The 144179-nt window shown below is 37.3% G+C and overlaps 1 protein-coding gene, 1 long non-coding RNA gene and 1 other non-coding gene across 19 annotated transcripts; all 3 read right to left on the minus strand.

Moving 5' to 3' along the window:
• Nucleotides 1–11319: 11319 nt before the first annotated feature.
• On the minus strand, nucleotides 11320–103662 carry TRIQK (triple QxxK/R motif containing). 17 transcript variants are annotated; one of them, XM_081496889.1, is made up of 7 exons: nucleotides 103595–103662; nucleotides 102388–102524; nucleotides 83198–83352; nucleotides 73250–73303; nucleotides 49175–49253; nucleotides 20043–20128; nucleotides 11320–14549 (listed from the first exon to the last, which is right to left on the minus strand). In XM_081496889.1, the coding sequence occupies exons 5-7, from the start codon at nucleotides 49233–49235 to the stop codon at nucleotides 14436–14438; spliced, it is 261 nt and encodes an 86-aa protein (XP_081353015.1). In that variant the 5' UTR covers nucleotides 49236–49253; nucleotides 73250–73303; nucleotides 83198–83352; nucleotides 102388–102524; nucleotides 103595–103662; the 3' UTR covers nucleotides 11320–14435. The 17 variants fall into 17 exon arrangements, with proteins under 17 accessions (XP_081353015.1, XP_081353010.1, XP_081353011.1 ...); XM_081496884.1 differs by having other exon boundaries at nucleotides 49175–49256; XM_081496885.1 differs by having other exon boundaries at nucleotides 49175–49256; nucleotides 102388–102609.
• Nucleotides 25668–42216, minus strand: LOC145509017 (uncharacterized). Its single transcript, XR_014055786.1, has 2 exons — nucleotides 42113–42216; nucleotides 25668–29504 (listed from the first exon to the last, which is right to left on the minus strand). It is a non-coding gene; the product is annotated as an uncharacterized LOC145509017 (long non-coding RNA).
• A 23398-nt stretch (nucleotides 103663–127060) lies between the features above and the next one.
• On the minus strand, nucleotides 127061–127133 carry TRNAF-GAA (transfer RNA phenylalanine (anticodon GAA)). Its single transcript has one exon. It is a non-coding gene; the product is annotated as a tRNA-Phe (tRNA).
• Between the last annotated feature and the right edge of the window lie 17046 nt (nucleotides 127134–144179).

A 144179-nucleotide genomic window follows, 5' to 3' on the forward strand; every position in this document is an offset into this window, starting at 1 on the left:
GTCATTTGAGCAAAGATTAGAGATGAAGGAAAAAGTCAAATAGACGTAAGTCAGTGCAAAGGCCCGCCGGTCGAAGTGTGTTTGGTCAAATCAAGAAGAGCCTGAATTGTGGCTCTGGTAGAGCAAGTTGAGTGAAGAGACACTCCGTTTCCAAGCCCCTGACCTTCTTTTTCTCCACAGCACTTCTCATCACCTGGCATTTTATGTTTATATATTTGTACATGTTTTTTCATTTGTTCATTTTCTATTTCTGCTCACCTACTCCTCCAGAATATGAGCTCTATGTGGACCTAGATTTTATTATTTTTGGCTCACTGCTATATTTTCAGTTGCTAAAAAGTGCCTTACTTCTAGTAGAAATGTAGCATTTGTTGAACGAATGAATAAGAATACAGCAATATGGTAGGCCTGTATATGTCTACATTTGTGTCTCTTTTCATTAAAGACAGCAAAAATTGGGGTATTACTATAGTCACAGGCTATTGAGATCTGAGAACAAATATATTGCATATGTTATAATACGAAAGTATAAAGTCTAGAAGGCTAAAAGCAAACTAATTAATGTATAGATATTATTAGGCTATATTTATGCACAATATGATTTTGGTTATTTTTTATTCATTTTTGTATTTTTCCTATAATTATTTATATTTATAGATATAGATATCTATATATCTATAGAATATATATATATATATTCTAAGCCTGTGATATTTGCTGAATTAACTTGAACTTTTGAAATAGAGAGAGGAGGTCTGTGTATATTAAAGCCTTGCTTTGCGATCTCATTATAATTTTTGGTTCGGTGGATTATAATTGTAGTATACCTCCACAAGCCACAATTTAATGAACCTAGAGCTTCATTTCTAGCACCAAAGAGAACTGGCAAACCTGGAGCTCGATAGTGCTGTTTTGTTTCATTAAGTGTTCTCACTGCCTGCGTGGAAATAAATGTGAGTCGTCCCTGGCAGATGATAAGAGGCAGAAGACATCATTAGTGGCCATCACATGACTCCTGACACCTACTGGAGAGAAGGCTTCTGTTTGCCCATGATCAGAGGTAAAATCTTCCTACAGATTGATTTGAAATTACTTCTTAACTTCAGTGTTCAGATCTGGCCATGAAGCCCAAGAGTGGCTTCCTATTCCAACCTTAAAAACCTTCTTCTGAGGTTTTAAATCATTTCAGCTCTGTATTTCAGGAAGTTTCAAGGGGCAACCCTGCTCACAAAGGAAAAGGGCTCCGTGGAATGCTTTATTAGAATTTCAAAAAAGTGCCATCTCTTGAACTGCTCATTACTAGGAACAACCTGATGCCAAGCAATTTATGATTATTAAAACATATAATTTGCATTTAAATTAAATGAATTAATAAATAGAAGAGATTATAATAATGTTATATTCTCTTATTGTTTGCTGCTTTAATTTTTACACGTTAAAATGAACAAAATTTATAGGTTTCCATTTATTTTTTACAGAGAAATTATTGAAAAAAGTATGAATTGGAGAAACTATTTAGTCTCTATTATTTCCATCTTTTTCATGAGAATAGGTTCTTATATTTGTGTTTCTTTTAAAACATGGCTTCTTTTAAAGAAATTCTTAAGAAATTTTAAGAAATATCTTTTAGAAGATATTTGTCAGTATTTACCTAAGACATCTTTTTAAAAAGATGTATAGGGAACCCAAACATTTTGCTTAGAATTCCTTATATAAAAAGGTTTTCTCATATTGATAAATGATAGTTGCAATAACTAAACAGCTAATAGAGAAACTGTTATGTGTATGAAAAGTATACCGGCTACTACGATGAATATCAAAATTACAAGATCTCCCCCCTCAAATTATGGAGTCCATTTAGGAGTATACAATTAGAAGACACAAAAACATTTTAAAATTCAAAATATAATAAGGTCTATAGAAACCAAATCAAAGGCGGCTTTGTACATTTAACCTAGAAAATGAGCAATTTCAAGATTTATTTAAAAACCGTGGGAATTGAGATAATGATATCCTCCTGAACTGAAATCTCTCAAGTCCTCCACCCAATGATAATATCAAAATAAGAGTGCAAATACAATCACAAATGGCTCATGTGTTGAGCCTTACTGGAAACAGAAAATACCAAAATCAAGTTGCCTGTAAATAGAAACATAAATACCACATTCCAACAAGCATCTTATGACTACTGTAAGAGACAGCCATAGTGATACAGCGGTTAAGAATCTGCCTTGCAATACAGGGGATGAGGGTTGATCCCTGGTCAGGGAACCAAGATTTCACATACTATGGAGTAACTAAGACTGCAAACCTCAACTACTGAGCCTGCACACTACAACCAGAGAGTCTGGGCACCATAATGAAAGATCTCACATGCTACAGCTAAGGTCCAATGCAGTCAAATAAATAAATAAATATTTTTAAAAAGACTACTGTAAACCTCTGGGTTCAAAAATTAGGAAGCTTCAGTTCAGTTGCTCAGTTGTGTCCGACTCTTTGCTTCCCCATGGACTGCAGCACTCCAGGCTTCCCTGTCCATCACCAACTTCAGGAGCTTGCTCAAACTCACGTCCATCGAGTCAGTGATGCTATCCAACCATCTCATCCTCTGTCATCCCCTTCTCCTCCTGTTTTCAATCTTTCCCAGCATCAGGATCTTTTCCAATGAGTCAGTTCTTCTCATCAGGTGGCCAAAATATTGGAGTTTCAGCATCACTATCAGTCCTTCCAATGAATATTCAGGACTGATTTCCTTCAGGATTGCTTAAAACACACCATTTTAATGACATACCATTTTAACTTTTTAAAGTGGAGCACATCAACAAGTCATGGACCCCAGAGAAAGGAAATAATACTAAGTGCCAACATTTGAGGTCTGGTATTTGGCACTTCACAGTACCAGCTATAGGAGAAAGGTTTGAAAATGAGTAATACTGAAGAAGTTAGCAGCGTCAAAAGAGCATAGCTTCCTATAAAGAATCATAAAAGTAGAGAAAAGATTATGCTCTTGAGGAAGTAGCAGAAATGAGAAAGAAGGTAAAAGAAAAACTGAGGATCTTTTCAGAAATGAAAAAGAAATAAGGCATGCCAATCCTGCCTGTCTCCCCTACCACTGAGAGCATTCATTAAAGAAACTGTCTTCAGCAGGTTGTTGTAAAGAGATAATCCTGGACTATAGACGCAACCCCTAAAATGACTAGAAACAGAGAAAAAAATCAAGCCAACTACATACAAAGCTAATGGAAGAATAAATCAGAAAATTCAAATCAAAACACTTCAGCTGAAGAATTGTTCCATACCAAAAAAAAAACAACAAACCCCACAAATCAGAAGAATGCTAACACAATTTTAACTTAACTAAAAATCCTCAAATAAACATTTGGAAATTAGTTGTAGATAGGTAGATAGATATGCAGATGTAAATGTAGATACAGATATAAACTAGAAATAGAAAATTTAAAGCTTAAGACCACAGTGACAAAATGGGGAATAATGCAGTAGGAGCTGATTGATCTCAGCAAAGAAACTGGAAAAAAAAAAAGCCCAACTCACAAACAAAGAATAAATTGAAAGGTACCCAAAGTATATAATAGATTGTAGCAAAATTTACTGAGACTTTGAAGAAAAGCAGGAAAACCAAGAAGATAAAAGTGAAATAAAATAGTAAGTAAAAGGGTCAAGGAGAATATGGTGAAATAGCAGATGTGAAAAGAGAATTCAAAATACATATAGTTGAAGTCTCTGAAGAAGGAAAACAAAACATTCTATAACTGACGTGAAAGTATAATTGAAGAAAACTTTCAGAACAAAGAAAATATTAGTTTACATATTTAAAGGGCCCACTGTGTGCCTAGGAAACTTAAAAAAAGAAAGAGAGAGAGAGACATATCCTAGAAAAACAATCAGAATTCAGGGTATACAGGCAATTAGATCAAGTTACTTGCCCATAGAGGGGGAATTGGGAAAGACTGGCATTAAGCTTTTCAAGGGTAGCAACAACAACAACAAAAGCAAAGCAATGTCAGGGCAACATTTGTAAGAAATTGAAGGAAACAAATTGCAAGTCAAGTATTTTATAATCACCATATTGCCCCAAGTATAAAAGCAATAGAAAAAAAAAAAAAAACTTAAAAGGTTCATGGATCCAGGGAATACTTTACAGATGAGCTCTTCATTAGTTGGCTGAGCTTCATTCAACTAGGAGATAACCTGGAAAATTTTGGCAAAAGAACTGATGATAAGCATTTCATATATTTTTAATTCTAGAGTTAAAGTTAAGTGTAAAATATCAAAAAGGGTAGTGGCATGAGTAGAAGAATATGCTCTAGAAAAGTAGAAAGAAAACAACTAGAGATGGATGAAGAGAAAGACAAAGGAGAAAGCAGTCTAAGATTATTGACTGCTTTATAGGTAATAGACAAAGGTCAAGGATATCATGTAAGCTTGACAATACACTGAGTAGCAGATTATTTGTGAAAATGTATATTAAGTGTATTAAAAACATGTAAGTGAAATCTCTAAATAAAAATATCAGTGTTCAAAAATACCAAACAAATTTTTTAGAAGACACATCAAATATAGAAACATATATATAACAATACATTTGATGACTGTAAAATAAAATTATAAAATTATTTGCAGAATTGATAATACTATTGAAAAACATGAATGGGTTTCACTCAGCTATTACCAAAAAAGTTCCAAATCGGCTCATAAAACAAATCTGAACTCTACGATTGTAATTCTACGTAAAGGGCACACCTAACATACAGTGATTCAGAAAGCTGAAATTATAGCTATAGAAAGAACATACCAAAAAAATTAAGTCTGCAAGAATTGTGACATTTTTATAAAAAAACTGCAGAACTCAGACATAAAAGCATCAGAGACATTCTATAATGCTAAAAGTCAAAACTCATAATCAAGATTTAATAACTTTGGGTATCAATACACCAAATAACAAGACACCAGATAACAGAGCAACCATGCTCAAAAAGCAACAACAGAAATACAAGGTTGCCCTAGTCTAACTGATGGATCAACAAGTGGTCACATACGCTTGATGACCTCCTCCAATAATAACTATGGCAGGAGGAGGTCCTACTGGAATAGACTTGCATATAGGGTAGAGTATACGTCTAGGCATCCTCCTATGCACAGGACAGGGCCCCACAACAGAATTATCTGGCCCAAACTGTCAACGGTGCCAACACGGAGAAACCCTGTTCTAGGGAATGGGGTGTAGTATTCATTCATTCAGAAATACTGACTGTGGCAAAAAGCATGGGTCTAGAGGCACTCTTGGCATTTGAGATACAGCAGTAAAACTCAGAATCCTCACTGAAAGACCTCAGAGTCCAGTTGGAGATTATACAAATGAATAACTGTCATGGAATAAATTCTCTAAAAGACAGAGAATCGTCATCTCACCTAGCCTTGAGTTGGAAGGGTTGGGGACTGGAAGGGGAAAGGCCAGGAAAATCGGGGAACAGAGAGGTCTTCAAGGATAGATAGGCATTTTCCAAGATTAAATATAAGGAAATGGTTCTAGGCAGAGGAAAGAAAGAAGGTGACAATGAGTACAAAGGTACATTAACAAATGACCTTCTCACTCCATCTACCTCATGCCCTCTGTGTTCCAGCCGCTCTTGGCTGCAATAGGCCAAGCACTAGTATGTCTTTATACTCTTTTATTGGTTTTCTCTCACTTTAGAATACACTTTTCACTCTGTTTGATGAAACCATCACCATCTCCATCTCTCAAGATCATACATCATGAAAGCAAGAGTATTGTTTCTGTTTGTTTTTGCTTTTTAATGTTTATGGATATGTTACAAGCACAAAAACAATGCTGGCATGTAGCAAACATTCAATTCATTGTTTTCAAATGAACAAGTGAATAAACTCCAAATTGTTACCAAGTCTAAGCTCATACCACTTGCCACATGACAGGCCAATAATGGAGAGTCAAGTTGTTGGGGCAAGGAATAACAACTTTATCTGGAAAGCCAGCAAACCAAGAAGACGGTGGGCTTGTGCCTCAAAGAACCATATTGCCTGAGTTAGAATTCAGGCTTCTTTTATACTAAAAGGGGAAGGAATAAAGTGCAGTATTTCCTGATTTTTCATCAGCCTCCAGAAGGGATGTGTTAATTTCTTCTTCTCTCTAGTCATTCACAGATGGGTCCGGTCAGGATGTTTCTTGTTGAGCTAAAATCTTTCCACTCAGTCGTGTCTGACTCTTTGTGACCCCATGACAGTAGCCCACCAGGCTCTTCTGTCCATGGAGTTCTCCAGGCAAGAATACTGGAGCAGGTTGCCATTTCCTTCTCCAGGGGATCTTCCCAACCCAGGGATTGAACCCGGCTCTCCTGCATTGCAGGCAGACTCTTTACCATCTGAGCCACCAGGGAAGCTATGAGCGAAACAAAGGTTAATTTAGCTTAACACTCATTACCTGGGAGGCAGGATTCCCAAAGATGAGCCATTATGTATAAGTTAAGCTTATAGGCAATATCTCTAGTTATTAACTTGTAATAGGATACAAAAGGTTCTTCCCTATTACAATATCAGTTCTTTTCTGAAATACTCTTTATTTCTTGCTAAATATTCTTCCAACACACTCAAATACATTTACAACCCAGAGACATGCTCCTGCTCAGTTGCTTCAGTCATGTCCGACTCTTTCCAACCCCAGGAACTGCAGTCCCCCAGGCTCCTCCAGAGGATTTTCCAACCCAGGGATCCAACCTGAGTCTCCTCTGTCTCCTACATTGCAGGCAGATTCTTAACTACTGATCCACCAGGGAAGCCCAAGACATATATACATTCAAACAAAAGAGAACTATATCACAATCACTTGTAATCTTTTATAACTTTTTTGACCTCTCTCCATGTCAGTTAAATATAAATACATGCTATTTTAGTGAATCCATCACATTTTATTTTATAGATGTAACAAGACATTTAAAAAGACTCCTATATTGGACATTTACATAGCTCTAATTTTTCATTTCTTTGGTTTTTTGACATTATGAAGAATGCTTAAAGTATACATGAAATTTAAGACTTTTAAAGTACACTGCAAAAGTCCCTTCCAGAAAGTGTGTGAGATTACTATTCCCCCAAGTAGTATATTAAAGAGACTGTTTCTTCACATCTTTAATTAACACTGGGTATTGGCTTGTGTGTTAGATTTTAATTTAATGTGTTATAAACCAACAGTATTTCCTTTATGGCTTCTGACTCATGAATCAATGCCCAGAAATAATTTCCCTACTAAGAGCATCTAAAAACATCTAAAATTTCTTCTAATACTTTTTATCATTTCATTTTCATACAGAAATCAAATTCCATCAGAAATTAATCTTGTTTTAAGTCATGGTTTATGCATCTTTTAATTTCCAGATGGATATTCAGTTAGTTCATTTAATAAATAACTTATCTATCCTCATGACTTATAGGAAACATTAAATGAATATTCATATATGATCTATTTCTGGAAATTACACTTTTTCTATTGGTTTGTCTACTTTTCCTTAACAATGATATTTTATGTATTATAACTTTATAATGCACTTTAATATCTGATGGGTTAAGGTTATCTTTTCTATTTCCAGAGCAGAAGACTATTTTTATTAATTCCTTTTTTTAAAGTTTTATTATGTCACCCTGTAACATTCTTTTATCCAATGAATTCTCTTCATACTTTTGCTGATTTTCGTCTAGATAATTCTATAGTTTTGATTGCAATTGTAAAAGATATTTTTATGCTATTACATTTAGCTAATTATTGTATAGATAGATAAAGCTATTGATTTCACAAATATTTTTCTAAAAGATCATGCTACATAAATCTTAATATTTTCTTAGTTTTCTAGTCAATCATATAATATGCAAATATTATACTTCCCCCCACATTTACTACTTATTCCTGTTGTTTTTAAAATCCAACTAACTGGCTGTCACTCTCAGAATAACTTAAAATAGTGTAAAAGCATAAAACTTTCATGATTTTAATAATATGAAGCATGATAACATAATTCTCATTTCAGTACTGAAAAGAACAAAGATTGCAACGGATTGAGTCATATCACATATGTAAAATCTATGCCTTTATGATAATGAAAAAACAACAGGAACAACAATGGCACATCTTCATTGGCCACAGTGAAGAGTACTAAGTCATTACTCTGAAATTTGGATTTCTTTAAGCTAATCAAATAATTGGTAAAAATTGTTTTTAATAATTTCACTTAACATATGCTAAAGGAATGATGGAAAATCACCAGTTTGAAATGCCTAATGAGATTAATAACCTAGCAAACAATTATGAATGGATTAAAAAGCTTTAGGTAAAACCTTAACTTGGAAGGAATCAGGTTACTAGCACATGAATCCAGTGGCAAATTTCAGCATTGCCATAAGTGAGACAAGCAGATATCACGTGTTCCATTAGGAATTATGAAGTACCCTTGCTTTAAAAACAAACAACAACAAAATTGTCTGGATCTAATCTAACTTAAAGCTTAACTTCTATTTTACAGAAAATAGGAAAAATAGAAGGAAAAAATGAATAATAAAATGAAAAAGGTCAAATCTAGAAAGCTGAACATTCAAAAGGACCAATAATTTGGTTTTTTCAACAATCAATGGCATGAAAGAGTGGTTTGCTGCTGAATAGAGTTGACTCCTGAACCACGTGGGTTTGAACTGCAGGCGCCCACTTACATGTGGATATTTTTCAATAGTAAATACTACTACACGATCTATGGTTGGCTGAATCTTCAGATGTGGAGGAACCAAGAATATGGAGGGCTGACTATAAGTTAAGGGGCAGATCAGTTCCCATATTGTTCGAGGGTCAACTTTAAAAGAATTTAAGAGACATACAAACAAAGGTAGTACAGATCTTGATTCACAACCTATGTTAAATAGATATCTTAGAGACAGTTAAGGACATTTGACTCTTGCCTTAGTATTAAGTGATATGAGGAACTACTTATTTAATTTGATTAGCTTCTTGGTAACTAAAGAAAAAAAATACCTAACAGAAAACAAAAACAAAATACAAAAATACTTTCAGGAATGCATACTGAGATATTTGCAGGTAAAAATGTCAACTTTAAAATACCTCAGGTTACAGAAAATGGGTGGAGTATATAAAAAGAGTGGCAAAACACTGGTTGAAACTAGGTGACGGGTGGATTGAGGTTCATTGTACTCTTCTCTCTAGTTTGTGTGATGCATGCGTTTAGTGACAGATAAAGAAAGCAGGGAAGAAGAAAGACAATAGAAAACAAAAGGGGGGGAGGATCAGTGATATTTCTAAGTAAAATGGCAGATATGTAGAGGCAGTTAATACAGTATGCACCAAGTTAAGTACGACCGAGTACAAGGGGGGGTTCATACAAACAGAGAAGGAATGTTCAAGATTGCTAAGAATTTAGAACTGAGGCAGATAGGGGAGACGGTAAAGAGTATAAGTGAACGAGAGAACTCAAATAAGATGCCGAGAAGGGCACTCACTATCTTGATCACAGATGTGTAGGAGCTAGTGTAATAAGTAAGTTTTTAATGTCTGGGTTATTTCTCTTTGGTCCACCAACTCCTCTTACCTGTTGTTTTATGTACAGAATACTGATATGGGCTAAGAATATGACCTCCATCATTGGTCATTATACCAAGAGTTATATTTGGTCATGTTTTATTTATAAAACTTTCTTTTAAAAAAACTGCTGCAATTTAAGGGAGTTTTAAAAATGCCTTTACCCTCGCTTTATAAATATGAGAATAGGAGAAAAAAAAAAAAGCCTCTGAATTTTGTATTATCCTAGGGTGTACGGAGAAGACAAGCCAGTGAAGACCTGCCTTGTCACATTCAATAGAGCAACTGCAGAAGCAATTTGTTACAAGCAGATGGATAGTTGAACACTGAAAAGGATGATAAACTAGAACAAAATTAGATATTGAAATCAATTTCTTTTAGGCTTACCATGAAACTTCAAATTTACACAAACAATTGTATTTGAAGAAGACAGAAAAAAAATGCCATACTAAGACGGGTGCCCATGAAAACAGAACTTTACACATGCTATAGCCTTTATAGCCACCATTTACTTGGTTGGTCCAAATATTTATAGTTCATTGTTATGACTGCCAAAACTGGCAACCACAAGGATTGTTGTCTCAATTAGGACAGTAAACAGATTGTCTCTTTTTTTAATGAAAAAATCTAAAATGTAATACTTCACAGTTTAACATGTTTATTCATCTAAACGAGCTAAAAAATAATGGTGCGACATCTGTTCGAGAGGCATTGGTACCTCAAATTTTGGCTGCCTCCCCACCAATTTGGTTGTTGTTTTAAAAAATGAAGAATAGGAGGGGGTACTGTCATCAAAAAATCTTCTGGCATGTAAAGTATCTTATTTTTCTTGAAATAAGGATTGCATGTCTGTTGCTAGGGATAAAAAAAATTTGTTTAACAGGAGGCACAATGCTGAATGTGACAGCAGTTCAATTGTTTTAAATACATTTACTGACCCACTATAGATATTTCCACGCTGGTATAGCTCTTTAAGCAACACTCCCAGTTCCCTCTATATTTACCTGTATAGCTAAAACCTATACAAAATAGCAAAGTGTCTCTGTAGGCACTGGATTCATCTGCTACAATATTTTCTGTAGGTTGAACTGATTTTAGATATGGTGTCAGAGGAACAAAATCTAGCAAACATCCTAACCAGACTGCGTCGGAGCAATTATAATAAAAGAAGGCAGTGCTGCTAAGGGAGAAGTGGTGTGAATCTCCCCAGAGAAGCCTCAGGTAAGTGTAAAGAAGCCTAACTGTTGGTAACAAGAAAATAAAAGCTTATCTTAGATAGTCTCTGGCTCAATAACCTTATTTATAGCTGAAATACATTAACATTTAAAATCTATTTAATTTCTAGAAGTTTATTTCTGAAGCTTATCTAAAGTATAACTTGATCTACTGAATTATCAGGACTATATAATTTCAGAATCTGAAAAAATAAAGCACCTCCATTTTCACATAAATATAAGCATTATAATGAAAATTTAGTTTTATTTTCAGTAAGAGTGAAGATTTAGACTGTTAAATTTAAAACAATGAGTATGATTTTGAACAACGCTTAAGATCAGAATAATGTATATTTGACTTCCTGGAAAAGAGCAATATTTCTGTTTTACAACAGATCTAGTGCTAGTTGTCTTGATCTTCAAGAAAACCAGGATTAAATGTATATGTGCCCCAATACAAGCAAAGATCATAAATGCTAAATGCTGAGTTGAAAAATATTGTGATTTTAAGTTTTATTTATTAAATGCAAATAATTTTTGACCATATATCACATGCAAAAACTGTGCCAGGCTCTGAGAAGACTAAAAGAGGTTAATTTTAACATGCATTCATTAAATATAGGCAGATGACTACACTACTGAAATTACAGAAATGAATAAGAATATATTCTCAGGACTTTGTAATAATCAGTTGAAATGGAAATATTTCTGTTTTATGAAAAATTGAAAAAGAGTAGAAAATCTTCAAGTATTTTGTCACCTTAAAACAACAAACCTCATACTAGTACTAGAATAGGCTTTTAGTACATTTGTTTCAAAAAAAATTCTAGATGAGGTAATATTTTTACATCTCCTCTCAGATGAATTTGCATTTTCTTTATTTTGCATGCAAGATAAGATGCAGTAACCATTTCACTTCATTCACAATATTTCCTAGGTTGTACGTTAAGTCCAGCTGCATTAGTTGAAATTATTTTTTCCTGAAGAAATTGCATGTTAACAGATTCTAACATTCGGAAGAGTAATTAAATTTTTCTGTTTTTGTCTTCTGAATTACTCTGAGCAATGAATTATTGCAGGGGAAATACCCACTCCTAAAATTTTTCTGGTGCCAGTCTCAGACTTACACCAAACACCACTCACTATTCAAAAGTGCAGTGCCCTGAAACGGTAGGCCGGATAACACCTCTCTGTCTTCAAAGATTCAAACAAGACTTCACCCTGGGATTTGTCCATAAAAAACTGCTGCTTTCTAACTAAGGAGAGTTTGAAAAATGTGAACTTCATGAAAATAGTGTTTTGTAAACATACACTGTCTCACTTTGAAGTGAACGTGAAAGTGAAGTTGCTCAGTTGTGTCCGACTCTTTGCGACCCCGTGGACTGTAGCCCACTAGGCTCCTCCGTCCATGGGATTCTCCAGGCAAGAATACTGGAGTGGGTTGCCATTTCCTTGTCTCACTTTACCTGCTAATTATTAAAATCAGAATTTAGCTCTTAGAACTTACCATAAGTCAGTCATACAAACACAACTAGCCATAGACTCAGAGTATTGGTAAAACTATGTAATGAAACTTGCCAATAATCATACTGTGTTTGGTGTAATATTCATTACTATCAAAAACAACATTTTCCCCCAAAGAATACCTCAATGGTAGAACAGGATAATAAATTATTTTTTCAGGGTAATGAATTTTCAAACATTTCTAAGAGTATAATCATGTATTTTACATACTGTAAATTCTGTTATATTTCACTTGGATAAGTATCTAATAAACAAGTATTACATATCCTTGCATTTAAATTACTACTGAAATTAGAAATAATCTTTATTTAATACGACTGCATTTAGCACCAGATGGGAGGGAAAATAACTAAATGAAAATTGTTCACGTAAATGTGATAGGAGTAAGGGAAAACAGTATTTCTTGACATGTGGCATGTCACTCAGGAAAGTAAAAGACCTATCATATCCAAAATGCCAGCTTGGATATTCCCTTGCCACCCACTTCACAAACAGACATACCACATGGCATTAAATGCTGCAACCTTTCCTAAAAATGCCACTTGGATTGGTCCACTATGGTGAGTGTATAGGAACTCTTGGTCTGTCTCTTAAGTTTGTGATTTCAAGGGGAAGAATCTAGTAAACAGCATTGGCTAAATTCTGCCCTCAGCTGTTTGATATAAAGGATCTATGAGGATACTGGATCTTCTGGCTGTTTGCACGCTGATGAAATAAATTACACTACTTGAAAAAATTCTATAGAACAAAATGCTATACAGCCACATTCAACTATCTGCAAAAGTCTCAAAGATTCTTATCAAAATTTTGTTCTCTTGGTGAGTATGGAAACAATCTTAACATTTTATTTACTCTTTATAAATACACTATAAAACACCTTATGAACATGTTGCAAACTATTCATTTTCTATACATATTTATGTAAGGTAGTAACTAACAACTCTGCTGTGGACACATATTTTTCCATTTTTTAAGCTTAATGTATTTGTGTGCTGTAAAAATATTTTAAAAATCCATTACCAGTAAAAAATAAGGAATACATCAGTCATTATAACCCAACAAATGTAAAATACCTTGAAAAATCATATAAACAAAAAACTCTATATGCAGGTAATATAAGACATATATTTTCTTCTATTACTTACTTTTCACAAAAGAGTCTTAATTTAATTCCCAAGAGACAAAGTACAATTTTGTAAAACAAATTGTTCAGATATGAGACAACCCAAGCAAGTGTTTCTGAGTAGGTAGGACTTCTGCTGTTACTGTTGTGTAAGAAAGACTGCAGGATTAGACGACAGATTGTTACTCCCTAACAAGAGGGGCGGACTGATACACCAAGCCGCCAGAACAACATAATTAAAAAAGGATTCCAAGTTTCTATTAGTAGAGTAATAAGTTAATTAAAATCAAGATCAACTGAACTTTCTATTTACACCAGTTCAGACAGCCCAAGAGGAAAGGAACTCTGTTTTAGAGACATATGTGACTCTTTGAGCTTCTGTCATCCAGGTGCCATTTCTGATGGAGCACATGTGCGCTGAACAGTTGGCAGGAAGGAAAGATTACTGTAGAGGTACGTGCAGATAGTCTCTCTAATGATATAAAATACGTCTGGAAACAAAGCAGGGATTCTTTGTAAAATGAAAAATTTCCCATGACTTTTCATTCCTTCTTAGGTGCTGAATGTGACTAGAGAATGCTTCTGTAAGTGAGGACATTCTACTTATGACGTATATGGAACAAAACAGATTTAGTAATCTGCAAGTGATGGAGTTATACACATAAATTGCCTAAGACAGCCTAAGAATTAGGATCTGTTTCCCGTTTTATCAAAATGCACCATGAATAGGTTGCCTGTCAAAGTAGAAAGATTTATAAGAGTATCTGGTAGCACACATTATACTACATTGCTAGGTAAGGTTTTTTTCTTGATATCCTAGGCAACTACTTAAAAAGATATTTCTGCAAACTGAAAATATCAGCAGAAAAAAATTCAAGATCTTGCTATCTCAGTACTTCAGAAAGTATTGGTCCCTAGAGGTGCTTTTATAAAATTATTTCCTTTTCATGCATTGGTTGCTGCTCAACTAATCTTCATCTGGTTCCAGACCAGGGTCAACATCTGTGGACAGTCTGAGATAGAAGAAAGCATAGAAAGCCAGGAGGAGGGCCAATATAGCTGCCAGCACAAGGCCAACTTCCTGAGGAAAGAGAAAAAAAGCAGATTTGAAATTCATGAAATGCAACTGGTTAAGGTTATCAGTTTCATGAGATTAAAAAAAAAAAAGTATAGAATGATCACATTCTTTTTGTTTAACTCTGTCATTAAGCAAAGAAACTTATTTTGTGGTTGACAATACCTATTATAATGGCAAGTACATCAGTGGGTGGGCTTCCCTGGTGGTCTGGAAAAGCCCAGGTCAGAGGAGCCTGGTGGGCTACAGCCCATGGGGTTGCAAGAGTCAGACACAACTGAGTGACTAAACAACATCTGTGGGTAAATAACAGAAGTAGATTCACACCTGTTACTACTTTTATTTAGCTTGTGTCTTTCTAATAGTAACATTAACATTTATAATTTTAATATATTTTTGTAGTTTAGATATCAAACTGTTGGATGCAAGCAGTATAGTTTGTACCTACACAGCTTATGTTTCTCTGTATTTCTTGCTTCAACGTATTTATTATTAGTTATAGCATTTGGACACAGATTCTTTCTAAAATGATCACTCCTTTTCTAATGGGAAGAAATAACTATAACAAGTTTCTAGATTATGTCTCTGCACTAGTGCCACCTGGGAAGCCCATAAACATCCTTATTAAATATTATTTTGTTAAAACTCTTATTTTTAACTTCTAAATTCTACAGTTTACAATGTGGCAGAACAAAACCGAATACTCTTGGATCATGAAGCATGATATGATATGATAGAACTATCACAACTATGAAGGATGGTCCTGGGTACTTCACTTAGTGATCTGATGCAGATTATACTGATTATGTTGCAAAAACAGCCAAGAAGTTTACCACGTATACAACAGCAAAATCATATTATTTTTTAGAAAATCTATAAACCTTTTGTATTGGTATATATACATATCATGAAGGAATCTTCTCAATATTAGCATATCACTTGGCTAAACAGAAAAAAGAACAAATAGTACCAGTACAGTATCCTAAAGGGCTTCAATATTCCCTTCTAATTTTCACTTTCATATCACACCCCTTCCTGACACTATTTTATGGAGAAACAATTTATTTGCACTTAATACAAATGTAGCTTTCATATGTCACTTAATAAACTTTAAAGACAAAAATCAGTTTGGTTTATAATAAACATGTCATCTTTACCTGAATTTCAAAATTACAAGTGGACATTTTATATAGATTTTTAGCTTTATAATTACATTTTTTGGATCTGAAAACTCTAAAAATAAATAGTAATGAAAATCATGGGGTTGAAAGATTTAGTGTCAACTATTTTTGTAAGATTTTATTTCTAAATCTACCTTAATGAAATCGAAAGAAAACAAAAATTACTCTAACAATATAATGTCAAATTAAAGTGAATTTTTCTCTGTTGCAGTTGGAATACTTTGGCATCTCAAAAGGGCAGGGCAACATCAGACAGGTTTCATTTATTTTCTTGTATCCACAGCTGTGCTCCCAGACCCATCTGGTTACACAGCTACTAATTTTAAGAGGATGTAATAAACAAGTGACACACAACTGCACACTCCATCTGCTCTGTAGAGTGGACAACAAGACTGTTCAGCAGCAGTCGCCGTTCACATTAGCTTAACCCAAGAATAAAGTTTTTACTCTTGATTGGAGGCCATGATTCTCACTCTCATTGATAAACACCTCTAATTGCTGCTTTTCAACTCCTTCTTATCCTTTCAAGCAACATCGTTGCACCTCCATTGTACATTTTTAGAATATCCAGAGGCATAAAAAAGAGGTTTAAGGGTAGAAAGTAGACAACATTCATAGAATACAACTTCAGAGGATCTATTAATTCAATTAAGTCTATTCACTATACTATGGTATGCAGGTGAGGCTTAAGAAGTATTGGATGAGGGGGTACAGCAAATCATTTTTCTCAAAATGTCCCTTTTCTGTTAAAGAGATAATTACTATGGGGACTGCATGTTTGGAAGGTTAAAACTGTGGTAAAATTTGAAAATACTGCCTTCAGAATGCTGGTTATGCTAATCATAACTTACATACCTAAGATATTTATGACTCTCCCCGCCCTTGGCCATTTTTAGCTTTAGATCAGGAATAACAAAACAGAACAAAAATAATAATTCCAGGTGGCTCATGTTAGCAAGATCTGGTTGACATTTGAATATGTCATTTATATAACAGATAAATCAAATTTTGATCCTTATTATTTTATTATTATTATTTTCTCAAATAAACTTAATAAACTACTTAATAAATATAGATTATTTTTTCCATATAAATACTAGGAAACAGGTATGTGCATTCTAAATTTTTTTTACTAATTTGCAATTCTTGAAAAGTTTCCAAATTGAACAGCAACCAAATAGCAAATATTAGTTGTGCAAATATTTTTTAGGTGGTACACTTAACTGGGTCATAAATTATTTTGTTTACATTGGTAAGAGAAAGGAACCAAAAATAGCTTCTCAATAGAAATTAATTCCACATTTTGAAGCAGTCATATTCATGTCTTATTCTGAATCATTACTGTTCCTTGAATTTTTCTGTTGCTAAACATACATTTATTAAAAAGCACTGGAAGCCCCTGAGGGTAAGGTACCCTACTGTGTAATTTTTATATCTCATATCCATGATTCCTCAATCAATACTGTTGATTTTAGATGACAATGAAATCTGGAAGTGGTTTCTTGCAAAAATTCCCTCAAAATAATTATGTCTTTTCTTTCCTTTCACAGGTTCTACAATATGGTAATACAATTTCTAAATAAATAATGAAGGATTGAGTCAGATTTATATAATTCATATGTAAGGTATATATTAAAATTATAGACTGCTTTGAAAACTTGACTGCAAAAACATCCACAATACTATCTTCATAACGAAACTAAGAACATTTTGTAATATGGAGTATAGTCACACAATGCAGACTTAGTTGAAGTAGGGGATCTTTAGGCCAATGACAAGCATCCAAGGAAAGTCTTATTTATGCAAACCAGTAGTAGCTACTTCAAACACATATTTATGTGAAGTGTTTTCATTGCATTATTGTATTATTTAACTCTCCCAACTATTCTCTGAGGTAAATGGCATAAAATCCATTTTACAAATGTGCTATCTTAGACTCTGCATTGTTATAACAGCAGAGGAAAGAAGCAAGTGATTCTAGGCCTCTTTATTTTGAGTTTAATTTTATCATTGCTGTTATTTTTCTATTCCATGCAGTTGTTCATATTTTCTATAGATTTAAATTATTTGAAGAGCATAACTATGATGCCCTCTAAAAACTAAGTAGTCAAGTGATAAAAGATAACATTACGGTCATCCTATATTAACTAGGTAAGAGTCAAACATGTCTGATGTTCGTTAGTCCTTAGTTGCTTCTCTGACATTATCAGTATGGATAAAATCACTCACCAGGGAAATTAAATAGCATTAAATGGCAATCCTGAAAGAAACTTCGTTATTTAAAATACTATGCTAAAATGACAAGGCAATCAAAATTTGACAGGGCAAGCTAATTAGTACGCTAGATTTGAAATGTAAAACATCTCCATGGTTCTGATTCTAAAAAGTTTCCTATCATTTTAATGGGCATTTCACATAAATTTTCAAGCAAAGTAAACGATGTTTAAGGCTAAGGTTTTTGTTTTTCACAGGTTTACAAATCAAAATGGTATGCTAGTTTATTAAAAAGGAGCTACGTTTTTGGGGTCAAAAACTTTTCTGTACGTGCTTTAAATCATAAATGAAATCTAAGAACAATGCTTTTTCTCATAAAAGATAAATTCTACATTGTTTTGAAAAATACATTAAATGACTGCACTGTAAAGTAGACTTATACTGGAAATATGGTTATTTCCTCAGAGTAAGGGCTTCCCTGGTGGCTCAGAGGTTAAAGCGTCTGCCTGAAATGTGGGAGACCTGGGTTCGATCCCTGGGTCGGGAAGATCCCCTGGAGAAGGAAATGGCAACCCACTCCAGTATTCTTGCCTGGAGAATCCCATGGACGGAGGAGCCTGGTAGGCTACAGTCCAGGGGTCGCAAAGAGTCGGACACGACTGAGCGACTTCACTTCCACTTCCACTTCCTTAGAGTAAAACCACAGCAAAAATTATAAGAGCAAATGAAAAAGGAAGTGCATGGGAAAGTGGTATACATCAATAAATGCACGGTTGCACTGCTTTTCAAATTCTAATTTATAGTTTCTCATTATATTGTGCCACAAGTAGAGTGTGCTACCCCAATATTTTTCTGACAAAACAAAAGCAAAGTACTGTATTGTGAAAGATAAAAAGTAAATGACACATTGCTTTCCTGGAAAATGACAAGACAATGCTCTCACTACAAAAGACAATCATCAGGTAACTAACTGCAAAATAAGGAAATAAGCACCAGCTTTAGAAAGTTCATGCCATAGAAATAATTTTAAAGATGAATGAAATTTCAGGTGAAATTAGAAGAAAACTTCAAAAGATTAATCATCTCTCTTTTAAACAAAAAGGTAATTCACTTTTTTTTTCTCATTCAAAACTGACCCCCAGAACTAACTGAGGAGACTGTATTGTGAAAATATACCACAGCACACGGCAATGCTTGATCAAAATCAGCAATCAGGAGTAAAGAGAAGGCAGTGTTTTGTGATCATAATAGCAAATTCTGGAAGACAACCAAATATATCATCTGGCAGTTCAACAGCTGTTACAGCTTGGTAGTAATACCTTGGCATTTGCTATAAGCTATAACTTAGAAAAATTGATTTTTCATCTGCCAGATAAAAACCAAAATCTCCTTTTAACATTTTAACGTTTAAATAAAATATATGTACTAGCCACTTTAATTTTACACATTTGACAGTGGAGCCACCAAAATAATTTTTCTATTTATAGTTTAATTTCACTCTAAATACTTGGCAGAGTTGACATGAGTAATAATGTAAATGTAATTTTGTTGAACTTCATTGTGATAGCACATTGGATTATCTGCTAACATCATTCTCAATAGCTTTTATCCTTCTTAAGCAGTTAAAACACTGGTTTTTTAAAAGAACATGTCTGGGAACATCATTAGAATTTCATCATTGAGAGTAGTGACAACTAAACTAATACATGAGCAAAATTATGTATATTAGTGATCTAAGTATATACAATTATAATTAAAATATAAACAACCATAAAATGAAATTTTTTGCAAATGAGAAAAGTTTTTGATCCAGGCCACATATATCACTGAAGTGAAACAGAAGCTACAGAAAAAGTAGGTTGCAACTTTAAGTGTAACTGGTTCTCTTAAGTGATATTGGGTCTTAATCTAAGACATGATAAAATCTTAGAATGGGAAGGATATTTCTCATTAAGTAAATTCTTTTCAAAAGCCTCTAATTCTGGCATTTGACTTAGATTTCGAAATGTCATGAAACATTTAGAATTCAATATTTATGCAATCCATTTTAGAAAATGAAGTGGCAGGCAATGTATCAAATTTTAAAGTTATCAAATATAGGTACCTTTATGCCAATTGCTGTTTTCTTTGCTTCTGCTTTTAATTTAGTTGCTCGTAAAATAGGTTTGGTTTTTTTATAATCCTGTTTACCTAAAAAGAAACAATTTCAGACAATGAGCTATAATTCAAGTTTAATAGCCATCTGAACCTTCAAAGAACTTTTAAATAGAGTAAAACTGGAACACAAAGTTGCAAAGTAATTCCCAGTTACAGAAACCATAAACTTGTCACTCTAAAAGGTCAACTTTTCTTTCTCCTATTTTTTCATGGAGAAGACTTGACAGACATCTTCAATTTGCTGTGAAGTGACTATCAACAAAGATTTAAAAAAAAAAAAAATCCCTTTAGAAAATATGATGTTTAAAGCAAAGAGCATCTGGAGCATTTGGAGACAAATATGGAAATAAATGAATATACATAAGATCTCATTAAATAGGTAAGGTTAACCGTCTTCATTCTGGAGAGGGGCATGGCAACCCACTCCAGTATTCTTGCCTGGAGAATGCCCATGGACAGAGGAGCCTGGCGGGCTACAGTCCATGGGGTCACAAAGAGTTGGAGACAACTGAAGTGACTTAGCAAGCAGGGAAACAATTTTGTCTTGGTAACTGAAGAGTAACAGTTTATTAGAAATGTATTTTATTATGGATATATTAAATATCCAATAATCAATTTGAGAAATATCCTCAAGCTTTCTTTAGGTAAGAAATTGAAGACTGATCTGTAAATAACTTTCAATTCATTAGAAGAAAATATTTAACTTCTGTTTGTTATCAATGGAGGACAGAATAAATATGGCTTGATAAATGATGCAGGGTAGCTATATTGAAATATTAGTTTCAATCTTCTTTTCCAAATTTAACAACCAAAAATGAACAAAATTGAGTTAGAGTCACAAAATTTGCTTTTTTCTGTGTACCATCTGGTGACCCTACTAATGAATAACAAAGAGCTATTACACAGCCTGTGAGGAAAATAGATTTAACAACAATAACAACAACAAAAGCACTGACTAAAATAATATACATTTTTTGTTAACCAAACTCTTAGCTAAGAATTGATTCAAATGAGTGTCAAATATAAGCATATGTCATTCTGAGTGGGAATTAACATTTGACCACATCATCTCTTTGAGTATTTCATATTCTCTTATTTGGCCACACTGAAGTAAATCTGAAAGCAGTTTATCTAAAGTATATCATCAAATGTAATGTGCAATATATTTCTTAATGTGTTTGCTAATGATTCAAAAGTATCTTTAAAATTCTATTAGATTTTTAGAATTAGAAATGGCAGGGAGAAGTGAGACAAATAGATTGGAATAATGAAGAAACGCCATATTTGTGTTTGTTAGACACATAACAGTATTTGGCTGAAGGGTTATGTTTTGCTTAAGGAAGGGTGTATGCTGTTTCCTTAACTATATGGCAGAGCAGTCGTTCTGGACCTACGAGCCTGCGGAAGTCTAATAAATATTATTTGATGGTTGAGTTTAATGATCCAGAAATGAACCAATTGTAAGAATGTATATCAAATGATCTAAATTTAAATTATACAATGAACAAAATATAGAAACATATTACTCTGACCCGTTTTAAATTAGCAACATTTAATTTTGCTGGAAAATATCCTTGACAAGCGTTCACTCTGATTTCACATCTCAATAGTCAAATTATTCATGTCATTATTCCTGCTGAGATATAAACAGTTCAGAACAATGAAACTCGTGACACATCAAATGTCTCCACTCACGGTTACAAAGCAAGTTTCTAATGAGAATCTAAAAAGAAATTTCATAATTCTGGATATTAAGTCAAGGAGTCATTTCTTATATTACCTTATATATGCCCTATAATAAACTCTGGGTGCAAGAGGGACAAAATAAATAAACAAAAAAGAATTATCTTAACCTATTTGCTTTTCATAGACATACAATATTTTGGATGATGTGTCTGTCATAAAATAGATACAAAAATGCCTAAAAGAGTCAATGTTAAAGTGGGATATTATCATTCTACTTCACTTGCCATTGGTTAAATAATGCATTCTATTTCAATTCAACTCCTATAATCTCTTAAAGAATAATATTTATAGATTTATATTAAAGTTGATACAAACATTTGAAGCTATATTTATAATAAATAGTTTTTAAAATTATTGCACACCTCATACTTCAAAAAATACATCTGTCATTAATGTAGCATTCTTCTTGCCGACTATGATGTCCAAAAGTATATATTGCAAAATGTGGTTTCAGTCTACTAAGTGAAAATGTTTACAGGGACATCTGCTAAGTTCTTTGCAACTGAAACCAGATCTTTCGTTCATACATAATGAGAATTTTAACATTTTAATTTTTTACGGCTTCAAAAGATACCTATGCCTACATGATCATAAAAATATAAAAAGAAGCTCTAGACTTTAGTTACTTACAACTAGGAAAAAACACTTTTATATAATCTAGATTTTATATGTAGGCAAATTCTGAAATACAATTGGATCTGATTCTGATTATATGAATAACACAATAACCAAAGTAGCAATTTAACAATTGCTCATTATATTTTATATGAGAGAAAGTCAAGCCCATGAAGCTAATACAGGGTCTCAATCATCTCATTTTTCTCTTCTCAATTTCACTATTCATCCCATTTCTGTATTTGAATTTCCCATGATACAGTTTAAGTACCAAAAGCTTTCTCCCCCCAACAAAAGCATCTCCATAATTTCTGATGGACTGATTTATGCCTGTCTCTAATATAATCCTATTATTTCATTTTATTTTTAAATTATCATACAGTGAAGTCAACATTTTTTTTCTTTTGCTGTACAGTTATATGAATTTTAATGCTTATATATAGATTCATGTAATTACTACTGAAATCTGGATAAATAAAATTTATATTGGGTTGGCCAAAAGCTTCATTTGTATTTTTCCATAACATCTTACAGAAAACTCTCTGGCACTGTCCTTCACTCATCCTCTCTCCGACACATAATTCCTGGCAACCACTGATCTACTGTCTATTTCTCTAGCTTTGTCTTTTCAATAAGGTGGCAATAATGTGACAAGGGTTTTTTTTATTCAGCATCAGTTCAGTTCAGTGCCTCAGTCATGTCCAACTCTTTGTGACCCCATGGACTGAAGCACGCCAGGCTACTCCCTGTCCATCACTTATTCCTGGAGCTTACTCAAACTTATGTCCACCTGGTTGGTGATGCCATCCAACTATCTCACCCTCTGTCATCCCCTTCTCTTCCTGCCTTCAACCTTTCCCAGCATTCAGGCCTTTTCTAATGAGTCAGTCCTTCCCATCAGGTGGCCAAAGTATTGGGAGTTTCAGCTTCAGCATCAGTCCTTCCAATGAATATTCAGGACTGATTTCTTTTAGAATTGACTGATTTCATCTCCTTGCAGTCCAAGGTACTCTCAAGAGTCTTCTCAAAACCAGAGTTCAAAAGCATCCATTCCTCAGCGCTCAGCCTTCTTTATGGTCCAACTCGCACATTTGTGCATGACTACTGGAAAAGCTATAGCTTTGACGAGACAGACCTTTGTTGGCAAAGTAAAGTCTCTGCTTTTTAATATGCTGTCTAGGTTGGTCATCGGAGAAGGCAATGGCACCCCACTCCAGTACTCTTGCCTGGAAAATCCCATGGACGGAGGAGCCTGGTGGGCTATAGTCCATGGGGTCGCTAAGAGTCGGACACGACTGAGCGACTTCACTTTCACTTTTCCCTTTCATGCACTGGAGAAGGAAATGGCAACCCACTCCAGTATTCTTGCCTGGAGAATCCTAGGGACGGCGGAGCCTGGTAGGCTGCCGTCTATAGGGTCGCACAGAGTCGGACACGACTGAAGCAACTTAGCAGCAGCAGCAGCAGCAGCAGGTTGGTCATAGCTTTTCTTCCAAGGAGCAAGCATCTTTTAATTTCATGGCTGCAGTGATTCTGGAGCCAAAGAAAATAAAGTTTTTCACTGTTTCCATTGTTACTCCATCTATTTGCTATGAAGTGATGGGACCAGATGATCTTTGCCTTCTGAATGTTGAGTTTTAAGCCAGCTTTTTCACTCTCCTCTTTCACTTTCATCAAGAGGCTCTTTAGTTCTTCACTTTCTGCCTTAAGGGTGGTGTCATCTGCATATGTGAGGTTATTGATATTTCTCCCAGCAACCTGGATTCCAGCTTGTGCTTCATCCAGCCCAGCATTTCTCATGATGTACTCTACATATATGTTAAGTAAGCACAGTGACAATATACAGCTTTGACATACTCCTTTCCTGATTTGGAACCAGTCTTTTGTTCCATGTCCAGTTCTAATTGTTGCTTCCTGAGCTGCATACAGGTTTCTCAGGAGGCAGGTAAGGTGGTCTGGTATTCCCATCTCTTTAAGAATTTTCCACAGTTTATTGTGATCCACACAGTCAAAGGATTTCAGTTCAGTTCAGTTCAGTCGCTCAACCGTGTCCAACTCTTTGCGACCCCATGAATCGCAGCACACCAGGCCTCTCTGTCCATCACCAACTCCCAGAGTCTACCCAAACCCATGTCCATCAAGTCAGTGATGCTATCCAACCATCTCATCCTCTGTCGTCACCTGCTCCTCCTGCCCCTAATCCTTCCCAGCATTAGGGTCTTTTCCAATGAGTCAACTCTTCGGAAACTCTCTTGCTTTTTTGATGATCCAACAGCTGTTGGCAATCTGATCTCTGGGTCCTCTGCCTTTTCTAAAACCAGCTTGAATATCTGGAAGTTCACGGTTCTCGTACTGTTGAAGCCTGGCTTGGAGAATTTTGAGCATTACTTTCCTAGAGTGTGAGATGAGTGCAATTGTGTGGTAGTTTGAGCATTCTTTGGCATTGCCTTTCTTTGGGATTGGAATGAAAACTGACTTTTTCCAGTCCTGTGGCCTGCTGAGTTTTCCAAATTTGCTGGCATATTGAGTGCAACACTTTCACAGCATCATGTTTTAGGATTTGAAATAGCTCAACTGGAATTCCACCACCTCCACTAGCTTTGTTCATAGTGATGCTTCCTAAGGCCCACTTGACTTCCCATTCCAGGATGTCTGGCTCTAGGTGAGTGATCATATTTACCTTTTTAAAAAATTGCCAAATCATCTTCCAGTGTGGTTGCATTCACACCAGCAACAAATTAAAGTTCTGATAGTTTTTCATCACCACTAACACTTGGTATTATTTTATATAGGTTATCTAATTTTTCAGTGTATAATTGTCCATAGTATTCCCTTATGAAAGTGAAAATCGCTCAGTCGTGCCTGACTCTTTGCAACCCCATGGACTATACAGACCATGGTATTCTCCAGGCTAGAATACTAGAGTGGGTAGCTGTTCCCTTCTCTAGCTCTCCAAGCTGGCTGGGGAGCTTCCCAACCCAGGAATTGAACCGGGGTCTCCTGCATTGCAGGTGGATTCTTTACCAACGGAACTATCAGGGAAGCCCATATTCCTCTATAATCCATGGTATAGCTGTAAGATTGATAGTATACTGGTTTATTACTGGTATTAGTAGCATTTTTTTCCCTAAAATAGTCTAACTAACCAAAGATTTTTCAATTTCATCTGTCTTTCTAAACAACAAGATTTGGGTTTTATTTCTTTCTACTGTTTTTCTTTTTTGTATTATATTTCCACTCTAATCTTTCTTATTTCCTTCCTTCACATTGCTTTGAGTTCAGTTTGCTCTTCTTTTTCTATGTCTTTTTAGACAGAGATAAAGGTTATTGATTTGAAATCTTTTTATTAATAAAGTCATTAACAGGTATAAATTTACATCTAAATACTGCTTTATCAGCATCTCATAAGTCAGAAAGGAGAAGAAAAAATTATATACAAAAACACTTGCTGATATATTTACCTATGTAGTCAGTTTTATTGATGTTAGCTTATTTTTTCTTTGTGGATTCTAATTACTGTCATGTATTTTTACTTCAGCCTACAGAACTTCGAGTGTTTTTCGTAGGGCAAGTGTGCTATTGATGGATTTTCTGGTTTTGTTTACCCAAGAACACATTAATTTCTCCCTTTTAAAAGGATAATTTTGCTTGATATAGAATTCTTGATGGGCACTCCTTTGCTGTCATCACATTGATTCACTCTTTATGTCTGACTTTCAACAATTTTATTATCATGTGGTCAGGTGTAGATCTCTTTCAGGTTATCTTACTCAAAATTTTGTGAGGTTCTTGAATATACAAATTAAAGTTTTTCATATTAGAGAAGGTTTTGGACATTATTTTTTCAAATATTATTTTTGACCCTCTCTTCTTCCTGTTATTCTAGAACTATTATTATGCATAGACTTGTAGGCTGGATAGAGTCCTGCAGGTATCTATGGCTCTATTCCTATTTAACTACATCTTATTCATTATGTAATGTTTTTCAGACTGGATAATCTCAATAACCTCTCTTCATGTTCCCTGTTTCTCCTATAAGGTTAAACCTACTGTGAAGCCCTTTAAGTGAAACTTTTATATTTATTATTATATTTTTTACAACTCTAGAATTTCTATTTCCTTATGTACGTAATTTACATTTCTATAATATTATTCTCTATTTGTTGAGACATCATTCTCATACATCAAGTCTTCAGACATGGTTTTCTTTAGTTTTTTGAACATATTTAAAATGACTGATTTAAAGTCTTTGTCTAGTAAGTCCAAAGTTTGAGCTTCTTTAGCTTCTATCCTTTTTCTGTGCATGGACCATAATTTGCTAATTTTTTGTGTTTCATACTTTTTGTAGAAAACAGTTTTCTAAAAAATAATGTTATGTGGCAACAGTTAAATAATGTAAAATGGCAACTCTGCAAAACAGATCTCCCCTGGGATTTGCTATTATTGGTCTTTGTTCTTCTTTTGTTGGTATTAGTATTTGTCTGTTTGTTTGTTTAGTGACTTTAATGGGCTAATTCTATAGAGTCTGTATTCTTTGACATATGCAGTCACTTAGCTTAACATTCATCTAGAAACTGGGTAGATATTTTCTTAAATGTCTTGAATCAGTAAATCTTCCAGGTTTGTTGAAGAGATGTTTAATGCTTTAACAGGACTTTTTGGTTCTGCCTTAGCCTTCACTTCCCGCTAGCTTCCTCAAGATCAGCAAGAAGTGAGAGTTTATAGCTTTTCCACGTCTTTACTGGACGTGGCATAGCCCTCCACAGGTTCATGACTCTCTAGATTCCCAAGAATCTATATCAGGGACTTTCAAAGACACTATAAACATCTCATTGCCCAGTATAAAAAAAAAAAAATTTTTTTAGATCAGCCTCATGTTAGTCCCAACTAGTAATGCTGCCTCAGGCAGTTGTGATATTAAATGCTTGCCACAGATTGTATTTCTCAAATGCCATCAGGAAAGGACTGTTCACACAGAATGAGCTATAAGGCAGGTCAAATAAAGATAAGTTCTAAGAATGGGGATATTCAGTGAGTTGCCAGACAACTCACTGTGGTCAAATAGTGACAGTTCTCAGAGGACAGGATTTGGGGTAGCCCCAAACCCATTCCACCTTCTCCAGTGACTGCAGGCTGCTGTTTTTCATGAGCATTATCACTGTAAGGTTGAGAAGAGGAAGATGGGACTAAGGTGAGTTGAACAAAACAAAGCTTGATGTTTTTACTCAGAGTTGGCTGCTTTTCTCAAATTAATATTCTTGCACTATCTTAAAATTTTTGTTTATAGATTTTTTTTTAAAGTTGACTTTGACAATTTTTTACCATTGTTCTTGCTTTTATAGAAGAGTAGACTTTTTTTAATTTTTAAACATTTTTTACATGCTTTGTTGGTTTCTGCTGTTCAGTTCTGTTTACTCACACAGTCATGTCTGACTCTTTGCGACCCCATGGACTGCAGCATGCCAGGCCTCCCTGTCCATCACCAACTCCCGGACATTACTCAAACTCATGTCCATTGAGTTCTTGCCTTCAATCTTTCCCAGCATCAGGGTCTTTTCAAATGAGTCAGCTCTTCATATCAGATGGCCAAAGTACTGGAGTTTCAGCTTCAACATCAGTGCTTCCAATGAACATTCAGGACTGATTTCCTTTAGGATGGACTGGTTGCATCTCCTTGCAGTCCAAGGGATTCTCAAGAGTCTTCTCCAACACCACACTTCAAAAGCATCAATTCTTCGGTGCTCAGCTTTCTTTATACTCCAACTCTCACATCCATACATGACTACTGGAAAAACCATAGCCTTGACTAGATGGACCTTTGTTGGAGAAGTAATGTCGCTGCTTTTTAATAAGCTGTCTAGGTTGGTCATAATTTTTCCTCCAAGGAGTATGAGTCTTTTTATTTCATGACTGAATTCACAATCTGCAGTGATTTTGGAGCCTCAAAAAATAAACTCTCATTGTTTCCACTGTTTCCCCATCTATTGGCCATGAAGTGATGGGACCGGATGCCATGATCTTAGTTTTCTGAATGTTGAGTTTTAAGCCAACTTTTTCACTCTCCTCTTTCACTTTCATCAAGAGGCTCTTTAGTTCTTCTTCACTTTCTGCCATAAGGGTGGTGGTATCTGCATATCTGAGGTTATTGATATTTCTCCCAGCAACCCTGATTCTAGCTTGTGCTTCCTCCAGCCCAGTGTTTCTCATGATGTACTCTGCATATAAGTTAAATAAGCTGAGTGATAATATACAGCCTTGACATACTCCTTTTCCTATTTGGAACCAGTCTGTTGTTCCATGTCCAGTTCTAACTGTTGCTTCCTGACCTGAATACAGGTTTCTCAAGAGGCAGGACGGGTGGTCTGGTATTCCCATCTTTTGAAGAATTTTCCACAGTTTATTGTGATCCACACAGTCAAAGGATTTGGCATAGTCAATAAAGCAGAAATAGATGTTTTTCTGGTACTCTCTTGCTTTTTCGATGATCCAGTGGATGTTGGCAATTTGATCTTTGGTTCCTCTGCCTTTTCTAAAACCAGCTTGAATATCTGGAATTTCACAGTTCACCTATTGCTGAAGCCTGGCTTGGAGAATTTTGAGCATTACTTTGCTTGCGTGTGAGATGAGTGCAATTGTGTGGTAGTTTGAACATTCTTTGGCATTGCCTTTCTTTGGGATTGGAATGAAAACTGACTTTTTCCAGTCCTGTGGCCACTGCTGAGCTTTCCAAATTTGATGGCATATGAGTGCAGCACTTTCACAGCATCATGTTTTAGGATTTGAAATAGCTCAACTGGAATTCCATCACCTCCACTAGCTTTGTTCATAGTGATGCTTCCTAAGGCCCACTTGACTTCCCATTCCAGAACGTCTGGCTCTAGATGAGTAATTACACCATCGTGATTATCTGGGTCATGAAGATCTTATTTGTACAGTTCTTCTGTGTATTCTTGCCACCTCCTCTTAATATCTTCTGCTTCTGTTAGGTCCATACCATTTCTGTCCTTTATTGAGTCCATCTTTGTATGAAATGTTCCCTTGGTTTCTGCTGTACAACAACACAAATCAGCCATAATTTTATGTATCTATACCTATATATGTACCAATCACCTCCCTTTTGAACCTCCCTCCCCGCCCCACAACTCACCCCTCTAGGTCATCACAAAGGGCCAGGCTGGGCTCCTTGTGCTACACAGCAAGCTAAGAAAAAGCTCTCTTACACCTGATAGTATATATATGTTGGTGCTTCTTATTCCATTCGTCCCATTCTTTTCTTCCCCCACTGTGTCTACAAGTCCATTCTCTACATGTGTCTCCATTCATTCTGTGTAATTAGGTTCATATATATATATATGTGTGTGTGTGTGTGAATATATGTATTAATATACTATATTTGTTTTTCTCTTTCTGACTTACTTCACTCTGTATAACAGGCTCTAGGTTCATCCACTTCACTAAAGCTGACTCAAATATATTCTTTTTTATGGCTGAGCAATATTCCATTGTATATAGGTGCAACTTCTTCACCCATTCATTTGCCAATGGACATCTGGTTGCCTCCATGTCCTGGATATTGTAAACAGTGCTGCCATGAACACTGGGGTACATGTGTCTTTTCGATTACTGTTTCCTCAGGGTATGTGCCCAGTAGTGGGGTTGCTGTATCATATGGTAGATTTATTCCCAGTTTTCTAAGGGATCTCCACACTGTTCTCCATAATAACTGTATCAGTTTACATTTCTACCAACAATAGGATAATAAATGTATCAGTTTACAATTCCACAAATGGTAGGAGGGTTCCCTTTTCTCCACATCCTCTCCAAGATTTATTGTTTGCAGATTTTTTGATGATGGCCATTCTAACCAGTCTGAAGTGATACCTCATTGTAGTTTTGATTTGCGATTCTATAATAATTAGTGATGTTAAGCATCTTTTCATGTGTTTACTGGCCATTCATATGTCTAGAAAAACACACTTTTGAGGTCCTTACTTTCCATTCAAGAAGTGCTTCTCTTCCATTTTTATACCTCTAATATCATTATATTTGAAGTGAGTTTCTTATCTCCAGTCTATATTTAGGTCAGTTTATAAAATTTAAACTTGAAAATCCTCTGTCCTTTCATTGGTATGTTTAGATGATACAGTTAATGAAGTGCTTCCCCAGTGGCTCAGCAGTAAAGAATCTGCCTGCAATGCAGGAGACACAGGAGATACATATTCGATCCCTGGGCAGGAAGATCCCCTGGAGGAGGGAATGACAACCCACTCCAGTATTCTTGCCTGAAAAATCCCAAGGACAGAGTAGCCTAGAGGGCAGTCCGTGAGACTGCAAAAGTCGGGCATGACTGAAGCGACCAAGCATGAGCATTTAATGAAACTAGTAACGTATCTTTATTTAGGTCTATCATTTTAATTTTGTTTTCTTTTCTTTCCTTTGATTTCCTTCTGTTGGACTGCTCATGCCTGTTTCTGAATTACTTGAATATTTTTCAATATTACATTCAAGTCATATGTTGTATTTTGATATATCTCTTAGAATAATGTTGCAATACCTTCCTTAGAGATTATAAAATATACACTTAACTTTTAAGAGTCTAATTCAAATCAATATTTTATACAATTTCATATTTTAAACATATTCTATATCATTAAAAATTGTAACATGCAATCTAACACATTCCACATTGAAATAAAATGCAAACAAGCAACACGTTGCTTTGTAGTGCTAGATTTATCAATTGTCCCCCCTTTTGACTTTATTGTCTTGGACATATGTCACAGGTCAGGAAAGTTGTTTCCATTATATGTAAATGACTTTTAATAATTCAAGCCTTTAAATGTCTGCAAAGAATTATACAAGTGAATATACTATTGTAGAACAGATGTATTTTCCTTAAAAATGCTAGGCAAGAGACTGGTGTCCCTGTTTGATGCATGTGTTTATTATAGCTTAACTGTTTTGCAATAAAAAGTGAAAGGCACATGCATAGTTAGAAGGACTATTATACTTGGTTACTGAAATTTTATATTCATGATAAAAGCTGCAAGTTGTCCTTAGATAATACTTGCATTTTAGTTCTGGAATAAAATTTCTAACTACTCTTCTGTCAATGGTTGTATTCAGTTTAGTTGAAGAATAGCTTTACCAAGATCTGTACTACTAAAAAGTTACATTATTCTCTGTGACAACCTTGAGGGGTGGGATCGGGTGGGAGGTGGAGGGCGGTTCAAGAGGGAGGCGACATATGTATACCTATGACTGATTCATGTTGATGTACGGCAGAAACTAACAATATTTAAAGCAATTATCCTCCAATTAAAAATAAGCATTTATTTTTAAAGTTACATTATTATTTTAACTATTTATTTATATTAAATTTTTTCTTGATATAGTAAAACCAAAACAAACACAGGAATAAATGTAATGTTCAGGTTGATAAATAATGACAAATGCCACTCTTAATCCTCAGTCTCAATTACCTTCATCAAAACAGCCATAACATTGTCTGATTTTCTCTAAAATAACTACAAATTATAACTTAAACTTATGAGATATATGTATACTAATGAAATGTCATCTTTGTATGTTTAAAATAAAGTTGCAAAATCAATATTTTAATAAAAATTCTGTGATATGGAAAACAGTTTTTATGCCTTAGCAAGCTGGTTTCAGAAAAGGCAGAGGAACCAGAGATCAAATTGCCAACATCCACTGGATCATCGAAAAAGCAAGAGAGTACCAGAAAAACATCTATTTCTGCTTTATTGACTATGCCAAAGCCTTTGACTATTGGGATCACAATAACTGTGGAAAATTCTGAAAGAGATGGGAATATCAGACCACCTGATCTGGGAAAGATTGAAGGCAGAGAAGTAGACAACATACAATGAGATGGTTGGAGGCATCACTGAAATAATGGACATGAATTTTAGCAAACTCGAGTTGCTGGTGAAGGGCAGGGAAGGCTGGTCTGTTGCAATCCATGGAGTTGCAAAGAGTCAGACACAATTTAGTGACTAAACAACAATCTGAATTTAATGCTGAAAAATGGGCACGTCAAATGAAAACATTAAAATTTTCATTTTCACACAGGAAATCTATATTATAAAATTTCTCTTTAAACAAATATTAGCAACTGATTATCAAATCACTATGACTGTACACATATATACTGAATAACTTAATTTGGCTCTCAAGTAACCAAATATTATTATTTACAAGGAAATACAAAAGTTATATCTGTATGTCTATATAGCTATACTATTTTTTAAAATTTTTTCACCTTTTTCCAAGCTCTTAATTACATGAAACATTATTTTTATGATTAGCAGATAGAGTTGCTAGATTCTCCGAAAACAGTATTGTAACTACCGTAACATCAGAACATACACAATTTTTTTAGTTAATCTTATGCCAAAGAAAAACTGACAATGTTCACAATTGGTCACAAGAACTCCTATTTTCTTAAACAATGCTTTCATTCATTCATTAAAAATTATTTATTGAGCACTTACACTAGATAGAAACAGTGTTCAAGGTACTGAAAATAAAAGTTTGGCAAAATAGACCAAATGCCTGTTATCTTGAACCTTGTAGAAAGATGGATGATAAGCACATAAAAAGAATAGTTCAATTTGCCAGGTAATGAAAAGCACTAAAGTGAAAAACGCAGTTGGCAAGGGGCAGAAAATAATAGCAAAAGATGTATTGTTTCAGGTAGAGTGGTCAGGAAAGGCCTTCTTGATAACAACACTTGGCATTATCAGTTGATGTCACTTATCCAGATACTTGAACGAATTTAGGAAGGCATGTGGATACCTGTTGGAAGTGATTCCATATACTGGCATATAGAGCTGTATAGACTCAAAAAACACTAACTTTTGGAGGAAGTCAAACTGTCACTGAAGTTTCTCAAGTCAGAAAGAGAGCTTAATAGGTAATAAAATTTAAAAGTTCAGTGTCTGATGTCAGGCTCATTGGTCAAAAACCAAGTGTCAATATCTGAGTATATTGGCCCAAATAATATCCTTGGAAATAGGCAAAATCTCCAGTTCCCTGACATGTGAGAGCTTTAGAAAGTAAGAGTGAAGTAGAAATATTATTCCCCTTGCTTACTAAAGTGGTAAATCAAAGGGAATGCATATTCCTGGAGAAGTTTCAGAAACTGACTATATCATGAAAAACTAATATGCACTTACGCTGATTATTTTCACAAATCTATTTATTTCCTCACTTTCTAGCTGGTCTTAGAGACTCACTGAGTAATATTAAATCTACTTTGGTAGAATTTTTTTTTATTGCACTTGTCGTTCAGTCACTAAGTTGTGTGATGCCATGGACTACAGCACACCAGGCTCCTCTGTCCCCTGTTATCTCCCAGAGTTTACTCAGATTCAGGTTCACTGAGTCAGTGATGAACATGACTAACAATCTAAACATCTCATCCTTTGCCACTCCCTTCTGCTTTTGCCTTAAATATTTCCCAGCATCAGGGACTTTTCCAGTGAGTTGGCTCTTTGCATCAGGTGGCCGAAGTATTGGAGCTTCAGCATCAGTCCTTAAAATGAATATTCAGGCTTGATTTCCTTTAGGATTGACTAGTTTGATATCCTTGCAGTCCAAGGAACTCTCAAGAATCTTCTCCAGCACCCCAGTTGGAAAGCATCAATTGATTCAGTGGTTAGCTTTCTTTATGGTCCAACTCTCACATCCATACAAACTATTGGAAAAACCATAGCGTTAAGTATATGGACTTTTGTTGGCAAAGTAATGTCTCTGCTTTTCAACCTAGATACACTGTCTAGGTTAATTATTGCTTTCCTTCAAGAAGCAAGTATCTTTTAATTTCATCCCTGCAGTCACCGTCTACAGTGATTTTAGAGCCCCCAAAAGCAAAATCTGTCACTGCTTCCACTTTTTGCTCTTCTATTTGCCATAAAGTGATGGAACCAGATGTCATATCTTAGCTTTCTGAATGCTGAATTTTCAGCCAGCATTTCCACTTTCCTCTTTTATCCTTATCACAAGGCTCTTTAGTTCCTCTTCGGTTTTTTTTGCCATTACAGTGGTATCATCTGCATATCTGAGGTTGTTGATATTTCTCCTGACAATCTTGATTCCAGCTTGTGATTCATCCAGCCTGGCATTTTGCATGATGTACTCTGCATATAAGTTAAATAAGCAGGGTAACAATATACAGACTTGTCTTACTCCTTTCCCAATTTGGAACCAGTCAGTTGTTCCATGACCAGTTCTAATCATTCCTGACTCACATCCAGGTTTCTCAAGAGATAAGTATGGTTTGGTACTTCCTTCTGTTTAAGAATTTTTTACAGTTTTTGTGATTCACACAATCAAAGGCTTTAGCATAGTCAACGAAGCAATAGATGTTTTCCTGGAACTCCTTTGCTTTCTCTATGATCCAATGAATGTCGGCAATTTGATCTCTGGTTCCTTTGACTCTTGAAACCCAGCCTGTACATCTGGAAGTTCTCAGTTCCCACACTGCTGAAGCCTAGCTTGAAGAATTTCGAGCATAACCTTGCTGGCATGTGAAATGAGTGCAATTGTATGGTAGTTGCACATTTTTTAACATTGCCCTTCTTCGAGTCTCGAATGAGAACTGACCTTTGCCAGCCCTGTGGCCACTGCTGAGTTTTCCACATTTGCTGACATATTGAGTACAGCACTTTCACAGCATCATCTTGTAGGAATTTAAATAACTCACTGGAATTCCATCACCTCCACTAGCTTTGTTAGTAGTAATGTTTCCTAAGGCCCACTTGACTTCACACTCCAGGATGTCTGGCTCTAGGTGAGTGACCACACTGTCATGGTTTTTAGGGTTTTTAAGATCTTTTTTGTAGTTCTTGTGTGTATTTTGCTACCTCTTCTTATTCTCTTCTGCTTCTGTTAGGTTCTTACTCTTTCTGTCCTTTAATGTGCCCATCCTTGCATGAAATGTCCCCTTGATATCTCCAATTTTCTTAAAGAGATCTCTAGTCTTTCCCATTATATTGATTTCCTCTGTTTCTTTGCATTGTTCATTTAAGAAGTCCTTATCTCTCCTTGCTATTCTCTGAATTCTGTGCTCACTTGGGTATATCTTTCCCTTTTTCCCTTTCCTTTTACTTCTCTTCTTTCCTCAGCTATTTGTACAGCCTCCTCAGACAACCATTTTGCCTTATTCTAGCAGAATATAAATGTCCTTTCCATATGATTACAACTAGCTAATTAATCTACCCAATGAGTTTTTCTAAATTCTGATCACAGATACCATAAGAGACTATATACCTTTACTGGAAGGAACAATAGTATACTGTTTGTATACTAAATCAACTCTCCATCTACTGCTATAATCTAATTCTGAGAGTAATTGCCTCACCAACCTGTAGAACATCATGACACTGGTAAGACATAAGCCTTGGAGAAGATATGAAAACTTTGTGAGATACCTCATTCAGATATATATCATTCATTTTTATATGTATCATTCATATATATATAATTCATATGTGGGCTTCCCAGTTGGCACTAGTGGTAAAGAAGCCACATGCCAATGCAGGAGACATAAGAGAAATGGGTTGGATCCCTGAGTTGGGAAGATCCCCTGGAGGAAGGCATGGCAACCCACTCCAGTATCCTTGCCTGGAGAATCCCATGGACAGAGGAGCCTGGTGGGCTACAGTCCACAGGGTCACAAAGAGTCGAACATGACTGAAGCAACTTAGCATGCATTCTAACCAGGATTTCCCTGATGGCTCAGATGGTAAAGCGTCTGCCTGCAATGCAGGAGACCTGGGTTCGATCCCTGGGTCAGGAAGATCCCTTGGAGAAGGAAATGGCAGCCCACTCCAGTACTCTTGTCTGGGAAACCCCATGGATGGAGAAGCCTGGCAGGCTACAGTCCATGGGATCACAAAGAGTTGGATACGACTAAGCAACTTCAGTTTCAGTTTTGTTTTTTGTTTTTTCATGCACAACTGTAATCTAGAGATGATTTAAAGCATACAGGAGGATGTGCCTAGGTTATACACAAATATAGCTGACCCTTGAACAATGCAGGGGCTGGGGCACTGACTCTCTGCACAGTCAAAAATCTAATACAACTTTATTGTCAGAAGTCAGCCTTCTGCATCTCTGGTCTCACATCCATGGATTCACCCAACTCAGGATCTTGTAGTACTCTACTATATATTTATTGGGAAAAAAAAATTCATACAAGTGGAGCTGAGCAGTTCAAACCCATGATGTCTAAGGGTCAACTGTATTTTGCCATTTTATTTATATAAGGGACTGAGTATCCATGAGGGTTCTAGAACTAATCTCCCATGGACAGCAAGGCCAACTATATGTCTTTATAACAAGAAAAATCACTTAGAACCTTCAAGAATGAAGATTTCTGTTTCTCACTAAAGGCAAAGGGTTCATCAAACTAAGAAACTTGCTAAAATAGGAAGATCTAGAATGAATATTTGAGAATGGAGATCCTAAATTAAAACCACTATGACCAGCTACAAGACTGACAATAATAACCAGAACCTATAATTCCTTGCTTACTCCTAGAGTGTAATGCCTATCCTCTCTACACAACCAATTTCTAGGGAAAAACAGCATTATAAACATTTATATATTTCTTTCTCACAAGAAAGATAAAAGGCTAAATATAACTCAAGATCCTAGACTCGGAAACTAACAGCCCCTGGCTTGGTTGGAAAATATCTGGGTAGCTTTTGAGAATCTTCTTAGATATTCTTAGGATTATTTCATGATAAAGAACAGAAAGTCAAATTGAAATAACATGAAAATGAGAGAGAGAAAGAAATAGAGGAGAGAGAGAGAGGATAATTGATTACTGCTGTTTCCAGGAGATAAGAGAAGAAGAGTTTATTTCTTGTTTCAGTCTGGAGTCATGGCTATCTCCAGCCCCGACTCACACTCTTACAAAACTAAGAGCAAAGTGGAATGGATACTTTTCCTTGGGATCATTTTAATAATTTCTATGCTCCAAAAGGTTGTCTCACAAGTTACTTTCAATGATGGAAAACTAAGATTCGTTTAATAATATGTGTACAGCTCCCAATTCAAGCAACTTTAACAAAGCAAACTAGTCAGTCTCTGATTTCTGCTGTTAAATATAAACTGAAAACTTATACTTGAAAACTCGTCATATATAATCACCAGAATTTCCTGCTTCAAGTCTTAAATAGGGATCACAAGTATCAACTAAAAGCAAAATAATAACTAAAAACGAAAACATTTAAAGCAAAGATATTTGAATTATCTATGCCTGAATTTTTTGATAGCAAATATGATGCCATACATCCTCATAATTTTTATTTATGTGTACTTTGCAAACAACCTGTGTAATATCTGCTTTTTAAACAGAATACTTTAAAAAGTCATTTTCATTTATAATCTCTAATCAGTAGGTGCTATGTATGTTAAAAGTTCCTTTCTTATTCCATATAATTAAAATATATTTAACTTTAGCATGAGCACTGTTTTTGTAAAGAATCATAAGAACATATATTTAATAAAGATCATAAATATTTCAGTAGCTCAATATTATCATTTACTATTCCTCATATTACATTAATTTAGGAAAGAACAGAGTAATCAATATGTTCTATTTAATTCAACATAAAAAGTTACATTTATGCCATGAATTATTTTACACTTAAAGCAATAGTCAATGTTAACTATGGCACAGTTTTACAGTCTCCTCAGTTTAATAAAAGAATAGATTAACCGTTTTTTGCTTTTTGATTCCTTCGTTTTGCCCAGAAACAAGACTGCATTTTTGCCCTTTGTTGATACTGCTGTCTAAGCTCATTATCATGTGAATATCCGGTTATTGTTTTATAACTGTTCATTTTTCAGAAGCTCGCTGCTTTTTTCCTTTCTGAGAACAGTAGACTTTACACGAGCCCCACTCATTATCATCGTGTGGCAGTGGTGCTCTTCCTCTGCCTTTGCTGCTTTAAAAATTAATGCACTGTTATTTTCTGAATACTGCATAAGCTGCTTATGAGTACATTATGCTATCAAGCAAGCACATGCAGAAAAGCTTCCTAAACTGTTATTCTTTCAATGAAAATACAGCTGGTTCTGCTTCAAAGGCACATCTTTTCACCTGCAAATGGACTTGCTCCTACACTTATTCCTCAATTCATTGTCTTTTATTTGTGTCTGGAAATCTTTAATTGCCTTTAATTAGAAAAAAGTAAATTCAGTGCTTTAATCTTGCAAATACATTCAATCATAATTCTGTCTGGGATGAATACCAAGTTCTATTCACTGTCTGATCTCTATAACAAAGATATATAATTTATTGTCCATTTATATAGACCACACCAATTAAGATACAATAGAAAAGCGAAGAGATAAGAGTCAAAATATTTGAAAAGAAAAATTTGCAATCTAAATTTAATTACTCAAATGAATTATTAGAAGACGAGTTATTTACAGCATGCCAAAATTACTGACAAATAATAAAATTTGCTAATTAACAATAGAGATTTTTATATTTCTTTCAACATTTTTAAATAATTTCTCATCAACTGCTTCAAATCCCTTATTCCTTCCTTAAAAAAGCAAAAAGCTATTTCAAACCTTATTTTTTTTCATATTATCAAAATTATACATAGAAGAACATTACAATTTGACATAGAGTCATTTTCCAACTACTATATGTACACAATTTTTAGTTATTATATTATAAATTACAAATAATTGTAGAAAATTCTTTGCAAAAGCAAGGGTCAAGAGTCTTATGAAAGTCTATAGCAAGTTCCAATAGCTATGCTAGTAAACAAAACATCAGCATTTTGATAGGTGTAAGATTAATAAACTCACAAATTACATGATCACAAGCAAAATAACTTTATAATTTTAATCAATCAAGTTGATAAAAGAAAATTATTATAAAAACCAGAAACACAATAAAACACAGATCTAATAGATTCTCATCACTTAGCTAGTCATACAAAATGATGCCACATGTTTACCTAAAGAAAAAAAAGAGGTATTATCTATAAAAATAATATTTGAAAAAAGTATTTTTCTTAAAATTATTGAGGGATACCTGGGCTATACAGAGGAAACTAGTTAGTTCATCCTCAAAATTATATTACATTTCAAAATTATATTACAGAGGCAACTCAAACAATGATAATTTTTCAAATTTTGGACAAAATAACTTGACGTTAATTCTACATTGCAAAGGACATACCGTCATTTAATGCCATTAGTACTAAGATACAAGCACTTTACTTTGGACTCCTACAAAGATAATGCAGTAAGTTGCTTATGACATATAAATTAACTTCCCAGAAAATGCATTAAAAATACTAACCAAGTAACAATTTATATATGTATGTGTAGGGGAGCAAAATTTACCACCCCAAATGTCTTTTTGGCATGCAGATCATTTGAGCTGAAAACAATCAAGGCCCAAAAACACTCAGGAAGAAACTTGGACCTTCTCCTACTTAAAACATTTAGACAGAAGGTGTGCTTTAAGAAAAGAGCTATCACTAGAGATATCCACAAAATATATGGGGCAGTGTGGGGGGAGAAACTCAGTAGTGCCTAGAGATCAGAGTGAACTCTGTGTTCCATTATCTCTGCCTGCCTGCCTGCTTAGTCAGTCGTGTACGACTCTTTGAGACCCCGTGGACTATAGCCCACCAGGCTCCTCTCTCCGTAGGATTCTCCAGGCAAGAATACTGGAGTAGGTTGCCATTCCCTTCTGCAGGGGATCTTCCTGACCCAGGGATCAAACCCAGGTCTTCTGAATCACAGGCAGACTCTGTCTTCTGAGCCAGGGAAGCCCCCATTATCTCTGCAGGACCCAGAAAACATTTGTTTGCCAAACATTTGCTTTCCATCTTCATGTGAATTGCCTTCCTCACCTTTGAAATCCCAAACCTCCACCCCCAAGTCCTTCTTTATTTTTAGCTGAAGATGGTATTCAAGGTGAGGGTTTCAGCCATGTGGGTGAGTTAATTTTTCCCAGGTCTCTCTCATGTAAATGTGTTATTAAACTTTTGTTTGATATTTGTCTGTTAATCTGTCTCATGTACAATATTATGAACCTCCATCCATAGTTATTCAGACACTCTGTCTATCCGATATAATCCCTTGAATCTATTTGTCACTTCCACTGTATGGGATTTGATTTAGGTCATACCTGAATGGCCTAATGGTTTTCCCTACTTTCTTCATTTTAAGTCTGAATTTTGCAATAAGAGTTCATGATCTGAGACACAGTCAGCTCTTGGTCTTGTTTTTGCTGACTCTACATTTGTTGCACCCGAAGGTGAAAGTGAAAGTTTCTCAGTCGTGTCCGTCTCTTTGTGAGCCCATGGAATTCTCCAGGCCAGAGTACTGGAGTGGGTAGCCTTTCCCTTCTCCAGAGGATCTTCCCAACCCAGGGATCAAACCCAGGTCTCTCACATTGCAGTCAGATTCTTCGCCAGCTGAGCCACAAGAGAAGCCCTGCACCTGAAGGTGGAGAAGCTCTGTAATCAACCTGATTCTGGTATTGACCATCTGTAGAGTTGTCTATCGGAGAAGGCAATGGCACCCCACTCCAGTACTCTTGCCTAGGAAACCGCATGGATGGAGGAGCCTGGTAGGCTGCAGCCCATGGGGTCGCTAAGAGTCGGATATGACTGAGCAGCTTCACTTTCAGTTTTCACTTTCATGCGCTGCAGGAGGAAATGGCAACCCACTCCAGTATTCTTGCCTGGAGAATCCCAGGGACGGAGAAGCCTGGTGGGCTGCCGTCTATGGGGTCGCACAGAGTCGGACACGACTGACGCAACTTAGCAGTAGCAGTAGCAGAGTTGTCTATAATCAACCTGACTCTGGTATTGACCATCTGTAGAGTTGTCTCTCATGTTGTTGGAAGAGGGTGTTTGCTATGATCAGTGCATTCTCTTGGCAAAACTAGGTTAGCCTTTGTCCTGATTCATTTTGTACCCCAAGGCCAAACTTGCTTGTTACTCCAGGTATCTCTTGACTTCCTACTTTTTCATTCCAGTTCCCTATGTTGAAAAGGACATCTTTTTTGGTGTTAGTTCTAGTAGATCTTGTAGGTTCTTCATAGAACCATTCAATTTCAGCTTCTTCAGCATTAGTGGTTGGGGCATAGACTTGGATTACTATAATATAGAATGGTTTGTCTTGGAAATGAACACAGATCATTATGCTGTTTTGAGAATGCACCCAAGTACTCTATTTCAGACTCTTTTGCTGACTATGAGGGCTACTCCATTTCTTCTAAGGGATTCTTGCCCACAGTGGTAGATGTAATGATGATTCAAATTAAATTTGCCCATTCCCATCCATTTTAGTTCACTGATTCCTAAGATGTTGATGTTCACTCTTGCCATCTACTATTTGAATACTTCCAATTTACCTTGATTCATGGACCTAACATTCCAGGCTCCTATGCAATATTGTTCTTTGTAGCATCAGGCTTTACTTTCACTACCAGACACATCCACAACTGGGCGTTGTTTACGCTCTGGCTCAGCCTTTTCATTTCTTTAGAGCTATTTTTCTGCTCTTCTTCAGTAGCATATTGGGCACCTACAGACCTGGGAAGTTCATTTTTCAGTGTCATATCTTTTTGTCTTTTCTTACCGTTCATGGGACACTCAAGGCAGGAATGCTAAAGTGGTTTGCTATTCCCTTCTCCAGTGGACCACATTTTGTCATAACTCTCCACCATGACCTGTGTCTTGAGTGGCCCTACAAAGCATGACTCACAGTTTCATTGAGTCATAAAGGCTGTGATCTATGTCATCAGTTTGGTTAGTTTTCTGTGATTGTGGTTTTCATTCTGTCTGTCCTCTAATGGATAAGGATAAGAGGCTTGTGAAAGCTTCCTGATGGGAAGAACTGGCTGTGGGGAGAATTTGGTCTTGCTCTAGTTAACAGGGCTCAGTAAGTCTTTAATCCAATCTTCTGCTAGTGGGTGGGGCTGTGTTCCCTCCCTGTAGTTTGGCCTGAGTCCAAACTATGATAGAGGTAATGGCAACCTCCTCCAAAAGAACTTATGCCAGGATGCTGCGCCTCCCGGGACTGCTGCTGTCAGTGTCCCTGACCCCCGGCAGGCCACTGTTGACCCACATCTCTGCTGGAGACTGCTGGCTCAGTCCTTTGTGGGGTCAGTGCTCCTTTCTCCTGGGTCCCGGTGCACACAGGTTTTGTTTTTGCCTCCAAGTCTCTGTTTTCCCAGTCCTGTGGAAGTTCCATAATCATATCCCACTGACCTTCAAAGTCAAATTCCCTGGGGGGGATCTCAGTCTCTTTGCTGGATTCCCAGGTTGGAAAATCTGCTGTGAGCCCTAGAACCTTCACAACAGTGCAAGCACTTTTTCGGTATAATTGTTCTCCAGGTCATGGGGGGCCTGCTCAGTGACTCTATAATGGGACTAATGGCAACCTCCTTCAAGAGGATGTATGCCCCACACTGCACCTCCCAGGATGGCTGCTGCCAGAGCCCCCGTGGCCACGGCAGGCCACTGCTGACCCATGGCTCCACAGGAGACACTCAGACACCCAAAGGCAGGTCTAGCTCAGTCTCTCGTGGAGGTCACTGCTCCTTTCCCTGGGTCTCGGTGCACACAAGGTTATACTTGTGCCCTCCAGGCATCTCTGGCAAGTATGAAGTTTGATTTTAAACTCAGTTGCCATCCTACCATCTTGTTGTGACTTTTCCTTTGCCCTTGCATATAAAGTATCTTTTTTTTTGGTGGGATTCAACATTTTCCTGTGGGTGGTTGTAAGTTAGAAATTGCTAGGCAGTCAGTGTAGAACTCTGAGATCTAGGTTTTGTTTTCAGTAAACATCTCCCTCCATTAACCTAAAACAATATCCTTTGTCCTGAGTTCCTGGAATGTGTCCTATGTCTGATAAATTATCAGCACTCAGATCCAGGGAAGGGGAGTAATTAGCTTATGTTCCATAGGCCTGAGGGAAAAATAACTGGTGACCATTAATCTTAAACTCATACATCTGGTCCATTATAAAATGGCCAGGAGGCGACTTAATCCAAGGATCAAGAGAAGATATAAAGATGTTAAGCTAAGCATCTTGACCTTTAAACTGATTGGATAGAAATAACCTGATTTAAGAACAGGAGCCAACCAAAAATGTACAGATTAATACTGGTAAAGATATAAAACTGCTGTAATCTCTGCCTTTTGGGGGACTCTGTACCCACTGTACCCAGTGTCTTTGCTGAGAGCTTTGTACTTTCCTTCTCTCTAATAAATCCTATTCACTTGCTACCATGAGTGTTTGCATGTTTATGGATTCCATTCTTTGGCTCCACAAACAAAAACTCAGAATTCCCATTTCAGTTCTTCAGCAGCTAGTTGCGATCTGGGTATTCTCCCAGCAGAGGATAGCACACATCCTTCTTCTCTGCCATCTTGAAAACCAAGTTCCAAAGATTATCAAGGACAGATAAGGAAGCTTTCCTAAGTGATCAAAGCAAAGAAATAGAGGAAAATAATAGAATGGAAAGGACTAGAGATCTCTTCAAGAAAATTAGACATCAAAGTAAAATTTCATGCAAAGATGGGCAAAATGAAGGACAGAAATGATACAGACCTAACAGAAGCAGAAAATATTAAAAAGAGGTGGCAAGAACACACAGAACAACTATACAAAAAAAAATCTTAATGACCCAGATAACCACAATGGTGTGATCACTCATCTAGAGCCAGACATCTTGGAATGTGAAGTCAAGTGGGCCTTAGGAAGCATCTCTAAGAACAAAGCTAGTGGAGGTGATGGAATTCCAGCTGAGCTATTTCAAATCCTAAAAAGTGATGCTGTGAAAGTGCTACACTCAATATGCCAGCAAATTTGGAAAACTCAGCAGTGGCCACAAGACTGCAAAAAAGGTCAGTTTTCATTCCAATCCCAAAGAAGGGCAATGCCAAAGAATGTTCAAGCTACCACACAATAGCACTCATCTTAAATGCTAGTAAGGTAATGCTTAAAATCTTCAAGCTAGGTTTCAACAGTATGTGAAACAAGAATTTTAAGATGTACAAGCTGGATTTAGAAAAGGCAGAGGAACCAGAGATCAAACTGCCAACATCCATTGAATCAAAGAAAAAGCAAGGGAATTTCAGAAAAACATCTACTTCTGCCTCACTGGCTATGCTAAAGCCTCTGACTGTGTGGATCATAACAAACTGGAAAATTCATAAATAGATAGAAATACCAGACCACCTTACTACCTCCTGAGAAACCTGTATGCAGGTCAAGAAGCAACAGTTAGAACCAGACATGGAACACCAGACTGTTTCAAAATTGGGAAAGGAGTATGTCAAGGCTATATATCGTCACCCTGCTTATTTAACTTCCATGCCGGGGTAAATGAAGCACAAGCCAGAATGAAGATTTCTGGGAGAAATATCAATAACCTCAAATATGCAGATGACATCACTCTTATGGCACAAAGCAAAGAGGAACTAAAGAGCCTCTTGATGAAGGTTAAAGAGGAGAGTGAACAAGCTGGCTTAAACTCAACATTCAAAAAACTAAGATCATGGCATGCAGTCCCACCACTTCATGGCAAATAGATGCGGAAACAGTGGAAACAGTGACAGACTTTATTTTCTTGGGCTCCAAAATTACTGCAGATGATGACTGAAGCCATGAAATTAAAAGATGCTTTGCTCCCTGGAAGAAAAGCTTGACAAATCTAGACATCATATTAAAAAGCAGAGATATCACTTTGCTGCCAAAGGTCTGTCTACTCAAAACTATGGTTTTTCCAGTAGTCATGTATGGATGTGAGAGCTGGACCACAAAGAATGCTGAGTGCTGAAGAATTGATGCTTTTGAACTGTGGTGTTGGAAAAGACTATTGAGATTCCTTTGGACTGCAAGGAGATCCAACCAGTCCATTCTAAAGGAAATCAGTCCTGAATATTCATTGGAAGGACTGATGCTGAAGCTGAAGCTCCAATACTTTGGCCACCTGATGCAAAGAGCCAACTCATTAGAGAAGACCTGATTCTTGGTAAGACTGAAGACAGGAGGAGAAGGGGCTGACAGAGGATGAGATGGTTGGATGGCATCACCAACTCAATGGACATGAGCATGAGCCAACTCCGGGAGATAGTGAAGGACACAGAAATCTGGCATGCTGCAGTCCAAGGAATCACAAAGAGTTGGACATGACTGAGCAATTGAACAACAATAATGCATAACAGAATCCTTAGAACAATTTAGTATAAGAAGAGGAATGAGACTTTACAATTATGTTACTTTCTCTGTCTTATTTTTTCTTTGCTCTTATACGTATGAATAGAACTAAATCAAAGGAAAAATAGGCAATGATTATAGAACAGAATACTTTAGATTTTTAGTATGTTTCTCTTAAAAACTGATTATTAGATATAATTCAATTTCAATAAAAATCCTAGCAGATGCTTTATTTCTTCTATTATCAATGATGACAGAAATCAGAACAGTGGTTACATATGGGAGGGTGGGATAGAGACATTGGAACTGTTTGAGAGTATAGAAATGTTCTGTATTTTGATTGGCATATGTGGTTACACGGATATATATACTTGTTAAAATTCTAACAATTCCTTAAGAGTTGGATAGGGATTGTTCCCGAATATGTTTATTCTTTATTCATGTGGTTTCACACATCCCATTTGATCACACTTCAACCTGGTAAGTCAGTCCTTCTCTTTAAATACATAAATAATATAACAACCCACACTATTATTGATAAAGCATCCCATAAGTGAAAAGAGGATATAAAAAATGAAATATCATAAAACTTCTCTCAAGAAATAATATAGACAGAAATATTATTTTTTATTTTCCATTTATCAATTAGATGAATTAGATCTTTTCATAAGACTTTTGATTTTAATTTTTATTATAATATATGCAATAAAATACCATGGACACAGGAGCCTGGTGGGCTACAGTCCATGGGGTTGCAGATTTGGACATGACTTAGTGACTAACCCAGGGTCACACACAGCAATAATAACAATGATCACATATTATACAGGATATGGCATCTCCAAAGCAGTAAGTCACTTCAGTCATGTCTGACTTTGCAACCTTATGGATTGTATCCCACTAGGCTCCTCTGTCCATGGGTTTCTCTATGCAAGAATACCGGAGTGGGTTGCCATGCCCTCTTTCAGACGATCTGCCTCACCCAGGGATCAAACCTGCATCTCTTACATCTTCTGAATTGGCAAGCAGGGTCTTTACCACTACTGCCACCTGGGAAGCCCTTTTAATGTATAGTTGTTTGTTTTTATTTGTGTATTTAGATTTCCACTTATATGAATTGCCTCCTTATATTTTCTGCCAATTTACCATTGGGTTTCCAGATTATTTTATTTATTTATAGTAGGGCTTTATTTAGGACTTACCAGATGCTGTCAGTGGTAAAGAACCCACATGCCAATGCAGGAAACATAAGACAGGTGGGTTCAAATCCTGAGTCAGGAAAATCCTCTGGAGAAGGGCATGGCAACCCACTCTAGTGTTCTTGTCTAGAAAATCTCATGGAGCTTGGCAGGCTACAGTCCACAGAGTTGCTAAGAGTCAGACACGACTGAAGCAACTTAGCATGCACACATGTGGGGTTTAATCTTTCTACATGTAAATTTTTAATTGGTTCTAAATTTTAAATATTTTCCCTTTGTCTGCATCTCCTTTGTTTTGCAGAAATATCTTTTCCTTTAGGAGTATACTTTATGTATCATATTTATAAAACAGGTATATAATCTTTTGGTACCACAATGCTATGGTTTTTCCAGCGGTCATGTATGGATGTGAAAGTTGGACTATAAAGAAATCTGAGCACCGAAGAATTGATGCTTTTGAACTGTGGTGTTGGAGAAGACTCTTGAGAGTCCCTTGGACTGCAAGAAGATCCAACCAGTCCATCCTACAGGAGATCAGTCCTGGGTATTCACTGGAAGGACTGATGTTGAAGCTGAAACTCCAATACTTTGGCCACCTGATGCGAAGAGCTGACTCATTTGAAAAGACCCTGGTGCTAGGAAAGATTGAGGGCAGGAGGAGAAGGGGACAACAGAAGATGAGATAGTTGGATGGCATCGTCAACTCAATGGACATGGGTTTGGGTGGACTCTGGGAGTTGGGATGGACAGGGAGGCCTGGCGTGCTGCGGTTCATGGGGTCGCAAAGAGTCAGACATGACTGAGCAACTGAACTGAACTGAACTTCTACTTATTTTCTGACTTGTAACTTCTTTGTTTATCTGTTAGTTATTTAGAAGAGTTTTTTTAAACTATTATTATAATTACTTTTTAATTTCCAAAGAGATGGGAACAGGTGAGAACAGGAAGGAACATGTAAGAAAAGAGGGTGATGGGGGGCGTCAAAGTTAACTTTTTGACTTTTAACTGATTCCTAATTTACTACACTGTTCAAAGTTGTAGTTGTATAAAAACTAGGCCTCCTATAAAATTGAGGAGACTTGGTCGTGACCTAGTATATAGGTAATTTTTTGTAAATACTCCATGCATTACTGAAAAGATTGGGTAGGAAATCCTGCAGTTAGAGCACAGTCTAAATCAGAGAAGATTCCTTTTATCTTTCTATGCTGGTGACTGGACTTCTCTCTAGTTCACCATTTTACTAAGGTTAAATTTTTTGTTTTGTTTTGTTTTGTTTTGTTTTGTTTGTTTGTTTGTTTTTTTGTTTTGTTTTTTTATAAATTTATTTATTTTAGTTGGGGGCCAATCACTTCACAACATTGCAATAGTTTTTGCCATACATTGACATGAATCAGCCATGGGTTTACATGTGTTCCCCCTCCTGGACCCCCCACCCACCTCCCTCCCCCTCCCATCCTTCTGGATCATCCCATTGCCCCGGCCCTGAGCCCTTGTCTCATGCATCGAACATGGAATGGTGTTCTGTTTCACATATGATAATATACATGTTTCAATGCTATTCTCCCAGAACGTCCCACCCTCACCTTCTCCCTCAGAGTCCATAAAATTGTTCCATGCATCTGTGTCTCTTATTCTGTCTCGCATATAGGGTTATCGTTACCATCTTTCAAATTCCATATATATGCATTAGTATACTGTATTGTTGTTTTTCTTTCTGGCTTACTTCACTCTGTATAATGGGCTCCAGTTTCATCCATCTCAGTAGAACCGATTCAAATGTATTTTTTTTTAATGGCTGAGTAATATTCCATTGTGTATACACAATGGAATATTACTCAGCCATTAAAAAAATACATTTGAATCGGTTCTAAGGTTAAATTTTAATGGAGAATTTTGAGGCTATCACATTGTTGCCACTAACAGTCAACAGAACTGAAAGATTTCATAAGGATAAAAAGAAATAAAGATAATATTAAAATTACTGACTATATACAGGCACATAGCCTTAAGAATAAAAATAGAAGTATTTTTGCTTTTTCCAAATTGATAAAAACTGTAAGAGCTTTGAAAACTTCTAAGCACAAAAATGTATTTCTTTATAGATAAATAAGGCTGCACTTATTTCTGTTCCTTAGGACCTTTGTGCATTCCCTTGTTATTCATATTCTGTGCATCATATATATGAGGGAAAAGTTATTTTGTTAATATCACACACACAATTGCTTTTTTTTCATCTTAATTCACAAGAATGTATCAAAGGGAATTCATTGCTTACCAATTTGCTTTCTGTACTGATCAACAGGAAGTTTTATAGTGGAGGCATCTTTTCTGCCCATCTTTGATCTCCAAGATACCTGCTGCAAAGAAAGAAAATAATTATGATGAAGTCCTAAAAAAATCAAAAGGACTGTTTAAAAGCTTCGGGAATAATTTATTTCATAAAATCCGTTTTTAAAGCAATGGGTAAAAATTAATTTGACTCATTCACATTCAGTCAATTCAGTCGCTCAGTTGTGTCTAAATCTTTGCAACCCCATGGACTGCAGCACACCAGGCTTCCCTGTCCATCACCACCTCCTGGAACTTGTTCAAACTCATGTCCATTGAGTCGGTGATGTCATCCAACCATCTCATCCTCTGTCGTCCCCTTCCCCTCCTGACTTCAATCTTTCCCAGCAGCATCAGGGTCTTTTCCAATAAGTCAGCTCTTCTCATCACGTGGCCAAAGTACAGGAGTTTCAGCTTCAGCATCAGTCCTTCCAATGAATATTCAGGGTTGATTTCCTTTAGGATTGACTGGTTTTATATCCCTTCAGTACAGGGGACTCTCAGGAGTCTTCTCCAATACCACAGTTTGAAAGCATCAGTTCTTCAGTGCTCAGCCTTCTTTATGGTCCAATCTCACTCACATCCATACATGACTGTTGGAAAAACCATAGCTTTGACTAGATGGACCTTTGTCAGTGAAGTGATGTCTCTGCTTTTTAATATACTGTTTAGGCTTGTCACAACTTTGCTTCCAAGAAGCAAGCATCTTTTAATTTCATGGCTGCAGTCACCATCTGCAGTGACCTTGGAGCCCAAGAAAATAAATCTGTAACTGTTCCCAAAATTATTCCCATCGAGTGAGTGAAAGTTGCTCAGTCGTGGCCAACTCTTTGCAACCTCATGGACTGTAGCCTGCTAGGCTCCTCTGTCCATGGAATTCGCCAGACCAGAAGTTGGTAACCATTCCCTTCTCCAGTGGATCTTCCCATCCCAGGGATCAAACACAGGTCTCCCATATTGTAGGCAGATTCTTCACCATCTGAGCCACCAGGGGAGTATGTTATTCCCATTAGATATTGGAAAAAAATACAAAATTACTTCAAATAAATTATCAAAAATTACAAAATTATTTTAAATACAATTGCTGGTAATTAAATTTCCCAAATGTTTGTTCTTGGCAACATTCATTTTATCAAATACTATCAATGCTCAATTAAACCACATTGTTATAGAGCTGACTATGGTATTTAAATTGAGAGTTTCAGCTATTTTGATGAGCTACTCAGTTTTCCTGGGTCTCTCCCATGTATGCATGCTATAAAGTTTTGTTTGATTGTCTCCTGTCAGTCTGTCTTATCTTAATTCTTAGACCAGCAAGAAGAACCTGTAAGGGTAGAAGAAAAGTTCTTCCTCTTGTATATGCACTGTTTGATTTAATCCATAACATATCTTTCAAATCCTATTCTTGTTATTGAATTTAAATATTGTAGCACAGAATGCAACCTACCAACCAAAATCCATATTTTCCTTTTCTTCCTGGCACTATATTTCCCAGCTTCAAGTCAAACATTTCATTGAATTATTGTCAGTAGAATATGAACAGAAGTGATGTGTGACACTCCAGATCAGCACACTAAAAAAAAAAATCTCCCTGTGTTCTTTTTCCCCTTCCAATTGGCTAGAAGGGAAACAATCCCCAGACAAACCCTAAGGATATATTTGTAAGAACACAGAATCTTGATCTGCTTGGGAGGGAAGAAGGTATTCTCTCACTTACGTACTACTACTGTGGACTGAAAAAATGCATAATCTACAAGTTGAGAGTTAAGACGGCATACCAAATAACTCTGGGAGACTGCTCCAAAAAGGCAAGGTGGGGAATCCAGGAGATATAGCAGTTTTTTTGTGACAAAAGACCAAGTTGGAACATAACAGGATTATTGTTAATAAAAGAAAACCAGATGTGTCAAGTTTAAGAAAATTAGCACTTTTCTATGTAGGGGAAGATGCAAGAGCCTGGGTTCATTGAAATCATTCCTTTGCCACGCACTTCAGCTAACTGGGGACAGCATCCTGTGTTTTCTCATCCCGAGCTTCCTCAGGTACACCATCGGGGTGGCTGCTGTGGCTGACTGCTAGGTGGGCTTGGCAGTAGGCAGCCCATTTGCCTCCATCCTGAGTTCCCTCAGGACTCACCATCCGGCGGCTGTAATGTAATGACTTGATGGCTGCAATATCCTTTGTTCACTGACATGGCAAGCAATATTTTAGTTCTCACCCTCATTGTACTCTACTGAAAAAGAAATGAAATTCTATTGTGACTGAATCATGTACGTTGGTGGGGTCTATTACAGATGTTAGTGCTCCCCAAAGTGGTGCCTGGAAGTTGTTCCTCACTGCTTCCAGGAAGGAGCTACAAGATAAAGATGAAGTCAGGCAAGAACTAGCCAGTTAACAAGCAAAACCACGAGGGATTACAGAGCCCAGTAATTTGGGAACAAGTGTGGAAAAGGCGACTTCTAAATACCAAATAGCAGAAAATAAAAATTAATGAGATCTTGAAGAAAAAAAATGCTAACTAAGACCTCTCATTTTTAAAACAGAGGAGGGGACCAAGAGCAGATGAAGAATCTTCCTTTCTCACCTGAACCTATTGTTCCACATCACCTGGAGGCAGCCACTATAGAAAGAGAGACATAGGAGGTCTGATGTGTATAAAGAAACCAGACTTCAGAACCATGTCTAAGAAAGAAATTGCAGTGTGATTACTGGCACATGGAACTAAATAGAAATGGTAAGAATGTTACTAAAATCTGAAGGAATTATATTTACAGGGAAACCAGAAACTTTGTTTAAAAAAGTCTGTGAATGAAAACCAATCCTTGGCCCTCTAAACTTAAACCAACAGAGTGCCACCAAGAAGGCAAACTGGATATGTAATGTACTTCATATGTGACCAGGAAGAGGAGTCATCCAGAAGGCAGAGACACGAGAAGCGAATTTCTTGAAAAAGACCATAATTAGAGGCTAAGCAAGAAACTCCTACTGTCCATATAATGGGCCCTCTCAGTGGTATCCTATACAACATGGATCAATGATCCCACTGTGTTTCCCATCTTTCCTTTCTAAATGGGAACAATTATTGGAGATATGAAGCAGTTATCCTTTGCTTCACTATTATTTATTAGAAGCCAGGTGAGGCTGGGAAACAACAGGTAAATTTCATTATCTGTAAACCTCAAGGAACCACTGACTGTGTACTGGCTTGAGAACCATGACTTCGGAGATGGAGAACTTTAGGACTTCCCTAACGGGCAGGCAGGAAAAGGATGTGCATGGCTAACTCATGATCAGAAATGTGGAATTTAGGAAAAGCTATTTACTAAATTGCATGTTCTCCTTTTTTTCTTTCCTGGTCACAATGAATTACATATTTCAGCTTCCTGTGGGTATGTGACTGAGTTTCAGTTAATGGAATATAAATAAATTAATCTCCTGGAGAAGGGAATGGCTACTCATGCCAGTATTCTTGCCTAGAAAATTCCATGGACAGAAGACCCTGGGAGGCTACAGCCCATGAGGTTGCAGAGTTGGACATGACTGAGTGACTAACACAGGGTCACATAGAGCAATAAGAACAATGATCACATGTTATACAGTAAAAGACATCTCCAAAGTAATAATTTCTACCTATATGTAAGAAAATTATAAATTCACCTAAAATTACTTTATATTCATAATAATCTTCAGATTTAATATTACAGTAATATCTAGGAATGTAGACATAGTTAAACAAAAAGTCAAATAAATTGTCTTCATATCTCATAAACTATGTAGTTATTACATCAAAAATAATACATCCTTAAAATTTTAGAATTGAAGCCAAGACATCACGTAATCCTATATTCTCACGTGTTATAATTCAGAACATTAAAAATAATTCTAATAGAACCGATTCAAATGTTTTTTTTTGTTGTTTTTTTTTTTTTTTATGTTCGATGCATGAGACAAGGGCTCAGGGCCAGGGCAATGGGATGACCCAGAAGGATGGGATGGGGAGGGAGGTGGGTGGGGGGTCCAGGAAGGGGAACTCATGTAAACCCATGGCTGATTCATGTCAATGTATGGCAAAAACTATTACAATATTGTAAAGTAATTAGCCCCCAACTAAAATAAATAAATTTATAAAAAAAATAATAATAATTCTAATAATACAAGACCCATAAATAATGTCAATAATTTCATTATAATTTATTCATATAGCAATCTATTTGCATAGTGTTTTGCATTTGTTAATTGTAGATAGTACTCAAGTTATTTTGATCTTGATTGCATAAGACTAGACAAGATATCAATACATTTTAGGAAGGAAGTTAGTTTAAATGAATAGAGGCACCATATATTATTCCCTCTTTAGTTTATTCTTTTTTTTTTTTTGCCCTCATGGAATAGCTTAAATGTTTAAAAAGCAAGTTACTAAGGCTACTTACCAACACAGTCACTCACTATGTTTCCCTCAATTCTTTCCTGGTCATTTAAACAAACATCTAAACAAACAAATGTAACACTTTGGGCTTCCCTAGTAGCTCATACTGTAAAGCTGTTGCTGCTGTTAAATCGCTTCAGTCGTGTCCGACTCTGTGCAACCCCATAGACGGCAGCCCACCAGGCTCCCCTGTCCCTGGGATTCTCCAGGCAAGAACACTGAAGTGGGTTGCCATTTCCTTCTCCAATGTATGAAAGTGAAAAGGGAAAGTGAAGTCGCTCAGTTGTTTCTGACTCTTAGCGACCCCATGGTCTGCAGCCTACCAGGCTCCTCCGTCCATGGGATTTTCCAGGCAAGAGTACTGGAGTGGGCTGCCATTGCCTTCTCCTACTGTAAAGCAACTGCCTTCAATGCAGGAGACCCAGGTTCGATCTGTGGGTCGGGAAGATGCCCTGGAGAAGTAAATGGCAACCCACTCCAGTATTCTTACCTGGAGAATTCCATGGATAGAGGAGCCTAGTGGGCTACAGTCCATGGGGGTCACAAAGAATCAAATAAAGATAACACTTTAGAGGCCAGTATTTTATTCATTTATTTCCTGCAGTAAATTTTTAAAATATCAGGAACTCATAAAGACTATCTTCTCACCAAAGTAAATTGAACTTTATCTACTTTAAAATGTACTTTAAATAGAAAAAACTATAGCAAAAATTAAAAAGCTCAATAACCAAAAGTTTTATCACTATAAGGGCCTATACTCTATGAATTATACATTTTAGGTATATAATAACCTGTGAATATAAAAACTTTAAGAGAATTTCAACCTAGGAGAGACATTAAAGAGGAACTAGTTTTAAATGTACATGCCTAACTATTTAAGTGGTTGGTAATCCCTATGTAAAGTTTCAAAAATTTAAACTTTATTCTTGTCCTTGAAATTATCTTCTATTTTTTAAGCAAGGTTACATTTTAACAAATGTTGAAACAAACAAAAAATGCCTAGAGGACACACACATGTGCAAATGGCTCACATTTTTATCAATATTAGTTGCAAAAATGCAAGAAGATGGGGAATATTTTACTTTCCTAATAAGCAATTGAGCTATTTTAAAAGACCTATAGAAAAACCCATCCATGTGTATGATGCAAACTGTCAATGCCTCACACATCTAGAACCCCTAAAATGCTCTGACTTTCTTTGTTCTTCAAAGCCTTGCAGTAATCATCATTCATTTCTATTGCTTTGATGGTTAGATAGCAAGCTCCCAAGAAATCCAGGGAGACGTTAGCACATACAGCCACAATTTCTAATAAGACAGCTATTTGCATATCAGATCAGCCACAATTTAAAATGTGTTGTGATAGATGCGGAAAGGGAATAACAGATTTATATTAGCATGTACAATACCAAGATTGTTTTCACAATTTAATTCCTTGGAGATTACATCTCATCACCTTCTTTTATAAAGAAGACTACATTCCCTAAGGAATTAACTTGCTCTGAGATCCAGCTAAACTAAAATATGAATTAATAAGATAATATTTATTATTTATGAATTTTGCTGTAGGAATGATTTCAGATTAAATCATCAGAGAAGTTTTTAACATTCTTGAAACTTGATAACACATTTTTGAGGGGAAAAAAATGCTAATTTTATTTAATGCCTAAATTGCATATTAAAACAATTCATAATTAACTTTACTTGATTAAAACTGTATGTTCTTTAAGACTTTTAAAATTAAAGAGAATACTTAGTTTTTAACATCTTTTCTTAACCTGAAATTTGCACTGCAATTTGCTACCTGTATTTTTAAGCATAACCTGTGACCTTTAAAACAAAGATAGTGTTATATTCAATCACATTCCAATGAACTTATTTTATTGCTCATTTATACCTCTCTTATGAAATCTAGAAAGTACATGTAAAGAAGTAAGAAACATGAAGCCTTCATATATGTCTCTGCTTCCAGAAAAAGAATTCAATCCAGATCATGACATTTAAATACAGATTAAAACATAAGTTATGAAAAATATTCAACCCATGACCACAAAAAAGTAACCAGCTCAGTTATTAAGGCTGTAAGATAGAACTTAACTTAAAAAACAAAAAACAAAAAACAAAAAACCCTCTTACTTAAGTATGAAGTTATAAAGAGGACAAAAATGTTTGGCTATGACTTGATCAGAATTGAAAACCACTTATGAAAATACAATATTATTCAGGATACCGGGGTTAAGAAAGATAAACATCCCCGATCTAACATTCCAGAGTAATATTCTAAAAACTCAAAACTGATCATGTAATTAACATATTTAATTCATCCAAGTGATGGCCTTTTTCCCTATATTAAGCAAAACTCCTTAGTATAAAAAATTACTAATGATTCAACTTTATCAATTGTTCCCTACTCATGTTCCTGTGCACTATCAAATTCAGCTTTTAGGTCCATGATTTTGACAAGGTCATTCACTGTACAATTTACTTTAAAGGTCACTTCTATATCTCCAAATTCGTGGAAGCTGTATTTTAATATTTCAAACAAGGGTACATGATTCTGATCTCTGGAGATAATTTTCCACACTTAAGGAAATGAAGTTCAGTTCAGTTCAGTTGCTTGGTTGTGTCTGACTCTGCGAACCCATGGACTGCAGCACGCCAGGCCACCCTGTCCATCACCAACTCCCAGAGTTTACTCAAACTCATGTCCATTGAGTCGGTGATGCCATCCAATCATCTCATCCTCTACCTTCAATCTTTCCCAGGATCAGGGTCTTTTCAAATGAGTCATTTCTTCTTATCAGGCGGCCAAAGTATTGGAGTTTCAGCTTCAACATCAGTCCTTCCAACGAACACCCAGGACTGATCTCCTTTAGGATGGACTGGTCGGATCTCCTTGCAGTCCAAGGGACTCTCAAGAGTCTTCTCCAACACCACAGTTCAAAAGCATCAATTCTTCAGTGCTCAGCTTTCTTTATATATATATATATTATATGTAAGCTTTGAGGTTTGGTAGACAAAAGTAGAGGGAGCTCTAAGTGGTAGTTCTCCCTTCATATTTCATGAATTAGGAGGCAAGGTTATCTCCTAAAAGTTAAATGGGAGGTGAGAAGTTTGGAGATTTAAGAGTGCAAAGGCTGAAATTTCTGTTGTGGAGAAATGGAAAGAGGTGTCTAGGGAAAATATGATAAATCAGTAACATTATGAGACCACATTAATTTGGTAACCATGAATCCATGGTAGCAGCAAACTACATGATTGCAAATAATGTATTTCTGAGTGCTCAGTTGTGCATTGCTGATTTAGGGAGGGGTAGACAGCTGGATTAGGCAAAGTTTCAATTTTCTCTGACAGGCATAACAGAAAGGGAGTAGAGCGCAAAAGACTAGGATATAAAGTAGGGAAATCATGTACCATGGAGTTTAAAGATAGAAAAAGAAGTGAAGGTTGGTTCCGAGTAGCAGAGTAGAAGGATGTGTACTCTCCTCCTGTGAGAACATCGAAATCACAACTAACTATTGAACAACCATTGACAGGCAGATATTGGAGCCCACCAAATGATACCCTATGTCCAAAGACAAAGGAGAAACTGCAATGAGACGGGAGGAGGGCCACTATCATGATAAAATTAAACTCCATATCCACCGAGTGCAGCCTAGAACTGGAGAACAGATCACAGAAGTTCTCCTACTCTTGAGAAGATTCTGAGCTCCATGTCTGGCTTCCCAGCCAGGGGTCCTACAAAGGAAACTCCAGGGAACCTGACTTTGAAGGCCAGTGGGATTTGACTGCAGGTCTTCCACAGGACTGGAGGAAATAGAAACTCTACTCTTACAGGGCACACACAAAATCTTGTGCAAACCAAGACCCAAGACAAAGGAGCAGTTATCCCACAGAAGATTGAAGACCTATCTGCTAGTGTTGGAGGGTCTCCTTCAGAGGCATGGAGTAGCAGTGGCTTACCACAGGGACAAGGGCACCAGCAACAGAAGTCCTAGGAAGTACCTGTTGACAAAAGCCCTCCTGGAAGTCACCCTACCACAGAGCCTGCAGACTCCAGAGCTGGGTAGCCTCTGGTCAAACAACTAACAGGGATGGAGAATGGCCACACCTATCAGCAGACAAGCAGATTAAAGTTTTACTGAGCATGGCCCTGCCCACCAGAAGAAAACCCAGTTCTATCCACTGCCAGTCTCTCTCATCAGGAAGCTTGCACAAGCCTCTTAGCTGCATCTACCAGAAGGCAAACAGCAGAAGCAAGAACTACAATCCTGCAGCCTTCAGGCTAAAACCACATGCACAGAAAGTTTAAAAAAAAAAATGAAAATATAGAAGATTGTGTCCAAAATGAAGGAACAAGATAAAATCCCAGAAAAACAACTAAATGAAGCAAAGGTAGTCAATGTTCCAGGAAAAGAATTCAGAATAATGAAAGTGAAGATGATCCACCATCTCAGAAAATGAATGGGAGCAAAGACTGAGAAGATACAAGAAATGTTTAACAAAGATCTAGAAGAACTGAAGAACAAACAGAGATGAACAATACAATAACTGAAATGAAAAATACACTAGAAGGAATCAATAGCAGAATAACTGAGGCAGAAGAATGGATCAGGGACCTGGAAGAGAGAATGGTGGAAACTGCTGCCTCAGAACAGAATAAAGAAAAAAGAATGAAAAGACATGAAGGCAGTCTAAGAGATTGCTGGGACAAAACTAAATGCACCAACATTCATATTATGGGGGTCCCAGAAGGAGAAGACAAAGATAAAATATTAAGTAGTGGAAAAATGACAAATAACATAGGGAATTCATACCAGGTTAACAACTGATTCCTCAGCAGAAACTCTGCAAGCCAGAAGGGAATGGCATGATATACTTAAAGTGATGAAAGCAAAGAACTTACAACCAAGAACACTCTAACCAGTGAGGCTCTCATTCAGAATTAACAGAGAAATCAAAAGGTTTACAGACAAGCAAAAGTTGGGAGATTTCAGCACCACCCAACTGACATTACAACCAACTCTGAAGGAACTTTTCTAAGCAGGAAATATGAAAGAAGAAAAACACTCACAAAAGCAAATCCAAAACAAGAAAATGGTAACAGAAACATACATACTGAAAATTACCTTAAATGTCAATGGATTAAACCCATCATTTAATCCAAACAAAAGACATAAACTAGGTAAGTGGCTACAAAAACAAGATGTGCCTACATGTATGCTGTCCATATATGCTGTCTATAAGAGATGGACCTCAAACCTAGGGACACATACAGACTGAAAGTTAGGGGATGGAAGTTAGGGATTTGTTCTACACAAACAGGTATCAAAATAAAGCTGGAGTAGAAATACTCATGTCAAACAAAATAGACTTTAAAACAAAGACTGTTAAAAGAAACAAAAAAGGACTTTATATAATGATCAAGGGATCAGTTCAAGAAGAAGATATAACACTGTAAATATATTTGCACCCAATATAGGAGCATCTCAATATGTAAGGCAAATACTGACAACCATAAATGGAGAAATCGATAGTAACGCAATAATAGTGGGTGTCTTTAACATCCTACTTTCATCAATGGACAGATCATCCAGACAGAAAATTAAAAAGGAAGCAAGGGCCTTAAATGACACATTGGACCAGATGAAGTTAATTGATATTTATAGAGCATTCCATCCAAAAGCAGTAGACTACTTCTCATATGCACATAGAATATTGTCCAGGATTGATCACATACTAGGCCACAAGGTGAGGCTTGGTAAATTTAAGAAAATTAAAATCACATCAAGTGTCTTTTCTGGTGACCACACCATGATATTAAAAATAAACTACAAGAAAAAGACTAAAAATATCTACTAAACAATCAATGAATCACTGAAGATATCAAAGAGGAAATAAAAATACACTTTCAGAAAAATGAAAATGAAAGCACAATGATTCAAAACCTAAGGTATGAAGCAAAAGCAGATCTAAGAGGAAAGTTTATAGCAATACGATATTCAAGAAACAAGAAACGTCTCAAATAAACAACCTAATCTTATACCTAAAAAAAAACTAGAGAAATAACAAACAAAATTAAAGTTAGTAGAAGGAAAGAAAGCTTAAAGATTAGAGCAAAAATAAACGAAACAGAGACAAAGAAAACAACAACAAAGATCAATGAAAGTAAGTTTGTTTTTTGAAAAGATAAACAAAATTGATAAACTTTTAGCCAGATTCCTCAAGAAAAAAGGGAAGAAAATGCAAATCAATAAGATAAGAAATGAAGAAGGAGAAGTTACAACTGATACCACAGGAATACATAGGTTTACAAGAGATCACTACAAACAACTTAATGCCAATAAAGTGAACAACCCAGGGAAAGTGGAAAGATACAGTCCCCCAATACTGAATCAGGAAGAGACACAAAATATGAACAGATTTAATCATAAGCACCGAAACTGAAACTATGATTTAAAAAATCCCAACAAACAAAAGTCCAAGACTTGATGGCTTCACAAGCAACTTCCATCAAACATTCAGGGAACAACTAACACCTATTCCTCTCAAACTGTTCCAAAACACTACAGAGAAAAGAAAACTCTAAAACTCATTCTCTAAGGCCGCCATCTCCCTGATACCAAAACCAGACAAAGATACCACAAAAAAGAAAATGACAGGCCAATATTACTGATGAACATAGACGCAAAAATACTCAACAAAATATGAGCAATCTGAATCCAACAATACATTAAAAGAATCGTACACCATGATCAAGTGTGATTTATCTCAGGAGTGCAATCATTTTTCAATATTTACAAAATGATTCTGACAAACTACATTAACAAATTATGGAGTAAAAACCATATAATCATCTCAATAGGTGTAGAAAAAGCTTTTAACAATATTCAGCACCCATTTATGATAAAAACTCTCCAGAGAGTGAGCATAGAGGGAACACACCTCAACATTATAAAGGCCATACAAAAAACCTACAGCTGACATCATACTCAGTGGTGAAAAGCTTAAATCATTTCCTCTAAGAAAAGGAACAAGACAAGGATGTCCACTCTCGCCACTTTCATTCAATACAGTTTTGGAAATCCTAGCTACAGCAATCAGAGAATAAAAAGAAATAAAGGAAACCCAAACTGGAAAAGAAGAAGTTAAATTGTCAGTGTTTGCAAGTGACATGATACTGCTGTACATAGAAGATATTAAATGTGCTACCACAAGCCTATAGAGAGCTCATCAATGAATTTGGTAAAGGTGCAGTTTACAAAATTAATACACAGAAATCTGTTGCATATATATATACTATATAACATATAATAGTAAAAGATCAGAAAGAAAATTTCAAGAAACAATTCCATTTATTATCATATCAAAAATAATGAAATACCTAGAAATAAACTTGCCTAGGAGACAAAAGACTTGTACTCTGAAAACTATAAGATGCTAATAAAGAAATCAAAGAAGAAACAACCAAATGGAAAGACGTACCATATTCATGGACTGAAGAATCAGTATTGTCAAAATAGCTATACTGCTCAAGGCAATCTACAAATTCAATGCTATCTCTATCAAATTACCAATGGCATTATTCACAGAACTAGAACAAAGACTAAAAAATCTTAAAATTTACATGGAGACACGAAAGATCTCTAATAGACAAAGCAATCTTGAGAAAGAAAAACAGAGCTGGAGGAATAAGCTCCGCAACTTCAGACTATGCTACAAAACCATAGTCATCAAAATAGCATGGTATTGGCACAAAAATACAAATATAGATCAATGGAACAGGAAAGGAAGCCTAAAAATAAACCCACACAATTAATATACACCAAAGAAGGCAAGATTACACAATGTTGAAACTATAGTCTGTTCAACAGCTGGTGCTGGGAAAACAGCTATATGAAAAAAAAAATGTAACTAGATCATTCTTTAACACCATATGTAAAAATAAGCTTGAAATGGATTAAAGACCTAAATATAAGACCAGACACTATAAAACTCCTAGAAGAAAACAGGTAGAACACTCTCTGACATAAATTGCAGCAATGTCTTTTTTGATCCATCCCCCAGAATAATGGAAATAAAAACAAAAATAAACAAATGGGACCAACTTAAAAAGTTTTTCACAGAAAAAGAAACAATAAACTATGTGAAAAGACAACCCACAGATTGCGATAAAATATTTGTAAATGATGTGACTGAGAAGGGATTAGTATCCAAAATCTACAAACAGCTCATGAGGCTTAACATCATCATAACTATCAACCCAATCAAAAAATTAGCAAAAGATATAAATAGACATTTCCCCAAAGAATATACAAAGATGGCCAAGAGGCACATGAAAAGATGTTTAGCACCGGTAATTACTAAAGAACTGTAAATCAAAATTACAATGAGCTATCACCTCATACCAGTTAAAATTGCTATCTCAAAAAAAATCTATTGAATAATAAATGCTGGAGAGGGAATGGAGAGGAGGGAACCCTCCTACACTGTTAGTGGGAATGTAAATTGGTACATCCAATACAGAATTCGGTGGTACCTTAAAAACTAAAAACAGAGGTACCATATGACCCTGCATTCCCACCGCTGGGCATATATCCAGAGAAAAAAACACAGGATACGTGCACCCAATATTTGTCACGGCACTGTTTACAATAACCAAGACACAGAACAACCAAAATGCCCACTGACAGAGGAATGGATATAGAAGACGTGGCACACACACAGTTAGATACTAGTCATAAAATGAGCAAAATAATGCTATTTTCAGCAGCATGGATGGACCTAGGGATTGTCAGGCTCAAGTAAGTCAGAGAAGGAGAAATATCTTATGACATCTCTCATATGCAGAATCTAAAAAGAAATGAAAATAGACTCAACAGACTTAGAGAATGAATTTATGGTTGCTACAGGAGAAGTAAAGGGGGAAGGGATATTTAGGGAGTTTGTGACTGACATGTTTACACCGCTATAATTAAAAATGAATAACCAATAACTCCTACTGTATAGCACAGGAAACTGCTCAATGTTATGTGGCAGCCTAGATGGGAGGGGAGTTTTCAGAGAATGGATGCATATATATATGTATGGCTGAGTCCCTTTGCTGTCCACTTGAAACAATCACAATATTGTTAATTGGCTATACTTAATACAAAATAAAAAATTTTTAATTAAAATAAAATAAAATAAACATTATCTAAAAAAAAGAAGTGGAGATAGCAGCAATTTTAGAGTTAAGAAAGCAGATTGATTTTTGGACTTAAAAGATTTGGATGAAGCCATATTACCAAAGTCTTATTTCACTCGAGAAGAACTAAATGTTATTAATAGAACATGTGAGGTGATTTATGTTATCATTGAGTTGTAGTAGGTTATGATAGAGGGTGACTAAAATAATAGAAAAACATTATGGCTGATAAGTTAAGGAAATGTGAGACCAGAATAATACACACTTCAATACATATGAATAATGAAGGCACCAGGAGGGCAGTACAATTTGGGCTAGGATGGAAAGAAAAACTAAGATAGGGAGACTCTGTGTTTTGAATGTCCACAGATAACAGCAAAGAAGAGCAGTAAGCAGCACTACAGTCTAGTGGGATGAACCACAAAGGAGCCAGGTTTTTGTTTTACTTGTCACTCCATATGCACAGAAAAGGAAATGATCTAGAAGTGGTAATGAAGAAATAAAAAGGTAACAAGTGACTCTTAATCCATGGGTATGTGGAGGGTTAAAGAAAGAACAGCCTCCGCTTTAAAAAGCTTCAGGGAGATGTTGTCTATGACAAGAATAAGGTTTCAATTAACATCAAGAGGTAAAAGTAACAACTGCTTGAGAAAGTATGGGGTTCAAGAGGGGCATAAAGAAAATTTTAGTGAGACAAGGAAATAGTGAAAGAACTGTCCAAAAAAAGAAAAACAAGCCACAAAATAATGGGATGCATATGTGTTAAAGGGAGGACAAATGGTCAAATAGTCATCTTAAACAGTGAATGAGGGCTTCCCTCATAGCTCAGTTGGCATAGAATCTGCCTACAATGCAAGAGACCCAGGTTCGATTCCTGGGTTGGGAAGATCCCCTGGAGAAGGAAATAGAAACCCACTCCAGTATTCTTGCCTAGAGAATCCCATGGACTGAGGAGCCTGGCAGGCTACAGTCCATGGGGTTGCCAGAGTCGGACACAACTTAGCAACTGAAAACACCAAACAGTGAATGAAGATACCAGGAATGTGGAGTATATTGAACCAACTCATCTCAAAATCGCACGGAGTACTCAGGCCTCCCAGCAGTCAGCTGAGACCTGGGTAAAAGGGGAGAGCCCAGTCCCGGTGGGAAGAAGTTGCTTCCCAGACCTGAGGATCTCAGTTCCAGAGAAAAGGCTCGGGTCTCAAGAGTCTAACTAGACACATAAATTCACTAGGAGTGACTAGAGGCTCTGAGTCAGTATTTGCCAAAATGTGTTCCATCACCAGCAAAAATGTAGATTCCTGGGCCCCAGGAATCTCAAGGGCTAAGGTCCAGGAATCTACAGAGTTTGTTTGTTTAGGCCATTAACATTTGAAAGACACTAGTTTTCTTTTTAACCATCTCTTGGGTAATTCTCCTCTGTGTGAGCATTTGAGCAATGCTGCTAGAAGTAGATAGACATGAGGCCTGCACAGGGACCGTGAGACCCTTTGGCCTCTTTGGTAGAGATCGAGTGGGCAGTCTGCCTTGTGGAAGCTTTCCAAGACCAGCTGAAACCTCAGGCTTTTTCTGAATTCAACAGGAAGTTATAAAAGGGGATTGTGCAATGTGGTGAGTAAATCAAACGCTTTTTAATGATATTAGAAAGACTAGAAGGTTTGAATATAGTTAATAAGCTTAAAAAAAGCCATATTATGTTCAAAGGCAACCCACTAAGGGAGGAATGCAGCAAGTGGGTAGGAAGTGACAGTTTGGTATTCGATTTTTAGACTATAGGAACACCCTGGATGGAGGCATAAGGCAGAAGAAATGGGGAAGCTAACTGTGCTTTAAAAGTAGAGTCATAATTAAAATACAAAGTCCCAGATCACACTCTTCAGAGATACCTGGTCAGTAATGTTGGGGAGGGGTCAAGGAAGCTGCATTTTAAACAAGCACCAACTCCATGTCAGAGTTTTCAAAGGCATTTGGTATGTGGACCATACTTGGCAAAATACTCGGTTAGAGATATGATACCATCATCAACAGAAATAGGGAATATAGTGAGAGAAGTAGGTATGGGGTAGGTGGTGAGGGCAGAATATTATTATAAATTCATATTATAAAATGTTTCAAATGGCTATAAGAAAAGAATGTACTTGTTTTTCCTGAAACCTAATAGAATTAGTTAATCCAAACATAATGCACCACAAATCCACTGGTCTCCATAAAAAAATACCAACAAATATTTTACTTACTTTTATTTTAATGCCTTTCTAATGCACAGATTGTTGTGGCATCTGGACACATGACATACTTGAAAACAACACATTAAATTTATACTGCCCAGAATAGACAAAAAAGCTGCCTTGCATGTACCATCAACAACGCTCATCATTTAGGGGTAGGGAGATTAGTTACATGATTTTTTTAAATTCTGAATTGCATAAATATCAAAGGACTAGGCACTTCAAATCTGGGAGGGATTTCTATCTATCTGGACCATGTTCCTAAGCAGAGAAATGGTCATTATGATTTACAAGGTTTAAAATCAGCAAAATGGGAAATGTATTTTAATTTCTTGTACTATATTTACAAAAGAAGATGTGTGTGAATTAAGCTAGACTGGCCTATCATATAACTTTTAATAGTTAATAAAACAATCGTTAATGATACACATTATACTGTCTTTCAAATAATGGGGGCTTCCCGGGTGGCTCAGATGATAAAGAATCTGCCTGCAGTGCAGGAGTCCCAGGTTCTATTCCTGGGTTGGGAAGATCCCCTGGAGAAGGAAATGGCAACTCACTCCAGTATTCTTGCCTGGAAATCCCATGGACAGAGGAGCCTGGCCTGGGCTACAGTCCAGGGGTTGCAAAAAGTCAGACATGACTGAGCAACTAACACTTCAAATAAAGGTTATTTTGAGTCTAAACTGTACTTTTAAAAAGTTTATGTAGGTTGTCATAATATGGTACCAAATAATACTGCAGACCCTGCTTTTACTAATACAAAGTAATATATAAGCTGATATAAGAAGAGAAACGTACTCAACCATGTAAAAAAGAGCAAAGACATCCACAATTCTAAGATAAATCAGTAAGTTAGGCAGTGTGTACACTGCATACTACAAGCTACTAACAGGAGCTCAGAATGAGAGATACCAAGGCTATCTTTGGCTTCAGTGACTCGAAGTAGAGAAAAGGCAGTTTTCGTATCAAAACACCTTCAGATTGTTTTTCCTGATGAGACAAGTAATTAAAAATAGGATTCTAGTTATAAAGGTCACAAACTTTGATTTTTCAATACTTATAATCCCTTTAAACTAGGTTATTTTAAGAAAATTTTATGAAACCCAAGATTGTTTCAATTATACCAACAACAAAAAACTTCATTCTATCCAGATGGTACCAAAGACTGGTAGCTAAATGATGAGGGAAAACAATAAGCTCTAGATGCAAACATCTCAGATGGCATCTATTCTTATCTCTGAAATTCCTAAGTAAACAGATATATGTTTATTTTATGATAATTCTTCAATATGAACTCCCTTTTCTTGACTGTGAAGTAATATTAGCAAATTCTTCTCAGAACTTTCAATAAGCTACCTGAGACACAGGTTTATGAGCAAACTGTACACTTGTTATATTTAGCCCAAATGTTACACATTTGACTGGGAATTTCTAAATAATATATCTAGATGTATAGATGAATAAGTATAGATAAAATATTCTGATTCACTCTAAATCTATCAAAATCACTATTTATAACCAAGTTTGGCTTATTCAAAGTCAAAAATCTTTTTCTTGATTTACATGTATTTTACATTGAAGTAAACATGAATCAAGTTCCCCAGATGTTTTAGGACTATACTAATAAGTTTGGCTTTAATGAAAAGCTTTACTGAGCCTCCACTGTGCGTTGTCAGTCTCTAAGAGAAGATTTGAAAATGCCACGTTTCCAATGTTACTTGCCCAACTTTTCAAATTTTGCACATTATCACCCTATAAAACTTCTGTTTCATGTAAAGTTTGGTGAAAAAAAGGGATTATCAGAAAGGTGATTTAGGATTATAACAAAGGGAATAAGCATCTGGTTAATAAATAAAAGTTATCAAGAACTGGTTAGCAGACAAGCTTATCAACCATCTCCCCAGCTTCAGATGTGAAAGAAATATTCTTTCAACAGAAACCTAAAATAGGGTGACTATACAATTTACCATCCCAAATCAAGGCACTTTTGTGGTCTCATGTCAGTGAGACCCTGTGACATCAGGACAACTATAAACCAGTACCCATTGGTATTACTCTAACCCCAACTATGAAGGGCAATTCATAACACACTATAGCTCAACTGGTTTGTCTTTTACAAGGTGTTGTAGGGTGAAGGTTAGAATGGCAAATCTTCTGGAATATTTACATTTCAAGAAACAGATGACTATTTTAGACAACATATGCTGCAGATATAAGAATACCACAAGATCAGGTTGTGCCATGGGACAAACAGTTCTTATTTATGAAACCTCTCTCTTGGTGATAGGTGGCACGACTGAGTACAGCTGTCCCTCCGTACCCATGAAGAGACTGATTCTAGAATCCCCAAGGATGCCAAGATCTTTCACGTTCAAGCCCCTTATATAAGACAATACAATATTTCCATATAACCTATATAGTAATAGTGTTAGTCACTCAGTCGTGTCCAACTCTTTGTGACACAATGGACTGCATCCCACCAGACTCCCCTGTTCATGGGATTCTCCTGGCAAGAATACTGGACTGTGTTGCCATTTCCTTCTCCAATATAACCTATATACATCCAGTCATATACTTTAAATCACGTCTAGACTACTTGTAATACCTAATACAATGCAAATGCTATAATACTAGTTGCCAGTATGCGGCAAGTTCAAGGTTTGGCTTTTGGAACTTTCTGGAAATTTTTTCTCTTTTTGAACCGTTTTGATCCATTGTTGGTTGAATCAGTGGATGCAGAACCCGAGGATATGGAAGGCTAACTGTACTTAGTATTGAAATTCTTAGGCATTAGTTTCCAAGTCAGTACTCACCTGATTATCCACCTCCATCACCTTTATTTCTTGCTTACAATCATCATTAAGTCATAAGCATTTTTCCTCAGTCTGCTTGTTAAATTTTGGTGCTCCCCATAGTACAACTGGGCTTCGCTGGTGGCTCAGACGGTAAACAATCTGCCTGCAGTGCAGGAGACCTGGGTTTGATCCCTGGGCTGGGAAGATCCCCTGGAGGAGGGCATGGCAACCCACTCCAGTATTCTTGCCTGGAGAATCCCCATGGACAGAGGAGCCTGGTGGGCTACAGTCCATGAGGTCGCAAAGAGTCGGACATGACTGAGTGACTAAGTATGGCATTGTACAACCATTCCATATGTGCTCTCCTTGGGTTCCATTCCTTCAAATATATATTTATATATCCCAAGAACCTATATCCCTGGCCCTGACCAAAGGGATCAATGCAAAGAAACAGAGGGAAACAGTAGAATGGAAAAGACTAGAGATCTCCTCAAGAAAACTGGTGATATCAAGGGAGTATTTCATACAAGGATGGGCACAATAAAGGACAGAAACAGTAAGGACCCAACAGAAGCAGAAGAAAATAAGAGGTGACAAGAATACACAGAAGAACTATAAAAAAAATGGTTTTAATAACTCAGATAACCATGATGGTGTGGTCACTCACCTAGAGTTCTTCACAGAGTTGTTCAACTTCAGCATATTTGGCATTAGTGGTTGGGGATAGACTTGTATTACTGTGATGTTAAATGGTTTTACTTGGTAGTGAACCAAGATCATTATGTTGATTTTGAGACTGAACCAAAGTACTGCATTTTAGACTCTTTTGTTGACCATCAGAGGGCTACTCCATTTCTTCTAAGGGATTCTGGCCCACAGTAGTAGATATAATGGTTATCTGAATTAAATTTGCCCCATTCCCCTCCATTTTAGTTCACTGCTTCCTAAAATATCAATGTTCACTCTTGCCCTCCCTTGTTTGACCACGTCCAATTTACCTTCATTCATGGACTTAACATTCCAGGTTCCTATGCAATATTGTTATTTACAGTGTCAGACTTTACTTCCATTACCAGACATGCACAACTGGGCATCATTTCTGCTCTGGCTTAGCCTTCACATTCTTTCTGGAGCTACTTCTCTGCTCTTCTCCAGTAGCATACTGGAAACCTACCAATCTGGAATGCTTATCTTTTAGTGTTATATTTTTTTTGCCTTTTCATACTTCTCATAGGGTTTTCAAGGTAAGACAGTGATTTGCCATTCCCTTCTCCAGTGGACAATATTTTCTCAGGCCCAGACTAGCAGGGACACGCCCTTCAGCTGTTCCACGTAGCCGAAGGACATGCCCAGCTACCGGCTGTCCCACTGCTGATCCTCTTAAGTGTGTAAACATTCACTGGTCTAGGAAAGGAAAGATATACCCATCTGAATGCAGAGTTCCAAGAATACCAAGGAGAGGTAAGAAAGCCTTCCTAAGTGAACATTGCAAAGAAACAGAGGAAAACAATAAAATGGGAAAGACCAGAGATCTCTTCAAGGAAATTAGAGATACCAAGGGAACATTTCATGCAAAGATGAGCATGATAAAGGACAGAAATGTTATGGATCTAACAGAAGCATAAGATATTAAGAGGAGGTGGCAGGAATACACAGACGAACTATACAGAAAACATCTTAATGGTTCGGTTAACCACAATGGTGTGATCAGCCACCTAGAGCCAGACATCTTGGAGTGCAAAGTTAAGTGGGCTTTAGGAAGCATCACTACAAACAAAGCTAGCAGAGGTGATGGAATTCCAGCCGAGCTATTTCAAATCCTAAAAGATGATGCTGTGAAAGTGCTGCACTCAATATGCCAGCAAATTTGGAAAAATCAGCAGTGGACACAGGACTAGAAAATGTGTGTTTTCATTCCAATCCCAGAGAAGGACAATGCCAAAGAATGTTCAAACTATCAGACTATTGCAGGCATTTTACATGCTAACAAGGTAATACTCAAAAATCCTTCAAGCTAGACTTCAATAGTACGTGAACCAAGAACTTCCAGATGTACCAGCTGGATTTAGAAATGGCAGAGGAAACAGAGATTAAATTGCCAACATCCGTTGGATCATAGAAAAAGCAAGAAAATTCCAGAAAGACATCTACTGGTTCACTGACTATGCTAAATTCTTTGACTGTGTGGATCACAACAAACTATGGAACACTCTTAAAGAGATGGGAACACCAGACCACCTTACCTGCCTCTTGAGAAACCTGTATGCAGGTCAAGAAGGAACAGTCAGAATTGGACATGGAACAATGGACTGGTTCAAAATTGGGAAAGGAGTACATCAAGTCTGTATATTGTCAACCTGCTTATTTAACTTGCATGTAGAGTGCATCATGCAAAATTGCAGGATGGATGAAGCACAAGCTGGAATCAAGATTGTTGGGAGAAATATCAATAACCTCAGATATGCATGACACCACCCTTATGGCAGAAAGTGAAGAGGAAATAAAGAGCCTCTTGATGAAGGTGAATGAGGAAAGTGAACAAGCTGGCTAAAACTCAACATTCAAAAAACGAAAATCATGGCATCCAGTCCCATCACTTCATGGCAAACAGATGGGGAAACAATGGAAACAGTGACAGACTTTATTTTCTTGAGCTCTAAATGTGGGTGGTGACTGCAGCCATGAAATTAAAAGATGCTTACTCCTTGGAAGAAAAGCTATGACAAACCTAGACAGCGTATTAAAAAGCAGAGACTTTTGCCGACAAAAGTCCATATAATCAAAGCTACAATTTTTCCAGTGGTCATGTATGGATGTGAGAGTTGGACCATAAAGAAGGATGAGCGCCGAAGAATTGATGCTTTAGAACTGTGGTGTTGAATATTCATTGAACTGAATATTCATTGGAAGGACTGAAGCTGAAGCTCCAACACTTTGGCCACCTGATGTGAAGAGCTGACTCATTTGAAAAGACCTTGATGCTTGGAAAGATTGAAGGCAGGAGAAGAAGGGGTCAACAGAGGATGAGATGGTTGGATGGCATCACCGACTCGATGGACATGACTTTGAGCAGAGTCCGAGAGTTGGTGAAAGACTGGGAAAGCCTGGCACGCTGCAGTCTATAGGGTTACAGACCATCGGTCACGAATGAGCAACTGAACAACAACAACCAAACCTTCACTGGCTACTGGGTGTTGGTCAACATGTTGGTGCTTCCCAGGGGCCTGAGCAAAGGCTCTGCTGGATTTTTTGACTGGAGCTGACCAATGTTGGAGGATACCCAGGAGTGGAGGGCTCCCAGGCCTCTCTGCTGCCGTTGGCTGCCCTGGGGCTGATCCGCAGCCCAGGAACCTCAAAAGGCTCAGGGCTCCCCAGCCTCATCATTGAAAAGACATATGAATATACCTAAACTTGTGAATAAGAATGGCAGTGCTAAAGTCATGGAACCTACCTTAAATATATTAAAGGCAGGAGCTGAGTATATCTAGCTAGCATATCAGTTTATTTAGTACAACAGAGTCACAGAATCAGAAGAAACATCAGAGATTAAGTACATCTGTTTGTTCTTAACCTTTTTACCTTAGAAAGTCCAACAAGCCTTATCAGAGAACCCGAGTTCAACCCTACATTGATCCTACTAACAATAGCAAAAATTAAATAATAACAAAATTTTTGTCTAAGAAGATCATGGAAATACTAATCTCAGATTCTGCTATTACAGTCATCATGTGAAAATAGACAACTGGCTTTTGTCTACCCTGGTAAAGAATATTGACCTGGTTGAATAGTCATATTTGAAAAGCAATACATCTACAAGATTAATGCCTTTCAGTAAAACTCTAGGACTCAACTAACAAAGGATGTCCAAAGGAATGATATATCACATTAATTATGCTTGGTTAATTTTCCCATCTTTAAAAAAAAAAAACTATCTAAATTTTGAAAGGACTATCTGAGAACCTCAGCTGGTAAAGAATCCACCTGCAATGCGGGAGATCTGGGTTCGATCCCTGGGTTGGGAAGATCCCCTGGAGAAAGGAATTGCTACCCACTCCAGTATTCTGGCCTGGAAAATTCCGTGGACTGTATAGTTCATGGGCTCACAAAGAGTTGGACATGACTGAACGACTTTCACTTCACTTCACTTCACATCTGAGAACAAAGGAGGATAGTCTATGTAAAAATTAAACTTCATAAACATTTAAGGAGTTCTAACTGTGACCTGTGTCCTATCAAAGGCATAGTTACACATTACAAATGATCCTTAAAGATTATTTAAAGACTCTTAAATATTTAAAGATTAAATTATTTAAATTATTTAAAGATGATTTAAAGACTTTAAAGACTCAACTTCTTTAAAGAAGTTGACCAGGTGCAATCGCTATACAACATTCTAAGTTAGATCCAACTTATGAATTTTCCCATATTCACTGTCTCCTGGATGCTCAGTCACTTGCCCAAAGCATAGCACCAGCAATTACCCACAACTAATCTAACAGTGCTGGCTGACGTGGCTTCCTCTGGGGGGTGGGTGAAGGTAAAGGTGAAGGTACAACTTCCAACACCACCTCCACAGTTACAGCAATACCTACGCCTAGATTGATAGGAAGCTAGGCTTCTCCTACCGCTTCCAAACCCCAAGCCCCATAGCCCAAAAACAATCTGAAAAGTACAAGGACAGAGCTTTGACCAATAAAAAATAAGTGACAGGAAGATGTCAGCCGATACATTTCTTTCTCTTCCTCAATCCAACTAATTGTCTCTATACAGCCAGCCTGGAGATGTCCCACATGACTAAATAAGTCTATATTTTCTCTTACACTATGGCCAGTTCAGTAACCACTTTATATTTGTTTTTCCTCCTTATCTATTTTTTTTTCTTATATTTTTCGTTCACTTTTGTCTCCCTAGTATTGCACCCAAGTTTAAGCTGTGCCTCAGAATCTGTTGTCTGAGGAGCCTATGATAAAATATATAATTTATTACTCTATTTCTGCCCTATCAATTCCTAAATACAATACAGCTTTTTGCAATTAACTGTTTTCTCAAAACAGTTTTGAATGACCAAGAGAGACCAAGAATAACTCTCCATAGGAATTCATTAGCTGCTTTTTAAAAGTTGGAATCTCAATGTGTGGGTTCCTATGTCTCATCTGTTCTAAACACAGATAAGAAGAAAGTTATAATAATAGCAACAGACATGTTGAAAGTAGGATGTTAGGTGTAAATACAGAAATGGTAAGGAAGTTGAGAAAGAAAGAGCTGGTATTAACTACAAAAATAATGAGGCAACCCTGGAGCACCCAGTAGATTAAAAATTATCCATACATTATACTGATAAGCAATGACTATATCAAATGTGATTGGCAGGATTCTAAGATTACCTCCAATATGCTGTTCTTTGCAAATCTCTTCCTCACCTAGAGTGTGGGTAGAATCTGTAAATATGACAAAATATAACTCCTATGATTATGTTACATTAACAGCAAAAGGGTTTCACACATTTAGTTAATGTTCTATATCAGTTGACTTTAAAATAAGGATGTCATCCAAGTGGTACTGATCAATCATATGAGCATTTTACATCACAGCCTAGAGGTCAAAGTAAGAGAACTCAGAGAAATTCAAAGGAATTTTATGGTTGGAAATTCTCCACTGATGGAAGGGTCCATGTAGCAAGAAATAAGGGTGACATGGAGGAGATCAGTCAACCAAGTAGGAAAGGAGGACTCTAGTCCCACAGGATTCTTAGGATTCTTTCACAGAGCCTTGAACAGTCTGGTTGGCATCCAATTTCAGGTTTCTAAGATCACAAGATCACAAGCAGAAAACCTACTCACACCATGTTGGACTCCTGACCCACAAAATTGTGAGCTAGTAAGTGATCGTTGTTGTAAGCTACTAAGTTTATGGTAATGTATTATGCATTTATAGAAAACTAATACATATCTGGAAATGAATTAGCTAGTATCTAGTTTATTGAATCAGTTAAACATAGCTGTTGCTTATCATTAGTAATTATTTATTTATTTTTTGTGTTTTTGTTTTGTTTTGTTTTCATGGCAGCACTACACAGCTTGCAAGATCTTAATTCCCCAACCAGGAACTGGATCTGGTTCCCACAGGGAAAGCACTGAATCCTAACCGTTACCAGGGAATTCTCACTAATTATTTTTAAAGACAAAAAAAGAAATGTGTAAAGTTTGTTAGATGCTTTCTAAGCTACATTCTTACTAGGAAATTAAATTGCCATTATACTCTACTAACATATCCTTTAAAGATTTCTATTTTAGAATCAATTTTTATTCTCTATAATTTGGCATCACTACTTTACAAGTTTTCTCTCTTTCCCACTGGTCAATTTTCAACAGTGTTAATTAAATCCTCCTTCATAAAAGCTAACATTTTATCTCATAATCGGGTCCTCTAGAAGAATATGTCAAAAAAAGAGGGTGATTATTGTAAGCAATTTGCTATTTTTCCCATGAACTAATAGAATAATGATTGTTGATGTTCAAAATGAAAGGCTGCAAGCCTGGGAAATACATAAATGCTTCTGAATTAAGAATTCAATTATTTTAATATAGTTTATAAATATATTTTATATCATTTTCCTTTATTCACTGTTACTTCTATATGACTAAGCACAAATCTCCTTTAGCCATATCATATAATAAAATAATGTATTTTATTTCTGCCTTAGCCATTGATACTTGAACTAAATGTTATTCAGATGCCTACAGTACTAATTAAGAAAACATCCTTTCATCTTTCTTATTTTTATTATTTTCAAAGAATTTGAGAAACATATACTTTGGATCTTCTGGCTAAAGAAGTAGAAATGAATATAGACAACCTCAGGTCACATGAACCTTACATGCTATCCATCGGGAACATGCAGCAATAACAACAGAATCAGAAGTGAGGTGCAACACTTTTGTTTGCACAGTTTCACACCTCTTATAGAATCACTTGCTTTATTACATGGTGAAAGTAATAGAATACTAGCAAGTTTTACTGAATGTTTCAAGTCAATTTGTTTATTGTGGGAATTCCATTTAAATTTTTACTAAACCCACATTAGGCAAACAACACAAGGAAAAATGTCATTTGTACAATGAACTAACATACTAGAGTGAATGGAACGATGGATGGGTTCAAAATTGGGACAGGAATACATCAAGTCTGTATATTGTCATTCTGCTTATTTAACTTATATGCAGAGTACATCACGTGAAAAGCTGGGCTGGATGAATCACAAGTTGGAATCAAGATCGCCAGGAGAAATAACAACCTCAGACACACAGATGATACCATTTTAATGGCAGAAAGCAAAGAAGAACTAACAAGCCCCTTGATGAAGGTGAAAAAGGACAGTGAAAAACCTAGCTTAAAACTCAAAATTCAAAAAACTAAGATCATGGCATCCAGTCCCATCACTTCATGGCAAACATATGGAGAAAAGGTGGAAATAGTGACCGACTTTGATTTTCATGGGCTCTAAAATCACTACAGATGGTAACTGCATCAATGGAATTGAAAGACATTTGCTACTAGGAAGAAAAGCTATGACAAACCTAGAGAGCATATTAAACTTACAATACCATATGTAAAATAGATAGCCAATGGAAATTTGATGTATGACCCAGGGAACTCAAACAGGGGCTCTGTGACAATCTAGAAGGGTGGGGTGGGGAGGGAGTTGGAAGGCAGGTTCAAGAGGGAGGGAACATGGGTGTCTACCTATGGCTGATTCTCGTTGGTGTTTGACAGAAAACCACAAAATTCTGTAAAGCAATTATCCTTCAATTAAAAAATAAAGTGGCAAAAAAAAAAAAAAGAAGAAAAAAAAAGCCGAGACATCACTTTACAGACAAAGGTCCATCTAGTCAAAGCTATGGTTTTTCCAGTAGTCATGTATGGATGTGAGAGTTAGACTATAAAGAAAGCTGAGCGCCAAAGAATTGATGCTTTTGAACTGTGGTGTTGGAGAAGAGTCTTGAGAGTCCGTTGGATTGCAAGGAGATTCAACCAGTCCATCCTAAAGGAAATCAGTCCTGAATATTCACTGGAAGGACTGATGCTGAAGCTGAAACTCCAATACTTTGGCCACCTGATGCGAAGAAATGACTCACTAGAAAAGACTCTGATGCTGGGAAAGATTGAAGGCAGGAGGAGAAGGGGCTGACAGAGCATGAGATGGTCAGATGACATCACCGACTCGATGGACATGAGTTTGTGTTCAGTTCAGTTGCTCAGTCGTGTCTGACTCTTTGTGATCCCATGAATCGCAGCACGCCAGGCCTCCCTGTCCATTACCAACTCCTGAAGGTTACCCAAACTCATGTCCATCAAGTTGGTGATGCCATCCAGGCATCTCATCCTCTGTCGTCCCCTTCTCCTCCTACCCCAAATCCTTCCCAGCATCAGGGTCTTTTCAAATGTGTCAACTCTTTGCATCAGGTGGCCAAAGTATTGGAGTTTCAGCTTCAACTTCAGTCCTTCCAACGAACACCCAGGACTGATCTCCTTTAGGATGGACTGGTAGGATCTCCTTGCAGTCCAAGGGACTCTCAAGAGTCTTCTCCAACACCACACTTCAAAAGCATCAATTCTTCAGTGCTCAGCTTTCTTTATAGTCCAACTCTCACATCCATACATGACTACTGGAAAAACCATAGCCTTGACTAGATGGACCTTTGTTGACAAAGTAATGTCTCTGCTTTTTAATATGCTATCTAGGTTGATCATAACTTTCCTTTCAAGGAATAAGCGTCTTTTAATTTCATGGCTGCAATCACCATCTGCAGTGATTTTGGAGCCCAAAAAAATAAAGTCTGCCACTGTTTCCACTGTTTCCCCATCTATTTGCCATGAAGTGATGGGACCAGATGCTATGATCTCGGTTTTCTGAACACTGAGCTTTAAGCCAACTTTTTCACTCTCCCCTTTCACTTTCATCAAAGGCTTTTTAGTTCCTCTTCACTTTCTGCCATAAGGGTGGTGTCATCCCCAGATTGGTAGGTGCCCAATATGCTACTGAAGATCAGTGGAGGAATAACTCCAGAAAGAATGAAGGGATGGAGCCAAAGCAAAAACAATACCCAGTTGTGGATGTGACTGGTGATAGAAGCAAGGTCTGATGCTGTAAAGAGCAACACTGCATAGGAACCTGGAATGTTAGGTCCATGAATCAAGGCAAACTGAAACAGGAGATGGCAAGACTGAACATTGACATTCTAGGAATCAGTGAACTAAGATGGACTGGAATGGGTGAATTTAACTCAGATGACCACTATATCTACTACTGTGGGCAGGAATCCCTTAGAAGAAATGGAGTAGCCATCATGGTCAACAAAAGAGTCCGAAATGCAGTACTTGGATGCAATCTCAAAAACGACAGAATGATCGCTGTTCGTTTCCAAGGCAAACCATTCAATATCACGGTAATCCAAGGCTATGCCCCAACCAGTAACGCTGAAGAAGCTGAAGTTGAATGGTTCCATGAAGACCTACAAGACCTTTTAGAACTAACACCCAAAAAAGATGTCCTTTTCATTATATGGGACTGGAATGCAAAAGTAGGAAGTCAAGAAACACCTGGAGTAACAGGCAAATTTGGCCTTAGAGTACAGAATGAAGCAGGGCAAATGCTAATAGAGTTTTGCCACGAGAACGCACTGGTCACAGCAAACACCCTCTTCCAACAACACAAGAGAAGACTCTACACATGGACATCACCAGATGGTCAACACCAAAATCAGATTGATTATATTCTTTGCAGCCAAAGATGGAGCAGCTCTATACAGTCAGCAAAAACAAGACTGGGAGCTGACTGTGGCTCAGATCATGAACTCCTTATTGCCAAATTCAGGCTGAAATTGAAGAAAGTATGGAAAACCACTAGACCATTCATGTATGACCTAAATCAAATCCCTTATGATTATACAGTGGAAGTGACAAATAGATTTAAGGGACTAGATCTGATAGACAGAGTGCCTGATGAACTATGGATGGAGGTTCGTGACACTGTACAGGAGACAGGGATCAAGACCATCCCCATGGAAAAGAAATACAAAAAAAGCAAAATGGCTGTCTGAGGAGGCCTTACAAATAGCTGAGAAAAGAAGAGAAGTGAAAAGCAAAGGAGAAAAGATATTCCCATTTGAATGCAGAGTTCCAAAGAAGTGCAAGGAGAGATAAGAAAGCCTTCCTCCGTGATCAATGCAAAGAAACAGAGGGAAACAATAGAATGGGAAAGACTAGAGATCTCTTCAAGAAAATTAGAGATACCAAGGGAACATTTCATGCAAAGATGAGTTTGTGTAAGCTCTGGGAATTGGTGATGGACAGGGAAGCCTGGCGTGCTGCAGTCCATGGGGTCGCAAAAAGTAGGACACAACTAAGTGACTTAACTGAACTTAGATATTCATTCCAGTGTTATCATGTTCCCAAAGAGACAGTTCCATGTATTAAGTTTAGAGTATAAAATACAATTAATTTTCAATGAAATTATAAAAGGAAGTTGCTAAGATATATATGTTCAGAGAAACAGCAGCATTTACAATTGAAAATAGAAGCAAAGAAAAGAATAAGAAAGAATATCACACCTTATAGAAAATAATATAACTATAAAAAAGAACAGAAAACATTTATTTCCCAGTGAAAAATATACTCACTCAGGAAGAAAGAAAATGAGTAATATATCAAAATGAAAAGTCAGAAAAGAGTTTAATAATAAAGGCTAACTCAGTGAAAATCTACTACATTTCTCAGAATACTTTGATGATAGGAAAATGATGAGTAAATTATTTCCCAAGTGTGATGTATCTAGGAAATAGATCAGTGAAACAAGAAGAGTAATATCATCACAGCATACAAACAGAAAATTCACATATAGAAGCAAAAAAATCACAGTTTACATTGCATTCATGTTTAAAATCAAACATCACTTTTTCACATTCTGAAGATCTCCCCCACCCCAAATATGGAAAGAAAAACAAGCCAGGACTTTAATATTTTTTTTTCAACCTGGAACAGCTGCAAAAAACAAATCTTGCTGGAGATAAGCTTGGTTATAAATATCAACATTCCCTTTAAATAAGGGAGTCCAGTTTTCATACCATCTGCCTCTTTCTAAACGTAAAAAGAAAAAATGAAAATCGTAAACCAGGACATTCTCTTTCAAATAAGGCATTTAGAAATGAATGTCATAAAAAGGCTGTGAACTCTTCTGGGCCCCTGTCTTTAAACTTGCCCTTTTCGGTTCATTTTAGAAAATGGGATTTTATGAAAGTAAACAACTGAGTGCACTAATAAACTGCATGAAGCAATTAATAAAGAAAAAATATAATTCTTCAACTGTTCAACCAGGGTCTCCTGCATTGCAGACAGATTCTTTACCAGCTGAGCTACCAGGGAAGCCCAAAATAAAAAATAATTGTTGAACTTTTTCACATTACTGACCATAATCACAATCTCTGGTACAAATTTCTCCTTGATGAATCATATTCAATTACTGTTTATTTTTTAACTATAATACATTCGTCACTTTTGCTACCTTTTTCCAAAATTTTTCTACAGCCTGTTCCTAAGACTTACATGTTATCTCTTTCAGTACAAAAATCTAGTTACTACAGAACTAGACTTTCAATACAGGTTCTATTCTCTACAAAAATCTCTCCTGTGCCTCTCTCAACACAGTGGTGTTTTCATACTTGAGTTTCAAATTTACCTTAAAACCTCCTTTCATCTTTTGCCTTTATTATTTTTCATTCTTTGTTAATGACCTTGTAATTGAACATTTCAATTTTTCACTGTGCCACATTATTATACCTTCAATAACGAAGTTCATAAACCATATCCATTTTTTAACTCCTTAGGCATTCACAAGAAAGAATAGATGCAAGATGGTCTACCAAGCAGAGACATTCAGAGTGGTATAGTAGAGACATCTACATGAAAGGATATCCGGTACAGTAATATGAGACCGCTTGAGAGAAAATAGAGGAAACAGAGAACAGAAAAAAAAATGGTATCTTGTATTTTAATGATAAATATAAATGTTTAGTCAGTTCCCTGAATTACAGTGGTAGGATTCTGAAAAGCTACTAAAACAAAAAACACCTAGGGAGCCTTGGCGTAATTCATTCTCATTTTCATGTTTATTCTTTCCCTTCCTCTTTTTTTCTATACACACATAAACACACCTTTATATACTGCAAACAAAAAGAAGATTGAATCTTTAATCATGAGCATTTGTAGCTATTTTGATGCTAAAATGCACTTAAATGTGACCTTCATAGAAAAAATATGTCCTAAGACTTCTCACTGTCATTCCATTTAAGCCACAGACCACCTAGGTCTGTAATTATAGAAAATAAAGTTCTTTTACAGATGACATTTAATTGCTTTCTTGGAATGCTGAATCTTCAGTGTATAAGAAGGGAGGAGAGAAGAGATTTCTTCAAAGTCATGGCCAATAATATTGAAAACAAATAACCATATTATAGCAGTCAATATTTCATTTCTTCATGATTTGATGCAAGCATGACAAAATATGAACAATTAGATGATCAGTGTTGCAACAGGAAAGTTATTTTACCTTAGACCTATCAATTGTTACTTTTAAAAGGTTTAAAAGCTCTTTCCATATTAAATTTAGTCTATTTTTTATTTTCTGACTTCCCTTCAGTAGAATGTTTGTACAACTGTTTGTATACTAAAAAATCTCAAACAAATTAGAACACTGGATACTCAGTACATTGTTGAACAGATATTTTCCAGAACTATTAGGTTAACTTAAAACATCCACATTTTATGCTTAATTATTATAAACTTGATTTTAAAACCTTTGAATTTTAAAATATTACTATAAGTTCTCTTTTATAAGGAGATGAGTCTGATAAAGTATGGGTTAACTCTTCCTTGCTTTAACTTATTTCCTTTCTGGTTCTGTCACTTTTTAGTTGTTTACTAAGCTAAGCTCGTTTACCATTTTTCAAATCAGTACAGTAATAATTCCTATCTCATGTGGCTGCTGTAAGTGTTAAATTAAATTGCTAGTTCATTCACAGTACTTAACATGGTGCTCCTCACATAATAAGTGCTGGATAAATGTTGTCAGCATCATTACATCATACTGACTTAATCACTTCCTCACTGTGGAGTCACCATACAGTCCAAATAAGCTTTTTAAGAGAAAAAAACTAATCTGAACTTGAAGACTTTACATTCATGTAAAAAGTCACTGAGATACATAAAGAAAAAAAGAAAAGGATGGTCTCATAATATCTATGTGTAACTTAATTACATATAAATAGTACACTTTCTGCTATCTCCTAACCATCTTCTATCATCAGCTAAGTGGCTTCAACAAAAGTATCTTTGGATAACTTAAAACAGCAAATTACATATACTGTCTTCTTCTTAATGTGTTGAAAACTTTGGATGAATACGTTATCACTTATATGCTTACAGTTTATGTACATAAGGAGCATTCTAAAATACTTTCTAAAATGGAAGGCTTCTGAACAACAACAAAAATCTTGAACACTAGTCCCATTTTTTAAACAACTGAATCTCTAATCTTTGTCAGAGATCTCAAATTATTCTCCAGTCTAAGAAAAGAATCTTCTCAGCTCAACGCTTGCACTACTTCTCTGTTATTCCTCCCTCAGGAGCTCAGGAGTTGTAAACCCTTGATGTTATTTCAAAGTCTATGTCACAATTTCTCTTATATATTCACACTTGCATTAGGTAGGTCAGTATGCTTCTTTCTACTAGAGCAGTGGTAATCAGACATTAGATAAAACTGGTTCCATCAGTGACCAAAACTTGAATTTTCAATAACAAATTTAGCATTCCAAATATTAAAAATGACCCTAGCTCTAACATATAATGGTGAATAAGAAATACAATTTTAGGGTATCCTTTAATTTACAGTCCATTCCAATGTTTTCAAAAAAAACCTTAAGAAAAATATAATAATATTCAAATCACTTCCCTATTTTATTTTTGAAAATTAACTTCACTATAACACACTATTTATTTCAAAGTCCATCATAAAAATGATTTTATAAAAGCACTTGATAACTACCTCACTAATTTTAGAAATATTTCCCCTACTATTGTGTCTTTATTATTTTAACCAAAATTTGGGAGCAGGGAATAGATTACATATCATGGGCCCTTTTAATGAAAATAGCATACACAAAATTCACTTAAAATGTTTATTTTCAAATTATTACTGAACTCTGAACAACTTAAAGAAAAAAGCAATTGAACTTCCCAAAGCAATTTTTACAGTAAAATGTGTAACCTGATTTAGTACAAGTACAGAACTCTGCCCAGCAACCTCTCAGTCCCAAGTCGATCTCATCTCCTGTTTGATTCAGTAGCAACTCCAGGTTGTGTTTCTCCTGAAACACATCTTCATCTCAGTCTGGGCACATGAATTTGTTTCCCAAATCACAAAAATATAGATCTTTGGGTAAGATCAACTGACTCTGCAAGTTCACTCTCACTCTCTCACACACACCAAAACACACATTTACACATACACCAAACAGACAAAAATCCGCATACGTGTGCTCAGACACAAACATTGATCATGTCAGTACTTTGATCTCAGTGTAAGAAGTGTCCTGTCTCCTGCAAGTATAAAAAGTGTCCTACTTCCTTTGTGCCCTGGAGTCTACACCATAAATATAGGGGGAACCACTAAAGAGTTCTGATTAGAATGAGGGGTGGAAGAAGAGAGTGGAGGATAAGGTCACATATATGATAGGGGCCCATTTTCTTCCATTTTATGACAAATTTCTTCTCTCCACAAAATTTATGAGACATCAATGTATCAATTAATCAAGAAAGATTTTAAATAATGTTGAATAATAGATATTTTATGATCTTAATTTGTTCTATGACGTTAATTACTTATTAAGCAGGTACAATGATTTTAAGCAATGTATAATTATCAAAATACAGTAATGTACCAAAATATCATAGTGTACCAAATATCAAGAGAGATCAAATATTTTAATGTGGCAACAAATTATCATAGGCAATTAATAATACTAAATGATTTAACAAATTAATCAGATAAAGGTTTACAGTTTTATAGATCTCACTCTGTTTTCTTGGATTTGTCCAAAATAACAAAATAAATTCAAGTAAAAACATTTCCTCATCGTAATCCTGCCTCCCATAAGAAAGAACAAATTCCAAACTCAAGTTCATTGCCAAAAACAAACAAAAACAAGAAAAACAAAGTGAAAGAAAACAAACCACAAGTCAAAACACCTTTTCCCAAATGTTAAATCAAATAAACACACCTTGTTCTTTGTCCTTGAGGCTGCCAAGTCTGAACTCTGGAGAGCTGCCAAGAGGTAAGATGTTTCCAAAGGCAAGATCTTTACTGAGGAAGCTGTGCTCGCATTCCTGGCAAATTCAATTCCACCAATAATAATACTCTGATTGCTTTTTCTTACTGGAATTCAAATAGAGTATATGGAAATATTAAATGGATGATCTCCAGTTCCTTAGTGTATGCAAAATAAAATCACTATAGTAGCATTTTCCAAGTTGTGGTTCATGGTTTGCTAACTCTATTATATGTTCATTCAAATTAAGTTTCTATGCCAATATATACTTGAAAAACATTGCATACTATTCCCCCTTTACACAAGATACAATTTCATTAAAAGGCTCTGAGAAGTCCTGTAATAAAAAAGCCTATTGAAATTTATTTGAACCGAGGTGTCCCAAACTTATTTAAGTAAAGACCCTCTTTTACTATAATCAACAGCAACATTATTTCTGCAGATCACACTTTACGAATGATTTCATTGTATAGTGATTATCTGCAAAGCAGTAAGAGATGTTTCCACTATATTTTAGACTTAATATAGAGACTGATTTGAATTTATTTTCCATTAGTGCAATTTGTAGAGTTGATCTATAAATATAATTATATTTATTCAATCATAATTTGTTAAGTACATGTTACTTTCTAAGCCAAATTTTCATTAAAAAGCAATAAGAAAATCAAATAATGTATGGTTTATTCATTTTGTTCAAAAAAATATTTACTAAATATTTCCTATGTTCTAGGAACTGAACTTATCTCTAGCTTTATGTTCCAATTGTTTTCACATAAATAAGAATATCAAATTTAAGTGGTTCCAAACAGCTATCTAATAATAATAAGCAACTCAAAATGTAACTCTAAGTATTTGAGAATACAATTTTTACTAATTATAATCACATCATTAAAAATATCTTGCAGAGGTGGCCAAGATGGTGGAGTAGGAAGACCATGAGCACATCTCCTCTCAAACAGATACACTGAAATTACACCTACTTACAGAGCAATTCTCCATGAAAACAACATTAAGACTAGCATACAGAACCTTCCACAACTAAACATAGAAAGAAAGGAAAGCAAGGAGATGAATATGAGAGGGAGAGATGCTGTATAGTTAGAACGCACTTCCTCAAGTCGTCAAACCACAAACGAAAATAATATCAAAGTCTTAGAGCTCCTCCCCAAGGACTAAGGGGTCTGAGCCCCACACTAAGCTCCCTAGCCTGGGGGTCCTACACCAGGAAGACAAACCCTCAGAACACCTGGCTTTGGAAACCATAAAGTCTTGTGCTTGGGAAAACCAGAGAGCTACAGGAAACAGACTCTTGGCTCTGGAAGGGCCTGCCCAGAACCTCGCAAGCTGTGCCTCCCAGCACAGAGGCAACAGCCTGAGAGGAGACTGGTCAGACCCACTTGCTGACCTCAGAGAGCCTCCCAGGGAGGCAGGAGGAACGGGGGCTCCCCATGGGGAGAGAGAACCTGGCAACAAGCATTTCTGGGAGCTCATTCTACGGCAATAACATCAGGATTGTCAACTCTCATTTTGGATTCCTGCCTCAAGGCATTAGTGGGACAGCAACAGGCCCATACATCCCTGGAATGTGTAGCTGCTGCTGCTGCTAAATCACTTCAGTCATGTCCAACTCTGTGCGACCCCACAGACGACAGCCCACCAGGCTCCCTACCCAAAGACTTGACTCCTCTCTCTAGCAATAAGTACCAGCCCGGTATCCCCCTGGACCATGCAAATAGTCATGTTACGACCCAGCCCCGGACCCAGCCCCACCCAACAACAGGTGAGAAGCAGTCCTGTTCCCCCAAGCTGTACAACCAACTGATTGGAAGCTCATTCTACCCCTTGCAGGTCTACAGCTAACAGACAACACATGATTTCACAGTCAACCAGGCTGGGGCCAGCCTCACCCACCATCACAAACACGGTAGTTGGCCCTGCCACAACAGAAAGCACATGCAGCCCACAGAGGGGACACTCTCAGAACATATAGTTCTGGTGACCAGAGTGGAGGATGCCATTGGGCCACCCAGGATGTCTACTACACAGGCCACTTCAAGAATAAGAAATGTAACTGACCGATCTAATAAAGACAAATAAACACAGAACTGGGCAAAGTGAGGTGACAGAGAAATATGTCTTAAATGAAGGAACAGGTCATATCTCAGAAAAAGACCCAAACAAAGGTGAGATAAGCAATCTATCCAATAGAGAGTTCAAGGTAATAATCAAAAAGATGCTCATCAAATTCAGGAGAACGGATGAACACAGTGTGAATTTCAACAAAGAACTAGAAAATATAAAGAAGACCCAAACGGAGCAAAACTTAAAATAACTGCAATAAAAAATTTACTAACAGAAATCAATAGTAGATTAGATACAGAGGAACAGATAAGCCATCTGGAAGATAGACTAGTGGAAATTAACCAAGCTGAATGGAAAAAAAAAAAAGAATTTTTAAAAAATCAGGATAGTTTAACAGTTCTCTTGGACAATATCAAGGAAACTAACATCCACATTACAGGAGTCTCAGAAGAAAGAGAGGAAGGAGCAGAAATAATAGCTGAAAATGTCCCTAACCAGGGGAAGGAAGCAGACATCCAGGTCCAGGAAGCACAGAGATTCCAAAACAAGATGAACACAAAAAGGTTCATTCCAAAACACTTTATAAATAAAACGGCAAAAATTAAAGATAACAAGAGGATATTAAAAGCAGTAAGTTAAAAGCAACAAGTTATATAAAGGAACTCTGATAAGGCTATTAAAAGCAGCAAGTTAAGTTTGAGGAAACTCCCATATCAGCTGATTTTTAGCAGAAACTTTGCAGGTGAGAAAATAGTGGCATAAAATATATAACGATGAAAGGGAAAAACATACAAACAAAAATACTTTACCTGACGTGGCTTTCATTCAGATTTCTTAGCAAAACCACAAGTTTTACAGACAAGTAAAAGCTGAATTCAACACCACCAAACTAAGTCTAAAAGATATAATAAAGGGACTCCTCTAAGAATAAAAGGCCGCTGTTAGAAATATGAAAATTATGAAATGAAAAAACTCTTAGCGATAAAGGTAAACATACAGCAAAGGTAATAAATCACCTAATTATAAAACTAGTAGGAATATTAAAAGACAAAAGTAGTAAAAGCATCTATATCCACAATAAATAGTTAAGGGACGCAAAAATATAAACATCAAATGTCACAGTGGGGGAATAAAAATATAATGTGGTCAGAGTATCTTCAAACTACATAGATCATAAACTTAAAATACTCACACACACACATATACATATGTGTATACATACATATATAGGTTGTTATATATGAACCACACAGTAACCACAAATCAAAAACCTAAGATAGATACACACACAAAACTGCAAAAAAAAAAGAGAATCTAAACAACACTAAAATAGTCATCAAATCAAAATGGAAGAAAAAGAAGAAAGAAAAAAGAACCACAGCAAAAACCCCAAAACAACTAATCAAGTGACAATAAGTACAAACCTATCAAATAATTACTTTAAGCTTCAATGGACTTAATGTTCCAATGAAAAGTCATAGAGTCACTAAATGGATTAAAAAATTAAGACCCGTATATATGCTTTTTACAGAAGATTTATTACATATCTAAAGACACACATGGACAGAAAGTGAGGAAATGAAAAAAGTACTCATGAAAATTGAAACAAAAAAGGCTGGCATAGCACTGACAGATGAAATTTTTTTAGAACAAAAACTATAATAAGAGATAAAGAATGTCATGACATAATGATAATGGGATCAATCAAACAAGAAGATATAATAATTGTAAATATAAATGCATACCATATGGGAGCACCTACATAAAGCAAATATTAACCAACATAAAAGGAGAAACCTACATTAATACAATAGAAGTAAAGAATTTTACCACCACACTTACATCAATGGACAAATCACCTGGACAGAAAATTAATGAGAAAACACTGGCCTTAGATGGCATATTAGAGCAGATGGAATTAGTGGATACACATGAAATATTCCATCTCAAAATATCACAATACACAATTTTTTCAAGTGCACATGGGACATGCTCCATGATAGATCACATGCTAGGCCACAAAATACACCTTAATAAATTTAAGAAGATTGAAAATATATCAAGCAGTTTTTTCTTACCAAAATGCTATGAGACTAGAAATCAATTACAAGAAGAAAAAAAAAAGTACAGAAAATGCAAACACGTGGAAGCTAAACAATATGCTAGTTAAACAATCAATGAGGAACAGACAAAATTAAATGAAGTAAAAAAATACCTGGAGACAAATGAAAATTAAAGCACAACAACCCAAAATCTTTGAAATGCAGAAAAATTAGTTCTAAGACAGAAATTCACAGTGATAAAAGCCTATTTCAGGAAACAAAAAATATGAAATAAACAATCTGATCTTACACCTAAAAGAATAGAAAATAAAGAACTAACAAAATCCAAAGTTAATAGAAGGAAAATAATAAAAAATATCAGAACAGAAATAAACAGAGACATAAAAGAAGAGAGAGGGAGAGAGGGAAAAGTTCAATAAAATTAAGAGTTGGTTTTTGGAAAAGATAAACAAAATGGATGACTCTTTAGCCAGACTCATCAAGAAAGACAGAGAGGGCTCAAAATATTAAATCAAAAAGAAAAAGGAGACATTACACCTGATACCACACTTGGCTCGTAAGAGATAACTATAAGCTATTATGTGTCAATAAAAGGATCATAAGAGATTACTACAAGCCATTATGTGCCAACAAAATAGAAAACCTAGAAGAAACGGATCAATTTCTAGAGATGTAGAATTTCCCAAAACTGAATCAGGAACTGGATGTCATGATCTTAGTTTTCTGAATGTTGAGCTTTAAGCCAACTTTTTCACTCTCCTCTTTCACTTTCATCACGAGGCCCTTTAGTTCTTCTTCACTTTCTGCCATAAGGGTAGTGTCATCTGCATATCTGAGGTTATTGACATTTCTCCCAGCAATCTTGATTCCAGCTTGTGCTTCCTTCAGCCCAGCATTTCTCATGATGTACTCTGCATATAAGTTAAATAAGCAGGATGACAATATACAGCCTTGACGTACTCCTTTTCCTACTTGGAACCAGTCTGTTGTTCCATGTCCAGTTCTAACTGTTGCTTCCTGACCTGCATACAGGTTTCTCAAGAGGCAGGTCAGGTGGTCTGGTATTCGCATCTCTTTCAGAATTTTCCACAGTTTGTGGTGATCCACACAGTCAAAGGCTTTGGCATAGTCAATGAAGGAGAAATAGATGTTTTTCTGGTACTCTCTTGCTTTTCTGATGATCCATCGGATGTTGACAATTTGATCTCTGGTTCCTCTGCCTTTTCTAAAACCAGCTTGAACATCTGGAAGTCCATGGTTCACATATTGCTGAAGCCTGGCTTGGAGAATTTTGAGCATTACTTTACTAGCATGTGAGATGAACGCAATTGTGCGGTAGTTTGAGCATTCTTTGGCATTGCCTTTCTTTGGGATTGGAATGAAAACTGACCTTTTCCAGTCAGTTTTCCGTCTTCTAAAGGTGGAAGATCTAAGTATCTTCCCGAACCAGGAATTGAACTGGAGTCTCTTGCATTGGAGGTGGATTCTTTACCAGCTGAGCTACCAGGAATACCCATATAATTTATATACCTATATAAATATACAGAAAATTCTAAAGATATACCACAAAACTGTTAGGACGCCATGGTTAGGACTCCTCAATGAATTAAAAATGTTAATATAAAGAAATTGTTGCATTTCTATACACTAGCAATGAACTATCAGAGAAATTAAGAAAACAATCCCATCTATAATTGCATTAAAAAGAATAAAATACCTAGAAATAAATCTAACCAAGGTTGCAAAAGACCTGTACTCAGAAAACTACTACACTGATGAAAGAAACTGAAGCCATAGAAATAATTAAAAAATATACTGTGCTCATGGACTGAAATATTATGGTTAAAATGATCCTATTATTCAAGGAAATCAACAGACTTATGCAATTCCTATCAAATCCCAAAGGGTTATTTACCAGACCAGAACAAATAACTATAAAATTTGTATGAAAACACAAAAAGACCCTGAAGAGTGAAAGCAATATTGAGAAAGAAGAACAAAGATGGAGACATCACCCTTCCTTACTTCAAACTACACTACAAAGCTACAGGAATCAAAACAGTATGATAGTGGCACAAAAAAAGACAGAAATCAATGGAATAGAACTGAGTCCAGAAAGAAACATACACTTTCCTGATCAAGTAATCTACAAAAAATGAAGTACAACTATGAAATAGGGAACAGACAACCTCTTCAATAAATGGTGTTAGGTAAACTGGACAATTACATGTGATTACATTGCACTACTTTTTCACATAACATACAAAAATAAACTGAATGGATTAAAGACTTAAAAGTAAACCATGAAACCATAAAACTCCTAGAAGAAAACATAATATGCTATTTAACGTTAGTCTCAGCAATATTTTTTTGGATCTGCCTCCCCAAGCATGGAAAATAGAAGCAAAAATAAACAAATAGGACTACATTAAATGAGAAAGCTTTTGCACAGCTAAAGAAACTAGGACATGTGTTCCCCTTCACATGTAAACCCATGGCTGATTCATGTCAATGTATGGAAAAAACTATTACAATATTGTAAAGTAATTAGCCCCCAACTAAAATAAATAAATTTATTAAAAAAAAGAAAAAAGAAACTAGGACAAAATAAAAATGCTTCCCACTGAATGGGAGAAGATACTTGCAAATGACAGATCTGATACAGGGTCAATATTCAAAATATAACAAGGATGCATACAACTCAGCTTTTCCCAAAAAAAAAAAAAAAAAACAAGTACAAAATGCACAGAAGACTTGAATAGACATTTTTCCAATGACATATAGATGGCCCATAGGCACATTAAAAGATGCTCAAAATCATTAATCATCAGGGAAATGAGATATTACTTCACACTTGTCAGAATGGTTATGATCAAAAAGACAAAAATTAACAAGGGTTGGCAAGAATGTAGAGAAAAGGGAACATAGGGAACTGCTGGTGAGAATGTAAGTTGGTATAGCCACTATGAAAACAGAATGGAGGTTCCTAAAAAAATTATGAATAGAACTACTATATAATCTACTAATTCTACTTCCTGGTATTTTTCTGAAGAGAATAAACACTAATTCAAAAAGACACTGGATCACAGAAAAAGCAAAGGAATTCCAGGAAAACATCTCCTTCTACTTCACTGACTATGCTAAAGCCTTTGACTGTGTGGATCACAACAAACTATGGAAAATTCTTTAAGATATGGGAATTCTAGATCATCGTACTTGTCTCCTAAGAAACCTGTATGCAGGGCAAGAAGCAACAGTTAGAACCAGACATGGAACAATGGACTGGTTTAAAATTGGGAAAGAGTAGGTAAAGGCCATAAGTTGTCACCCTGCTTATTTAACTTATATGCAGTGTGCATCACGCAAAATGTCAGGCTGGATGACTCACAAGTTGGAATTAAGATTGCTGGGAGAAATATCAACAACCTCACATATGCAGATGATACCACTCTAAGTGCAGAAAGTGAAGAAGAAATAAAAAGCCTCTTGATGAGGGTGAAAGAGGAGAGTGAAAAAGCTGGCTTAGAACTCAACATTTAAAAAACAAAGATCATGGCATCTGGTCTCATGACTTCATGGCAAATAGGTGGGAAAAAAGTAGAAATAGTGACAGATTTTATTTTCTTGGGCTCCAAAATCACTGTGGACAGTAACTGCAGCCTTAAAAGACGCTTGCTCCTTGGAAGAAAAGCAATGACAAACCTAGACAGCATATTAAAAAGTAGAGACATTACTTTGCTGACAAAGTTTCATGTAGTCAAGGCTATAGTTTTTTCAGTATTGTGCTGGAGAAGACTTGAGAGTCCCTTGGACAGCAAGTAGATCAAACCAGTCAATCCTAAAGGAAATTAGTCCCGAATGTTCACTGGAAGGACTGCTACTGAAGCTCAAGCTCCAATACTTTAGCCACCTGATGCAAAGAGCCAACTCACTGGAAAAGATCCTGATGTGGGAAAGACTGAGGGTAGGAGAAGAAGGGGGCGACAGAAGATGAGATGCTTGGATTGGCATCATTGACTCAACAGACGTATTGAGCAAACTCTGTAAGACAGTGAAGAATAGGGAAGCCTGGTATGCTGCAGTTCATAGAATTGCAAAGAGTCAAACACGATTTATAGGCTGAACAACAACAAGGATGGCTATACCAAAAGACAGACAATAAGGAGTATTGATGTGGATGTGGAGAAACTAGAACCTTCACACATTGCTGGTGGGAGAGCAAAAGGGTGCAGTCATTTTGGAAAGCAGTTTGGCAGCTCCTCAAAGTCTAAACAGAAAGGCCATGTGACCTAGTAATTCTATTTCCAGGTATACATGTGACAGAAATGAAAATATGGCCACATAAAAATGTGTACACAAATGTAAATAGAAGCATTATCCCTATAGCCAGAAAGTGAAAACAAAATATGGTATAACCATACAATTCAATATTAATTCAACATAAAAAGAAGTAATGAAATATTGATACATGGTACAACATGGATGAACTTTGAAAACTTTATGCTGAGAGAAGTCATTCACAAAAAGTCCAGTTAATACATCATTCCTGTTTGTTCTCTTTATATATAATATTCAGAATGAGAAAATCTATAGGGACAGAAAATAGATTGATAAATGGTTACTTAGCCTGGCAGCTCAGCTGGGAAAGAATTTGCCTGCAATGCAGGAAACCCCAGTTCAATTCCTGGGCAGGGAAGATCCTCTGAAGAAGGGATAGGCTACCCACTCCTGTATTTTTGGCCTTCCCTGGTGACTCAGCTGGTAAAGAATCTGCCTGCAATATATTAGACCTGGGTTCAACCCCTGGATTGGGAAGATCCCCTGGAGAAGAGAACAGCTTCCCACTCCAGTAGTCTGGCCTGGAGAATTCCATAGACTATACAGTCCATGGGGTCACAAAGAGTCAAACACAACTGAGCGACTTTCACTTTCACTTTTCATGGCTGAGGGTGAGCAGAAGAAATAGGGAATGACTAACACAGGGTACTTTTTGAGATGATAAATATATTCTACAATCAGATTGTGATGATCACACAGCTCACTCTGAATATGCTAAAACCACTGAATGGTACACTTTAAAATCATAAATTTTATGACTGTTAATTATATCTCAATGAAGCTGTTATTAAAGGAATCATAATACTATAGATCTGTAGTCTTTATCAAAAATGCTTGGGCCAGATGTGTCTTGAAGACTACAGAAAGTAACTATGTCTCATAGCTACCATAATTATATAACACGTATAGGGGCAGCATAGCAATACTTCACAGCAAAATCTTATCAATATTGACACTTACTAGAAAAATAAGTACTATATAAGTCATCCCCTGTCATTTCAAGGCTGGTTTGCATCAAATGAATTTGTGAAAATCTTGGGAAAAATAATTTTTCAAAACTTTGGATTTTGAAAATGTGAATAATGGGTGTTGAACCCTTATAATGATGATTAATATTATCAATAATAAAAACATTAGTAATAATAAAACAGTTTCCATTTATTCTGTTAAGCATGTCACATACATTATCAGAAATTCTCATAATATTCCTGTGGGATAAATACAATAAAACCGAACTGGGAAAACTAGGTTTTCTAATTATTAAGTGAGTTTTTCAAGCATGCACAGTTAACAGGAAAAGGTAGAGAACTGAACTCAAATCTATCTAATCACAGAACTCACTCACTTTCCTTTACAAGGAAGAGCTGTGTTCAGATCATTTATCTGAGATATAGATTTTACATCTGTAAAATGGAGGAAAGACATTGGGGGATTGTTTATATATCTCCCTCAAGGAAAAACTGTTATAAATAGAACATAAATGGGTATATCTCAAGGCAACTTATGCCACATGAAATTACAAGTCATAACATTGGAGAATTTTAGGGAGGGCTATACTTGAAAAATTTAAGAACCAATATCTAAATATTATTAATAATACAAATCTGATCATGTTTCTCTACAGTTCAAACATCTGAAATGGACCCTCATTGCCTACAAGATGAAGACTGTTTTGCATGACATATGCGAGGCCTCTTGACCTGGGCTAGCATAGCAGGTCTTTATTGTCTCAACTGCAGCCACTATTTTTCCAAATTCTGTTCCAGCTACAGAATTTCTTTCATTTTCCAATCACACGACCCTACTGATAGCCTAGTAGCTTTACAAATCTTATTCTCCTTGTTACCTTAGCGCCAACCTCATTCACCTTGAATTTACAGGCACCCTTTAAAACTTCATTTCAATGCCTCGTGCTCTGAAATAATTCACCTACACTTGCCAGAAATATAAGCTAATTAAATGATTGACATACAACCCACTTATTAAATGTGGTATGTGCTTATCTCTAAAAGCATGTACAATTTTGGCAGACGATAGTGAAGTATTCATTTTTTCTTCTTACAGCAGTATTAACTGAGTTTTGTCTTTGAAAGTGATATTCTAAAATCTTTACATGAATTTTGTTTCATTTAAAGCATGGAGATGAAACTGGAGCCCATTATACAGAGTGAAGTAAGCCAGAAAGAAAAACAACAATACAGTATACTAATGCATATATATGGAATTTGAAAGATGGTAACGATAACCCTATATGCGAGACAGAATAAGAGACACAGATGCATAGAACAATTTTATGGACTCTGAGGGAGAAGGTGAGGGTGGGACGTTCTGGGAGAATAGCATTGAAACATGTATATTATCATATGTGAAACAGAACACCATTCCATGTTCGATGCATGAGACAAGAGCTCAGGGCCGGGGCAATGGGATGACCCAGAGGGATGGGATGGGGAGGGAGGTGGGTGGGGGGTCCAGGAAGGGGAACACATGTAAACCCATGGCTGATTCATGTCAATGTATGGCAAAAACTATTACAGTATTGTAAAGTAATTAGCCCCCAACTAAAATAAATAAATTTATAAAAAAAAATAAAGCACAGAGATGAAAAAGAGAAAATCTAGACTATTAAATATACAGAATAATATATACTTGGTTTTAATGCCAGTCCATATAAGACCAAAGAGATGCTACAGTAAGTAGCATATTGAAGGGCAATAGCTGAGTAAATTTGGGTACTGTGGATTGAAATCAAAGTCTCAGTCTTATACACCAAAGTTCATATACATAGTTTAGATTAGGAGTTGCAAGTTTTTCTGTAAAGGGTCATATCAAAAATATTTTAGGCTCTTCATGTCAAGAGGCAAAATCAAATTATAACTCAATTTTGTCATTGTGATTTGTAGTGCTCTGAGAAGCAATGCAAAGCAATGAGAGCACCATATTTACATCACTGTTGCAGTTACTCAACACTACAGTTTCAATGTAAGAGCAGCTATAGACAACATGTAAACAAATGAGTGTAACTGTGTTTCAATAAAGCTTTATTTATAAACAATAAGATTGGAATTTCGTATTCTTTTCACCTTGTAAAAATCATTGTTTCAATTGTTTTTTTCAACCATTTAAAACACAAAAGCTATTTTTGGTTCCTGGGTTCTATAAAAATAAGCCATATGTGGGGAGGCCTGGGTCACAGTTTGCTGTATATATTTTTTAATTTATTCATACTCTTGAATTACCAGGTTTCATCTCCGGCATAAATAAATCAGAAGATCAGATGTTTTATTTAAATCTAGATTATTGTTGCTGAATAAATTTTTACATTATATATCTTCTCATGCAGTTTTTTATTTGAATTTTAATTAGACTTAATTATTTAAAGCCACTCTATATCCTAGAAATCTATGATATATCATGTTTTGTTTTTTAACATACCATTGCTCTTGTATTTATATTTTATCATCTTCTTATTGCCTTTTTTCCTCCAAAAGTAAAAAGTATGCAGTTTAGAGGTTTTTATATACTTAAGAATGGTTTTCTGTTGCTGTCTGTGAACAAAACAAATTGCATGGAACTTTGTTTTTAACTCTAAAAATATTTCTCTGTTGTCATCTAGTATTTAATACTATGGAAAAGAAAAAAAGTCTGTGACCAGATTAAGTTTGATTTCCTGATAATAATTCACTATTTTTTCTCTCTCCTACATATACAATTTTTTTCCTTTATCATTATAAGCTGAAAATCTGCTGACATTGTGTCTCTGACATTGTGTCATATTTTATATACGAAACATCCTCTCTGCATCTACTGATCTTTCTTAGCTCAGAAAATTTTATTCCCTGCTATCTCTGTTTATTGAACATTTAGGCTCAAAATGAAGAAAGTAGACCATTCAGGTATGACCGAAATCAAAACACTTATGATTATACCAAAGAGGTGACGAATAGATTCAAGGGACTAAACCTGGTAGACATAGTACCTGAAGAACTATGGATGGAGATTTGTAACACTGTACAGAAAGTGGAGACTAAAACCATCCCCAAGAAAAAGAAATGCAAGAAGGCAAAGCGATTCTCTGAGGAGGCCTTACAAGTAGCTAAGAGGAGAAGTAAAAGGCAAAGAAAAAAGGAAAGATATACCCAACTGAATGAAGAGTTCCAGAGAACAACAAGGAGAGATAGAAAGCCTTCTTAAGTGAACAATGCAAAGAAACAGAGGAAAACAATAGAATGGAAAAGACTAGAGATCTCTTTAAGAAAATTGGAGATACCAAGGAAACATTTCATGCAAAGATAGGCACAATAAGGGACAAAAATGGCAAGGACCTAACAAAAGCAGAAGAGATTAACAAAAGGTGGCAAGAATATGCAGAACTGTACAAAAAAGCTCTAAATGACCAGATAACCATGATGGCATGGTGACTCACCTAGAGCTAGACATCCTGGAGTGTGAAATCAAGTGGGCATTAAGAAGTATTACTACAAACAAAGCTAGTGGAGGTGACAGAATTCCAGCTGAGCTATTTCAGCATCCTAAAAGATGATGCTGTTAACATTCTGCACTCATTATGCCAGTAAATTTGGAAAACTCAGCAGTGGTCTCAGGACTGGAAAAGGTCAGTTTTCATTCCAATCTCAAGAAAGGGAATGCCAAAAATGTTCATATTATCATACAACTGCACACATTTCACATACCAGCAAGATTATGCTCAAAATCCTTCAAGCTAGGCTTCAGCAGTATATGAACTGAGAACTTACAGATGTACAAGCTAGATTTAGAAAAGGAACAGGAATCAAATTGCCAACATACGCTGGATCATAGAAAAAACAAGGGAATTTCAAAAAAACATCTACTTCTGTTTCATTGACAATGCTAAAACCTTGAACTGTGTGAATCACAACAAACTGTCGAATATTCTTAATGAGATGGGAATACCAGACCACCTTACCTGCCTCCTGAGAAACCTGTATACAAGACAAGAAGCAACGGTTAGAACTGGACATGGAACAACGAACTGGTTCCAAACTGGGAAAGGAGTACATCAAGGCTGCACACTGTCACCCTGCTTATTTAACTTCTATGCTGAGTACATCATGCAAATGCTGGACTGGATGAAGCCCAAGCTGGAATCAAGATTGCCAGGAGAAACATCAACAATCTCAGATATGCAGATGATACCTCACTAATAGTAGAAAGTGAAGAGGAATTAAAGAGCCTCTTCATGAAAGTCAAAGAGGAGGGTGAAAAAGCTGGCTTAAAACTTGACATTCAAAAAACAAAGATCATGGCATCCAGTCCTACCACTTCATGGCAAACAGCTGGGGAAAAAGTAGAAATAGTAACAAGTTTTATTTACTTAAGACTCCAAAATCAATGTGGACTGGGACTGCAGTCACGAAATTAAAAGATACTTGCTCCTTGGAAGACTAGTTGTGATAAACCTAGAGAGTGTATTAAAAAGCAAAGACATCACTTTGTTGACAAAGGTCCATATACTCAAAGCTACAGTTTTTCCATGAAATTAAAAGACGCTTACTCCTTGGAAGGAAGGTTATGGCCAACCTAGATAGCATATTTAAAAGCAGAGACATTACTTTGCCAACAAAAGTACGTCTAGTCAAGGCTATGGTTTTTCCAGTGGTCATGTATGGATGTGAGAGTTGGACGGTGAAGAAAGCTGAGCACCGAAGAATTGATGCTTTTGAACTGTGGTGTTGGAGAAGACTCTTGAGAGTCCCTTGGACTGCAAGGAGATCCAATCAATCCATCCTAAAAGAGATCAATCCTGGGTGTTCATTGGAAGGTCTGATGTTGAAGCTGAAACTCCAATACTTTGGCCACCTCATGCACATTTGGAAAACACTGGATTATGTAGATGTGTGCATGTGTGGAGGCTGAGGGAGATATTGAAAAAAGGAGAAGAGAATAAGCCTCTACGAACAGACAAAATTAAATCAGGAACTGGGAGATTATTTTTAAAATTATACCTTAGAAAATCTAATATATCCTTGCCCAAAAAGATTCAGTGCTGTAGTGAATCACTGTGAATAATGAGAATTTTCATAATACTCAAGCATATTCTTCAGAAAAAAATGGTAGAAAACCAAAAATCTTCAACTATTTCTATTCTCAAATAAGAAACTTGATGCCAGAAGGCAATATAAAATCCAACAAGTGATGTCTCTACTGCTGAAGCCAGGTCTGAAACTTTCCATCCAGTGCACTTTCTACCTGGTGGAGATTATAAACTACAAAACACAATTAGGATTCTGTCACAGATATCCATGTAATTTCTTATACTGATGTATTTCTGAATATTTTAAATTCAAGTATGCAAAAAATGCTTTGGGATTAAACTGTCTTCGTCTTCACCAAACTTTTAAGTTGTTCATTCTAATTGGTCTGCTACTTTTTCAACTTTGTCCTGCTTAATACCACTACAGAAGAGCTAAACTACTTTATTCCTGCTTCATTCTCCATGTTTAATGGCTTGAAAACCATGAAATTGACAAGCTCCTCTCATTTAGGGAACAGTCTTCACTTTCTGATTCAACACAACAAAGATTGTTAAACCACTAAGTACAGAGTATTTATCTTTCTATCATTGTTTTTTAACATTGCAAAACTAAAAAGTAAGCTATGGTGGTTTAGTTGCTAAGTCGTGTCCCACTCTCGTGACCCCATGGACTGTAGCCTGCCAGGCTCCTCTGTCCATGGGATTCTCCAGGCGAGAATACTGGAGTGGGTTGCCATTTCCTTCTCCAGGGGATCTTCCCAACACGAGAATCAAACCCAGGTCTCCTGCATTGCAGGCAAATTCTTTACTGACTGAGCTACAAGGGAATTAGTAAAAAGTAAGCCCTTATGGCAGAAAGTGAAGAAGAACTAAAGAGCCTCTTGATGAAGGTGAAAGAGGAGTGTGAAAAAGTTGGCTTAAAGCTCAACCTTCAGAAAACTAAGGTCATGGCATCTGGTCCCATCACTTCATGGCAAATAGACGGGGAAACAGTGGAAACAGTGTCAGACTTTATTTTTTAGGGCTCCAAAATCACTGCTGATGGTGATTGCAGCCATGAAATTAAAAGATGCTTACTCCTTGGAAGGAAGGTTATGGCCAACCTAGATAGCATATTTAAAAGCAGAGACATTACTTTGCCAACAAAAGTACGTCTAGTCAAGGCTATGGTTTTTCCAGTGGTCATGTATGGATGTGAGAGTTGGACGGTGAAGAAAGCTGAGCACCGAAGAATTGATGCTTTTGAACTGTGGTGTTGGAGAAGACTCTTGAGAGTCCCTTGGACTGCAAGGAGATCCAATCAATCCATCCTAAAAGAGATCAATCCTGGGTGTTCATTGGAAGGTCTGATGTTGAAGCTGCAACTCCAATATTTTGGGCACCTCATGCGAAGGGTTGACTCATTGGAAAAGACCCTGATGCTGGGTAGGATTGGGGGCGGGAGGAGAAGGGGACGACAGAGGATGAGATGGTTGGATGGCATCACTGACTCGATGGACATGGGTTTGGGTGGACTCTGGGAGTTGGTGATGGACAGGGAGGCCTGGCGTGCTGCGATTCATGGGGTCGCAAAGAGTCGGACACGACTGAGCGACTGAACTGAACTGAAGCTAAAAAGTCTTTTCTTTTTCATGAAAATATATGCCTACTCACTCTATTGTTGCAAAGATACTTAACACTTGAACCATATAAAAAAGGATTAAATGTACATAATATGGGTGAAAAAATTTAGCTCTTAGAAGTCTATGATCCTTGTATGTTCAATAAGGATATATTTAGTCTTAAGAATATCAAATATAATTAACTATATATCACTATTTTCCACTAATATTATTTTAGTCATTCTGATATAATACCAAAAAATAACCATATTCTAAACAGTATTTTTATTAAGACCTTCACACTTAGAGTCAAATCTATTGATATCAAAAACATGGTACATACTCATCAGATGAATGGATAAAGAAGATATGGTATGCAAATATATAAGCTTCCCAGGTGGCACTGTGGTAAAGAATCCGCCTGCCAATGCAGGAAACGCAAGAGACTTGAGTTTGATCCCTGGGTCAGAAGATCCCCTAGAGTAGGAAATGGCAATCTGCTCCAGTATTCTTGCCTGGAGAATCCCACGGACAGAGCAGTCTGGGGGACTACACCCTTGGGGCTGCAGAAATGTGATGTGTAAATATATATATATATGTATATATGTATATATATATACACATATACATATATATATACATATATATATGTATATATATATGCACACCGGAGTATTATTTAGCCATAAAAAGAATAAAATCTTTTCATTTGCAATAATAGAAATGGGTCTAGAAGGTATTATTCTCAGTGAAATAAGAAAAAGATAAATACTGTATATTATCACTTATATGTGAAATCTAAAATATAAAACGAATGAAAATAAACCAGAAACAGACTCACATAGAACAAATTAGCAGTTATCAGTGGGGAGATTGGAAGGGGGTGGGGACACGATAGGGGTAGGGTACTAAGTGGCATAAACTACCATGTATAAAAAAAATGACACAAGGATATACTGTAGAGCATAGGAAATATACCTAATATTCTATAATAAATTTAAATGGGGGTATAATCTACAAAAATTCTGAATCACTATGTTGTATGCATACTTAGTCACTTAGTCGTGTCCAACTCTTTGTGACCCCATGGACTGTAGCCAGCCAGGCTCCTCTGTCCATGGGGATTCTCCAGGCAAGAATACTGGAATGGGTTGCCATGCCCTCCACCAGGAGATTGCCCTAACCCAGGGATCAAACTCAGGTCTCCCGCATTGCAGGCAGATTCTTTACCACCTGAGTCACCAGGGAAGCCCAATAACACTAGAGTGGGTAGCCTATCCCTTCTCCAGGGGATCTTCCTGAACCAGGAATAGATCCGGGGTCTCCTGCATTACAGGCGGATTCTTTACCAGCTGAACTACCAGGGAAGTCAAGTAGCTTCTAAAACTAATATAGTATTATAAAACTACTACACTTAAATTTAAAAGAAAACAGAAAGAAAAAATATGGTACATATGAACAAAGACTAGGGGGAAGTTTGCTCCTGTTTCATGTTTCTTTATGGAGGAACGCCACTGGGATAGTTTGGAGATGATTTTGGCACTGGAGTAGACGAAGGAAAATTTTTACTGAGCTGGTGGAACTCTACATTATACAATATCCAACATCCTTCAACTTCAAGGTCCTAAAAGCCAGTAGCTTTTAAGGATAGCCTGATAACAGTTCAAGCAAACTCCAGGAGATAGTGAAGGGGGGAGCCTGGCGTGCTGTAGTCCATGGCGTTGCAAAGTGTTAGACATGACTTAGTGACTGAACAACAACAATAATTTAACAATATCCCTACATATTTCAAATGGCCCAGAGGTACTATCCAGGATGAAAAACCAGAGCACTAGATTAATAGTCCTGGTCTCAGATCCCACTCTGTATTCACAGCTTCTCAAGAGGGAAGTTATATGATCCAAAGCTGAAACCCATTGGTCCATATTATTTCAATGGGTAGAGATAACCTATTACAAACCTGTAAACACTAGAGGTTTATCTTCTTTTCCTTCCCTCTCTGTCCTAAATCATATAGACCAGCAATTCTAAGTGTATCTATCTGTTCTTTAAACTGAAATTTTCTCTCACTGGACTAAAGTCTAGGTTCTGAGACAGGGAGTGGAGCTAGAAAGGGGAAGGAAGTACTAGTACTCAGTTTTGGTCTCCCACTGAAAGCAGTGCATGCAGTCAGCTCTGTGGTAATGAAGTGGATATTATCAACTCTACCTGTTTACAAATGCAATAGCTGTTATTTACTAAGCCCCTAAAACTCTAATTCCATTTGAACTGTCTCTGTAATCAATTTATCTTTATACTAGTTTTTCTACTATAAATGAAGTGAGTTAACAAAATAATAGTCAAATACTAAACAAGGGAAAATAAGTGCTAAAGAAGCAATAGATACTCTTATGTTTACTACAAAAGATTATATATTTTCCCTTTTCATTGTTTTTCCTATCGAATGATAGTATCTACTACTGATGCCCACTTTTATTAATAAAGTTAGATAAAGGTATATTAGCAAACAAAATATTTCTGTTTACAGCCTTCCTACAGTAAGATGCATTGTGGAAGACATGGAAGAGACCCAACTCTGCTCCCAGTACTTTTGCATATAAATTACTCAAGTCACTCTTTGGAGTGAGGCAAGATGGGAGAGTAATTTTCTTAACTCTCAAGAAGTTGATTGAAAACAGATGTTCTTTATCCAACATCCATTTATGTTTCTAATTGTGTCTTTTTCTAAGGGGAGAGTCAGTAGTTTCCCTTGCCTTCTCAAAATGGTATATACCACCAAAAAGGTCATTCATCATTGAATTAGAAAGTAATCTGTCCCAGTTTTTTCAGGCTATACATATACTTGAAAAAATCTAGTGATATCAATGGGGAAAAAATGTATGCAGGACATTTCAGGTACTACCTAAGGAGAGCTAATACTGAATCAACAACAGAGATCATATAGAACAACAAAAAAAAAGATTAAAAGTGTAATCAGTAACAGTTTACAATTAGCTCCCCTTACGTTTTATAACCAAAGGGCACGTAAGTATCTCTACTTACCAGATGAGAGAAGTTATGAAGGTTACTGCCCAGTGGCAAATATTTCCTAACAGCTAGATTCCTAATTTTTAGGTCAATCTTCTTCCCAGTGGTAACAGGCACTACAAGCTTCCTTCTTGGGGATTTATACAGTAAACCTAGCACGAGGAAGTATAAGCAGACTTTTAGTTTCTTTGTGTTTTCTCTGTGGACTGTTTGCTCTGCTGAATCATTTGGGGCCAGCTGATGGGGGCAAAGAAGAGATGTAAAATGGTTATCTATGGTTACTGTCTCACAGTTAATCATTAAATAGGACAGTGAAGCAAAAGAGGGCTTCAGTCAGTCAGTACCAACCACCCTTCTCCATAAGAGGGTCTCAAAGGGAGATCATACATTATTAGGACCTGTCCAAAAACGACTTGCCTCAACTTCCTGAGAAGCTCCTTGAGCTCAAACAGCAGCAGCAATCAAAAAGACTTCCAAGTGGAAGAAATCAGATCTCCTATCTCCCTTGTCCTAGTCATCCACACGGACACCAATACCTTGTAGCCTCAAGCATTCTCCAAACCCCAGGAAAAGGCTCATTCTCGCCCCACCATCCTGGCAAATAAAGCCATCTCAGGCTGCCTGAAACCCTTCTCTGAACATGTTCTGGTCTGCAGACCCTTGTTCATTTTAGAAGGCGAGGAGCTGGAAAGTGGGAGAGGGAGGCCTGAGTGGGAGCTCTGCACCCACTACACCAGAGAGCAGGACAGCGAAATCAAGGGACGCGCGTTCACTGAGGGCACAAGGGGGCCAGCCCCAACCCAAGGGGAAGGCCGCGGGGAGGAGGGCTGAGCCCCGCTTCGCAGGGCCAGGCGGCCAGGTTCAGACACGCTGGCAGGGCGGGGCCCGCCGTTCCTTAGCAACCGCGGCGGCCACGCCCACCCCGCGAGCCCCGCGCCGGCCACCCCACCCCCACCGCGAGCGTCCCACGCGCCCGGAAGGCTCCTCACGCCACGACCGTTCCTACGGGGTTTCCTGGGCTGTGGGGTCCTCCACTGCCAAAAACCCCTCCCCGCCAACGTCCGCCCAGCCCGCCCAAGTGCGGCTCCCAGGGGTGGACCGAGCGTCCCCTAAACGCGCTGAGGGCCCACTGAGGAACCGCTTTCACAGACCCCGAGCTTCCCGGGCAGGGCCTCCCCAGTCCCCTCGCCGCCCCTGCCTGATACACACACACCACACACACCTCAGTTCAGCCAACGCAAGGGCCGACCAACTACGTGTCCGGCTGGAAATGTTGCTGTCCACGGTCCTGTCACTCAGGGGAGGGGGCGGGACGAGCCTGCCGGGCTCCCAGAGGGCGGCACGGGGAAGAGGCGGGCCCGACGGAAGGGGGAGGGAGCAGCTCTAAGCTGCGCTCCCATTGGCCAGGATCTCTGTCTATCCTCTGCAGGGTTCCCCCGACGGAAATGCGCGGGCGATGTGGCCTTTCCTCAGTGTTTAACGCGATTCTCAGGCCCTCAAACTTGTCTCGCCAACTGACTCTAGAAATTGAAAATAAGGACTGCGACTTGTTTTTAAATATAAAACACAGAAATACGTTCTTTTGATTACTGAACTTTTCTCACCTCTCACACACATATCCCCATCCAAACTCTTTGGGGGACATCCCTGGAGGGAAGGATGGACTGTCTAGGAAAGCAATGTTGTTTGCAGATGCAAGCTTTTAACAGATAAATCAGTTTAGGAAAGGTGATTTCTGAAACCTAACATTTAAGATTTGACGATATGTCCAGATTCCCAGTTTTCACACCTTTCACACATACAAAATGGAAATGAAATACTGTTACTAGCTGTTTTTTGCACAGCGTCTCACGATCGAATGATTTATACCCAGTATAATCCTCACAACACCCAATGAAAGTTTTATCCACAACCTATGGACAAGGAAACCGAGTCGGAGAGTGACGTTTATTCAAATGTAAAAGTGCCTGCAGTCATTATTTTTATGCTGTGGTAAAATGAGCTTAAATTTCTTTTTTAAAAACATTAGGTGACTTCTATTTTAATTTCTCTCTCACTGAAGTATATGTCACTTTCCTCTAGGCCCGTTCATCAAATCTTTCAAAACAAACAAGCACATGAAAACCTTGAGAAAGGAATTAGCTTACAAAAGAGAGAAGTATAAACAGACTAACTAGAAAATTCTGTGAGCTGTCCCAAGATATCAGGGTCAGGAATTGAGTCTAGAATGTAATTTTATTTTCTGTCCTTCTAAATCCTTTGTTGGTCTCCAGTTCCTCTTCAGAAATAGCCATAGAGTTAAATGAGATTATCTTAATACTCTTAACCAGATTTGCATATGTGCAGCTTTAAAATAGTAAAATCCTTTTTCTGTATTATACCATAGTATCATATATACCTATATTACACCAATACCGAGAAGTGTTTATCTTGTCAGATATAGTACTAAGAAATAAATACAAACAAACAAAAAAAATGCCTCTGGATAAGTGTGTTGAGATTCAATTAAAATGACCACCATACTATGATAAAATTGTTGGAGTAAAGGAAACACATTCCAGTTACAAATGATTTTATCCCCTTGTCCTACTGAATTTCCAAATTCTTCTGAAAGTTTGCTAGTTATGAATACCTCTGTACAAAATGTGTTTTCATTTGTATAACTCATGATCTCCATTATGTTACTTTAATATTTTAAAAATATTTGGTTTTACACTAAAATATGTTCTGGTAGTAAATTAATAAGTATATTGTGTAAATAAATACTGTAAGGTTTAAATAAAAATGGTGAATTATTTATTTGAATCCTTTCTCAATTGCATATTCAAAGCTCAGCAAATGAATATTTGAATATTCTTACATGTAAGAGATTCAGTCAGTGAAGTCGCTCAGTCATGTCCCACTCTGTGACTCTGTGGACTGCAGCACGCCAGGCCTTCCCGTCCAGCACCGACTCCTGGAACTTGCTCAAGCTCATGTCCATTGAGTCAGTGATGCCATCCAACCATCTTATCCTCTGTTGTCTCCTTCTCCTCCTGCCTTCAATCTTCCCCAGCATCAGGGTCTTTTTTAATGAGTCATTTCTTTGCATCAGGTGGCCAAATTATTGGAGCTTCAGGTTCAGCATCAGTCCTTCCAATGAACATTCAGGGCTTATTTCCTTTAGGATGGACTGGTTGAATCTCCTTACAGTCCAAGGTACTCTCAAGAATCTTCTCCAGCACCACAGTTCAAAAGCATCAATTCTTTGGTGCTCAGTTTTCTTTATAGTCCAACTCTCACATGCATGCATGACTACTGGAAAAACCATAGCTTTGACTAGATGGACGTTTGTCAGCAAAGTAATGTCTCTGCTTTTTAATATCCTGTCTAGGTTTGTCATAGCTTTTCTTCCTAGGAGCAAGTGCATTTTTAGATACCTTTGCAATATTAAGTGTTATTCTTGAACATACATAGTGCATCTTTTTTATATCTCATTAACCTAAGTTGCATAATTTTTAAGTTTAGGTCATTCATATTTTTATCCATATTTATTTTTAGGTTTGTTTTTTGGAATACCGTAGTTTTTTTGTTTTATGGATTGCATTTACTATATGCATTATATTTTCTAATTGCTTACTATTAGCTTGTGGGAAAGCTATTGATTTTTGCAAACTGATTATGTATACAGCCATTCAACTTGGTTTAATTTCTTAGCTGCTATAAATGTTTGTTGATTGATTTGAAATTGAGAATCATATAAAAATAATGATGAACTGTCTTGGAATTTAGAATTATATATAACTGATAGAGTTGTTTCTCCCTTTCCAATGTATATACTACGTTATTTTTACTATTCCTTTAGCTAGGACCTTTGATATGATGTTGAAGAATAGCAACAATGAAGAGAATCTTCATCTTGGCATTGATTCTAATTTGAAATATTTCTGAAGTTTCAGCATTATGATATGATGATCACTTAAATCTTTGGTACTTTACTAAGTTAAGGAGGTTCTAGTCTAGATTTGTTTTGTTAAATATTTTTATCATGAGTGAATATTTGCTTCTATTTAATGTTTATTATTGCACATTGAAATGAGCAACAGAATTTTACAGTTGTTACATTAGTTGCTGTTCCAATGTGGGAATGTATTTTATCCTAGAGAAACACTATTGGTCAGGCTTTTTTAAAAATACGCTGCCTAATTTTACTGGTTAATACTTTTTATGTTTTTTGTATCTATTTTGGAAGTATAACTGGCATATTGTAGGACATGTGTGTGTTTGCTATCAGTGCCCAGTTTGGGGAACTGTTCAGTATATTAGATTAATAAAACCACTTAGGAAGCTTTACCTTATTTTCTTTGTTTTGGGAAACTTTGCAGAAAGTTGGGATGTTGTTTACTTTGTAAAGTCTTACCAGAACTCTCTATCTAGTGGAAAATCTGGGACTGATACAACTTCAGTTTATTTGGAGGTTAAAGGTTTAATTCAGTTGTTCTACTTTCTCTTGAACACATTTGAAAATTCACATTTTCTCAAAAGTATATACATTTTTTGTAGGTTTAAAAATTTATGGTCTAGTATTTTACATTCTCTTACAATATTTTAAACTTTATTCAATAAATGAATTAACTTGAATTCCTAATGTGTTCTCCTCCTTTTTCATGACCATTGTTTTCAGATATTTTTATATTAATCTCTCCAAAAATCTTGTTTTTGATTCCTGTTGTCTGAGGAGGCCTCACAAATAGCTGAGAAAAGAAAAGATGCAAAAGGCAAAGGAGAAAAGGAAAGATACACACATTTGAATGCAGAGTACCAAAGAACAGCAAGGAGAGATAAGAAAGCCTTCCTCAGTGATCAATGCAAAGAAATAGAGGAAAACAGTAGAACGGGAAAGACGAGATCTCTTCAGGAAAATTAGAGATACCAAGGGAACACTTCATGCAAAGATGGGCACAATAAAGGAGAAAATTGTATGGACCTAACAGAAGCAGAAGATATTAAGAAGAGGTGGCAAGAATACACAGAAAAACCGTACAAAAAAGGATCTTCATGACCCAGATAACCACAATGGTGTGATCACTCACCTAGAGCCAGACATCCTGGAATGTGAAGTCAAGTGGGCCTTAGGAAGCATCACTATGAACAAAGATAGTGGAGGTGATGGAATTCCAGTTGAGCTATTTCAAATCCTAGAAGATGATGCTGTGAAAGTGTTGCACTCAATATGCCAGCAAATTTGGAAAGCTCAGCAGTGGCCACAGGACTGGAAAAGGTCAGTTTTCATTTCAATCCCAAAGAAAGGCAATGCCAAAAAATGCTCAAACTACCGCACAATTGCACTCATCTCATACACTAGTAAAGTAATGCTCAAAATTCTCCAAGCCAGGCTTCAACAGTACATGGACCATGAACTTCCAAATATTCAAGCTGGCTTTAGAAAAGGCAGAAGAACCAGAGATCGGATTGCCAACATCAGTTGGATCATCAAGAAAGCAAGAGAGTTCCCAAAAAGCATCTACATCTGCTTCATTGACTACGCCAAAGCCTTTGACTGTGTGGATCACAACAAACTGTGGAAAATTCTTCAAGAAATGGGAATACCAGGCCACCTGACCAGTCTCCTGAGAAATCTATATGCAGGTGAAGAAGCAACAGTTAGAACTGGACATAGAGCAACAGACTGGTTCCAAATCGGGAAAGGAGTACATCAAGGCTGTATATTGTCACCCTGCTTATCTAACCTACATGCAGAGAACATCATGAGAAATGCTAGGTTGGATGAAGCACAAGCTGGAATCAAGACTGCAATAACCTCAATATCAATAATATTGATATCGATATCAATATCAATAACCTCAATATCAATAACCTCAGATATGCAGATAACACCACCCTTATGGCAGAAAGCAAAGAAGAACTAAAGAGCCTCTTGATGAAAGTGAAAGAGGAGAGTGAAAAAGTTGGCTTAAAACCCAACATTCAGAAAACTAAGATCATGGCATCCGGTCCCATCACTTCATGGCAAATAGATGGGGAAACAATGCAAATAGTGGCAGGCTTTATTTTTTGAGGCTCCAAAATCACTGCAGATGGTGACAGTACCCGTGAAATTAAAAGGTGCTTGCTCCTTGGAAGAAAAGTTATGATCAACCTAGACAGCATATTAAAAAGCAGAGACATCACTTTGCCAACAAAGATCATCTAGTCAAAGCTATGGTTTTTCCAGTAGTCATGTATGGATGTGAGAGTTGCATCATAAAGAAAGCTGAGAGCCAAAGAATTGATGCTTTTGACCTGTGGTGTTGGAGAAGACTCTTGAGAGTCCTTTGGACTGCAAGGAGATCCTACCAGTCCATCCTTAAGGAAATCAGCCCTGAATGTTCATTTGAAGGACTGATGCTCAACCTGAAGCTCCAATACTTTGGCCACCTGATGTGAAGAACTGACTCATTTGAAAAGATCCTGATGCTGGGAAAGATTGAAGGCAGGAAGTAGAAGGGGATGACAAAGGATGAGATGATTATATGGCATCACCGACTCTACGCACCTGAGTTTGAGCAAGCTCCGTGTCTTGGTGATGGACACAGGGAGTCCTGGCATGCTGCAGTCTATGGGTTTGCAAAGAGTCAGACACAACTGAGAGACTAAACTGAACAGAACTTACATTACAAGAACTTTTGATCACCCAGTGGTGGTTAGAGAGAAAGTCTTCCAAGATCCAGTTCACAGGAAATCCTGAAACACTCTGTGCTTATTAAATAAGGCTTTATTTAGTAACACTTTGAATATTTGGCTTGACTCTTATCCAATATAAAAGATAATTATTATTGTCCATTTATTTGTCTCTTTTCCTCATTAGATGGTGAGCTTCTTGTGGCTAGGGACCATGTCTGACTGATTTTCACAGTCTTTGTCACATGGTAAGCTATAATAATAATAAATAATACATTCTATTGGAAGGAATGAGGGAAGTGAGAAGGGAGATTGCAAGGGCAGGAAAGAAGAGCCAACTTGAACAAGATAAAGAAGTTAAAATAGGGTTTTCAGACATGCAAGTTCAATAAAGATTTTACCTCTGTGCATGAATTTGATTTTCAAATAGTGTGTGGTCCATGATATAGAAGTATCTCCCAAATTACTCAACATATAAGAAAACTACAGAATATAAATATGTTGTTAAGCAGATGCTGTCAGTGTTTGTAGGTGCCAATTTTTACATGTCCTTTTGTAACATTATTCATGCAGTTTTCCTATGTGCTTCCCCCCACAAAACAATCCATTTTTCTTAAATAATAATAATCACTAGCAGCCCAGCTATAATAAACAACCCTACAATAATGTCAGTATGTGCCCATACAGAGGAAAGAGAAAGGATTACTTCAGAAAACAGATGTCAGCTTCAAGCTTCCAAGGATTTATTATAAACAGAAATGAGTAAAGAACATGAAAAATACTTTGGCAGTGTTATTTGAATACAGAGCTAATGAAAGGCTATATTCACCATCAAATATATGCTAACAGCCAAATTGCCAGAAAATCTACTGTTTCATAAGCGGTCTATGCCAAAACACAGACTACAATTATATATAAAAAATGGTTAAACAAAATGTGGAACAGCAGGATTAACTTTCTACTGGGAAATCTGTTTCAGTATAATTGCACTCTGTTGTGACAAATAGGAAATATATGCAAATAATGAATTAGAAATCAATTATGGATAAATAAATAATGTTACAGAAAAAAAGATATTGTAAGATTAAAATTTGTGAATTAGCCATTATTGTGAAGCACTTTTTTCTTTTTGCTATTCATTTCAATAAAGTAACAATATGTATGTAAACCCATCATAGCTTACTCTGAAAATTCTTTTAACTTTTTTCATTCAAATTATTTTGCTATATAAACAAAATACTAGAAATAACTTTTAACATTTTCACTGGAAAAATTTAATATTTTTAAAGACAAAAGCCATCTAGGAAATGTTTTAAATAAAATAAATATTTTATGTTTTGCAATTTTGTGAATCTTACTATTTGATTTTGTTTGTTTGAAATTGTTATTGATAATTTGAGTAACAATAAAGTGTTACCATAAAAAATAACTTTATAACTTTTAATCACATATATTTCAAGTATCAAATAGACTATGTGAGAATACATTGTTTAGAGGACCCTGTTATAATACAAAATAGTGTGGGACGAGATGCTACATTTCTTTTAAGAGAGGGGGAAAAAAACCTGTATTTCATTTGTTACACTGCTAACTTCACTTTAGGTAATTGCATTCAGCTTTATTATCGCCCAGAGCAATAACTGATTGTTAGTTATTGAAGTCTGAAATGATTTTCTCATTTCCCAGGGGACTCTAGAGATTTACATGGTGCACAGCAGTAACTAATAGATATAATCTGGTCATAATGTAGCTATACAATGTGTTATTTACTTGTGGAGAACATAGATGTTCAACATTTTAACATTTCCTCAAGAAGAATAGGATAGTTCATTGGAGATATAAACATTAACTGTATACTGCTCTACCAAAAATTGACCAGAAATATTTTGTTAGAATTTATAAAAGTATGCGTGTATATGGACATGAAGTAATGTATATGGAGGTTTTTATCTTTTGTGATTTTTTATTTTTATTTAAAGACTTTTAAAGAAGTATATTATTTTAAAAAACCCTCTCCAAAATTCCAGCATATTTCTAAGATCCCAGCTAAATTATAACATTTAACATATAATCAAAGGAAGACAATACTGCAAAATAAATTTAGTGTGTGGTTATTCTGCAAAAATATTTTTTACTTTTTAAATTGACTATTTTTCCCATTATATCTTTTTAGATTTATCGTTTTACTAAACCCTCACTCTGAAAGTTAGATAAGCATAAGCTTTCTCAGCTTCCTTTTCATATTAATTTGAGGCCGAAAGTTTGGATAAAGATCTTGGAACCCGAACTAGCAATAGCATACACATAAACCCAGGACAGCAGAGAAACATGCAAGTTTTTACTGAAATCTTCACTTTCACTGTACAGAAGACTGTCTTTGTTTGGCACGAGGGCATTGGTATGTTCTCATTCTTTGCAAGATGTACATGTGATGCAAATTTATTGCATATGATTCTTGAATAAATAAAATTCTAATGGTAGCATAGTGTAATAGGGGCAAATGTTTTATTAAAGGAGATTTTTCTTTTCTTTTTTTTCTATCCAACTGATATAAATGTTTTATGAAGGTTTCAGAGTATTCCTCCTGGAAACATTATGGAGCCTGTACTTCTCACAAAGCAGGAGAGATTTTTGCATCTTACTCCCATTAACCCTAATGAATGTTACCCACAAAACACCTTATATATCAGAAACAAAAACATCTTTTTTTCCAAATAAAACAATAAAATAAAGCAAAACTTCCCTTAGCTATGCAAACAGATTTATATTCCTCAGAACTTAATTTATTACTTATAGTATACCCTAAAAACATATTAATCCTTTACTAACTCTGGAAATCCTCACTGAAAACTAGTGATCTTCAAGGCTTCTCAGCAAGATTTAATAGCATAGAGCTTTAGTGAGGACTCATATTACACAGATTATAAAATATGGCATAAAGTATCATTATAAATAATTTAAAGTAGAGTACAGCCATCACAATAAGTGAACAAAGTATATTTTTCAAAGCAGTGCCCCTTATTTAAAACAAAATGCTGCCCACTTGCTAATTCAAAAAAGATCAATTTTTTTTTTTTTTTGCTTTTCTGTGTGCCTTCTGGCATTGATCTCACTGAGAGATTTTAAATCAGGGGATATTTTAATATTCTAAATAGAAATGTTTCAGTGTGACGTGGTAGAAAAGAAAGTATGAAATGCATATTTGGCTTCATTACCAACTTAGCTTTTCTAAACTAGTCTTGGAGAGAGAGATCTACCAACAATGGAGAAAAGCGTTCTTGTAATTTTAATCTCGCTGAGACGTAACGCAGAGAATTTGCAAAATGAACTTTACAAATATTTCACTTACATAGAGACTCAATCCAGCTTAGAAATACTTTCAAATTCAGGCCTTGTTTCTGAGATATGAATCCCTATGATCTCGGCAAGGCAACGGCCTGATGAAGATTGGGAAAGACTTCCTGAAAGAAGACATGCCTGAGCTGAGCCCTAAAACCTGGAGTCAGTCCAAAAGCTTAGGGCATGGGCATGGGGGTGAGCTGAGTACAGGCAGGTTTTTATGGCAGAAGATACAACAGACACAAAGGCACAGAGCTGAGTACACTGTGCATCAGAAACCAAAGGAGAGCTTGAGCAACGTCAGAGGCCTCAGAGGAAGTCTCACCACAGAGGGCAAGGGTGAGAAACTTGTTGCATTTATATGATACAAAATTATACAATTATTACAGACAAACTAGCTATACATAAATTAGCATGGATAAAATTTAATAGCAAAATTCAGTGGAAAAGAAACACCCATATAAATTTTGCTCTTCTTGTTCAGTCGCTCAGTAGTGTCTGACTCTTTATGACCCCGTGGACTGCTGTATGCCACGCTTCCCTATCCTTCACCTTCTCCTGGAGCTTGCTCAACCTCATCTCCATTGAGTTGGTGATGCCATCCAATCATCTCATCTTATGTCATCCCCTTCTTCTCCTGCCTTCAGTCTTTCCCAGCATCAGGGTCTTTTCTAATGTATCCGCTCTTTGCATCAGGTGGCCAAAGTATTGGAGCTTCAGCTTCAGCATCAGTCCTTCCAATGAACACTCGGGACCTCTCTCCTTTAGGATTGACTGGTTGGATCTCCTTGCAGTCCAAGGGACTCTCAAGAGTCTTCCCCAACACCACAGTTCAAAAGCATCAATTCTTCAGCACTCAGCCTTATTTATGGTCCTACTCACACATCCATACATGACTACTGGAAAAACCATAGCTTTGACTAGATGGACATTTGCCGGCAAAGTAATGTCTCTGCTTTTTAATATACTGTCTAGGTTTGTCACAGCTTTTCTTTCTAGGAGCAAGCATCTTTTAACTGCGTGGCTTCTATCACCATCTGCAGTGATTTTGGAGCCCAAGAGAATAAAATCTGTCACTGTTTCCATTGTTTCCTCATCTATTTGCCAGAAATGATGGGACCAGATGCCATGATCTTAGTTTTCTGAGTGCTGAGTTTTAAGCTAGCTTTTTTTACTCTCCTCTTTCACCTTCATCAAGAAGCTCTCTTAGTTCCTCTTCACTTTCTGCCATAGGATGGTATCATCTGCATCTCTGAGGTTATTTATATTTCTTCCTGCAATCTTGATTCCAGTTTGTGTTTCATCCAGCCCAGCATTTCACAAGATGTACTCTGCATGTAAGTTAAAGAAGCAGGGTGACAATATACAGCCTTGACATACTCCTTTTCCTATTTGGAACCAGTCTGTTTTTCCATGTTCAGTTCTAACTGTAGCATCTTCACCTACATACAGGTTCCGTATAACATGTGGAACACGTGTGAAGTTTAAAAATACATAAATGAATACTCAGTTTTTTATGATTATACAGAAATGTAGTTAAAAAACAAAAGACCACAGACCAGAAGAATATGTACTAATATTAGAAAGCTATTGCTCTTGGGAGATCGGAAGAGAAATATTATTCAGAGTATTTGAGAGGTCCCAATAATTGACTCTCTCCTTTACTAACCTCAGGATCAATTAACAAACAAACAAAAAAAAGATGACAACTGAAGAGCGAAATATTGCCTCTATTTTGATGAAGTCTAGGTTGAAGACTGTGATGTAGAGATACAGAAAAATAGATTTTATAGTACTGAAAATAAACTTAGACAAAGTTTTCCACACTGTCACTAGCAGCTTTGGACATAAGTTTATGTATATAAATAGATCATAAGTATGTAAATAGGACATTCTTGGAGGGTCAAATCTTGTAAGGTCTTTCTCCCTACAAAATTGTTGTGCTGTGGGAGAGCAATATTGTGATTTTACTATCTGAAGAGGGGAGCTGCATGCCAAGCTGTTTTTTACTCCCAGATTCACCAAAACAAGCAGCCCCTCCTCAGAAAAGAGGCAAGTGTTTGGAGAGGCCAGCATTGCTGTGCTAGTAACAGTGACCTCTATGTCTAAGGAGACAGCACCGGTAGGCAGTAAGATTTCCTCTCTGGAAGATCTAGAAATAGCTTACAAAGAATGCAAACTTCCCATTTGCAGCAACTGAGATCTGTTTTGCTCCCTGATAAATCCTGAACACCAAGAAAAACTGCTGCCCCACAGCAGGTGCTCAAAAACACTTGCTAAATGAATGAAGACCTTATTTTCTTTAAAAAAAATGTTCTGAAGAAAGCACCACTGGATGTTAACATTCATTTATTTCTGATGAAAGGTACATGAGTATGGTGATACTTGTGTGATTCTTCTATATGTTTGGAATATTTCCGTACATAAAGTATAAGGCTAGAGATAATCTTAGCAGTAAAGGTAGACTAAGAACACATCTTAAAGACACTCAAATGCCTTGTAGATGGGTTAGGTTCTAAGAATAACTGACAAAAATTTATTGAAGCCACACCGCTTCTGAACTTAATGAGGCTGGGTCCATTTCCTGGATTAAGGATCACCTGAAACAGAAATGAGGAGAAAGAAAAGAAATCTCGTAAAGGGAAAAAAAATTAGCAAAAACTATAGTACTATTTTTGCATCCTTCCTGTTTTGACATGTTTTGATGGAAAATCCCTCATGATGGATACCGTGAATGGAGAAGGATGTTGCCCCAAAGCATCTGATTTCAGACAAAAATACTGTCAATGTAGCCAAAGTCCAGTTTGTATGTGGTTTACTTCTGCTACAGAGCTTCTTCTAATATCCAAGATTCTAGTGATGGTAGCAGAAATCATCTGATCATTAAAGAGAGTTTTGTTTTTTTTTTAACCTCAAAGACAAGAAAGGCAGATTTTTATAGTAAAATGAGTTGAATAAAATGTGTGCCTTTGACAATTTCTTTCATCCTTGCCTCTCAAGTAAACTTAAAGGTGCTTGAGTGAAGTCTCACTGGCACTGTAATTAACAGTTATCAGAGTCTCGATGCTACATAGAGATCCTGCCCTCCACAACATACATACAATTACATGGATAGCCTTGCTCACTTCTGCTTTCCTCAATCGTGAGAGTTCAAAATGGACCTGGCATCAACTTAACCAGAGTCAGCTTCCCTTCCACAAGTTGAGGAACACAAAATCTCATAGTACTAATACAAGATGGGCAGAGACATTTTATATATATATATAATGTTTGTTTAGTCACATCTGAGTCTCTGCGGCCCCATAGACTGTGGCCCTCCAGGCTCCTCTGTCCATGGAATTTTCCAGGAAAAAATATTGGAGCAGGATGCCATTTTTTACTCCAGGGGATCTTCCTGACTCAGGAATCAAACCCACATGTCTTGCATTTCCTGCACAGATTCTTTACCACTAGCACCACTTGGGAAACATATATATGTATACATACACATATACACAAAATAGTTTTTTAACAATTAAAATTAGTGAACCTTCGGTTAATAACAAAATTGATGGAAAAGTAGTTTGGGTGGTGTAATGTATATAGGTGTTTAGAGCCTTAAGGGAGAAAAACCCAATCTTTCTAAAAATTAATCCTCAGCATCAATTTCCTTAGATGTTTCTTGTCTTTTTTCTTCTTCTTCCTGAACTGTTGATCACCAAGATATTTAAAGGTTGAAAGAAAACTCTTATTTCCTCACCAGGATTACGTAAGGAAGCAAAATTTCCCCTAAAGTCAGGATAATCTATTCATTTAAACATTTCTCTTTAGAAGCTGCTACAATGGTCACATAGAGAATAGGCTTCTGGACTCAGGGTGCCTTTATAAAATCCTGGCCCCAGCACTCCCTAGCTGCAAATTGACCTTGAGCAAATAATCAAACCTCTCTATAGCATAGTTTTCTCATCTATAAATAGGGTGTTTTAATATTTGGTAACTCACTGGGCTGGGATGTTAAATATGCTAATATATCAAAATAACTTAGCAGAGCATATAACATGTTAATCAGTCAATAAATGTTGGCAAATGGGTTACTGACATTTTAAATTATTAATAACAATTTACATGACCTTGCCCATTTGCAGCATGTCTATTGATAGGTGTGTATTATCAAAATACATAGGCAACAAGAAAACATTGAATAGCTAACACATTGATTTGTGCTCGTGGTTCTTGACCTCCCCTTTTAGTTAATTCAGTGAGGCAACTAATTGTTTCATTTTGTGTTGATAAAGCTTCATCTGGTAAACCCTCAAGATTTAAATCCTATTTTTGGTTCATCCATTTTGTTTAATGACAGATACTGACTAGCAGCAGTAGCAGCATCAGTGTCAGTCCCTCAGCCGCGTCCGACTCTTTGCGACCCTATGGACTGTAGCCCCCCAGACTCCTCTGTCCGTGGAATTCTCCAGGCAAGAATACTGGAGTGGGTTGCCATTCCCTTCTCCAGGAGAATCTTACCAACCCAGGGATCGAACCCAGGTCTCCTGCATGGCAGGCAGATTCTTTACCATCCGAACTCCCAGGGAAGCCCCTTTCGTTTTTTTTTAAAGTTGTCTGATGCAAAAGGTAATGTACTTGTTTCTGGTTTCAAGTTTGTCTGCATGCTGTTCATGTTTTCTGAGAAAACTGAAGCTCCTAGAGAATAATCCCCTCTTTTATTGCATAGAGCGCTCACATCAGCATATGAGAAGCTACGTTATACCCCGAAAGTGTTAGAAGTAACAATTCGGAATTTAATAAATGGCCCGAAGCGAGGACTTCAGGCAGCAGCTGGTCATGAGTGGTCATGTTCTCTACCAACTGACTCTGCGGTCTTGGCCATGGTGATGTATCAGCTGGACATCTAACTTCAGGGTGTCCGGGGGCTTCTGAGAAGGAATGAAGTCAGAGTCTTCCTTCACAGGAACACTGACTCCCAGTCGCCCTCTTGGTTGGGTTTAGACTGGGGAGGCATCTAAAGAGGTAGCTGATTGGTGGTGGCAGTGGAGGTGAAAACATACCCGAGTGAGCCCATTGGAGGCAGAACCTGGAAGCTGAATGGGAGGGGCAGAGAGCAGGGGGTGGGGCCCAGGCGGCTGAGGAAACCGGAGACAACTTGCATTCACATCAAGTCTACATTCCAGTTGCCACAAGGTCTGGCTGTTCAGTGTTTCTTATTCTTGCTTAAAACACCTTTTTTTTTTTTTTTTTCCTGGCTTTCCTTGAGGATTGGCTAAGATTCCTGTTTCCCTTATTTTTATAAGATTCCCTGTAGGAGGTAACCTGAATGAATCCTTGTTCCTTGTAAACAAAAGAACCTATATAAGAACTAAAATAACAGAAAAAATCATTAACTTTGGGATTTAAAATATGTACCATATTAATGTAGTTTATTAGTGCACCTACATTCAATAATGAAAAAATGCATTTATAGGATTTTAATACTGGACAATCTTTTACATTCTATAGCAAGACTTTTTGTTTGTTTTCCATGCCTAATCTATGGAGAGAAATGTATGAGCATATTTCCATAAACAGTTCATATTTTGAGCACTTGTGTAGATATAATGCGTTAGGGACTTATGCTAATTTCATATAGCAACATTAAAATAATTATCACAGCTTTATTTTAAAATAATATTCTAGTTTACATTGTTCATATTATAGAATTTAAAGATATAGAATTCTTTAAAAAATCCTTTGGGCTTTAACTTTTACTCAACAAAAATGATTAGTCTTTTCAGCTATTACACAGTATGCATTTCCTGTGACTATTAAGTAATTTAACTGTTGATAATAATTTTGATATTAGCGACCTTTGACATTGAAGTATTGAAAGCACAATAAAATCTGTCTTTGCATGCCCTTTCTTTCGTGCATTTAAATATGAAGCAGTAGGCTTGTGCCACTTTATTCTGATGGAGGTAGAAGGGGAGATGGAAGTGGAAGTCTGCCACTGAATTGGAATTATGTAGGGAACATAGCCGTGTTGTACTCTCTTGTCAATATCTCCTTCCAGCTGGTGCTGACATAATTAGGCACATCAAGCACAGAAGAAGACATTTTAAATTCAAAGCACTGTTCCAAGCCCTGTGAGTAGCTATGAAAGGTGCCTGAAGTAATCAATAACACATGGTAAGGTATGCAGTTGTAGTAGGTTATCCACCCACCTTGGGTCTATTATAAGACATAAAGAAGTAGAAAAGCCAAGATTGTTAACTTCTTAAATGTAGCCTTGTTTAAAGAGTTTGACTTATTAGAAATGTATTTTCTTTAAAAAATCCTTTGGGTTTTAACTTTTACATAACAAAAATGATTAGTCTTTTCAGCCATTACACAGTATGAATTTCCTGTGACTATTAAGTAATTTAACTTAGAATTGAATCTTTCATCACCAGGATAAAGTGGATAAATGTAAACTAACTGAGATCAGAAACTTTAACTTTCATTGTTTTCTACTATACCCCCAGCATCTAATAGGGTATGTGTCAGCTAGTAAGAGATCAATAAGTTATTGTCAAACAGGATGTATATGTAAATGGAGAATCCTGGTCTTACTTATCCTTATTAGTCAAGTGGGAATATAGTGTACATTATGGGATTGTTATGTGGATTAGAAATAAATTAGATAAAGCCTCAAAGCATCTGTAGCAGAAACTGATGTTCCATAAAGCAGGAGACTCATGCAGACATATAATTGAAATTTTAATGGAGTATGGTATACATTTTGGCTTTTAAAAATATGTCCCTTGGGATGGACATGTACACACTGCTATATTTAAAATGGATAACCAACAAGAACCTATTGTATAGCATATGGAACTCTGCTCAATGTTATGTAGCAGCCTGGATGGGAGGAGAGTTTGGGGGAGATTGGATACACGTATACGTATGGCTGAGTCCCTTCACTGTTCACCTGAAACTATCACAACATTGTTAATCGGCTACACTCCAATATAAAATAAAAAACTTAAAAAATATATATCCCCCACTGTCTTGTTTGACTTTCACTGCCTCTCTCTCACCAGCTCCTTTCTCTTCATTCTTTTCCAGCCCTCTACATCCTAAACATTCGTTTGGCAGAACAGTTTAATTATCATTTTAAAGCTGATCTTCAAAGCTCATGACTTGAGGGTCTCAGATGCCACTCTAAAAGGTTTCTCAAAGTATGTCTCTAAACAAAGGCACTTATCTTCCAAGAAAAATTTTGGTGTCAGCTGAGATTAATTTTCCACTCACTCCATATATGTAATTTCCAATGTCATTCATAGAAAGTTCTGTCACAGTTGAAAAAATACACCATATGGAACAAGGTCTGTAAATACCTTCCTAAAGCATGGAGGGTTATAAATTTCATTTGTAATCCTAAAGAATGAAATAATCTAAACGGTGGTTTTCAGCCACAAGGTAAAATACTAAGGAGTCTCTGAGAGAAGAGAGGTTGACTGTGGAGTCTTTCAGCTCTCAAAAATAAGAATTTTATTAACTTAATAGATAAATACTTCTTTAGGAAAAAAAAATCCATGCTTAAAGGAAAAAAAAAAATTGAAAGCTGGAGGAATAATCAGAAAAATGCTGCCCAATAAAAATTCTGTGGCGTATGGGTGGGGACTTGACCCTGCCTACTGCAAGCTGGCATAAGCCCTAAGCCTCCACAGGCTAAAGAGCCAATTGCATAGGAAAGTGAACCCACCCTCCAGCTGACCAATAGCTGTTGCATCAGGCACAGCATTGCAGCCAACTAGGCTGAAGACCAGCCCACCTTATCAGTGCAGCCACAGTATCTGGCCCGACAAAATCAGAAGTGCAGATGCAGCCCACACAGAATAGCTCTGGTGACCAGAGACGAGTGTACTGCTGGGCTTAATAGGGCACCTTCTCCAATTTCAGAAAATGAAAACAACTTACCTAACATATAGAAATTAACACAGATAACTGGTTAAAATTAGGACAGAGAGGAATAAATTTCAAATGGAGGAATAGGAAATGATCTCAGGAAAGGAACTCAACAAAGTGGCGGTAACAAATACTTGATAAAGAATCCAACATAATGATCATAAAGATGTTTGCCAAACTCAGGAGAAGAGTGGATGAACACAGTGAGAATTTCAACAAAGGACTAGAAAATATAACAGCTGAAGAGTATAATAACCAAAATTAAAAAAAAAAAAACTAGAAGGAATCAATAGTAGATTAAATGAAATGGAAAAAAATGAATCAGTGATCTGGAAGACAGAGTAGTGGAAATCACCCAAGCTGAATAGAAAGAAATTTTTTCTAAATGTTTGAAAATGAGGAGAGTTTAAGAAATTTCTAAGACATTAAGCAAGCTAATAATTGAATTATAAGGCTCTCAGAAGGACAAGAAAGAAAGGGGCAGAGAACTTGTTTGAAGAAATAATACCAGACAACTTTCCTAAATTAGAGAAGAAAATAGATAGCTCCAGGGGCATGCTGCTGCTGCTGCTGCTAAGTCACATCAGTCGTGTCCGACTCTGTGCGACCCCACAGACGGCAGCCCACCAGGCTCTGCCGTCCCTGGGATTCTCGAAGCAAGAATACTGGAGTGGGTTGCCATTTCCTTCTCCAATGCATGAAAGTGAAAAGTGAAAGTGAAGTCGCTCAGTGGTGTCTGACTCTTAGCGACCCCATGGACTGCAGCCTACCAGGCTCCTCCGTCCATGGGATTTTCCAGGCAAGAGTACTAGAGTGGGGTGCCATTGCCTCCTCCGTCCAGAGGCATAGAACCAAACAAGAGAAACCCAAGGAGGTCCAAACCAAGACGTGATGAGAAGACACTTCGGTCGTGTCTAACGCTTTGTGACCCCATAGACTAGAGCCCACCACGCTTCTTTGTCCGTAAGATCCTCCAGGCAAGAATACTGGAGTGGATGGCCATGCCCTCCTCCAGGGAATCTTCCTTGCCCCAGGGATCTGACCTGAATCTCCTGTGGCTCCTGCATTATAGACAGATTCTTTCCCCTGAGCCACTGGGGAAGTTCCCACACTAAGACACATTATGATTAAAATATCAAAGATGTAAAGATAAAGAGACAATCTTAAATGCAGCAAGAGAAAAGCATCTAGTTATATTATGTACAAAGGAACTATGAATAATTTATAACATGATGAGTTTCTTTTTTAGCAGAAATTTTGCAGGCCAGAAAGGAATGGCATAATATGTTTAAAATCCTTGGCAGAAAAGCTATGACCAACCTAGACAGCATATTAAAAAGCAGAGACTTGACTTTACCAACAAAGGTCCATATACTCAAAGCTCTGGTTTTTCCAGTAGTCATGAATGGATGTGAGATTTGGACCATAAAGAAAGCTGAGTGCCAAAGAATTGATGCTTTTGAACTGTGGTGTTGGAGAAGACTCTTGAGAGTCCCTTGGAGTGCAAGGAGGTCAAACCAGTCCATCCTAAAGGAAATCAGTCCTGAATATTCATTGGAAGGACTGATGCTGAAGCTGAACACCAATACTTTGGCCACCTGATGCAAACAACTGACACATTAGAAAAGATTCTGATGCGGGGAAAGATTGAAGTCAGGAAGAGAAGGGGATGACAGAAGACGAAATGGTTAGATGGCATCACCAACTCAATATATATGAGTTTGAGCAAACTCTGAGAGATGGTGAAGGACAGAGAAGCCTGTCATGCTGCAGTCCATGGGGTCTCAAAGAGGCAGACACGACTGAGTGACTGAACAACAACAAAACTGTGTAACATGTCTGCAAACGAAATCACCTTTATCTTTGTCTTCACAGCATAATTTTTCTCTGCACATAGTCTGCTCGAAGGCAATGGCACCCCACTCCAGTGTTCTTGCCTGGAAAATCCCATGGATGGAGGAGCCTGGTAGGCTACGGTCCATGGGGTCGCTGAAAGTCGGACACAACTGAGTGACTTCACTTTCACTTTTCCTTTTCATGCACGGGAGAAGGAAATGGCAACCCACTCCAGTGTTCTTGCCTGGAGAATCCCAGGGACGGCAGAGCCTGGCGGACTGCCGTCTATGGGGTCGCACAGAGTCGGACACGACTGAAGCGACTTAGACTTAGTCTGCTCGAAAACAGGGAGTCCTCCAATGAAGGGCTTTTGTTTATATGGAGAATTACATAGTTCACAGTTTCTAAAATGTTATTTGTTACTGTTAACAAGCAGGGCTGTTATTTGTTATTCTAGTAATATGTCCACTTCACATGCATGAAATAATTGAGTGCCTGGTGAATGCTAAGCAAAGTATAATAGATATCATTTCTTTCCAACTTCAAAGTATTATTATGCACAAAACATGCACTTAACCTAACACATAAAATTTCAGAATCCAGAGTCTAAGAGACATAGCACCTATAAGACATAATATACTCAACAAGAATTTGATGACTGAAGGTGCAATGAAATTATACTATGAAACTCAGTTACCTTGAGAAGGCATATCGTACTAGACATTTTCAGAGGGCTTACACCCCTGTACAGTAGAATAAAGTTAAACTCATCTACCCAAGAATCTTTACTCAAAATGATGTATTTTTAAGTAAAGAAAAAGTTGAGAACTAAAAAAAAACGTGAATAGTGATTTAGCCACATTACATTTCAAAAAATGTTCTGCTTTGAGTAGATACATTTGGTTTCATTTTTATGAATTTTTATATTTGATTTTTTAAGACTTTTTTCTGTAGTTTAATCTTTGTGGGTAATATAAAACCCAGAGTACAAACCACACACTTAATGATGAGATTTCCTTGAAACCAAAAATGAAATTCTTGTGAAGCACAGGGCATTTTAACCTGACTTAAAAACATCTGATATTTCTGTTTTCAGCTAACTATATAGCTTTATAAACTGTTTCCAATAAGATCATATTCTATTAAGTTTAACAAGAAAAATTAATAAAACAAAACCATAATTTTAGAAACAGATGGTACTATGTCCTTTTTTCCAGTCATGACATATAATACCAAGGTGTTTTATAATAGTAACCGAAGCAGAAAACTATAGTGATATTGTGGTTTTAAAATAATTCTTGTTTCAGTTCTATAGACATTTGAGAGACTGAGAGAGTGTCTATTATCACAATAAAAAACTCAAGAGCACTAAAATTGACCCCTACATTTACACACAATTTCCTGAAATCTTATAAATCATCTGTAGTACCTTTTTCATTTCCCTCCTGAAAGACCACTGAGGAATTAACTACAGGGTTTTAAAAGCTGAAGGAATGTTTCAGCACTACAGGATTTGCACAAGCCTCAGATGCTACCCAGGTTTGGGAGACAGACATTTATTAGGTATTTGTTGTCTGGCCTATTTTAGGTCTTGCTGAATAGTTTCATACTTTTAAAATAATAGAAAATCATTACAGGTAATAATTATATGAGGTCTTAATTTAATTGATCAATTCAAGAATTAAACCTAAAGTGTTTTTAATTGTTGTTTTGTAAGCTTTTAGAGTTTCCAGTTACCCCTGTCAGTCCCTCAGAAATAACAAAATGCATTTTGTAGCTAAAGTGAGACTATTTCCCTGTCAAAAATTGCCTGTTTTTATTATTGTAAGAATTGGTCCACTGAACTCAGCTCAGCCTCCAAGGTCTCAGCAAGAATGCTATGATTAATGAGGTGGCCATTAATGTCAGTAGATTGAACAACCAAAATCTGATTATATTAAAGTGCTTCCCAAACATTAGGGTCACATTAACAGTTTATTGAAACAAGCTGATAAAATTTAAAATGGTCATCTAATTCCCTTGGGTTCCTAATTATTGCATGATAAATCACTCTGTAGAGAAATCTATTACAATGTTCCAAATGAGAAAATGTAATTTACTGTACCATTACTAGGGTGTTTGAAGCACTTCACTTCTTTCACTTCTTTAACAGGAGGATTTTGCTAGAATGAGAAAAAAACTGTTCGTATTTTTTTGAAGGGTCTGGCCTTCAATAAAACCTCTTAATGATAAATCTTCCAACTATGAATTGAGTAAGAAAAACGATGCATTTTATGAGCCTGCATTATGTAAAAACAAATTACATTAAAGTTCCTTATGAGTCGATTACTGAAAGTTCAGCGTGAATGAGCCTTTATTGACGCTCATCTGCTCTTCAAAAGGAAATTACTGCAGAAATCAACTGTACCATATAAACTAGCTGAAGTATTTCTCCATCGTGGAAGTATAGTCAAGTTCTCTCCAGAGACTAATGTCTCTGCTTTGAAAGATATTTTTCAGAGGTACAGCGGAACAAGTGTAATCTTTGCCTATTCGGGCTTCAGATCACATGTCAGCCCCTGAATGCAGGATTCATGTATGGTTAAGCAGTTGAGGTCCTGTTATCATCTATTTCTGGCAAAACCACTGACCAAGAGAGGGGAGGAGGAGGTAAGCATTTCTGGGAATGGCTGGAAAAGTGGTGACCCCATTGTTTTGGTGTAACTGATGACAAAGTTAAAGAAACGGGGCATGCACGTGTGCAAATAATAGGAAATTGCTAATCTATGCACTGTTTATGGTGAAGAATTATTCTAGGTTTTGATACACTAAATTATTAGAATGATTATTCAAATTCAAAGAAAAAAAAGTTTCTGGGCAGCTTTCTTTGACATTCTCTTCTCCCCTACACAGAGTGGGCTTTGGGCCTCACTGTCCACAGTCTAAATTGACCGCATAAACCTACAGCAAAGCACTCACCAAATTGTATTGTAATAATTCATATGTTTATGTGACCTACTAGCTCTTCAAGGACAAGTGATTATATTATGAAACAACCATTTAATTCTCGGCACTCTCATAAAGCTGATGGACAGTAAATGTTCATGAAGTATTTGTTGAATGCATAATAAGTGAATGAATGAATTTTAAAAATGAATGGATCTCCAAATGGTAAAATTTGCCATTTTATTTCCCCAGTATTCTGTGGCTATTTTACATGTTTAATTTGTAATTGGGATGCCTTTAAAAGTTCCTCCTGTGGTTTGTTTTTAATCATACTTTTCATACCAGAAATGACTGTATTGGTATCAGTTCTCTTTCAATTGCCCACATGTCCCACCAGGAGAGTTCACAGGATGAGTTATGCTTGATGTTAGTACATCCAGTATATTTTAGAAACTCAGAAGGCAGAGTGGTTTCAAAGTGTACTCTGTGTTTAGGTGGTTGGGTAGGAGGCCGAGAGAGCTACCAGTGCTTAGAGTGGAGGTCACGCTTGCGGTTAGGTCAGCCTGTGCTCAGCCCCTGAGAAAGTGGGGTTATTGGAAAGGCTGGTTGGGCCACCTGGAAAATTGTGACAACAAACCCTCAAATTACCGCCGGTTTTTGAAATGTCCTCAGGAAAGTTCAGTACACTTATCACATTTTTTACTCAATTCATAGCTGGAAAACTCTTTTTAAAGAGTGTTTCAAGTGTCCACAGGCACCTTGGTAATCCTCCTTTCGGTATCTTGACTTGAGGAAAGGACAGTGAGAAATGATAATACGTAGAACAGAGAGAAATCTAAGAGCTACCTTAGGCAAAAACGGGTGACTCACATGGATGCTTTCAATCAAATACCAGACACTTTCATTTTCTATAACCAAAAATTTTACAAGAATAAAATGTACCGTACTGAATTTCAGAAGTTAAATGTTTCTGTGGTTCAAGGCTTACAGAACTGGTAATGCAACTAGCAAGAGAGTGTGCAGGATTAAAAAAAGGAATTGTATCATTTTCTTTACCTCAAAGAAACATATTCTCTGATGCAATCTATTTAAAACATTATTCTCATTTAGTGGCTAGAATCTCTCCCCTACCCATATATTAGACTTTAATCTATCATAATCTTCTGTTTTAATTCTGTTGTTGACAAATACAGAGTAACCATTTTTTGATAACCACAACTTACTCGTTATTTCCCTCAAGTGTTTACTCAAATTTCTTATCTGAAATGCTTTTTAACCAAAATACCTAAAACAGCATTTCACCATCACCATGTACCCTGATCCTTTTAAAAAAGTCTTCAGAACACTGGATATATTAACATGTTATATATTTTTTCAGCTTATTAACTATTTTCTTTCACTTAAATCACTTAAATATAAGGTCCATAAAAATAGAAAATTTATTTTTTATTCACACATAAAACCTCAGTGCCTGGAACCTAGGTGCTCATATAACATTATAGGTGCTCAATAAGTATTTGTTGAATAAAAAATGTAGAGCGACTGGATTGTATTCATTACAAGGGTGTCTTCTGTTTGCAGAAGAGCACGTCGGCTATTAAAACTGGAATTCAGAATTCACATGGGGGTGTAGTGAGCTGATCTGCATTTTTGAAAGTTCTGACATCACATACAGAAAGTGAAAGTGAAAGTTGCTCAGTGGTGTCCGACTCTTTGCAACCCCATGGACTGTACAATCCAGGGAATTCTCCAGGCCAGAATACTGGAGTGGGTAGCCTTTCCCTTCTCCAGGGGATTTTCCCAACCCAGGGATTGAACCCAGGTCTCCTGCACTGCGAGCGGATTCTTTACCTGCTTAGCCACAAAGGAAGCCCAAGAATACTGGAGTGGGTGGCCTATCCCTTCTCAATGGATCTTCCTGACCCAGGAATCTGGGTCAGGGGGTCTCCTATATTGCAGGTGGATTCTTTATCAATTGAGCTATCAGGGAAGCCAAAGAGTCAGAAACAGTTGCCGAAATCTGGGATTGAACCAGGGACCTTTAGATCTTCAGTCTAACACTCTCCCACCTGAGCTATTTCAGCCACCCATCACATACCTGTCACATACAGGATGATTCATTTTTACATCAGTTTTAACGAGCAACTGTTTTTTACAAATTTGAATTACATCACTTCTGATGGGATATCAGTAAGCATTGAGTTGAAATGGAAAATAGGAAACGAGGGTCCTGGGTCATCCAAAAATTGGATTTCTTTTTCTTAAGTAGACAACAACTTGGCTGGGTGGCATTTCAAGTTTCCACAGTTCACATTCTCCCACTTTATTTTTTTTCTTTTTTTATCTTCAAAGATCTCAAAACTTGGAGGCAAAGGCTTATATTTACTGAGGAGTCCAAAGAGGTCTTCAGCAACTTAGTGACCCTCAGTGAGAAGCTGGAGCTAGGTCTGCAAGAGGGCGATTTCGTTAACTCCTTGCCGTGAAACCCAGGAGCTTCCTTACAAAGACCCGATGGAACTGAAAGTCCAGAGAAAGGATGAAGGGAGACAAGAGGAAGAAGATAAAGCTGAAGAACCAAAGAGGTTCACGATGCAGGAAATGGCAAGGGAATGTTCTTTATTTGAGAAGGCACGGTGAGGTTTTGAGGTACAGGATCTGGTACATGAAGGTTGCAGCAGCCATTCAGAATGCAATCCAGTGCTACTGTGTCATCTATAAAAAGAAAAAAAAGAGCTACTACCCAAACATCACTGGATCGTGTTTTCAACCTGATTCGAAGAGCTGACTCATTTGAAATGACCCTGATGCTGGGAAAGATTGAAGACAAGAGGAGAAGGGAACGACAGAGGATGAGATGGTTGGATGGCATCACTGACTCGATGGACATGAGTTTGAGCAAGTTCCGGGAGCTGGTGATGGACAGGGAGGCCTGGCGTGCTACAGTCCATGGGGTCGCAAAGAGTTGGACACAACTGAGCGACTGAACTGAACTGAACTGAAGATAGAATTGAATCCAGCAAGGAACCAGAACCTGTGCCATTAACGTGAGGCATGAGTGAAATAGCAGCTTGCCCTCCGTCTCCCATTGCTGACGACCCTTCAGTTCTACCGTCTCCCACCTCCACTCCCTCCTCCAGTCAGTAGATCTTCTTGGCTGTTCGTTTGATACCAGCCCCTGTGTGCCAGGTTTACTACTGTATTACTGTGCTTTTCCAGGTGCTATACTGTAAGATCAAGAATGTTCTCTTTATTTTTGTGTTTGTTTTTTATGTTTTATTTGTGTGAAAAGTATTATAAACCTATTGCAGTATAGAACAATGCATCTGACTGTGTTAGTTGGTACTTAGGCTAACTTTGTCAGGCTTAAAAGCAAATTGAACTTACAAACATGCTTTAGGAATGGAACATGTTTGGACTTACTGTACTAAATTAAAAATCATTCTAAATTGAATTCACATTTTCCTTGATATTCAGCACTTTTCCCCCCAAAGGTTTAGTCATAATTTGGGTTTCTCCTCCTGTGAATTGCATATTTATATCCTTTGTCAATATTTTTCCTGGTAGTTGGTCAGATTTCTCTTATTAATTTGTAGAATTTCTTTTGATTCTATTCTGGATATTAGTCCTTGGAGTGATTATATGGATTGTAAATATCTTCTCATTTTCTTTTTAATTTGATTGTGCTTTTAATGCATAAACATTTCTCCTCTACTGTAGTCAGATTAATCAAACATTTCTTTTCTGATTTAGGGTTTTTTAAGTCTTATTTCATAAATCCATCCTACTCTAAGCTTACAAAGAATTTTCGGCTATATTCCCTGCTATCCTATCGAGAATTACAATCCTACTCCCATTTTTGCAGGCACTCTTTACCCACCCCCTACTCCCACTGGCTTTGCTTTTCTCCAGAGCACTTATAACTTTCTAATATATAATTTATTTGTTTATGTTTTTATTGTCTGTCTCACCACATTAAATGCATGCTTCGTAAGAGCAGGAATTTTTGTATGTTATTTTTACTAATGTATCCCTAATACCGAGAAAAGTGCTTGGTATAAGTAAATGTTTAATAAATATTCATAATTAATAAATTAATATTTATTCTTATAAAAGATTTGGCTTTAAATATCTTTGAATTACTTTTGTGTGTATGACATAAAACAGAGTTCTATTCTTGTTTTCCAAATGGAAACAAATGATCTCAGCCCCATGAATTCAATATCCCAACCATTTATATATACATATATTATAGGCTTCCCTGGTGGCTCAGTGGTAACGAATATGCCTGCAAAGCAGGAGACCCAGGTTTGTTCCCTGGGTCGGGAAGATCCCCTGGAGCAGGGCATGGCAACCCACTCTAGTACTCTTGCCTAAATAATCCCGCAGACAGAGGGGTCTGGCATGCTGCAGTCTATAGGGTTGCACAGAGTCAGACACAACTGAATCGACTAAACAGCATATATATGATTCCATTTATTAAAAGTATAATAGAGGCAGCTCTTAGACATCAGAATAGTGCTTGCCTTTCAGAAAGGGTAATAATCAAAGGGAATCAAGAGAGAGGTTTCTGGGTTGCTGATAATGCTCTGACTCTTCATCTGGTTGCCAGTTAATTCAATAAAAAATTTCAAAAGTTTGGTTAATATTTATTGCGGACCTGTCATTCTGTTGCTTTGCCCCTGTATGTCTGTGCCAATACCAGACTGTATTTATTATTATACTTAAATCTTCACACCCAAGAGAATGAGTTTTTCACTTTGTTACTATTTATCAAATGTATATTAGCTAAAATAATCAGCATTTTTCCTGCCTTTTCAAACTGTACTCTGGATAATTAAATAGTAAGTGAAGAAATGTTTCTTTTTATAGAAAGATTCTAACTAATAATGTAGAAGAATTATTATCACAACATTAGAGTATCACCATTTTTTAATCTCATCTTTATTAATGATCTAGTCATTGATGAACAATGACTGCTAATATTTCAAAGAGAGAGGCATTATGTAGAAGAATGCCATGTAAGTGTCTGGTCAGAAAGCAAAATAATAAAATGGTCCTTGAGTTTTATCAAGTCTCTATATATAACTAGCAATTTTTAGGAAAAATAGAAGGCAGAAGAAGATGTAAACTATGAGATACAGTGCACACTGTAAGAAGTTTACAAGACAAACATCCTGACTTCTCCTACAATTAAATTGCAAAAAAGAAAAACAGTAGACTGAGGGGTGGGAGGAAATATATAGACTTTACACCAATTGCAATGCATGGGCCTTATTTTAATCCTGAGTCAATAAAAGGAACTGTAAAATAATTATTACATTTATGAAATAATTGGAAATTTGGACATTAAGTGGGTATTTGACAATATTAAGATAGGTAAAATGGTGTAGTGGTGGCTAGTTACATTTTTTAAAAAGAATAAGCTGTTATATTTTAGATATGCAAAATTATTGAATGAAGTTAACTAATCCCAGTCATGTAATTTGGTGCTATGCTGTGCCTAGTCTCTCAGTTATGTCCGATTATTTGCAACACTCATGGACTATAACCCACCGGGCTCCTCGGTTCATGGGGATTCTCCAGGCAAGAATACTGGAGTGGGTTGCCATGCCCTCCTCCAGGGGATCTTCCCAACCCAGGGATTGAACCCAGGTCTCCTGCATTGCAGGCGGATTCTTTACTGACTGAGCCACCACTAATCCCAGTCACATAATTTTAATATTGGTTTAAAGGTTTCTTTACATGCACACAAACCTGTTTGCAGTTTACTGGAAAGGTATTAAACTTAAAGATTAATTTGGGAAAAATTGGTATCTTTATCATATTTCTCTTCCTATTGTATCTATTTTGTAGATCAAACTCTCTCAACTTATTCCCCTTTACTCAACAATTTTTTTCTTTCTTTTTTTTGGCCACTCTGTGCCACTTATGGGCCTGTGGGATCTCGATACTCTGACCAGGGATTGAACTTCGGGCCTCGACAGTGAAAGCCCAGAATTAAGCCCTAACCACTAGGCAACCAGGCAACTTCCTCAAATATTTTTTCTAATGCACCCTTACAGATTAATCTTAGAATATTTTGCCAACTTCCTCAAAAACATGATTTGAAATCTGAGTGAATTCTAGTCGTATGTTTATTTGGGAAGAACTGAGATGTTACAAGCATTGCCTTTTAATAAAAATACAAGACATATATCTAGCCATTCAGCTGCTTTTAATAGTGGGAGTCCCGAATATCTTTTGTTTGCCTTATTCCTAAACAATGCACAGTTATTACTGCTGCTATGAAGATTGGCAGTATAGTGTATGGAGTACGGGCTCTGAGGTTGGACTGCCTGTCTCCATAAATTATGGCTGTGTGCCTTGAGACTAATTGCTTAACATCTCTGTTTGAGTCTTCCCATGAAAAATGATTATGGGAATAATAATTATTTTTTCTGCCTCATAAGGTTTTGTTTCTCATTGTTGTGAGGATTAAATAAGATAATATTTAACACCTTAATTGTGAGATAAGGTTTTAAATAAGGTAAAATTTAATACTTTCTATGTGTCTCCCTTACTGCCGTGACACATAGAAAGAAGTCAAAAATGTTAGTTATTAAATATTAGATTATTTATTATGTTGAATACTGACCTTTCATTGGTATTATTTCAATGTCTTTATGAAGAATGAGTGTGTTAAATTTCACAAAATGACTTTTCAGGTATTTATTGAGATTATCATGCTAAGTATTGATATTATGTCATATGAATAGATAACACTACAATTCACTGTTTTTGAATGATTGAAAGAATTCACAGAAGTGTTTCCATCTTTAATGACTCTTGTTAACTTAGATATTTCACTTCTTCAATACATTTTGCTATTCCATTTTCCTGACACTGTAATGAGGGACGTCAGAGTAAAAGAGGAGGGAAGTCTGTTGGCAACAGAGTTGCCAAGTGAAAATACAGGACAATCTATTAATTTAACATTTTGGAAAAAAGCACAAATAATTTTAGAATGCATGCATGCTAATTCGCTTCAGTCATGTCCAACTCTGTGTGATACTACGGATTATAGCCTACCAGGCTCCTGTATCAGTGGGATTCTCTAGGCAATAATACTGAGTGGATTGCCATGCCCTCCTCCAGGGGATTTCCCTGATCCAGGGATCAAATCCCTGGTCTCTTACATCTCCTGCATTTGCAGGCAGGTTCTTTACCGCTAGCGCCACTGGGGGAGTCCATTTTTTTTTAAGTATAAGTGTATCCCAAATACTGGATAGGACATTATCATTCCAAAATTATTTTTTTTGTCTGAAAACTAAATTTAAGTCTGTGTCTTATATTTGTATTTACTAATTTAGTTAAGAAACTATTGTCATTGATGACAGCAGATGGTAAGGAATGAAAGTCTTTGAGAAATAATGATTCTGGTGTTGAGTTTTTAGACCTTCACTCACTAACTCCTTCTAAATACAGATCACACTCACGCCCGATTCTTCCAGAAAGAGAAAAGAATTAGAGTTTTCTGTTTGTTTTAACCTCAGTACTAAAGTGCTATGTCCCCAAGGCAGAAGCAGTGACTTCATCATTGTCTATCCTGCATATTGGGTTACTGCAGAGGCTCGTGCTGAGAGTAACCATTACAGAAACCAAAGTGCCCGTCAGTAGTTGAAGAAACACTGCCAACAGTAGCATCAAAAACCACAAAAACCTCTTGCAGGTTGTGTTTCATACATCTGTGTACAGTTCTCACATTTAAAATTTTACATAATGCATTTGTCTTATTAAAAATGGAAACAAAGAGAATGTATTTCCGTCCATTAATCTCCTCCAGGTGCTTTGTCCTTTTTTTCTTTGTTTCCCAGCTGGTTTTCTATTTCTTTCTTTTTTTTTTTTTCTTTCCAGTCCTTGCATCTTCATTTGTTCTTTGAAACAAAATCAACATTAAAAAAAAAAAGGCATTAAACCAATGAAAGCATGGCTATGGTTTCTGATTTAAGTAGCACTTCATTTGAATTGGAACTGCCTTCTTAAATTAATAAGATTGTTCGTTTATCAGAGGGTCTTATATATCTCTTCTCCAACTGATGGCAGGTCACAAGTTTGAATTCCAGTCAACCATATAAAGCTATACCTTGACCTTGTCTGGCCAATGAGGCATCACTTGAACTAAAATATCCAAGTCAAGCAGGAGCTAACAACTCAGTGGATGAGAACCACACTTATTTAAAGCAAGAGCTTGTCCTTAGTTTATTAAAAACAAAAACAAAACTTCCCCCAGGCATTCTGAAAAAAACATTCTGGCACTGTCAGGTACAGATTTGAATTCTGAGTCTTCCATTCACTTACTCTGATCACAAGTGGTTTATTTAACACTCCTGAACTTAGCTTTCTTTTTCTATAATGGGGAAAGGAATGCTGAACTTTCCTTTCAGCATTGTTGCTAAGCTTGTTTAAGGTAATGCCAACCTCTGCAATTTTTGTTAAACTATTGATGGGAACGTAAAATGGTACGATCATTTGGGGAAATATTCTGAAAGTTTGCTTAAAGTTGAATATACACTGGGTTTGATCCCTGGGTTGGGAAGATCCCCTGGAGAAGAGCATGGCAACCTACTTCGGTATTCTTGCCTGGGAAATACCATGGACAGAGGAGCCCAATTGGCTACAGTCCATGGGGTCACAAAGAATTGGACATGGCTGAGGGACTAACACTTACATATCTACCATGTTATCCAGCCATTCCATTCCTGTGTTCACCCAAGAGCAATGGCAGCATGTTTATACTAAGACTGTACATCAAGTTCACAGAGGCTTTATTGGTAAGAGATAAAGCTTGGAATCAACCCAAATGCCCAATAATAGGCAAACTGATGGAAATCTGTAGTCTTGCTATCAGGTGACCTCCAGTTAGCCAATGGTGGCCTGTTATCTCTAGAATCCCTTGTATTTGATGAGAGGTGTGGCCACTTCAAGTGGCTCCCCGAAGGTAAGCTTATCATATTCTTCCATCAATAAAGCTGTGGGAGCTACTGCCCAGAGGCAGCTGGGCCAACCTTGGCCCATGGAGTCTATTTGCTTGGAAACATATCCTATAGGCTGAGGAACTTCCTCTAGCTTCTGGATAAGGACTCCCAAGGCTGTCCCCTGCTTTTCAGCCATGTGCAAGAGGAACAGACTTTTCAAGTTGGGGAGACCAAGAGCAGGGGCTCCAGTGAGGGCCTGCTTGAAATCATTAAAAGCTTTCTACATTCCCCATTCCAAAGTAATGGTTCTCTATCAGGGCCTTTAGTGGCTTAATAAAGGGGCTTAGCCATATGTCCAAATCCTGGAATCCAAATTCTACAAAATCCTGCCATGCCCAAAAAGGTATGGAAATCTTTCTTTGTCTTTGGAGTGCTTAGGCCTAATACAGCTAGTTTTCTGTCCCAAGATAACTGTCTACTTCCAGGGTTTATAATATATCCTAGATACTTGTTGCTTTGAGATTTTTGCCTTTTTCTGCGAGACTCTGTAACTACAAGCCCCAGGGAAATTAAGGACTTCAGTCATATTTTGATCTGAGGCCACGGAGGGTCTACATGTTAAAATATCATCTATATATTGTGAAATAGCACCTTCTTTTATGTGTATTTTCCTTAGTTCCTTTCCTAGGGCCTGGGCAAACAGGTGTGGGGTATCCTGAAACCCCTGAGACAACCTTCTCCAGGTATATTGCTGCATTTGGCCTGAGTCAGGATGATTCCACTCCAAGGCAGACAAACAGGTATTGTGAAGAGGAATGAACTGGGATGCAGACGAAGGCGTCCTTGAGATGGACACAGGAAACCATGTAGCATCCTCAGGGATTTGGGTTAATGTGTTATAAGGACTGGCCACTAGGGGATGTATAGGGGCTACCACATCATTTATTGCTTGAAGGCCTTGTATTCCCCATTTGGCTTAACAACTGGCAGAACAGGAGTGTTGCACAGAGACTGGCTGGGCACCAAGTGGCCATGACTTAGGGATTTATCCACAATGAGTTGTAAACCCTTCTCCTGTTCCAACTTCACAGGATAGTCTCTTGTTAGGATAGGTGATTTCTGGCCTAAGGCCAATTCTTACAGGTTGGGTGTTTATGGCCCATCCAGAAATTCCTTTGTTCCAAACTAAAGGATCTACTGCTTGTAGAATATGACCAGGAATAGAATCTTACTCTTCTGGCTGGTCTTAGTCAGAGTTGAAATAAGGGGCTCCCAGAGGTTTCCTAACCAGAGGATGGCCCCGAGAGAGTTCAAAATATCCCTCCCAAGGAGAGGGATTTCCCAGGGAGCTAGAGATTCGCTCCCTCATCACCAAGTTACTGTTCAAATACCCCCCTATTTAAAAAATGGCCAACTATCCACTATTTGCGGGTGACCCGGGTTCTGTCCCTGATTTGGGAAGATCCCCTGGAGAAGGAAATGGCAACCCACTCCAGTACTTTTGCCTGGAGAATCCCATGGCCAGAGGAGCATGGAGGGCTACAGTTCGTGGAGTTGCAAAGAGTCAGACACAACTGAGGGGCTAACATACACCCAAGGAGAGGGATGGGACACTGAGGTACAACTAGAAGCCATGTGAGAAACCAACCACTGCTCAGATTAGCAAGTGAGAGGCCCGGTGAAATACTGGGTGCAAGGCTTTGCATCAGCACCGTTCACAGAACAGGTTTTGGAGGAGAGAGGTCCAGCATAAGAAATTCAGACAGAGGAAGTGGCTCCCATGTCAATTAAGAAAGCAATTTTCTTACCTGCCACGTCAAGGACTACCCAGGGCTCCTCGATTGAGATAGATGTCTCTTTGGGTGGGAACCACAAGAATCCTCAGTCTGCCTCAGTCATCCAGCAGATGAGATCTTGGAAGCAGGAGCCCCCTCTTCCCTTCGGAACTGGGCCAATCCCTCTTCTAATGACCTGTTTCTTTGCAGGCTGGACATGGCCCAGGGGGGCTCTTTATGGCAATCTCAGGCCCAGTGGCCAGTTAACTTGCATTTGTAGCACTCCCCCTTGTTGGTTTTACCTCCAGATGGACAGTTAGACTTTCTCGGACCCAACGCATAGCTGACAGCAACGGCTATCAGTTGCGCATTAGCCCTGGCCTGTCTTTTCTCACATTGAGTTCTCTCTTCCTCCTGAGTTTGGTCTCAATTATTTTATGCCCTTCTCTGTAGCTCAGCTGGTAAAGAATCTGCCTGCAATGCAGGAGGTCCCGGTTCAATTCCTGGGTCAGGAAGTTTCCCTGGAGGAGGGCATGGCAACCCACCCCAGTATTTAGGAGCTTCCCTTGTGGCTCAGATGGTAAAGAATCTGTGTGCAATGCAGGAGACCTGGGTTCAATCCCTGGGTTGGGAAGATCCCCTGGAGGAGGGCATGGCAACCCACTCCAGTATTCTTGGCTGGAGAATCTCCATGGACAGAGAGCCTGACAGGCTACAGTCCATGGGGTCACAAAGAGTCAGACATGACTGAACAACTAAGCACAGTACAGCACATTTAATACCCCAGTGGCCACATCTAGGAGCTGGGGGTTGGGCATTTGTGAGCCAAATTGTAACTTTTGGAGTTTCCGCCTAATATCAGGGGCAGAGTGTCTACTAAGGTGCTGCGCCAGCAGGGACTGACCTTCAGACGTGGCGGGATCTATATTGGTATATTTCCTAAACGCCTCCACAAGCCACCCGTGAAAGGAGGCTAGATTTTCCTTTTCTTCCTGGATCCCTCCTTTAACCAGACTTTTTGATATACTTTCTCATCCCTTAAAATACATGCTGAATCATATGTTTCCCGGTTTCTGTTCCCTCCCAGAAATTATAATTCCAAGAGAGTTCCTGATTTGGGACGGCATCTCCACCCGTAGCGTAATGTTCGGGTTATCTCCGGCAAGCTGGTCAGCATACCCATACGCTGCTGTCCAGATTCTCTGTTTTTCTCAGGAATATAGCAGGTAGCTAGCACTACTTAATTATCCTTCCAAGTTAAATCACAGATTTAACTTTAGATAGTTAACTACTTAATTATCCTTCCAAGTTAAATCATAGGCCAGAGAGTGGGGCATGGAACCCTTCAAGAAACTTACTAGGGTCTTCAGAAAGTGGACCCAATTTCTGTTCGCTTTGGGCGTAGATGGTTAAAGAGAAGGGCATGCGTACTCTGCCCCTTCACCATTCGCCGCTTCCCTAAGATGATATCATTTCTCCGGTCCTGAGTGACAGGAAACTCCACTGCGAGTTACCCCAGAAGGACTAGTCTCTGTTTCTTTGGGTAACGAGTGGCATGCAGGGGAATAAAGAGGAGGAGTTTGGGACTGATCAAAGGGACTGGGAGAAACAGGTGACTCAGGAGAAGTAGGTGACTCAGGAGGAGAAGGTGGCTCAGAAGACGTAGATGGCTTGGGGGAAGCAGGAATACAGTCAGGAGCAGGGGGAGCTCGGTATCCCCCCCTTGAGAGACAAGAGATCTTAGGATCTCCTGAATGTCAGAAGAGACTTCTCGTTCTCCAGGTTTTAAATTACTAGAGTTGTGTAGAGCAGGATTTCGGTAAAGGACCGTGAAACCCTGAACCTAGGGAATCTCACTCCACTTTTCCATTCTGCAGCAATAAAGATCCGATTGCAGAATGGTGTTATACTTTACAGACATGTTTTCAAGCCATTTTTCTCCGTTCCCCAGCTTTGTATACAAAGGCCAGGCATTGCTGCAGTAGGTCTCCGTTTTTAAGTCCTTCAATTTTAATGAATTTTCACTTCTTAAAGATAGATGTTTCTTGTGGCTTGGAAGAGGATTCTCCCATGCTGAGTAGCCTGCAGCCAAGGATAAGAGAGCACTCCTAGAATGAAACCTGGTGTCCTGGAAACATTTACCAGGAGGCTTTAACCCAAAGGGGTTCAGGGCATCTGCCAAATTCCCTTTGAATTTGATATGGGGTTTCAAGTGTCCTCTACCCTACCATTGATTTCTGGCCAGACGTCTCTGGTCCTCCTTGTGACCTTACACAAGATACCCAGCCTGGAATGGCTGGAGAAGGGCTTCTGAACCAATGCAGACAGGTTGCCAGGACTTTCCTGAGGCGGGACCCCTTGTCTATAGGGCTTAGGCCCTATGATACATCTTTCTATGCTGGGGAATTCCTCGAGACTGAGCACCTACAAAGTTTATAATTTGGGCTTCTGGGTAGTGGCCAGCCAAATAGACTGTCCATAGCAGCGTGGAGGCTGCCAAGGCTAGAGTGAAGGGGGTCCCATAGATGCAAACAGGAACCCTTAGAGAAATTGGAGAGGAACCCTTGGAGAAATTGGAGTTGGGTACAATGGAAGATGGAACCGTCTTCAAGGCCTGAGGGTCTGGAGGCGGAGGCATTCTCATAGTAGATTTCTGGGCTTCGATTGAGGTGAGAGACTAGACAGCAGAAGAACCCAAACTCCTTTGCCGTATCTTCCTGGCAGCTAAGGTAGAATTGGGAATCATCTGACTATTTTGTCTGACAGCAGCCCCGAGTTTGGCAGTGGTGGGGACGTGGTTTAGGAGCGATGCCTAGGAAGCCATTACTCAGAAGGGCGGGGAAATTAGAAGAAAGAGGCCTTGTTGTGCCAGTGAGGTAGGAAAGGAACCATGGTGGCGGGTTCCGTACGGAGCAGAGAGAGGGAGAGAGCGAGAGCAAGAGAGGGGCAGACGCCGTGGGCTCCCGCACAACTGGGAATCACATTCCCACCGTGTTCCAGAGGACAGTGTCAGCTCTCACCCCAGCATTATTTTAACCTGCATGGCCTGGGAAACTCCCCCACCACCCCCAGTGTTGTGGGGAGCCATAATGCTGGGAGCAGACAGACATTATGCCCTGCGGATCTTGAAAAGAAAGTAAAGAGGAGATGAAGAGAAAAAAGGCAGGAGGGAAAGTCCCTAGGTGCCTCAAGCCACTGCTGGGCGAGGCCAGGGTTTTACCTTGACTTTCTGAATTTTTGGGTTTCAGCGCCAGATATCTTGGGTGGCCTCAGCCTGCAATGGCTTGGAGCGGGGCTTGGGTTCCCAGCCAGAGACCAAGACTGGATTGCCACAGTGAAAGCACCAGATAGCAACCGGGCTTCAGTCTCTGGCTGGGAACCCAAAATCCACTCCAAACCATTGCAGGCTGAGGCCCCCCGAGAGCAGTCTATTCATACAATGTATTACTACTACCGCTAAGCAATAAAATAAAATTAGCTGATGATACATGATGAATCTCGAGATAATTATGTTGGATAGAAGAACCAGAATTATACTACATGACTCCATTCATATTAAATTCTAGGAAAAGTAAATGAATGTACAGTGATAGAAAATACTGCTTGCTTGGAGATGGGGGCAGAGGGAGAAAAGGATTATAAAAGGGGCACAAGTAAACTTCAAGCCCTAATGAAACTCTGTGTTACTTAGATTATGGTAATGGTACCGATGTACTTATGTCAAAATCATCAGAACACATATGGCAGATCGGTGTAACAGTGTGCCTCAAGAAAACTGAAGCAAAATGCATAGTGGTATCATCATTATTAATAAACTCAGATTTACTAGCTATAAGGAAAAATGTTTTTTGATTTTTCCATAAAGAATCAGGATGGTTATTCCTGTACACATTTTGCCTGGGAATTTCCTTGATTTGTGCTATTTATCTCAGCACTTTTTTGTGTTTTTTTTTTCCTTTGTTGTTGTTGTTTGTTTGGGAGTTTTCAAAATATTTTTAATTCACCATCATTACAATTCTCTGTAAGAATTAGAACTCAAAAAAGAATTAAAATTCATATTGTATATGCATATGTTCCAAGTTGAAGATATCAAAATTATCATCATACTTGTAATCTGAATTTCTTAGTATTTTCCTTTTTTCTATCATAAAAGTATTGTGTCAGGCTTCTTTAGAAATGAATATGTTAGTTCCTTGTCTGCTGCTCTGATATCCAGAAATCTCTTCCATAAATCACTGTTACTCCCATCTCCAATTCACCTCTCTAGTTTACCCAACACCCTTGACCTCTCTTCACACATAATTTCATCTGCCAAATGATTCCTAACCTCTGCTCCTTCACTTCTAACAACACCACGAAGACCATGATTCCTTCTCCTTGTCCCGTAAATCCTGAGCAGAATGGCTCAGTATCCCCTTTTGCCTTTTCAGCAGCACAAATCACCCAGGAATGACAGAGAACATGCGATGGGCCATTGGTTATGAATAGCATAACTTTGTTCTCTTAATGAAGTTCTTCTGAGAGATGCTAAAAGTAAGTTATTAGCATATAGAGAAAAATTAAGGGAAAAAAAGAAGAACGAAAAATGGGAGAAAAGAAGAAAAGAGAAATGTAATCAAATTCAAATCCATGTTTTTCTAAATAAACTCGGCATGTGGGTTGCTTTACGACATCAGTATCTTTCAATAGAACAGTGGTGCTAAGTGTCACACCTCCTGCCTTCCAGCACTCACTAAATATATATATAACAGTGCAGTCTTCCATGAGGATTTCACATCACACACCTCTTCAGCATAAAAACTTTCGAAGGCCTCTGATGGCATCGCACTCGGGATGGCTTCCAGGGTCTTGTCCCTGGTTACCTCTCTAGCCTTATTTCGCACCATCTCCTCCCCTTTCACTTTGTTGTGAGCAACCTCACCTTATTATTAAGCTTATGTCATGCTTTCCCCTCCACCTCATAGCCTTCGCTTATGGTGTTCTCCCCACGCCACCCAACACTTCATGTCACCAACTCCCCAGCATTCGTCAGGCAGGTCATACTTTGACAGCCAATGTCATGGCTAGTCCATGGAGCCACTGAGTAAACACCAGTCTAAACGATGTACTCTTATTATACACCCTTGTGGAAACTGTATGTTTCCCTTATGGCATGGATAAAAAATTTTATATTGCATTTGCTTGTGTGGTTTTTTGTTCAGTGTCTCTCCTTCATCAGATCCATTATGACAAGGACTGGGAAATAATTTTTGTTAGTTTGAATTTTTGTTTTCTTTTTATTTTGTTTTGCTGTTGCTCTCCATTATTTCCAAAGCCCTAAATACAGTGGTGACTGGCACACAGTAGTTGTTCAGTAGAAATTTGTTTAATTAATAAATGAATTAATGGATAGGCGGAAAGTGATTCTGTGAAACAGATTCTTATCCTCTCATTACCTATGAGAAAACTGAGGCTTAGAGTGTTTAAACTGTCAAGGTTCCTTGTTGTTCAGTAACTAAGTCATGTCCAACTCTTTCTGACCTCATGACCAGCACACCAGGCTTCCCTGTCTTTCACCATCTCCCGGAGTTTGTTCAAACTCATGGCCATTGAGTCAGTGATGCCATCCAACCATCTCATCCTCTGGCGTCCCCTTCTCCTCCTGTCCTCAATGTTTCCCAGCATGAGGATCTTTTCCAGTGAGTCAACTCTTCACATCAGGTGGCCAAAGTATTGGAGCTGCAGCATCAGTCCTTCCAATGAATATTCAGGGTTTATTTCCTTTAGCACTGACTGGTTTGATCTCCTTGCTGTCCAAGGGACTCTCAAGAGCCTTCTCCAGCATCACAATTTGAAAGCATCAATTCTCTGGTGCTTGGCCTTCATTCTTTATGGTCCACTTCTCCCCTACATACATGACTACTGGAAAAACCGTAGCTTTGATTATAGACCTTTGCCGGCAAAGTATTTCTCTACTTTTTAATACACTGTCTAGGTTGGTCATAGCTTTTCTTCCAAGGAGCAAGTGTCTCTTAATTTCACGGCTGTGTCACCATCCACAGTGATTTTGGAGCTCAAGAAAAGAAAATCTGTCACTGTTCCCACTTTTTCCTCATCTATTTGCCATGAAGTGATGGAACTAGAGGCCATGATCTTAGTTTTTTGAATGTTCAGTTTTAAGCCAGCTTTTTCACTCTCCTCTTTCACCCTCATCACGAGGCTCTTTAGTTCCTCTTCACTTTCTGCCTTTAGAGTAGTATCATCTGCTTATCTGAAGTTGCTGATATTTCTCTCAGCAATCTTGATTCCAGCTTGTGAGTCACCCAGCCCATGTTTTGGGCATTTTGCATGATGTACTTTGCATGTATGCTAAATAAAAAGGGTGCCAAGGTCATACACATTCCATTATTCACAGAAGAGATAATGAAGAAGATAACAAAAAGAGGCTGGTAAAACTAAGGAAAACTCCATTGAAGGGAATAACATTCATGTCTTAAATATAAGCTTTGGTTTATTTTTAGTTGCATTGAAAATATATTTGGTTATATTTACCATTTTAAATTAAGAACCAGTGCCGATCCCTCAAAACTACTAATTCAGAACATGAGCTCAGTGATCCCCCCTGTAGGTACATTCTGGAAGTGTGGGAAAGTTAATATTGTGGAACTTGCAACCAACTCATGACAGAGTGAGTGGATAAATGCCCCCAGTCTTCCTGTCTTTCATAGGGATGGTTTGGAGGTTGTTTGCCACATTAGCCTAAGAAGGTTTCCAGAGTGTCTGACCCACTACTCACAGTGGTGACCAACTCCACAACCTGTCAAAGCGTTACTGAATTTCCCTCCTTCCTTGTTACAGTCCTACCTCTGCTCACTCTTGCTTCTTAGGCTCACTTCAACTACGCCCAAGTTCTTGCTTTAGGCTCTACTTTGCAGAGAATCAAAGGCAAGACATCCTCATTTATTTATTTAAGTACTTAATATGGGCATAGTTGAGCACCAGAGTACAAATTAAATGGCAAGCCCTTGAAAAATTCAGTGTTTAGGGGGGTACCCAAAATGCACACATAACCAATTCTAATAAACATAAGTTTTGTGATGGAAGAATTTCAAATAGAGCTGAAAAGTACAGAGCTTTTATTTTGATGGGAGAATCAGGGAACAATTGAATAGGAAATGAAGATTCGAGGAGTCTTTTTCAGGATCAACAGAAGTTTATTAAACTAAGGAGACAGAGAAAAGTGTGACTGATCACCAGGTTATATGGCACACATTAAATTACAGAAAGACATGCTATACGTTGGAAACAGTGAAACTTTCAAAAAATCTGTAAATAAGTGCTAGTGTCATACTGAGAACTCTAAGGTTAGTCACCAGAGGAGGGATGTTACAGGTAGCGAAGTGACAGAAATGCAGGGATGAGGGTTTTAAAGAATAAAACCCTTAATTTTACCCTATAACAATGCGTAAGCATCAGAAAACTTTAAACTGCAAAGTTACGTCAGATCTGAGTTTTTCAAAGAAGCTTCTGTCAGCCGTGGAGAAATGAATGAATTGAACTTGGGGAAAACTGGAGGCCAGGAGAGATTGTAAAGGTGGTGTCAGTGAGGTCCGGGAGAGAGAGAATTCAAGAGATATACGCAGACAAGCATAAAACAAAAGCAATGCGACATTCAGAAGTGTCTCAGATATTCCAAATGTATCAAATGTTGTTTGTTTTTAAAGAGGTTCCCCCATACCTCCAAAAATTTTCTATTTTTTGCTCCTATTCAGACTAACGAAATGTTGCATGTTAAACATGTGGCACTGTTGTCTCAAGCTGATTCTTCTGGATTGGATTTGCATAGAGGAAGTTGGTTGGGGAGCATCCCTGTGGTCAACATCCATGATGCAGGGAGGGAGGTAAGGCTGGGTGGAGAGATTTCGACGGTGATGCTCTCACAACAAGGGCTTCTGCCAGTCCTACACAGGGAGCTCTGAGCTTACGTGGTCTAGAATTGCCTGGGGTTGCAACAGAAGGACAAGATCTTCACATCCCCTCCTCTGGGGACCAGTCTTTGAATGGGGAGCTGTCCCGGCGCAGGAGCAGTAATCTCGGACTTAGCAGCTATCTTCTGCTCAAGGCAATCCCCAGAAAGGGATTTGGCTGATGTCAGGAAGAACAGGTATCTCAGGCCTAATGTGGGGGATCTGACCGCACACCACACTGTCCACTACGATCGCTACTACCTTGGTTGAGCGCTGAGGTCCTGGTGGGTTTCAACAAGGTCAGTTTTAACATAGGGCACCCTAACTTTACTAACACCAGAGCTGATCGGCATTTTAAAACAGAAAGACCGAATAAAGCCCTTCTTCATGAGGTTGTTTTGTTCTTGTTGTTCTTTAGAAGATGAGTTCAGCATACTGTTATAATCCTTACAGTA

This window comes from Giraffa tippelskirchi, chromosome 6 (assembly GCF_054371585.1).
Source record: "Giraffa tippelskirchi isolate mGirTip1 chromosome 6, T2T-mGirTip1v1.2.pri, whole genome shotgun sequence".
Classification (NCBI taxonomy): domain Eukaryota; kingdom Metazoa; phylum Chordata; class Mammalia; order Artiodactyla; family Giraffidae; genus Giraffa; species Giraffa tippelskirchi.

Excerpts from the sequence above, each read along its gene's own strand:
- TRIQK (XM_081496880.1), bottom strand. The coding sequence starts at position 49,235 with ATGGGCAGAAAAGATGCCTCCACTATAAAACTTCCTGTTGATCAGTAC. Across the intron at positions 20,129-49,174 it reads TCAGTACAGAAAGCAAATTG|GTAAACAGGATTATAAAAAA; the intron begins GTAAGCAATGAA and ends GTTTCTTTTTAG. Across the intron at positions 14,550-20,042 it reads AAACAGCAATTGGCATAAAG|GAAGTTGGCCTTGTGCTGGC; the intron begins GTACCTATATTT and ends CTCTTTCCTCAG.